Consider the following 144,179-nt stretch of genomic DNA (forward strand, 5'->3'; position numbering starts at 1 on the left):
AAAAGATTTGAGATTCCTTTTAAGAAACAAAACAGAAACTTCCTTCCTCAAACTGAGCCACTGATTAAGCAAGTCTGTTCTGCTCCAGCTCACAGCCCAGTCAGACACCAAGATGGCATATGGGATCTGCCTCCCACCCAAGGTCAGTCACCTGTGTGGCAGCCACAAAAAGCAGAAGAACTGCCCCAAGTTGAGTCCAGCTGGCAAGCCAGAGACAATGTCTGTACAGGCATGGACGTCTGAAGTATTTAAGTGCTGAGGCACCCGGACAGTTAGGCACCCTGATAACACCTATCCCTAAGGAGCACCAGCAGCCAGAATAACCCTCTCTGCATCTGCTCCACCATAGCAAAATGGAGCAAACTGGGGAGACAGATCTGTCCCTCAACACAGCCACAGCTCATTTTCCTTGTTTAAACTGTGATTGTCTTTATGTGAGCAAAACTGACAGGTAAGGTGATGAATAATGACAACGCTATTAATAGGCTCCTGCTTAAATCTCTCCATTAAACATAGACCCTTATAGAGGCAGAGGCTATGATGTCAGTTTAACAAAAGCTGACTAATGTATTAGTGAGAGACACTCATTAGCAAAATTAGATCTGCTGTTCAGCAAAGGCTGATGGTATCACCCTATTTGTGTTAGAAGCGTGCATGTTGGCACCCAGGATTTCTGGCAGACAACTGTTGAGGATAAATGCTAACCATTCCCTCCGTAGCACAGCAGCTCTGATTTAAAAGTGCTATAGCAAGTGAAACAACTCAGGGCTCCTCTAACAATTAGCAAATACTTTCTGCTGGTAGTGGGCCCCCTGCTATGTATGTGTTTAAGAAGAAAGCTTTAAGCATGAATGATAGACTCTGTGCCTGACTCCAAGTGCCACATCTGTTAACGTGCATTTGGCTAGTGTCTCCTTGACACTTTTCTGAAATACTAACAAAGGAAACGCAGATCCTTTGGGCAAAAGATGTAGAGGTGCAAATTGCAGTCACACCTCCTCGTCTCACTGCAGTATCACTTCTTGTCTTCACAAATAACACAGACTCACTTGCCTACTCATGACAAGTAGCCACAGTTCACACTTGCAATAAGGATCAGTCACAACACATTACCATTATGTTTCATACTGTAAGAGACAAGTCTCTGCATAAGGGGGAAAAAAAAGGAAGGACCTCAACTTTGATGTGGATTCTTCTAAAAAGGTCCCCTCCCTCACCCCTACCATGATGATCAATGGCCTGTGTGTGGGAAGAGAGGAGAGACTGCATTGCTACAAGTGGTGGTCAAGTATCTCTGACAGCTTATTCTAGGTTTTGCTATAATCCAACAAAAGAAATTACTGTTGACAGAAGGGGTAGATGCAGCTTCTGGTAAATTAAACCTCCTGAGAGGAGGAGAAAGAAAGCAAGCCACAGGAACAAGAGTGCTTGGACATAAGAGGTCAAGCTGACTTTGAAGTGCTCATGGAAGGTTCATGAAACACCCACAGTCTCCCTCCCTACTTTTAACCCACCCGCTAAGTCCCCTGCAATGAAAATTTTGGCTGGCATAAGACGCATTTTACAAACCAGGAAAGTCAATGATGCAGCACTACATGGATGCAAGGAATCTTGGAGGCCTGAACACTTAACTTTGTATTGCAGTTATAAAAGCTTGAAAATGTAAAATTGTTGTGAGCAGGTCACATTTGATCTTGGCTTTGTAATGAGCATATTTACCCCAATGTTAAAGAAAATATTTAGCTTTAAGGGGGACAACACTCTACTACTGATTATATTTAATTTACATCTAGATTATAATGATTACTTAGCAATTCAAATCTTCAATCGTGTTTTGTTGGATAGATTTTCAAACACACCATGTACAATCCTGACACTGACAGGTTTTTCTGTTTTTTATTTCTCATGCAGAGAGAAAAATATTTCATATCCACTGTCTCTAATCTAGAAATGTCTAATGCAGAATATATGAAGACATATTAGCACTAGTGCTGCGTGAATAAGGCTTATTCTTTGGAAAAAATATCAGATGTAGGGAACTTCAATTAACCACACAGTACTGGTAGACATGAAATTACTTTGGCCTCAGAAATCTCAAAAAGGAAATTTGAGATAAATGAAACTCCCTTTTTTCATTCTCCATAAAAATAGCCATGTCTCCTCATGGATTTTCATTAGAAGATTTAACATTAAAAATAAAAATCAGACACACTGAAGAGTTAAAGTTAAAAAGAGGAAGAACAGAACAGAGATGCAAAATAAATAAAAAATATCAATCCCCCAGTAAAAATCCATAGAGTGTTTTGCATAAGCTAAATAGGGGAACAGGCATCCTGGAAGTTCAAGGACAGTTCCTGGAAAGCTCTAGTGGAATATGAGATATACGTCTTTAAGTGGTAATTCATTTGACAGCAGCAAAGCCTACTACTGAAACAAATTTTTAGTTTGGACCAGTGTCTTGTCCCAAGTATGCTCATTGAACAAAAAGACGAAGAAATTTCTTTGACTTTGGTTCTCAAAAGCAGATTCTCTGCAATCTTTAACAACTTAGATGTTTACTTGCTAGTTACTAGTGAATGCAGCCACATGAGATGTCCTGAGTAACTAACTATACACGAACTGAGAAGTAGAAGCCATACCTGTGGCTCACCACAGGAGGACTTCTTGGCTTTTGTTTTCCTGTGCTCGATAGTTCCTACATACATTCTGGTTAAGTGATTGGGAATGCAAACTGATGAGATCAGAGGAAAAATGCAATCTCTAGAATCATGATCCCTTTAAATGCTACTGAGCATCAGTTTGTCTGATCGCTATGTACCTTGAAAGAAAAGGTCATAGCAGCCAAAATTAAAATGCAATAAATTTTGAAGTAACAGCTGTAGGATCTTTCTCTTGTGCACTCTGAAATGTTTGTACCGACCTCAAACAAGTGACATTGCTTTCCTCATCTTGGTGAGAAAAAGTCACTCCTTCCAAAAACTGCAATCTGTACAAATTGCTCTATTTTACAACACAATAAAGTTTGCTTGTATTTTACAGAATGTCTCAATATTTTCACATATGGCAATACCACTTTCAAGGATAATCCTTACTTTCATATACATTGTACTCTCTGTATTTTTATGTACAGCAAGCAGATATATTTAAACAATTATAGGCTGAGTGAGCAGATAGCTTCTGCTCTTTATGCATCATATTCCAAATGTTTCTTTAATGAAGACAAACCACTTCTTTATGAGATTGCAGACATTTTTAAAGTATACATTAATATTTCCAGGGCTTATTAAAACTATACCTTCTAAATTTTTAAACATTTAGCTATTACAACTGTCACAATTTCAAGGCAGAAAGGAGAGATGAATTACAACCCATTACTGTGCACGCAATGATTGAATATAGCCATGGTTTTCTAACCAACAGACTTTTAAAGAGCCAGAAGAAAATCACTTACTAGCTTCCCATTTCTATATAAATTAGTATACATTTTAATCCAGGACATCAGGAGTTAATAATTTTGTGAACTCCTCTGTTCCTTCTTCTCAGTATTTTTCAGTCTCAAACTCCAAGAGGTTAATATTCTCTCCAAGATCACTCCACATACATTGTCTGTCTTTCCTTTTGAAATTATGCTAAGTATTATGTCAACAGAAATGCAAATGGGAGGTTTTTCTGGAAAACCTATCTTACAAAATTTAAAATATTATGCTTTAAAGAACTTTCATTCTGGTAAGATTTAACACATTCTCTCCATCAAGACAAATATTTTAGAATTTTAAGTTCTTTGACCAGACGTCAGGATAGGAAAGCTGCTGTAACTGCCCTAATAAAAAAAAAAAATAAAAATAAAAAAAAAAAAAACAACAAAACAAAAAACCAAAAAACCAGCCATGTTTTAACCAAATGTTTAAATTTTGCTGGTCTGCTAGTAAGTTGACGAGGTTCCTTTCCCAGACAGGTAAAAATGAAAGTACTAAAAGAATCAAAGTTGCAACACCACCAGTTCTTTTCAAATACTTAAAGAACATGAAGACTTCTCAACTTGGTTGTTCTTTACTTTTTTGAAAGGGGCAGTTACATTAAATTCAAATAGCTAAAGAAGTTATTAAGGATTCACACAGTACATTATTTCTTCAAATATAACTCAATATGAAGAGAACTATAAATCTTTAGGGTAGAACTCACATGTTGTTTGTGTGAATAACCTGCAAGAGAAATTCAGTTTCCTGCATGGTGTCTTGTGTCAGTTAGCTGCTGCAAAGCATGGGGTCATGAGCAGTAAATGAGTTTGCCTGTTTTCTGAACCAGATGTATGCACACTGATACCAGAGGTCAGGAGACTAAAACTAACCCATGGCTATTATCTCTGTTTTCTAACCCTGCAGGAAGGAAAAAAACCACCCACTGATGCCCATATTTGCCTCATTCCAGGTGAGAAATAGCCACATCTATCACTGCAGAAAGCAGTTTCATATACAAATGTATTTCTCTACACATGAGGGAAAAACGAGATGGTGCGATACAACTATTCACCTGGCTTGGTGGGCATTTAGGGGTTTCTCTAGGAAATTCACACAGGTCTTTTATTTCCTCTTTTTTTTTTTTTTTTTTCATTTTTTATGCACACCAAATTGGATTATGCAGTAAGACCCCAGCTGCTCAACTGAAAATTAAAAGCATATGTTTATCTCATTTCTTTCGGTGGACCCACCGGTTGCCAGAAGCACTCCCTGATGTAAACTACTCTGGAGACTTGGTGGTTTCCAAACAGAACCTAAATGCTCACAAAGCCTTGATGATCTCCGCTGGAACTCAGAGTATCTAACAACTGCAAGTGACTGCTCTAGCCAATTACTCCCAGCAACAAAAAGAATATACAATCACTACAGGAAGAAGGCTCTCTGCCAGTGAAATATTAATGCATTTTCAGGCAGATGCTGTTTGACCCAAATCTTGGTTCAAGTTTTCTCAAAGGTAGAACTCCTTATGTGAAATGCTGTTCCTCTGCCTGTTTTTACAGATTAGTGAAAAGGATAGCATGGTCTAGGAAAAATTTCAGGAAGTCTTCAGCACTTAATTTTCAGTCAAAGTTCATTATAAAAAATGGCTTTATGTTTTTCCTGTTTCAGGGAGTATTGCTTATCTAAGACTACTGTTTAATCTTGTAGGACACCACATGTTCAGAAAATTCTTTTACAGCGTACCTTTAACATGTTTAAACTTTGCATTTTCTTGTTTCCTATGAAGCCTGTTTGTAACTATAACTTCTTAGGAATTGCTCTTAATTGATCTTGTGAGCACATTTTCCATGACATAATGGCGTGCCTCATCCCAGATGAATGCAGTTGCTTTAGTGATTTCTTCAGCACAGATCTGCTTTTTAGCAGTTACTGATTAGACATTTCAAAAGAGGCAACTAGCATCACGCAAATGGGTACAACAATCTGAAGGCACTAGCAAAGATGCTCCCTACAGTTTTAGCAGCACAAGCCATGAAGAATAGGACACAAACATGCACAAAATTATACATTATTGTATGTATCCAGTTAAGTGAATAGAGGGGTGTAGCCCAGCAGTGAAGCAAATATGAAATCACCATAGGCAGGCCCTTGTCACAGACTGGACAAAGTATCTGAATCAAGTTTAGGGTAGTATTTTTAGATTTTTCATGCCACTTCAATGAATCAGTTCTAATGTTAAGAGCTTTTTAAGTAGGGATTATTCCCACCAATGGAATTAAATTCTTCAAAAGCATTCTCCTCTTGACCAACATTTTCTGTAGTACTGCTTGAGTTCAAACTGAACTATGTACTCTTCACTTAAGAACTGTTTCTAAGCAGCTGTTCAAAGCAACAGCACTTACAGCTGAAGCAATGGTAAAATGCAATGGACCTATCCACAGTCAGGGTATGACAAGAATACTAAAAATAATGACTGTAATAAGATCCTCCAGTAATTAATACACATGAAGGTCAGGAGAAATCAGCTCTTCTTCCGGAGAGGACTGATTGCAAGACTCAACATTTCAGGGGCTTATTCCTGTTCTGCATATATGCAAAGGCTTCATGACTGCCCTGCTCCCCCGTCAAAATAAAAAAAAAAATAAAAAAAAAAAAATCAAAAGCATCAGGAATCCACTTTCACATGCATGGAGCCTTTGTCTGTGTTTGTGACCACATCCGTGGGATGCTACCGGGGTCAGTGCTGTGTTGTGGCATTATTCGAACTATTATGACTGATCAGTGTTGAACTTTGAAGCCTGCAGGTGGTCTTAGTCTTGATCAGGAAATGGAGATAGATGGCTTTCTAAGAACAAAGATTTCCAAAAAACATGAAAAGTCCATTTTTTTTCAGGTATCACTTCCACTAATGGTTAGGCCCCTTGTTGCTCTTACCAGCTTGCCTCTGCTTCATGCAGTAGGTCCATTTTCCATTGAATCTTGTAAAGAACAAATCTGTTTGGAGTAGCATATACCTGGATAAAGAGTTCATTTTCCTAACCTCTTTGTTTCTTTTCTTCTCCTTTCTGTTGGTTTTACAAAGTATTTGTTGCAGTGTTTCTAGACTATGGAATCTAGCATCAAATTCAACTGATTGTCTCAGCTCCTCACCCAACTTATCATATAGCATCACTTGCTATGCACAAAACTACTATTTTCACAGCTTAGAACTGGAAGGCTCATTTTGCCTTTGATCTTACAATTCCAGCAAAACTGCATATAGCTTCACCTGCCAGTGGTACAGCGGAAAACAGTGTGAAGTCTGATTTTCCTCTCCACAGTGACAAGGTGCAATAAAGTAATCATTAGCAGTGGAATTTACATAACAGAGCTCAAACTAAATGGTAGTTTGTTTTTGCACAGTTTATTTTCCTGCAGAAGGCAGGGTCAAAATATTTTTCCCTTGACTATGGTGGGAAAAAGGGAATGCTCTAACCTCTACTGAACAGAACAATTGATAACCATTCTTACTGAAGGGCAATGAATTATTAGTATTTCAAATGCCAAATACTAAACAAATGCAGCTCCACTTGATCCAAGGTGTTGGGGAAGGAGAAAACATTTTAATAGATACGGACCTTTAAAGACTATTTTAACCTTAAGCAATTTTTTATATACATTTTGTTATGTGAAAATCAGCTTCCTGATTTCACAATGGGCTCTATGCTTCGTTAACCTCTTTGAAAAATCTTGAACACTAAGTGAACATATCACCACACCGGCTAGTAGCTTCATTAATCAGATTTGACCTTAACCCTTCAGATACTGTGTTTCAGTGAAGATGTTAGAAACTGTAAGTGCCCTACTTTCAGGAAAAATAATTACTCATCAGCTTCCAAAAATTTCAATATGTTTACAAACTCAATTTGAAATGTAGAGGACTATGAATAGCTACAGAAAAAAGGGTTAACAAGATCACAGTGAAAAATTAAAATTATTTCTGTTCTAGAAGAAATAGAACAATTCTATCTCAGTCCCGTTTTTCTTTTGAACTCATAATTGTTGTGTAGTTTTCTACTTCTCATAATGAATTTCAAAAATTTCCTAGGACAAAGTCTCTTAAAAAAAAGACTATCCCAGTAAGTTGTATCAACATTTATCATCTATTTAAATGACTGTTTCCCCAAAACCTTCAACAGATTTCTGATGGAGTAACTGTCCATAAACATTTAAGGCTAGGCCCTGCCTTATCGCCAACAGATGTACTGGTTAGTGAACTTCCACAAGTGCAATAGCCCTGTGGCCAGGGAGAAGCCATACCAGGACACGCTGTGTCCTCCAGTGTCAGCTTGACCCTGTACATGCAGTTCTTGTGCTGAAGAGACAAAGCAAACACTGGGCCATCAATCAGAGATACCTGTGCTCCCATCTTGCCTGTGCTTCGGCTCTGAGGAAAGGTGGGGACAAGGGGTGACAGATTCCTTAAACAAACCTGCCAGACTTGGCACGGGAGATAGCCAGCACAACATCCTAACTCTCATACGCAAAGAATATGAACCCTGTTTCACTCTTTTCATGAGCTATTCTTGTGTCTCTTTAACACTGTACGACAGTTTATGATTTCCTGACATGTACTTTTAGGGAGCTGTTATATCTGTGAAGAATTTATCATGTTTGGATCCTACTCCTGTTAAAAATTCATTATGTTATTTACAAGAGCACACATGCCAGAAATACATTATGGGGGAAGAGGAGCATGAAAAATGCCATGTTTACATCGCAATGTAAGTGCTGTTCACATATGCAAAAGTACATAGTCGATTTTTCTACCTGATGAGGGATCTCTGCCTCTGCAAGCTAAACACGCAGAAGCATCAATGCTATGTTTGATATTTAAAAACAATTGGGTTGCTGGTCCTACACTCCTCTCAGATCTTCCTTAACTCTGGAACAGCAAAAAGATTGTGCTTGAACGCACAGAAAGAAAAATATTACACTGAAGTTGTGAACAGTGCAATCTTTTCCTACCTGTAAAGACATCTGCTGGCAGTGGAATCCAGCCAAGCTTCCAATTGCTTAAGAAAGTGTCTTTGCTCCCTCTCCAGTCAATGAGGCAGTCAGATCTTCCTTCTTTGGATATCCTCCCTACCAGCACCTTGAACAGATGTATTTTGTCAACTGCACCCATACATCTTGCAGAAATGGAAAAAGCATGTGCAGTCTTAAGTAAAGAAAAACATGTTAGTATTTACACATCAAAATAATTATGATTCCCTTCTAAACCTTCTCCCTATGAATTGCTCCCTCATGTTGGGGGAGACTGATTTTTATTTTGCATATCTACTGAAGCTGCAGTAGTTCCAGAGTACCTGATTTCTTTCATAACTTAATTTATAGTAGTGGGAATTTATGATCTTTTAACTGCATCAGTAATACATGCAGTAGGGTACTACTGTAATTTCAGGACCAAAAGGAATTAAAAATACAGACTTGTTTGAGCTGAATGCTGCATTTCAGCCCACATAGCAGGGAAGAGCACAGCCTTGGTGAAAAATGCTTAGCTTGCAAGCTCATGTAGTAGTCAAAAGGAGAGAAAAACATATCAGCATTGAAAGTGAAATGTCACTCATATCCTCCTGCTTCCCTCTTTTCTCCAGTCTTAAAACCTACTTTCAATACTGGTATACTGATATTAATAAATCTGAATGTGAAGCAAACTCTTCTTCCACAAAGCATTATGCACAAAACATCAAGCTGAAGCTGGAAATTACAATACATGGACAGCTAAGGCTGAGAGATAGAAAAAATACCCTCCCCCAGACCAACTTTGCTCCATTTATTAAGCAAATCAGATGCTTAAGAGGGCTGATAGAGTTCAGCTGGTGAGCAGCTGTCTGGATTTAGAAAGAACAGTGCAGAATCTGTAAGGTTTGCCAATATCTGAAGACATTGAAGGGGACCTAACAAGAAACAAAAACTCCATGACCTGCAAAGTGAGGTGCCATTCATTGTGAACATGAGACACCTGCTAATCTATAGGAAAGGAGTCTCAACAGACAGCAAGAATAAAACTAGGTAGATCACAAATGATACTTCTGTAGTGGCCTGGAGTTACTCGGGGTGGAGGGATGTCAGTACCAACATGAAAAAAAAAAATGTAGTTATCTTTCCAAATCTCTGGTGTGCAAGTAGATTCATTTAGGTAAAGAACAGTATGTCAGCAAGTCTGATGGAAGATTCACATTGGATGTCTCAGACTCCACCTCTTCTCCTCCACAGCTGTGCTGTTTAAGACTGAAGTAAATCTCTTCTAAATAGGCTCCTGTAACACAGAGCACAGAGCTGCTCACTTCATCCCCACTGTTACTGTCACTTTGGTGACTTCCACTGTGTAGTGCATGCGTTCCTGTTCAAACACACTAAAGAAGTTCAGAGAAACTCCGAACTCAGTCTCAACTCTTAATTTTCCACCTGTCTTACTGGCTAAGTGAAACCAGATGATGATAGGAACACGTCTCTCCCAGAGCCTGACACTGCTTTCTTCCAATGTGTGGACATTTGGAGAAGACTGCTTTGCCCAAAACCACAAAAAATCCCAAATGAGCTTCCAGTTCAAAAACCTGCTGGTACCTGTTATCATGACTGCTGCTGGATTCTGTCAAATAGCTTTGAATTTGCAAGTTTACCCAACTCCTCAAAGCCCCTTGTGTTGAAAGGATACTTGACATGGGCTAGACTCACCAGATTACAGGGTTGTTTTCTAAATAGGGTATTTGAAAAAATTTAAAAATCAGAATTTGAGGAGTATGTTGTGACATCTGTCACAATATTGCCATACTACCGAAGGACCTTTTGTGTTTAGGAATCATCTAAGGAGAAAATGCTGCCAAATAGCAGCAAACATGATCACATAGTGCCTTGACAAGGCTCCCTGAAATCATATAACTTTATTCCCTGGATTAGACCTTGTAAGGCTTGTTTGCAGTTCAAAGTTTATAGAATCGAAAGATTAAGAACTAGACAAAGCATTATCTCAGCCTTAGTACCCTAAAGTAAAACAAAAACATTCCCACCTGGAATATTTCACAAAATTGATCTTCATCAATGGAAGAAATCACCTTCTAGTTTTCAGAAAAAATAGCCAAAATCTTCAGGAACCTTACATAGTTGGAGAAGTATCAACTTTTTCTAAGAAGACTAAGTTTGCCTTTAAGTGCCTGGTATGGACCTATTCCTTCATTGTCCTATAGAAATACTCATCTAGAGCTGCTGCTAAGAAAATAATGTGTGGAACAGAAAACAAAGTAAGTTACTTCAATACATCTAATAATTACTTCAAACTCCATCATGAGGAAGGAAATTTGGTCATCATTTTCTTGCAACTTTATTTCCTTTTCTAGGTAACAGCTACAGAATTTTGTTGTGAACAGACACTTAAAGCAGGGGCTCTCAAAGTCTCTTCAGAGACTTACCATGACCACGTGAAGTCCTCAAGAAATATACAACACTTCACAGGTGACAATTCAGTCAACCAAAGAGGAAGTTCACTTCTAACCTTTTTAAGTATATTTTTTCTGCTTGCCATGATTTGCATAGATTTCAAAGAAGCTCACTATGAACTGACAGAACTGCTAAAATCTGGTATTACAATTTGAAAGGTACTTTTCAAGCTTCTGCTACCATTGCCTTATTTTTTTTCACATCCTTTTTTGCTTTGGTTTTGCTTTTCTGAAGAAGCTATGTTGGTAGCAGGAAATGAAATACCCATTTTCCCAGAGAAAGCAAGAACAAGTGAAGGGACCAAAGAGGGCAGTCTCTGAAACAAGAGAAGTCTTGATGAGCTTTCAACATAACCTGAATTTTCAACAACTTTGTTAACTTTCTTGGTCCAAACTTGACCTTTTTAGGGTTTGCTCCTCTCTTTTCCCAATTGTTCTGAGGGATGGTCATTTAAATTGTTAAGCCATCAGCTTCAGGGTTATGGCAAATACTGTTAAGCCATCTAGAATGCGGAAAACCCTGTTTTTGGTCAGGAAAGTAACAAGTAGCATCCGGGAATGAGTTGTCACTTGAAAGTTAGTTGATAATCATCTGTGAATCAGTTTATGTAAGTCCTGGATAGGCAACCTAATGGAACTAATTTGAAGATTATTTTTGCCCTTTCTGGTCTTCCCTAAAGTCTGTAAAACACACAGCCTACGTTCTTGTTCTTAAGCTTTTCCTCTGTTACTTGCACAAATCTATTTGCATGACTTGGATGCACAATGAATGGGTTGGTTAATAACAGATCACAGGGACAGAATGGGGCACTACAAACATCATGTGTGGCTGCTGAGTGTTTGCACAACAAACAGGAATCCGAGGAAGCCTAAACTCACTTTACTAAATATTTTGCCTATACAAAAAAGGCCCATCATCAACGGGCATAATTTACAGCAGCATTACATTTACTTTCAAAATTCAGACTTGTAACACACCTTTGTGGCAATAAAAACGGATACTGCAGCTGTTTGCAATGAATATGCAACATACCAATTTAAGACAGGAGCAATTCAACCAGAAAGTCTCTGGGTTATAACATCTCAGAAAACATGAACTGTTGAACAGGGGAGACAGGCAGCTTGAAGTGAAGGGTACAACTGAACTGTTTTGGATCCATCAAAGTAGTGTCAATTGTAATCAAGGGCAGGAAAAATAGTCTGCCACCACACTTTTGCTTGTTCTATTTTCTATGATGGTACAAAGCACAGAGTAGTAAGAAAGAAGTGTTTCACTTTGACCTATCTCCACTTCTCCTCTGACAGGAAAAGCTGCTACAGAATACCTTGTATTTCTAAAAGCTAAACCCAAACTTTTGAGACAGGTAGACATCAAGAAGTGGTAGACTAGCTTTTAGGACTATTTAATTTTTTATTAGACAATATTGTCTTTTGTAAGTGTTGGCAAACAGCCCTGTTGTGTCAGCAGCTGGGTGACCTGCACAAGCATTTACCAGCAGAACATTCAAGTAAAACTTGAAACTAAGAACATCGTTGCACTCAAAGCAACAGAAACTGTACTAAGCAAGGGTCCTACTGACTAAATGAAAATAATTTAAAAACAGTTGCTTCAAATTAAAATTCAGCTCTTATGTTTTTGTAAAGTATGCAGTGCTTATAATCAATACTCTGCCAGCACTTGTAGCAACTTTCCTTAAAGTATCACAGGGTCACTAAAAACATCATGTTGACTTAAACTCATTTATGTATAGGAGTCACAGGATATAGCACATAAAATAAGAAATCAGATGTTTTATTAACTTTCTGCAGTTATGCTTGTTTTAGAGTGGCCTTATAAGTATAAAAAAAAAAGAGTATGTTCTCCTTGTTCCCACATTTGTGTCTCCGACCAGAATTCTGGTGAAAAACAGAAGATAGGAGAGTAATTACATGGTAAGACAGTAATACATCAGACTTAATAGCATAAAAATAGGCAACCTCTTAACCCACTCTTGTCACTCATTGTTTTGACAGGACCTGAAAGTTTACATTGCTTCCCCAATTTTTGTCATAGTTACTAGAAGCATGGGCAACAAGTCAAGCTTTTTAAATTAAAATTGTTCTTTACCCAAACAGCAGAATTCCTTCATTATCACAGTGTCCCTGTTCCACCTCCTCCCAAGAGACCTAACCTCTCCCACAGCTTTGCTTTAAGGTGCTTGGCTCAGATGACCTCTGATGGGCTAGCACATCTGCTGGCCCAAAACATCAGTCATCACAGCAGTGGTTTTGTAGACAGGTGCCTCTACATCAAGGTGTAATTAGAAAAATTGAAGTGTAAAAATAGGTGCATTCTTAGTTTTGAGACACACACTGAAATGTTGAAGTCCAGATGCTGCAGCTGGGCAGACAAAAGCTCAATGTTGAAGAAGGTGCAAGAACAGCTGGATCAACGGTGTGGTCAGGGTTGAAATAGCACAATCTCAGGCTATTATTCTACCCATGATGGAACATCTATCAAATTGTGGTAATTTCTCAGTTGTAGTAAAAAATCCTGAGATACTCTCTGAAGTACTCTCATTCCAACACAATTAGTCACCTTCATGCAGTGTGTTTGAAGTGACAATATGAAGGGAAATAGATTTTAAACATCAGTCAGGCCTGCTCAGCAGTACAGGTAACAGTATTTCTGGCTTACTAGTACTCGATGACCCCTGGGTGTTTTGCAACAAATACAAACCACATACAACCCCAATGGACAGCCATCTGTTTAAAAAACTGCATTTTTTTTTTGTTCACACTGGGAAAATGGTCTCTTGCCAAAGGAAGGCTTTTCTAGACACAGGTGTGAAGTTCACCTGTTACAGCTGATTTCATTGCATACTTCCTTTGCATTAGAGACCACACAAGCCTCAAGCATGTTTCTACAGTAATAAAGACCTTCTACAGGTGCCCCAGATAACACTCATGTACCCCGTTACAGCCTACTCTCTGCCTGGGTCATGCTTCCATCTTATCTACCACTGTTAGTCCCATACAGGTCTTTGTGGACATTCCTGGAACTCTTATTATTTAGGTACAAAAGAAAGTCCTCCTCCACCATATCACATGAAGCAACTTCACGTTTTCTTCCATAGGTTTATCATGAAACTAATACAGTAAAAAAAGTACTACCTCTGTATAAGTTTCTGTCAGGTTCCTTTACTCATGAGCTCCAACTTCTCAGAGGAGTTCAGCTACATATCAAATTTGTATTTTTCAGCACTGACCTTTCCTTTGGGCAACTGCACTTATTACTGATAATTTTTAATGTTGTTCCTTGACTGCCTGCTTATCTGCAGCTAACGCTCAAAATATAAGCAGTTTTGATTTTAAACTGAAGGCAATTACATAAACACATTGTCCTCATTTCCATATAATAAAATAATTCAGCCATGGCTAGTTACATTGTACTCAAACTGGTGTCAGCTGAGAACTAAAATTATCCTTCTGTGAAAGAGTGCAAGTTGAACACACAGATGTCCCTGCTGGAATATGAATTCCAAATATAGCTCCTCTTGTGCTGCCAAGCACTGTGTCTTGTATCTTTCCATTACTCCCGCCACCAAAGAACATAACCACATAAGAGTCATCCATACACGATGTAAGTAAATATAAAGAGTCAGTTTGTTATCAGTGGTTATGACTGACATCTTGAGGTACTATTATCTATGTGTATTGTTCACAGACTTAAGACCCCATCATCCAAGTAAACTAGATTCCATCACACTGCAGTGATAGGAAATGCTCCACAACATGCTACAAGGTTTTGTATCAAAAAAAAAAAAAAAAAAACCAAAACCTCACAGTAAAGGTGTAAAAGACAAGGTGAAAGAAAACAGTTTTTTTAAAAAAAATCTATACTGCATAAGCCTCTTTTGGAATTGTATTCTCACAGGTGGAAATTCACTCATTCAGCTGAACAAAGCAAATGAATTTAGGAATATATGTACTTTAAAAGGTCAAGAGACAGTTGACTCATTTTTAAAGAATTTCTTCAAGAGCTGGGAAAAGAACAACAAATCAAGGTTAACTGAGTACCCACTCAATTAATGGAGCCCAGAAATTAATGCAGTAATTAAACAGCAAATGGACATTGCAATAAAAAGTCCTTCCCTCCCTTCTGTATTTATCCTAACACACCAGAGCATTAACTTAGCTACACTGAAGAGCAGTCTGTTAGATAGACAGCAAATTAATTTTTACTGACTGTGTTTAATGACCCTCATTTATTATACCTGCCTAAGTACTGAGTGGTTCATACAAAACCAAAATGAAAAGATTGAACAGTAATTCTAATGTAACAGAACTGGTAGACAGGTCCACTGTCCTACCTCCTTCTTGGTAACTAGGATCCTAAGCTAAGTTAAAAGGAGGTCGAGAGCTTTGCAGAAAGCTTTCACTCAGACTGGTTTTCCTTTAAAGTAGGGGACAGTACAGTAAAAGACCTGCTCGTGACACTGTTTTCCCTTCAACTTTGTTTATTGATGTACTGAACATGAAAAAGTACAAAGGATCCAAACACAAAAGAAAACATGTACAACCTCTTAAATACTGAACAGAATATATTTTCTATTCCAACAGATGTGAATTAATTCATACTATACAACTTCAAATAAATACCAGCCTTATATTTTACTAAGTGCTCTGATAAACACTGTAAAGTGAAGCCCAATTTACATGCCTTCTCATCAATGCCGTTAGTTGCTACAGTAGTATAGGAAAGAAGCATGTAGCTACTGTTTTCCTCACATTGGAAAGTTTGTGATTTCTATAGTATATACAATTTTTAATGCAGAGGATTAGCTTTAACAATCTAAATGCACCTATGAATGAGGAAGTGCTCAGGAAGCCAATTGATTTTTGAATAGCATTGAGTGGGTCAGCATGAAAACTCGCTTATTCACTTTAGCACGCGCTTCACAGTATATGTACTGTACTATACTGAAAAATTTGTAACTACAATTTAAAAGAATATGAACCAAAAGCAACTGCAAAGATAGTGTACAACTATGTTATGCATAGAACATTGCTTTTTCTAAGGGGAAGCATATGAGCATCTCAGTTTATACAAAAAGCAGGACGTAACTACATAGTTGTCAGTGCATCCTGGTGAAGGCATCAAACCCTCAGCTTTTTTTTAAAAATTTAATTATAAGCTAGATGCTAATCAGAAAATATTCTGTATTTTTTTTCTTAAATTTCTTCAATACATGGTAAAGACTTTTTCTATTTCCCCAAATAGTGATTTAAGCATCATACAAAGTTAAATTTCAATAGCATACAGGTATTTATGGTTTTTGTATGAAAAATGTAAGGAAATTTGTTCAAAACCTATGATTATACTTGTTTTTTACCACAAACATATTTATAAACAAAAATGTAGCATCACCAGAAACAGCTGAAGCTAGACTATCTACAGACAAAAATAGCAACAGATCTGATGCACTGTAAATTCAAGTCCTCAGGACAACAAAACTGAGTAAGCAGACCTCGAATAACAATGTTAATGCCATTTACAAAGAAAAAACTCATACAAAAACATCCAAAATTGAACATCACTTGGCATGTAACAGAAAATAAACTAAAATCAAAATTAGCTGAAAGGTTCATAACTCAAGGTCTTATTTACATTACACAAAGCTCAGGTGTTAGCCTTGAACATAGCTTTCAAAATACCTCCAAATATACCCAACTCGGGCCACTTCTGATTTGCTACTGTGCAAACCATGCTCAATGTCTTTTCTTAAAGACAAAACAATTCTTCAAACAATAGCAAGTACATCACTAAACACCATGAGCCCTATCTGAAGGGAATTCTTTAGGAAGAACAGATTTTTTTCCCCCATCTCTCAATATTTTAATTTTCCTTCTTGTTCTTAATATTATTTTTTAAAATTTTCATTTGTTTCAAAATCACAAATTAATGTGAGCCACCTATCACTTAATAACCAGGATGATCAAAGACTCCACTGATGATTACAAAAATGAAACCAACAGTGCATCCCATTGACTCTACTTCTTAATACAAAGGTCTCAAAAGTATTTCTACATCATAAATCTTTCTAAATTTTCCCCAACAGTTGCAAATTTCCTGGTAAGTTTTAAAAGCTCACTAGGTGTCATATGAAGAGATTTCTCAAAGTATTCAAGTCAAAATATTTGTTCCAGGACCAGTAAAAAGTTTCTCCAAATTTTTTTTTTTTTTTTTTTATAAAAATAGATGCTTTTTTAAACCCACATCAAAGAGGCTCTTATCTCTTTGGCAAGGTACTGCTTTACGAAAAGTTCTCCAGTATTCTTACAATAAGCTTTTATAATGTGTTCCCATTCCCCAACCCAAACGATAATTACAAAATAAATACTGCTTACAACTTCATAAATAAAATGTAAACTTCAAATACTTCCCTTGAACAACAAAACAGCAATGCATTAACATGTAAATTAAACACAAGGCAAATCAAGAAATAACAAAAAAAAACAACTTTAAGAGTGTAACACAAAGCCTCAATATTTACTCATAGGTTAATAGGCAGTCATGTAAAGAAAAAACTTCTTCCCTTAGCTGAAACATTTTAAAAGGTCTACCTTCTTCAAAGAAGGCAATAGAATATGTATTGTGACAGGTAAAAACCCTGTACCTCTTTGTCAATATTCAAACACAAAAGATATGTAAGAAGTTTTAATTCAAATACTAGCAATAAAAAAATCTCACATATTCTTAGGATGCTAAGTAATCATTTTATCCCCATTTCCACACTGGCATACAACAAAGGCATTTACTAATGCATAAAGCTTCTTGTAAATTGCCTTTGTTGTATAGTTTTCATGTATTAATGCACTGAGAATAACTTTTTAGGCTTTGTGCGTTTTGTTTGTTTTGAAGGAGACCTGCAATACTCTGTCCCCAAGGCGGTATCCATTCAGGCTGGCTATTGCCATAGCTGCCTCATCATAGTTTGTCATAGTCACAAATCCAAAACCTTTGCACTTGTTGGTGTTGAAGTCACGGATGACCTTCACATTGGTTACTGCTCCGAAGGGTCCAAACATTTGCCAGAGGATACTTTCATCTGCATCAGGGGCCAAGTTGTACACAAAAATGCACCATCCTGTTCCTGGATGTCCAGGGATATTAATTCCGGCCAAACTGGTCATTCCATCAATGGTCATTGGAGGAAACCTACTAAAGAATAGGTGAAAAAATACAATCTTAAAACAGCTGTTCACAGTAAAACCCAGGAAAGAAATTTAAAAAAAAAAAAAAAAAAAAAAAAGAAAATTATACAGAGCTTTTCAGTGTGAACATATTGGCCAGGCTAGTAAGATAACATCACACACACTTTTTTTCCCCAACTGCACAAATACTACATACAATACTATACACAAGTAGGAGGAACAGTAGTAGGTCTGTCTGAAATGAAGAAACTAGAAAAAAACAGAAGAAAAGCATGCTGTAGAACCAGTGAATATTAACAAGTCATTTGAAACAAGAATTGCCATGAAACTGTTACAAAAGGTTTGTCTTTCATGCACAACGCATCAGAATGAACCATTTAAGCCAATTTCTCAACATGCAAAAATCCAAAATAAATCCTACTGAAAGGTATGCAAAATACCTAATAATTTGGTTTTTATGAACCTAATAAGTGATTTATTACCTCTTTACTCCATAAGCCATGTTGAGCAGATTATCCAACCTGCAAAACATTTAGCAAAGTGTTGAGTCTTCAGACTTTTCCACACTTCAAGCTTAAGGAAACTTGGTGTATTATGACCATGTTCCTTAAGCTGTACAGAACCTTGTGCAAAGTTAAAGTACCATTGAAAGAGCTGTGACACCCGATACAGTTAGTGAATAAAAAACAGACGTGTAGTAGTCCCAATAAGAAATAGTTCAGGTTGGAAAATGCACCACTACCACTAAAGATCTAGCCTACAGTCAGTGACCACACATCAGTGAAATTTTCCAGATTACTAACGTGCTTTTGATGTGGGCATTACGGAAGCTTCTGATAATTTCTTGACCACAAGACATGCACAGACACAGGGCCTGGAGACAGTAACAACTGTTCGAACAGTAACTGCAAAAAAAGATTTCTCATTTTCCCACTCTTTTCCAGAACAAAATATTTTTAGAATACACACACAGCTTACAGTTTAACATTTCTCCATTTATTCCTTCCCTTACCTTCCCTCAGACTGCTAGACTGTAGTATGCCACCACCACTCTAAACTCTTTAGAATTACCTAGCCAATACCCAGAACACGCAGTGCCTACCAGTCCTATTAATCTTATTCCTGACATCCCTTAAAGTGCTTTTCTATGAAAATTTCTACCCTAAATAAGCGCCAGTTTCTTCCTGGCAAAGCCCAGACGATAAAGTCTTGTTAAAGGTTCTCTTCACAACTCCACAAAATACGAGCTTAGGTAAAAAAGGTACACTCAATCTAGCTTTTAGCTTACAACTACCTTATAGATCTGTACCTTACCATGATTTCTCTCCAGTAATGAGCTACAGGATTTAAGAACTATTACCGGTATACAGAATCCAAACTCAAGTGCTGCAATAGTGTAACTACACTAGTGCACAAAAAACTTGAAGAAAAAATATTTGGTCTTATCTACAGCTAAGTAAAGGTCTTAAGCAACAGAGCATTATCATTCTGCAGTAAGCAGGGTTTGCAGGATACACTGCCAAGAAAGCAAGCCACCAATCCCCTGAAAGAGCAGAAAGGAGGAAATTAAATGATGCCTGACTACTATCAGTAGAACTAGTGTGGATGACAGAAGTCTACTGTCATTAACATTTGGGGGTGGTGAGAGGGCAGGCTGTGCCCCTGCCACCCATGCAGGTCACTGGTGGAGCAGATGTCCACCTGCAGCCCAGGGAGGACCCCACATCAGAGCGGGTGGCTGCACCCAAAGAAGGCTGGGACTCTATGGCAAGCCCGCACTGGAGCAGTTTGTCACTGTGAGGACTGTGACACACAGCAGGGACCCACGCTGGAGCAGTCTGCAAAGAGCTGCAGCCCGCGGGAAGGACTCACATCAGAGAAGTTCGTGGAGGTCTGCCTCCCCTGAGAGGCACCCCACACTGGCACAGGGGAAGAGTGAGAGGAGTCCTCCCCCTGAGGAGGCAGGAGCAACAGAGGCAATGGGTGATGAACTGACTGCAACCCCCCATTCCCTGTACCCCTGTGCTGCTGGTGGGGCGGAGGTAGAGAAATTGGAAGCAAAGTTAAGCCTGAAAAGAAGGAAGGGATGTGGGAAATGTGTTTCTAAGATGCGGTTGTATTTTTCACCGTCCTACTGTGATTGGAAGATTAAGTGTTGTTGGTGGTGTTTAAACTAATGTTCTTTTTCTTTCCCTAAGAAGTCTGTCTTTTGCCCGTGACCCTAAGTGGTGATTCAACCCTCCCTGTCCTTAGTTCACAAGCCTTTTTATCTTCTCTTCTCCATTCCTGAGGGGGAAGGAATGAGTGAGCATCTGCATGATGCTCTGTTGCCCTCTGGGCTCACACCAGGACAGAAATGTTAACAGCTAATATTTCCTGCATGTGAAAGATCTGAAGCATCAGTGCAATTTGAACTACATAGTCAGCAACTGAGCTAGAATGCTACAACAACAGCAAAGACCTAAAAATCCAAAAAAGACAGTATTATAAAAATCTAAAATTTAACGAGGCTGTCTCTTTTAGGGAAAAAAAAAAAGAGAAGCCTGAAGGCCTTCTCTAATATATTATTAAAAAACCCACAAACCTGATTTTGTCTGCAGCCCTAGTTTATCTCTTGAACAGTCAGTTCAACCTTGTTCTTCCTTCCACATTGATAAAAGTGAGCAAGATTTTACTCTCCCTCATATTCACTACAAACTTGGTACCTACTTAGTGCTTTTTGTTATCACCACACTTTTAAGTGGAGCAAAGCACAGTATCTCTTTACAGTTGTTTCAGGTCATCACTTTAAACTTAGCTCAGAAAAAAATGTCCCGGTAAAATTTAAATGGGCATTCTGAAAAATATACAAACAATCAAATAAAATTTTTAAGGTTCAAAGCCTAATGTTGAAGGACAGGGGTAGTTTGTTGAAATTACTTAACTGCAAAGAACTTTTTAGGTCCTATCCAAAGAAAAAACTCGAAGTTGGAGAATTTTTACAAATGATAGATCTATCTGGAGTATCAGTTAAATACAGATGCTATCCCAGACAATATAACAGTAATACTGAACACAGCCAAGTGTCTGGGAAAAGCATGCTCAGAACTCAAGGAGTGAGAAGACCAGACTTGCTAATGTCCGTTGAATGCTGTAACACACAGGCTGTACAACTCCCTCATGATCTTATTTCATATAATGCATTTGGGTTCATCCCCTAAGTGCAACTTCTGCCCCTATGCTCTGCCCATGGAACACTGGCAGGCCTACTTTTTTCAAATGTTCAGCACAATGTTTAAATTAACCCTTTTATTCTTTAAGAAATTATAAGAAAATCCACTAAATGAGTAAGATTGGTTGTCTCTTCCATTAGGGCAGAAAGCATACTCTAGTGCTGACCTTCACAACTGTGAGACACTTAGAGCACATATGGCTGAAAAGAAGAAGTCAGAAATTCCACCAGAAGTATAGTCCATGAACTCTGAATATTCGGCCTAAGACGGTGGGTAGCCAATGCAGAGCTTTTGAGGTTTGATATATTCTCTTTGAAGCAAACTGTCATCTGACTTTATTTCTTGAAAACTAAAATAGAAACTATTTAAGTATATTACTGTTTAACACATTCCAGTCACATAGTCCAGGGGCAGAGGTTGGGAAGAAATTATCAAAATCACTGAAAAAAATCCGAGGTACTCATGAATGTAGATAATACAATATTTGTTTCACTTTTTTCTCACCATCTGTCCTTTTCAACACTAAATATCACAGGGAACTGTGTACGGCTGTAGTCTCAACACGATGGGAATACACATCCGCAAAAATGCATGCATAAAATATCTGAATAATCCTAATTACAAAAGTTTGTAATAGGAGAAGACAAAATTTGTCATGCAGGATTTAGATAACTGACGAGGAAAAGAACTGAAAGCCAGAGCAAGGAGGAAAGATAGGGTATGGGGAAGAGGAGGCTTGCTATGGCATGCCATACGGCCAAGAAGGAAATTGAATTGCCTAGGTCGATGTTAACTGAATCAACTTGCACACTGATCAACAAGCATCTAGAAAATTAAAAATAACCTTTAAAAACGGATTTTTTTTTTTAATATTGACCATGTAGAAGAAAGATGTAATCTTGGTTTAACTAAGTAGGTTTATTAGATATTGAAATGCTATCAATAGTATACAATGCATTCCTGCTTTTAACTGTACTGTAGGAGCATAGCTGAAGTTCAATATTTTCATGTGTTTCTTTCACACACAGAAATCACAGAAGCAGGGAAGGGAAACAAACAGGCCCATGGGAACATGTGGCTTCCAGCACAGTTGCACACAAGTATGTACCTGACTTACCTAAAACGTTGAGCCTGCTGAGCTAGAGGTGCTGGATACCTTCTGTTTGGAGAATGGTACAGCTGGGAAAAGATAGCCTGACTGCTTTTTTGGCTTGGATTGTTAGCAAACTTTACAGTGATGGGCTCTGTGGCACCTGTAGGTTTCTGGCCGTTCAAGCCCTTGATAGCTTCTTCTGCTTCAATTCGTTTGTCAAACCGGATAAACCCCACACCCCTTGATACCCCTGCAGAAGGTGAAGGAAGGACATAATAATTAATTCAGACACTCTGGAATATTAGATGTTAATATTTGATTTTCACAGACAATTGCCATGTTGATGGCCAATTGCTGTGAACACATGATAATTTTGAGCTTATTAGAATTGACCTTTTGCTCAAAGAAGCAAGATTTCTCTACTGTAAGTTTTTTTTATTTTTACTTTTTAACTTCACCGATATAAGATACACAGTGTAGAAAGCTTGGAAGGTTGAGGGAAAACACAGTGGAGACGATTTAAACATCGTGAGCCAAAGAGCAATTCTGAAACAAAGCGATTTGGACAAGTGGGGGGTGGGGTTGGTGAACCCAGAACCAGACATACTTACCTCTGTTCAGTTCTCTACAATGTCTAAATTGACTGAAATGCTGTAAATAGCTTAGTCACCCACTCCCTAGTAGCAAGAAATGACTTATGCTCTCCTGCAACACCATTTGAAGTGCCCTTTGAAGCAAATATGCTGAGAGGACAAAGAATGAAGTGCAGGTTCTAGGTTGCAATAATGGGAATTATATAGCCCCGTTTTAACATTTCACTGTTACTTCTAAGTAGAGATTCAGTTTCAGAATACCACCATACTTTTGTAGGTGTTATTTTTGAAGGAAACTTTTCTTGGGTCATAGATACTTCCTTGATATAGAAAAGTAAAAGACAACATGCAAGGGGATCAGCAAGTGTTTATGGAAAGTCTCAGGAACACCACATCTCAAAAATTTATACTATAGCTTAAATATAAACACACTGAGGTGTCAGTACTGAACCAATTACTATTAAAGCTACTACAGCCAACATTAGTTGCGTGCTCTGTTGTAATATTCCTAAACCCATTTGGAGGCCCCTTATATTTTGGTTCATGAATAGACAAGTTAGATGCTTGTCCTCACCTGCAAAAGACATGAACAAGAAATGTATTCTCTTCATATACAATTTAAACCATTGAAGTGACAACAAGCAGGCATAAGAAAGCTTTAAAGAGGCAAATGTCACAGCTTCAGCTTCCTGTTTTTCATTTGTCAGTTTGTGTCACAACCTTATTATTCATACCATTTTGAGTCTACTTCTTCCAAATTACTAAGAAGGAGAAGGGTGAAAGCTTACACCTGAACAACAGCTATGCCAGAGAACTACTGTGCACATAATAGGATGAGTACTCTGAATTACAGTACACATTTAAAAGCTTACTTATATTTACTTATTTGGCCCATTTGTCAAATCCTACAATTTCTACGCATGAGTATACAGAACCTACTGTAAACAGCTATTTATTACTCACAGATTGGAAATCTGACCTGCAAATCTGCTGCTTCTACAAGTCACTATCAGGCCTTTAGCTTTCCTTTCCCTGCCTCTATACAGTCTCACCAACTCACACTATTAAAACACTCAGTATGTATTGTGTCAATATTGATATTTCTGTTAACATAATGGAATTTCAAGGAGTACATATGAGGTACTCTACAGGTCAGCCAAGTGTCAACCACTGGCATGCACAATGCTTTCAAAGTAAGACCATTTGAAAACCTTGACCTCCTACAGCTGAAAGCTGTTTGTCATGCACGATGACATACAACTTTGAAAAGGTACAACTACAAAAAAAATCCAGGCTAGCTTTATTATTCAGGGAATAATTATGTGAGTAAATGAATTCTGAGATTTTGGAGAGCCCTGCTCCTTTGTATTTTGCTTTGCACACACTCAATACTTCTGTCATGTACTTGGCATTTCATCTGATTGCTTATTTTTGGAACAGGCCTGCTGGAAGCAGGTGAAGCAGCAAATTAGAAAGCTCTTCAACTTCAGCCATTTGAGCCAGAAAAACCACATACATTACTGTCCAAGTCTGAAGAGTAACCAGAGTGTCACTGACACCCACTCACTGGTTAAGACATGTACTGTGACAACACAACTAACCTGCTAGAGCTTAGTTCAAGGCACTGCTAAGTGCAGACCTTATCTTCTCTCAAGGAACTCAAAGTTTACGTTCTTCAGTGTCCCCAAAGTTAGAGACAACCTTGAAAACAGTCTTAACAGCAATTACCATTCTGGGTCTTTTGTAATCCTAGCCTCAAAGAACCAGTTGTGCATTTCTGCATAAAATTTAATTTTTAGAAAAAAAGTTTTTAATAGCATTTTGTAAGGCACACAGGGACTATTTTCACACAGCAGCTTGGAAAGGAAGATTATAGCATCTGTAAATTTATTACAAGCCATGAAACAGGCTTCAAACCTGCACCTTTAGTGTGGAAATGACTCAAGCTGGCTCAGTACACTCCACAATCTATTTTTGTCCATGCATATTTATGAACAATTCCAGCAGAAAATTGTATTTTCTGGCATACATATACCTTTCATACATTCTAGAGACAAGACTATATTGTACTGAAAGGTGAAATATTTCTTAAACTGCCAGTCCAAAAATAAGATGAACTGCAAAACTGCCTACTTACCAGTGACTTGGTCAACCAGAATACGAGAAGTAATAATGCGTCCATATTGGGAAAAGAGCTGTTCCAGTTCTTTCTGGGTCATTGTTTTTGGAAGTCCACTAACATACAAATTTGCATCTCTGATAGAAGCCGAACTTGGTCGCGCATAGGAAACCTTAGGAAAAAGAAAGTAAAAAAACCCCTAGAAATCAAACACTTTAAAACCAGTTTAAATAGGACAGTGTCCTTTGTTCTGAGACACTGAAATGTTTTTAAGGGCAGGCAGAAAAGTTACCCTGCAAAGCCAGTTAAGTTGTTTTTTTCAGTGCTGGCTTCTGTGAAAACACCAAGGGAATGAAACATGGATCATGCAGAAGTCAACTACATGAACTCATATATAATTTAAGGAATACTTTCAAATAACGAAAAAAAAGCTAGGTACACACTCCAGCAAGCCCTGGTGGAGGAAAAAGTGCTTTCAGTTAGCTTACTATAAGATTAAAAGACAAATATAAGAAGATCCAAGAGTGTTTTACTATCACTGAAAAGCATTAAAAAATACAAGGAATAAAGATTTCAGTTTGAGATCTAGGTCAAAAATACAGAAAGACAGTCCAAAGCACTTAGAGCTTTGCAAGCATTTTTCAAATGCTGTGCCCTTTGTACATGTGTTGAACTTGGTATCAAATGATACACAATCTTTCCTGAGGTCAAGATAAACTTTGCTACACCATTTTTAAAGGCCTGAGAACGAATGGCAGAAGTGGGAATGCTACTTGCATTTTGGCTATTCAGCAGCTCACCAATTTCTGCAACACACTGGTCTTACAACCAAATACCAAGTAACAGTGAGCTTCTCAGGTCCTTCTGGCCAGAAACTTTTACCTGTCACCACAAAGGGTCAGTCAGAAATATTTTATTAAGGTGATCAATCAGATTCTTCAACCCTCTAGATGCATGCTGCAAAACCACCAGGTTGAAGAGTACAAGTGGTTTTTCCTTATTACAGTAAAGATTAGAACAGAATATCCATGCCTGTGGAACAGGACAGGACACTTTATTTGGGGTTTTCACTGTACAAAATGTAAAGGTAAAGAGGAACCTCAAGAAGTGATCAGATTTATCTCCTTTCCTTCCCACCCTGCAATGTAGGACCAAGCCAGCTCTGGGCAGCTGGAACATAACCCTGTAAAGAGTTAGTAAAGATTAGACAAAAACCTCTTTTGCCTAATTCCTTGACATTTTTTTTCAAATCTTCTCACCAGCTCTTTTCCATGCAGACCAGCAGACTGACTCTTAAAGACTCCTGTGGAAGCAAAACCAAAAAGGCAACTGAGATAGAGCACGCCAGGGCCTACACAAGCAGCACCTCTGAACACTGCTGTCGCCATTCAACCTTTTACCCAGAGGCTTTGTGCAAGGAACCTTCCAGAATCTGGCTGAGCAGGGCTGACTTACAAAACTTGTAGCTGTCCAAGATAACACATTATCTACCACAGCCCAGCGAGTCACAGTGCCTTGCTCTTAACGTGAGAGCTAAAGACCTGTGTTCAAAGTGCTTGTCTTACCTCTCTCACAGGCAGCTGGGAATAACCTCAGTCTTTTCTCCTAATTCACCTTTTTTGTGCAGATGTGCAAATGTGGTTGTAATAGAAAAGCTGCCAGCATCCAGTTTTAGAGCAGCAATGTCAGAACTTTCCAGTTTCCATGCAATTTGTTTCAAATCCAGCCAGTAAGGCTGCAGTGAAGAACAGCTTATTTTCTACTGGAGCTGAGCCCGCTGAACTGAAGATTACTAAAGATTACTTAGTCCTCTTTCTTCTACATGCCCCCTCACTTTTTTATATTATTAGAACAATGCACTAGGAAACTATCCACTGAAGAGCTCATGAAAATTACCACCATCAAGGTGTCACGTAAAAAGCCACAGACCCTTTAGCAAAAATGGATTCAGTGTCTATGATGCTAAGTGTAAAAAAAAAACCAACCAACCGAAGACCCACCAAATACTAAAAAAATATTATTGACATGTGGTGGGGGCAGGAATCTGCTGAGACTCTAGACAAATCTCTCCACCTCAACTTCCCATGTCACAGGGACCTCTTCTGTAGTCCAGTCATACACACTGACAATGTGTATTTTCCAGTAAGTTAAGAGTTTTTTTTTTTTTTTTCTTCCTTGAAAAAAATCGCAAGAGATATCAAAGATATTTTTAAAGATAGTGTGAACAGAAAGTAGTAGTTCATTTTGTAGACTACGTGGGAATTGATAAATTAGATTTTCTGTTTTGACTCAGTTCTTGTCTTTTAAGAAAATCAACATAGGATTATTCCTAGAAAACAGTATCAGATACTAGCTAGAGTCAGATCCACACAGCAGAAGTGTTCAGAATTTAAGTGCCTGTAACCCTGCCATAGGAAGCCTCTCTATCAGAATTGTAGTAGTAAAAAGTGATTATGGTCATTCTGCAGTATTGCAAGTAATTTATCCATATACTATGCAGCATCACTTTAAATTACAGCAATAATGGGAGTCTTGTAAGGTACCAGAAGCAAGACATCAGATAATAAATGTCAGAACAGCAGTTATATTGCTGCATATGACAGAACACTTGATTCCCAAGAGCCTTTCACAAGGTAGATGTGAAATTTAACAGGTCCTTCAGGAAAGGCAAATACGTAATTCTGATTTCTTGGAACTTGCTAGAGTAGATTCAATACTAAGTCCAAATCTCATGAGCAACATTAGCTCTTTCAGATGAAGAAAGGAAAGGAAGAGACCCTACTGTTATCATTTTGCTGTTTTGGTTTAACTGTTCATGCCCTTTCTTTACATGACTATTTGCAAAGTCAAGAACAATCGGTACCAGTGGAACTACATAAATAAAGATATGGGGAAATCAGTGTCTTCCAAGTCAGACAAAGATAAGAGGAATCTGACTTCAGCTACCAGTTGTATGGTAGAATCTGACACAGCTGGTTCAAGTGACTGATTTTGCTAGTTCTGTGCTGAAGGTTTTAACACCAGACTTTTGTAAAACCAGCATTTTTTTCTTGAAGTGGTAAATCTGCTACCAGTTTATGGTTACGCAGCCAAAGCCCAATACTTGCAAGTTGTGTTTGAAACCAAATTCTTTTTTTATTCTGTACATTCAACCCTCACACTATATACACCCAATATTTGAAAGAAGAGTTTCTAGATTTTGAGACATTTCCCTACTCTTCTACAGGCAAAAGCATACACCTATCATATTCCCAGGTCCACAGAGAGTCTGATAGGTAAGCTGCACCAGAGACAGAAAAACAGAGTAAAGCTTGCCTGCATTCAGCCAAATAAGCATCAAGGACAGTGATGGCTACCATAGAGGTAGAAAAATACAACAGCTAAGGAAGGAAAGAAGTTGCCTAACTTGGCTATGAGCTTCAAGAAACAAAAGCTCCATGCCATACTTGGCAGGATGAACCTAGAGACCCAAGGCCAGAGATCAGTGACAGATTTCTTGCAGGACACAACTAGACACAATAAAATTATCAAACCCAAGCAGTTTTGAAGAGTCAAGTTAATGTTTGTTTTCAGAAGAAAACCTTCCAACCCCCCAAATTTAAGTCTATGTGGTAGGAGGGCACAGCAACAATGTCCATTTTGTAACCAAACACAATGAACTGTTATTAATGTAAAGTCTGATGTCAACAGAATCAGGAGAAAACAGGCACTATTTATAAACTAGATGAAGAAAGAGGTATAGCTGCATACATCACTGGCACATCTCAATTTGATCTGTTGGTTTTAAATTTTCTCTGGAATTGAGATACACTGAACACTGTTCTATCACAGTTCTATTCAAGCTGTCAGACACAAGTTTTTCTTTCCATATGCATTTGGTCAGGTCCTCTGGAGAGAAGTCAGAATTCTGGGAGTGACCATCAGTTAAGGAAGAAAAAACACTGACTTACCTTTGTATTTATTAAGAAAGCTATGCAACCCCTGGTCAAGTAACATTTCACTACTGAGAAACCTAAAAACCCCATGGTTTGATGAAGATTAAGGGGGTATTGTGAACTTTGTTAGCTTTGAACTCAGATAAATACCTGTTACTAAGCTGTTTTCTAAGCATGCATGCTTGCAAGCACTCAGAACACAGGTTGCAGAATGTAAGCCTCAAACTCCTTTCAAACAGGACAGAAGTGTGAATAGAAGATACCAAAGGCTTGCCAAAACCCCTAAGCTGTGCTTTATGGTGGTACTGTTTTCCCAGTCTACAGACTACCCAGACTTTGCTCTAGAAGTATTCCTATAGATGTTGAATGATTAAATAGCTCCATTTTCTAAGCAATCTAATGCAGTAATTGGACTTTCCATCCAGCCACCCACTACTAACTGTCAAAGTTGTTTTGATTTGACACATTAGATAGAATAAAACTGAGGAAGTACCATGTAAGCAGAAATAAGAGTTGTATTCTTTATCAAGAGAGGAAGGCACAAACATAAAAAGCAAAGAAAAATGTTAAGTCAATTAAGTGACCTGTGGGACAATGTTTAATAACTAAAACTTATTTCCCTCCTAGTCAGTGATGCTAAAATAGGCTAGAAGCAAGTAACTAATTAAAAGTCTGCCTGATATGCAGTTTAACTTCAGTAGTACTAAAAATGAAATTCAAATTCTCCCGTCTTACCCATACATTGTCTTGATGGACCTCCCTGGCGATTACCACAGCCAGGCAGCACAGGCATGGCTACCAGAGCTCTTACAAAGCAAGATGCTAGAACAGCTTTATAGGTCTGGAAACCACGCTGATGTCCCTCCTCACCATTTCCAGTGATGGAAGGATCACCTCCAAGCCAAAGATCCATGCTAGTAAGCAGGAAACCAAGAAAAGGTGTTTGAGGGCTTGCTTAGACGAACAAGGGATTGAACTCCCACATTAAAAAACTGCGTGTATGATGTGAAAGCAGGAATGAGTCCAGTAAAGGGCCCCAGAAGTGATTAAGGGACTGAAGCATCTCTGATGCAAGAAAATGCTGAGAGAGCAGGGATTTCTCAATCTGGAGAAAAGGCAGCTCATGAGGATCTTAGACATAAAAATCTGATTAAGAGAGCAGAGAAGATAGAGTCAAACTCCTTTTTGTAGTATTGTGAAAGGACGAGAGTCAATGGGAACAAACTGCAACACAGAAAAGTTCATTTGGAAATTTCATGTAGATTTAAGTCCTTAAGAAAACACCTTTTCATGGTAAAGGGCAGTCAAACATTGTAAGAAGTTATTCAGATAGTACAGTCTAACCCTGGAGATGTTCAAAACCCAGCTGGACACAGGCCTGAGCAACCTGCTTACGGTGAATCTGGTCTGAGCAAGGGTTGGACTAGAGGCCTCCAGAGGTACCTCCAACCTCAGCCATTCTGTGATTTTGCAACACATTTTATATAGATCTTAAGGAAATTCTTTGAAATGGACTTCTACCCCAAGTCTGGAAGTAATTTGATTCAGGTGAAGGTAACAAAGCCAGGACAGAGGATTCCCTCTCCACTTTTTGTATAAAACCAGTGATACTGTAATTTCCCCCCTACTCCTTCTAACAGAAATTCAAAATAGCAACAGTGTCTTCCAAAGGGAAATTCACACCTCTAGACATGTGCTGTCACATACTATGGATATAAACTCACTCTGAGACCCTCAGGAGAAGGCAAATCCACAAAAATGTTTGCTAACTTGCAGTAACTTTTGCTACAGAACTGGTGTCTGTCAAGATATAAAACAGTATCTGCAAAAATCCTCTCACTTCTCCTCTGTCAAATGAGTATGACTTCTTCCATGGTGACAGTTGATCCAGTGACATCTATTGCCCATGCCCTAGCTGGTAAATTCTGTTTGGAAAAGAGTTTGACATAGCAGTCAAGGCCTATACTGAATGCAATTTAAAGAAAGCAAGTAAATGGAAACAGTAAGCTCTAACCAGTAAACACTAACATTACAAATTCAATTTCAGTGTCATTCCCTTTAAATTCAAGTGTATTTACAAGGCATTTTTCACATCTAAGAACACACGCCAATCAATTACCCTGCATGGAACGTATCCCAGTGACTACTCCTGTATCCTGATGCATACCGGAATATGGGCAGATTAGTCACTGGAATAACATACATAAAATTGAAATTAGTACTTCATTGCTAATATCCAACACTACCTCTAGCCACCTTGCTAAGCACTAGAAGTTCTGTCCAGGCAAGAAATCTGAAAGAAACACAGAACTTCAGAAACCCAATGTAATTAAGTCTGTTTTTCTTTGGCGAAACATTACGTGTGATCAGTGATTATTGTTTTCTCTAGTGATGCTGACTTGCAGAGACACCACAAAATTTTACTGGTACAAGGGGACCAATTCCCATGTAAAAGAAGCTTTCAGAGTATGGGATATATAGTTTCTATTCATTACTGATGTCAAAGTCCAGCTATTTCACTCATGATACAGATTTAAAGCAGAGAACCTCTGGATTCATCTCCTTACCTGTATCCTGTCAGTTTGCTTATTCAGTAATTACTTGCTGATAGTTCTAGATTGAATGTCTTCAAACAATATACATATGCACTGAATTAATAGCTGTGCTAAAATGTTACTTCCACAGCCACTTCAACAGGTGAATATTTAATAAACATTAAGGTTATGCAATGTCAAAACCATTGAACACAATGCAAGTCAAGAAGCAGCCAGAAAGCCTACAATTTTAAATATTTGATGATGACACGGAGTACAACACTGAACACAGCTACTCTGAAGACACCAGTTTAAAAACAGTTTTACTGGAATTTTCCACTGCAGTTAGTAGGAAAAACACTTGTTTCTAGAAATACAAACATTATATCACCAAATCCAAGTATTTTCACTGCTTTCATATTTCATAACATCAAGGTGAACTGATTTACAATTTTCAAGTCAAAGTTGTGAAAGTTAGCAGGTTAAACAAAGAAGTTGCCAAAAAGAATAGAGACCCAGTCCCTACAAATGAATGGTTCAGTTCCTTACTATCTGCTACTACCTTTAGACACCTCAATACCATACACTTCCATCTTTTTTTATCTTATACCTTAGTAGTAGTACAGGAGGCAGTGTATTACCTGTGAGAATTTTTTCCTAAAGTGATATTAAATTCTAAACACTTCTACTTAAGGTATTCTTGCAAGTCTTTAAATCTGCAGTCTTTAGATGTTAAAATCAGGATTTCAATAAATGTAAACCTTACATTCAATAACTTCCAGTGTAAACTTTCAGCTTAGAACATTGTTTGTCTTATGGATAGTATCCAGTTCTTTTAAAAAGTTTCAGTGAAAAAAAAAAAAAACAAACAACAAATTACCACCCAGCCTGTGCAGATGAAAATGGGTTAAACCTTCCTGCAAGGGAATACATTAGGAATATACAAGCCCTCTTGGCAATCACAATGAAAACAAGGACATATTTCTCTGTTTTTGTTACAGCAATGTTCTCAGAGACCATTGTGCCAGGCAAGTGTTCTTAACTTGCACTTAAATTAGTATATGAGATCCCATGACTCAAGAACTCTTCTTTATTTGATTTCTAGTAACAAGATGCTGCAGCACACAGCAGAGACCAGGTCTCAGCTGTCACCAGCCAGTGATAGGTTCTTGTCTGAAACAGGAGAGTACATTGCTGTATATTCATCGGGTTTACTTTCTGTCTCTCCTCAAACGAAAGACAGTTCCATTCCAAAGAAAGCGTGAAGGCCACTTTTCCCTGTATACACAACACTGCATTGTTATCATGTACATGCTGTGCCAAGTTTAATTCATGGTGCAAGCTTGCAGCAGCATTTGTTTCTACGGGCAAAGCAAATTGGACTCAATTCTGTGGAACTACAAAACATACTACTCAACACAGCTTCACTTATGTGTGCAGATTAAGCTAAAAAATATAACTATATCCCATAGAGGTTTTGCTTTTACAGCTTGACCTGCAAGGTAATGCACAGAAAAAATGGACACACAAGTAACCGCCTTTCAGCACTACCATCAGAATAGGTTTTGCTATTTCAGTCTGCTTCTCATGAAGAGTGCCAGCTCTGACAGCTACATTCAGTGCCCGTCACAGGCCTGAGGTCAGCCATGGGATCCACATCTGTTCTGCACCTTCACAGCAGAGGACATGAACTGACCAACTTGACAGTTTGTTCCTCCCCAGAGCAAACACAACTAGAAAAAAGGCCTGGCCATGAAGCAGTACCTTGCAGGGGATCATGATGAGCTACACTCCAGAGACAAATAGCTTACCAATACACTGCCCTGATACCAGAGCTTTCTCTTCAAGAACTGCGCAGAACAGGATACATATACTGGAAATTCAGTAATCTTCTCAGGATACTGCAGCACAGAGTAACTGCATCAGTTGCTAGATGCACTTTTGACAAGATTCCCCATAATCCTGGCACACAAGGGGAGATACACTGACCAGGGCAGCCACTTCCATGTCTAAATTAACAGCCCAGCTAGAACAGCGTTGAAGCTCCAGTTCCTTTATAAGCTTCTTACACAAGCAGGCCTAAAATATGATATTCAGAGTGGTTGCTGATGAACATAGTAGTTGACATGAACATGACTAGCCAACACAAGAGTACCTGTATTTTATAAAGCTTTTCCTTTGAACTAGAATAATTTTATCTAGATAATATGAATTTGCTAAAGTACTGTAGGCTAAATATACCACACCATGCCTACTAAGATTCACAAATACAAACTCAGCATGTTTTCTGAGTTGGGGAAAAAAATTACACAGGGATGTGTTTTTAGAAACTAAGGAATGACCTCACTGCAGGTAACTTTCACTGAAATAAAGTGAAATCCTACAGATGCAGTCTCTTGCAGCTTTTGGTAACTGCTCACAGTAAAGTCTTCCACATTTAAACAGTTATTACCCTCATTCTTGAGCATGTTAGTGCACTGGACACTGGGTATTAGGTCTCCAGCATCTGAAGCTTCCACCAATTTTCAGAGTAGTTACTGGACATGGAGCAGCACTGCTAATACGAGTACTAGAGCTCAGAAAGATTTTTTACTTTCATTCATCTTTGACCATGTTTCCATATTTGACACTCTCATCAGGAAGCAACCACAACAGCCACTTGCACTACGCGCCTGCAGCACATTCCACACTCATCCCACTTTCCAGGAGGCAGTGGGTCAAACACCCTAGCTCCACAACAAAGCTGGAGAATTGAGCTAGCTGCTCAGGTTATTTGGATCAACATTAAATCTAAGGAAAAATGTGGTTTTAATTCTGGCCTTGAGTCCCAGCTCAGCATTTTAATCCAACCCCCCCCCCCACCCCCCCCGCCCTCTCCTTTCCAACTTCCTCAGAATGGGACATGATTAGTCATTTTTAAAGCACAGGCAGCAGCAGGTTCAGCACAACAAAGCAAGTTTTAAGAGGAACTCAATTATAAGCAGGTCTCATCTGGATGAGAAGACTTGTCAAGACCTAGGACAGCAGTGACACATTAAAGACAACCAGATGGAGATGCTGAGGAAGCCCATAATTAGTTCTTCTTGAGATTAAATGTTTTGTAAGAAACCATGTTATTCTTCAGACTGAGAAGCATTTTTTCCCAGTACTATTCTCAAATTTATCCTGAAATGAAGTACTGAAATACCAACTTGTGAAGCAAAGATCTTTTCCCATATGCTGAAGACTCATTATATAGAGCACCTGAGCTTTATTGGTATTTGTTATCTCACATTGTCAAAGGTAAGATAAACACTTGGTCTTTCATCAGTAAGTCATCAACTCATCTTCCCTGTCACCATCAGGGTATTATGCCATGAGTTTTCTAATAAAATACAGGCAGTTCTCATCACTAGGAACGAGCAAGATTGATCAATAATGATATCAAATTCAATACACATAGCAGTAACAGTCCTGATCAGAGCTACAGTTTCAAAAGAAACTGTCAATGGGCCCTTTCCCTCCTCCACCCTATGCTGAAACGACCCAGCCAGATGGATGCCCTTTGCTCTGGATTCAAGAAGCCTTGACTCTAGCTCAGTCTCACACTTGGATGACACTGCATCATCCAAGAGAACCTTCTTTGATTTGGAAAAGCAGCACGCATGGTATGACCTCTTTATGGAATTTCAGGCATCATTCACTATGCAGCAGTTCCCAGCAGCTAAAGCTGCTCCAGGAGGATTTATACCCTTGGTTCCCTTACGAGCCAGAGAAAACTAGCAACTGGATTTCACTGCATGTCTGACAATGCTGTCCACAAGCAACAGAAGGTTTCTCTATCTTCAATTAGATCAGCAGGCTTGTTCGGACATTTAGAAAACAATCCCTTGTTTCACAGTTCTCAGGAGGAACATGGCTTGTAAAAAGTTTCTTCCAATTTGTAGGAGAATTTTCTGCAGGCAACCTTTTCAAGGTGTATGAATTTACTTCATGTGTGACTCTGCAAGCAAGGACAGGTCAAGTTGTTCTCGCACTTAAGTTTGTTATTCTGATAACTTGTACATTTGTATGGTTACACCAGCTCTATGAAAACATTCCTTGGAAACATGAGTGACATTGATTAAGAATATACCTTAAGTGTTAAAACACAAAGCCTCTAAAGTCCTTACAATTTTTCATGGCTAGCCTTTGAAAAAAGCCAAAGCCATCACCAAAGGCAGTGAGAGGATCTTTACAAAGCATATTATAGTAACAGATAAGGACTTTGCAACATTATAGAAAAAAAGCAGTTTTCCTAAATTCATTTTTTGGCCTTGCTTAGGCTAAGAACCAAGTGCAAAATGGTGGCACAATGTATTTTTAATACAATCAGCTGATGTAAAAGCTACATTTGTGCTCTCTGAGAGGCATCCAGAGAGACAAAGAGCAATCAAGCCAGAGGATACTTCTGAGCAATCGTTACAATGTTATGAGAGGATGGCTCAATGAATTTTATATTAAGTGTCCAGAGACTGACCTTGCAAAGGGTGTAGTGGCCTTCCTTCTCTGTTCCCTGCTATAAGCACAGATGAAGACAAAAGGTTCTGCTTGCTGCAGAGGTCAGGATTAGAAAGGACAAACATGATGACTAGGTTGGATGGGCTCTAAACTGCATTGTTGATATTATAATGGGCCCTAAACTACACTGTTTCTATTAGAATTTGAATTATTTCTGTAATCTTCAGGTAATACCAAACACACGTATTCTAATTTGATAAAAGAGCTGATGAGGAGAATAACTGAAATACAGAATTCACCACATTTGTTGCTTAGCTCTCCTCCAACTTTAATTTGACATTGCACTTCATCTCTAGTTGGCAGCTTCAGTTCCTAATTCTTGATTTTGTTCCTTTTCCATGTTTTGTTTCTGGTAGCATTTTTTCCTTTTCTGTTACTCTGCTAGATTCAAAGTATATACATTTCCATTATGTCAGCATTCTCTTATGACTGCCTTCTTCCAGGACAAATTTAGACTTAGGACCAGCCTTTATACAGCTGAGAGGAAGAGGACCATAAGTCTTTCTTAGGATATAACTGATTAAGGATACACCACACTGCTCAGAGGAATACCTCATAAAACTGCTGCTTGATGTACCACAAAGGAACACCAAAAATGGGCTTTCACGGGACTTGGTCTGAAGCAGATACATGAAACCGAAATGCCATTTGGTGAACGGAAACAAATGGAATAGTACATATGTTAACAGAAAACAACTGGAAATCGTGATACAGACAAAAACAGAAACAGAGGCTTTCCCAGATGTGCTCAAAATAGTACGAAAGTTCACCTATACTACCTGAAGTTCGTCATAATACTTTAAGAGAAAGACAACAGTTAAGTTCACTGACCTCTTTCTACACTAAAACAGGAGATGGGAATTACGGACTACGATCACAAGATAGCAACTCTGCTGTTTTGCCTTTAAAAGCACTAATACAGAAGAACATTTTAAAATCTGCAGTCATAGCCATCATTGTCTCTTTAAAAATAATAAATACATAACTTAAATTCTAATTGTAAAGAAAAGAAACAAAAGGAGATCCAGTCACCAAACATTTTCAGTTTCCTACTTCTCACTTTGATTGACTCAAAGTCCTCCCTCCATACTTTGCATTCCTGATTCTGATCTGATGAATGCTCCCTCTCCACTCATGCATAACCAGTGAGTAAGAGCACCACAAATTTCAGACATTTCCAATAATCCCAATAAAAAGCCCTTACTTTAGAGGACAAAAGTACACAGGGTAATATCCAGCCCTCCACAGGAATAATATGAACAAGAACAAAATCTCAAAACAATATACCCCAATTCTCCTTCTGTTTTTGGAGTTGAGGTGAATCTGTTCACAAGTGTTCCTTTCTGAAGGAAATAAGCTTCAACTTCTCCATGCTATGTCTAGGGAGCTGATGATTATGACAGAGACACTGACAAGCACATCTCTTGGGTCTTTTTCACATTATTCATTCTACAGACACACCTTACAGAAATGCACAAAACACGTATCCATTGCTGCTTACAGTTATTGCTTCACTGGAGTATCTTACAACCTTTTAGGAAAAACTACTACTGCATGGTTTAAGGACACCCAGAGTGTCAATTAGTATGTCAGAAAACTTGAAAGCCACTAGCTGAATTAGAGGTCATTTTATCTCAAGACTTCTATAATTTCAAAAATAAGTGCAGCCATATTTTACAACAGTGAAAGCGTTCTTATGGAGAAAACAAGTATTTGCATTTAAAAAACCTCCATGCCTAGCATTTGCAGCATTTTGGACCTGTGTAGAAAGCCATATCATATTTTAACAGCTCTGCATAGCATGGGGAGGGCAGAGGACAGGAAGATGCATTGTTGATCTCAGTAGTAACAAGCAGTTCTTGGTTTTGTTGGCTATTTTTGCTTGTTTATAGCTTGGCTTTTGAGCAATGCTTGAGATCTTCCTTCAGCACCGTACAGTATTGTTGGTTCCTTTTGACATCCACATTTCTGTGTCAGAACCCCCCTATGTAGGCTCAAAATGGACCTTACTGCACCGCTGAGGTTTTTGGCTGCAAACTTGCTCAGCAGCCTTAGGGTGAGCTGCATTGGTTTAAGGATCCTCTGCCCCAGAGAAAACAGTGACAGACACTTGGCAAGAAACCCTAAGTCAGCTGCACACAGTGCTTGGGCAAACACAAAACAAGCTATGTTGTTGCTGAAGGTGAGATTAGCACATTTTATAGTTCAGTCTGACACACTGTGTTATTTTCCTCAGAGTGGTTAGGCATTAATGAATAACCATGTGGCCATAACGTCATTTACAGGAAGTGGTAGCAGTATGCATTCAGAAGTGAATCCTCCTCTCAATATTATTCAGCAACATGAAAAACAAGCAGCCAGCTTAAGCTGGTTAAGTAACATTCAAAGTCTGAGGGGATCTGAATTTCAACTGGGGGTGAAAATGCATGTGTGGGGTGGGGAGGGGGTTTAAAATGGAAATGCTGTCAAAGCTTTAACTGCAACATAGCTAAATGATTGTATAATTACCATTTGTAACTCCTGCAGATATTTAAGGAAAAAAAAAAAAAAACAAACCACATTTACCTTTGTTCCAAGACAAATTGTTCTGCTTCAGATCTGCTAGAGCACTTCAATTTTACCTTGACAATACAGTCCTGAGGTATTTAATTACCCTGTCAAGACCACTAAATGGTCTGGCACCATGCCCCCTCTCTCAATCTTTGCTGATTGATAGCATCAGTAAAACTCAGTAGCTTTAATTAAACCTCCAAATAAGATCCCCTTTTGCCACTCACTAGATCAATGTTCTTTAGTGGTGGAAGAAAAAAAAAAATAATTGAGAAGGTAAGGAGGGTTTCTCTCACCTTCACAGCTCACTTGTCTCTGGTATTTTAATAGACCTTTTTACACAACTCATACTTCATTGCTCCCCAGGGACATTACTTAATGAAAAGATTACAACAAGAAGTAAGACTACCAAAATTTTCTTCTACAAGTATCAATGGTGAAGACAGGAACAATCTAAATCTTTTACCTGCTGCACTGATTCAGAAATTGGACTAGCATGTTTCTTTTTTCATCATTTTGTTATTTGCCATTAAGAACACACAGCATTTTCACAAGTACTATCACAGATAGAAGATCCTAAGTGTGGAGATCTTGAAGACAGTTAGAGGATAATTCCTTTAAAATTAATCTTACTGTAAATCTAAGTAATGGTTCAAGACACCAAGTGAAACTATATTGCATAATAACAAGTTTTAAGGACCCTCTGCCTCAGAGGACACTAATGAAGTTGTGTCACATCCCTCACCAAGTCTTCCCTTGCTGTACTGCACTTCTTTGGGCACCTGTAAAGCCGATAGTTTTGTATTCATTCTACTAAAGTCATAACTAGCTCTTTTCATTATACAGCTTTCTACAGTAGGGCAGCTAACTAGGTGATGAAGGCAAAGTAGGACATTTATGCTTTTAGCCAAAGAATTTGCCAAACTTTGTCAACTTCCTGTTGGAACAGTGCTACATGTTAAGCCTGATGATTTTTTTTTTTTTTTTTTAATATATGCAAAACTATAAAGGAGTGGGAAGAACTCAGATTTAATAATTTAAACTAGAAATTTAATACTTTAGATAAAATATTTCTTAAATATCTATTCCCCTGACAGGTGATAATTACCCATGTAAACACTCTAATAGTCCAAAGAATTTAAAAGAGAAGGAAACTTTACTAAATCTGATTTTTAAGCAGCACTAGCCGGGTAAAATACAGTTTGACCATCAATGCTATCTTATAAAAAATGACAACTCCTAGACCTCTAGACTGGACAAACTACTTTCTCTCCCCTTTTCAGTGTATATTCGCATACATATATCAGAGGCATTGAGTAAGAAAGCCGTCTGCCAGCTCCCACAGGCTCTGGCACTTCAGGCACTCACTTTGGAGAGCTGGGGACAGGACAGTGGGAAGTCCTCAGCCTCAGTTCACCTTGAGAGGGAGGAACAAGCACTGCACTGTTACCATCTGCAGTGTCCCCTTGGCAGCTATGATCCACAAAAGACCATGTCCATCATTCAGGAAGTCTAATATCCATGGAGAAAAGCAAGAGATTTTCCTGTGTCCTCCTGCTACCCCTAAAAACCGAGGTAAAAAGCTGCCTCCTATTCAGCATCTCACAAAGCTCTATGCCAGTTAAAGGATAGGCTATTTGTTTGCCCACTCCTCTTTACACAGAGAATCTTACTGCAGTTTCCTGTAAGCATAGAAGTCTTTTACATCACACTGAAAGATACTCCTATTCAGAGCATCTCACACTAAATTCACCTGTGTATATATATATATATATATATACACACACACAGGAGCAAGGAGAGGGGAAGCCACTGAGGACTTCCCCCTTTCCCAAGTAGAAGCCAAGCCAACAAAACATGCACTGAATTTTTTTATTATGTGCAAGTTAGTGACTCTTAAATGTTGTTTGCTCCTCTTTGTTTTCTATGTTTGGGAAGAACTGATCACACCAAGGACAACCCAAACGAAAAGTCATGGACGAGCAAGTGGGTAAGCAGGAAAAAAGGTAAGTTAAAGTCACTCCAGTCACAGAAATCCTCATTTTCACTGACTCTTAAAGAGCCAAAGTGCTTCCCAGCAGCAGCTTCTCTCAAAAGCAAAGCCACAGAAAATGTTTTACCTCTAAGATACAACTTGTTTACACACTAAAGTTCCAGAATTAAATGAAGCTCAAACTTTACAGGCTACCTCCAGTACAAGTAAGTCTGTTTACTTGCAAATAAATCATGATTTATGCCACAGAGGGCACCATCTAATATATGTATAGGTGTATTGCCTAGCAGAGTGGGGCTCAGGTATCTTACACACCTCAGTGTGCCTTCAACATCAGTGCACACCCACCCCACAGTTTTAATATTCAGGTCAAATCAGAAGGTAACACAATGAGTACCAGGTTAGACAAGACTAAGACTAGTATGACTTGCTTTCGAGATATGGATATGAAATTTGGTTAGGATACTTTGCAAAAAGTTCAATAAAGTATACCATAAAGCAGTCCATAGGATGTTCTTTTTAAAAAGGTATCAGGTACTAAGTTTTAATATCACTACCCATACAGAAGAACTGAAACCAGTATTTTGCAAATCCACATCTTCAAATAGTAGGTGGCATTGGATCAGAGAAACCGATCCAATGACTAACAGGCTAGTACAGTGGATCAGAGGTATGCATCATAACCCCAATCTAGAACATCACGCATCAGTATCAGGACAATACCCTTTCAGTAGGAACGCTTTCAGTTTAGCCACAATGTGAGGGTCCATCACCTAACCAACACGGTTCCTTCCAGTTTTGTAGACTAACAGAAAACATACACATTCAACCATCATGCCAGTGAACTGGTTAAACACTTCTACAGAAGCCCCAAAAATGTACAGATTGAACAAGCATCTGTTTTTGCTTTTGAAGTCAAAATATCCACTAACACTACCCTATTCCATCATTTTTCATATGAAAGTATATATAAAAAAATCTCAGTTAAACGATAACCCATTTTTTAAAGCTAACAGTAAATCTAAAGGTCTCCAAGTCACTGCCACAGACATCTTTCAACAGGAGAAGCAACTGTCCAAAGTGCAAATGTCAGTCTTAAAACATACTAGGGATCCCCCCAGCCTCTGCCCCTTCTGCACTGGAAGAATATAAAAATCAGCCTCTGAACACCATGTCAGGAGAATCCAGTCATGAAAACATGGCCCGAAACTGGGCTTGTGTCCAAGAGGAAGAAGAGGAAAGCAGTGTTTGCCCTCAAATCAGGCACATTAACACTGAAAGATGCTGCTGAAGTTAAACAGGGATGAATGTGGGTATCTAGAGTCAGAATTTTACCTGTAACATGAACAAGCAACATTCATAGATACTTTTTTTTTTTCCTCACTAGAGTTGTTCGTTATTTTGCTAAAAAGGTCATAATGTCAGCTTGTGACAAGTCAAATGTTTCAGATTTTCTTTAGCTAAGGACAGCTAAGGCACAAATCCCTGAAAATTTACACATAAACTTTAGTCTCACTTCCAAAGGGTCACTGTCTGGTGTTGCTTATAATCTATAATTCTACTTTCGTGTCTTGGGAAGGGAGGAAAGGAGAAGCACCAGTGTCACCACCCATGTTTGTCTACTCCATTTTCACTTTTTCCCCCCATACTTTTTTCACAATCAAATTTTCAGTTGTAGAAATACAGTAACTGTTTTCATTAATCACTTAGCAAGGTGAAAGAGGATTAAATTCATAAACCAGCACCATAAAATAAGTCACTGTAAAACCCCTTAAGAGGTCATTAGGATTTGGAAAACCTGGCTTTATTCTCTGTAACAACATCCTTTTCTGACTGGCTATATAGTCACCAGAACTTGCAACTTATCATCCTGGACAGATGCACTTTAATTTGTCCAGTCCAAAACATCGAATGAGTGTTGTACCTGCAACACTACTGGAATGCAAACTCAAACCCTTCCTCATCACCACTCAAAACAGCTTCAAAAAACCGAGAGCATGAAATGACTTTCCTCTGTTTTCCCCCAAAGCAGAAAATGGGAGAGACTGTTGGTGGGCAAGATGCCTGACACAAGCACATAGGGAGCTTTCTGCAGCAAAGCATCTATCAGTGTCTTTCATACATTGCTATCGTGAGCCATGGTTCACCATTTGTGAAGCAGCAGTAGTCAAGTTTCAAACTGTGTAATCCACTTTATTAAAGCTTATGAATCCAGAAACAGGTCAGGTATTCTAACCATAATTACCGCCATCTTATTTCTGTCTCAGTCATCTTTAAGTGGCTCTGCACTGCTTAAGTTCAAAGCTTTTTATAGGGGAGCTTTATCTTATAGCTCAAACACGAGACTAGTCAGAGGGCAGTCAGTAATCATGCTGCTTAATAAGGAAGAATGGGCTGGTTGGAACATGGATTGCCTTCAGGCACCAAAACCTGCGAAACACTTTCAAAAGTCTGCATTCTTTGAAAAATTTTATTACATCTTCTCTTAATATTTCAGAGCCCAAACAATTGCTCAAATGAGCATCCTCACTCTTCTGAATGGATTAAGAGAGTAGATGAGAAAAACTAACTTGCAAGATTTCTGCTTCTAGAAATTCAAGAAACTGGATTTAGTAAACAAGTGCAAGAGTTACAACACAAACAAAAAAACAAGAATCTGAAACATTAGAGACCTAGACACTAGAGCCCTAAGAGTCCAGTAATTTCAGCACTTAATTTTAAGGATTTGTAAGATAAACAAGACACTAGCATCATAGAAAAGGGAGTATTAATAAGAAAGTTACACCATCTTCTTTGAGAAAGTAAGGAGAAAGCATGTAGTGTAATGTTCAGATTATTTCATTTCTGCACCTAAAGCATACAACACAATTTCTCAAAACAATTCAAGCTCACATCTAATATGCTCTCAGGTGCATTAAAAAAAACCAAAACAATAAAACCAATTTTCTATATTTAATCATAATCTAATTCTCTAAACAGACTACAAAGAACTAACCATCTGCTACATGGTGAAGTCCTAGTTTATTCTACTGACATTAGCAGAATGATTAAGTTACATTTGGAAAACAAATCATGCATCTGATCAATGAGAAGTCAAAACACTGCAGTTTAACTGATTTAAAACTACATACTTTTATGGTTTTAGTTTGAAGTCTCAATCCATTCAGAGTGTTGATGGCTTTTTCAGCATTCTTGGGGTCAACGTAGTTCACAAAACCATAACCCAAACTCTGTCCTGATTAAAAAGAGGAAGAAGAGTGATCATTAGTACTGCAGTGCTATGCAATGAATAACTAACAGTGTTTAAAACCTATATAGACACATTGAGCAAAAACTGCTTATACTAAAGAACAGTATGTGCCCCAGATAAAGTTTCAAAGGCTCACAACACCTAATTTTTCCAGTAAGGTTAGTGTTTTTTAACTAGCTTCCCCTGCTTCCATGGACTGCCTTGAGTTCAACACAGAAATGGCTATAGTCAGGTTAATGAAAGACTTAAACTGCTATGCAAAATAGGTTCAGGAGTTTGTTATGATCTGCTAGAGACTAGATGAAGTGCAGGAGCTTCAAGGTTAAGTCACCAAAAATCCACTACTCATTCATTTTTGAACTTTAACTGAACATAAAAAGTATAATGTCAAAATTCTAGACCAGTTCTTGAAAATAAGTGTTTCAAATATACTTCAATATCAGAATCTGTGCCGAATTTGAAGCCAAACATTTCTACAGATGTTACTCACACACTAGGCAGAGTCTCTCAGTAACAAGTTTAAAGGCTCATTTTGTTCTTATATTCGAAACAACTGGTACAAGTAACTGGTCATAAGCTAAATATCAAAGATGCTACATTTTCAGGTTTTTAGCATTGGTAATTCAGATAATAGATGGATATAAAGTACTTTTAGTTCTTAATCACTGAATCACAGCTCATTTCTAATAAGAGTGTATTTTGTCTAAGCACTTCTTGAACACTTGAGAGTTTAGCAGTAGTCATCTCTTAACAACTTCAAAACTTAGAGTATCCTTAACTACTGTGCCCTTTTAAAAATATTTTTAGTGCATAAGGATGCAAAGTGAAAGTTTAGTGAAAGGATACCACTTAGTAAGAATACTATCCTTCCTGATGGGAATTTTGTAATTGATTAAATAAGACAAGAGACAGTTTAGTAACAAGCCCACCATTGCTGACATTCATAACTTTATACAAATTGGTCTAATGCAGCACTGAAAGTTGGAGGACAACACTATCTTACCACCCTCCAAAGCTATTCTTCCCAATCTCCTCCTCAAAACAGCACAAATACAAGTAAATTGGTTAGATGAAGCTGTGAGCAGGTTAATATATGCAAAGTCATTAACAAAAACCACCAGACCCCAGCTGGCCATGCCTGAGCAACCTGCTCTAGACAACCCTGCTCTGAGCAGGAGGTTGGACAGGATCTTCAGAAGTGCCTCCAACCTCAGCAATTCTGTGTTTCTGTGAGAAACAGTATGGAAATATGTAGAAGCATTTCTGTATTCTTTTATAGTTCTACCTAGATATAGCTAAGTTCTTTATCCTAGAAGTGCCTTTTCCTTATTAGTTTGATTACAGTAGAGCAATTTCTATACCTGTCACCTCCATCACTCCCACTGTCTGCAGAAACTCTTCCCAGCAGTGTCTCCAAAAAAGAACAGCTTAAAGGAATAGACCTTTTTGTGCATGGCTTCTATTTTAGTCTTACCTCCCAGTACAGAAATGCTGATTTTTGGTGTTATTATTAATCTCCTAGGAAGAAACCCATTTAAACCACAACCTTAAAAGATGTTAAAATCTCAAAGATAAAGCTATTTAATATAAGACCTTCCAAATATACTACTCACTAATTCTGGAGGGAACAGAGAAAGATGTGCAGAAATTATTTCCAGTACCCCTCTGTTCATGTGAACTATTATTCACATTAAAAACCACCCAGGCCACTGCAGGCAAAGAGCATACCCAGCTGTTACAAAGGATATAATTCATAATTAGTTTTTCTGGAGACATTCTATTAGTTAAGCTTGATGAATATTAGTAGACTAGCCTAGGAAGCTGCATAAACAAAATCCAGTAATCTATTCAGGGCAAGCTTAAATTCATTTTTGCAGATTTATTCTTCAATTTTGCAATTGAAGCTTTCACTGTGAGGGTGGTGGAACACTGAAGCAGGCCACCAAAATTTGTTGTTGTGAATTCTTCATTCCTAGAGATACTCCAAGTTTGACCGGACATGGTCCTAGGCACCCTGCTCAGGGAGAGCTTGTCTGACAAAGGGGAATTGACTAGTTTATCTTTAGAAGTCCCTTCCACCATCAGTGATTCTGTGAATAATTTCTTTTATTTAGTTGAGTTTTGTTCAATCTGGGCTATCATCTAAAATTCAAAGATGTTCAGATCTGACATTCCAAAGGCCTTATATATTTGAAAAGGTTAAGAAAAGCTAAAAAACTTCTTAGAGATTGAAATTTTGCCCGAAGGTTAGTGGTTCAATTACACATTATTAATAATTCAGAGGCAAAAATCACCTTCTTCACAGAAGCACATAAGGAAGATGAATCTTGGCTCTCAACAAGCAATACAAGTAAGTTGAAACTGAACCTGATTTCTAGAATCAGATGCTTGATGGATCACTCTTAAATCTTCCTACTTGTGTTAAGGGAAGATGTTTAAGAGATTTGCCAGTTCATATACAGGTGGCTGAGTTTTAGGAAATACAAGCATTTAACAAAATGCAGTAGAAGCAGCTATTTCAAACAACCCATCTGATATCCCAATTATTGCAAAGTATGTCTGACAACAGGTGGTATTTCTCACATGGTGTGAAAGTGCCAACAAGGTTAGAACTCAGAAGCTCAGCTCTTCACAAGTGTTTCACTGTGTTATCATTTAGGCCCATCTGGCAACTGAGCACCACACAGCTGCTCACTCACTCCTTTCCCCAGGGGGGATGAGGAGGAGAAAATATAACAAAAGGCTCAGGGTCAAGATAAGGACAGGGAAGGATGACTAACCAGTTATGGTCACAGGCAAAGGACAGACTACTTGGGTGGGGAAAAAAAAACAACCAACCAACATCAATTTAAATACTACCACCACCATTAATTTACCAATTAAATTAGAGTAGGATAGTGAGAAATACAACCACATCTTAAAACACCTTCCCCTCATCCCTCCCTTCTTCCCAGGCTCAGCTTTGCTCCCAAGAAAATGTGCTAGTAAGAAAACATTCATCACTCTCAGGGGGAACATTCTGCTCATTTGTAGAAGTGAGCAATACTTCAGAAGTTACATGCTCAAACTATCAGTTGAGCTTCTCCTCAACAGTTCTTGTGGCTATTTCACAGCAGTGTTTCAAGCTGTTTCTGTACACTTTCTACTAGATTTTATGCTTGGGACACTACAAATAATTAGACAATATGGTATAGAACAAAAGGACAGTTATGTAAATGACTGGTAAAAGAAGAGATCACCTTAAGTAGGAAAAGACAAAATGATGAAATTACCTGGAAGGAATGAGGGAAGCAGCTTAACTTGAATTTTGCTTCAACAAAATCTGATGTAAAACCAAAACCCACACAGCAGTAGAAGTGTACCTCACAGCCCTCTAAAACTTCAAAGGGCTTAAAGCAAAGGTTATGATTGAAAGTTCATTAATTACATTTTACTTTTTATGTAACTGACACTCCTGTGAAGCTTTTTCCTGCTTATCAATGTACTAAACTTTTCGCTTTCCAGAAAAACCAACTAGAAGCTAGATGCTTAGAATAGCTAAAAAGAGGAACATCATTATTTAATAATTGTAATGACTAATTTGTATTCCCTGAAGCCAAGGATTAAACAGAACACTGACAGAAAACAGCTGTGGACTCTTCCATCTGTGCCTCTTCTATACTAAACTCCACTCACCAAGAGAAATCTCCTGCAGAACACACACTTGTTTCAAAGTCTAGTAACACACTTAAAGTAGATTATGTGCCTGAGTCCACAATAGGGTGATGGATCTATAGTTTTCCACAAGTTGAATAATTCTCAGATTTAAATGTGTATCAAAAAAGATCTTAGTCTCCTACTGTTTCAAGACAGGGTCAGCTCCATCTGGGTCTTGCTCAGCTTTGTTTTTCCAACCTGTGCTTTCAGACTACAGTCTGAAAAACCTGACACCTCTTCAGGTTACTTGTCCAGGTACTTTTACTACAATGTGTTTAGGTATTCTGAATATCCAGTTTATGCCTCAACTGGATTGAGGGCAGCACCTGTTACAGTTAAAGACAAGGGCAGGATAACATGACAAAGGTTTTACCCTCCCTAGATAATCTATACAGAATACCATCTTTTAGTAGTTTGTTCTTCTCAATTTTTACTGCACCTAAGCTTCCTGTTTCTCTGGGAACCCCAACATTTATTTTCAAACAGTAATTCAGCTACACTGGAATGTAAAAAAAAAGTAAAGATATTCTAAACTAAATTATCCACTCCCACCAAGCCTGTTTTCTTTTTCCAGTAAACCTGCATTAAGATTCTACTGTTATGTTCAGGAGTTACACAAACAGCTGAACCAGGTCATTTAGCCCAACCACAGCAGGCCAGCAATTAAGATGTTTTACAGCCTCTTCTCTCAACTTCCTTAGGGAGTGGCCTGCCTGACAACTTTTCTTGCAGGAAAGTATACTTGTCAACATTTTTTTCCTTCCTTTTTCTCTTCAGAAGCAGCTACAACAGCCACAGGCAGTGGCTTGCCTTCTAAAGCTCCAATATACCTGCCACATAACAGCTAAATTCCTCCATGCTGCACTTTCAAAAAGAAGGATGGAAAAGACAAGAACCTTCAGATCAGACAGCTTCCTTCAAGGCCAAGTTAGAGATCCTCTCCCTTTGACTACTATACCCATAAACCTGAAAAACAGGTGAAAGTAAATAAAAGAGTGGGACTGAAGTGTGTAATAAGACAACTTCAGTAAGACCGATATGCAGGAATGTCTCTGTGTAGCGTCTCCCTCCTGGAGTGGCCCAAGGATGATAGTTTATTTTATAACAGACACTGCAGTGCAGAATTGCTGTAAAATGCTCCCATTATGTTTTCAACCTATGAGCTACCACTCAGTTTCAGAAAAAAACGTTCCCTAAAGCCTGTAGGCACCTCAGAACCAAGAAGAAATACTATTTCAGACACAAGCACCAAAGGCAGCATCTTCAACAGCTCTTTGCTCAATGCTACTGGGCTGGATGCATAGTAAGAGAGAGTTCAGTCAGAATTATGCAGTCCTGTTAACATGAGTTTGCCTGAAAGTGCTCAAGTGTCATTCACAATCTGCTACACCTTGAAAGAAAGGCTTGAAAGGTAGACAAGTATGAGCTTTAACTTAACTGATGTTAAGTAAGCCCTTTCAAAAGCTGCTTTAGAAATACTGTGAGAGCTGTACCAAGCAGGAAAAGACCCAGCAAGGTTACAAATGCAGTGAACTCAAGAGCTGCGTTTTCACTAGTCTTGCAACATTTTATCACTCCTGAAAAAGAACACATTTTGTTTTCTGCATAGCATCACGATTAGAGAGTAGCTGATTAGTACAGTAGTTTTATTTCATGACTGATTAAAGGACCTTGGTAATTTACTACATCTTCTCTGAACTTTTTTTTGGGCAGAAACATGAAGTCTGGCCCTAGAAATTTCTGGCCAATGTGAAGCCTAATTATCTTTTGCTCTTGAAGTCTCCTGCTGTCCAGTTGTCTACTGAACCTGTGTTCTCATGATTATCCCCCCATAACAGGTGCTGCTGAAGATAATTTTCCTACATGCACGATTGAGAAGCGTGTCTTCCCAGACAGAATCCAGAGCCAATACTGCAGAACTCTCTGCTTGAACACACTGCTGGTATGTTTTTTCAGCACTACTCTATCAGTATACAATGCTGTTGTTACCAGATGACTAATAGGAGCTGAAAAAACAGCAGCTCCGGTACCAGGAGAGTTTCTATTGATGCATTTCTTCCCAGGGTCAAGGACTTGCATTATTTCAGCATGCCCTCCCTACTTGAATGAACCAAAACACTGGCCTTTTAACAATGCAGCAAGATGCCTTTGAATGCCTGGAACACCCACCACACGAGGGAGTCCTTGTCTGATGTTTCCTATCAGAGCTGTCAAATACTCAGTACCAGGGATGAGCAAACTACCTTTTTGAAGTAATTTTTAATTACCAGAGTACCCAGATAATCCTGCACTTTGTCATTCTTAAACATTCCTGTAAGGTCTGAAGACCAAGCAGAATATAGACAATCAACAACTTCAGGTAATCACTTTTTCCACAAAAAAATAACTACAGCCACAACCACCTGAGCTCTCAAAACCTTTTCAGTATGTACTAAATTTATATGGTAAGGCTATATGAGTTCAGTGGAACAAATCGGTTCATTTTAAGTAGCAAGCAGAGCTACGTTTCTAAGTTCTACCTTCCTTCCTACTTACCAATCTCTTTAACACGTAAAAGTAACATAAGAAAAGTAATCCCACTAAATGACTGCTATCAATGCTAATTCTAAGAACCACCCAATACTATCATTCAGTTTCAAATGACCACCCTGATATACATATTAAATAAAAAGCAAAACACCCCAGAACAGCACTTACATTTGGTTAATAAAACATCTGAGAAGTAATACCCACCACTAAGCTATAAAACTAGTTTCATGGTCTAGTACAAAAATTTACCACAAGCACACACTGATCGTATTCTGAAAAACTAAAAATCTCAGTAGTAACACATTCACAAATCTAACTGCCACAGAGGGCCATCAAAAAACTTTAAAATAAGCAGGCATTTAAAAAATAGGATTTTTCTACAGTAGTCATTGATTTCAGTATAGTGACATTTTAGACATTTCAGGCTATTTTAACTTCTGCAAAAAGAGATCTTATTGAAAATTAATGAATAAAAGGAATACAACCAGCAAGAACTACAATATCCTACAAAAGAAATGCTAAAAAAAACCCCAAACTATCCCCCCTCCCCCCTCAAATTGTATACTACTTGCATCAATATGTGACAGTGGAGAACATACTTCTGAGGTAAATTAATAAATTCTAGGAGCTGAAACTCAATGTCTGTAAGTCTACAGACAAAAAACCAGTAAGAATTCTAGCAAACCGAGGACCTTATTTTTTCATAATTTAACTTCAGCTATGTATTCTGCCTTCAGTGCTTTACTCCTTGAAGATCTATTGGACAGTCTTTGATTGAAAGAGAATAATCCATTTTCTAGTGAATATTAATAGATTTTCTGCCACCAGCCATGCAAGTGTTCATTTTACATCAAACACTATTTCCAATAAACTAAGCGTAACTTTGTTTAAAGCCATATATTTTAGTCTTTTTACAAAGTTAATTGCTGAAAATCTACTGAAGTACTGTAAGAACAAGTTAGCTTCATATCTTTGTAAATAGGACCAAGACAAACTCACAGCAACTTGATGTTAGGTTTTATTCTGCCTTTCATCACTAAAAGCTGCACACACCAGTGAAAGAATGATGTTGAAGGAAACACATTACATTACAAGCCTACTTAAAAAGGTTCTCATTTGATTTCATCTCATGGACCCATATGATTTTTCACAAGTCTCTTAAAATTTCAGAGTGGAGATTTGTTCTTTGACCAGCACACAAAAGCAGAAGTGACATTGCATAAAAGACACAGCATTATATTAAGATCAACCTAAAAACTGCAAGTAGGTACAACCTACTATGTCCTAAAAGCAAGTCACTGTGGCCATGGGAAAAATCAACAGCACTTCTGGCATGCAGTCCGACTTCAGGAGCATTTCAATTTTGATAAAATTTAAGATCCAGGAGTAAGAAACACGCAGACCTTTGGTTGTATGGCTTTGAAATTCAAGACATCAGAATGCTCCAGAATATGCCGGGGTGATCCTGTGAGACAAGCCCACAGAGCATTCATGTGCCAAGATAGGGGGATCATTCTGCTGCTCCCAGCTCTTTTTCAAAAAAGTTACTGCATCTTCATAAAACAGTAACAAAATTATAAACTGCCATCAAAGATAAATTCTTTCCCTAGCATTAACTATCAGCGCACAAAATATGTCCTTCCAAATATGTCAAAGGGGAATATCCTTTCAGTTTTAATAGTTGTGATTAAAAAACAAAAACAACTATTAATCTGCAATACTGAGTAGTAGAAAACAAGCATTTCTCATTGTAGTTGGTAAATACACAGGAAAAGGATATACTGAGAAAAGCTTACACTCATTACTTGTAAGTGAAGTATGTCTCCACAAAGTAATTCTTACAGGACCACCGGAGAATTCTTCTGGAAGGAAGCTTTTTTAATTTAGAAAAATAAATACAGTTTAATTTATGTATTTAGATAAAAATATATCAATGCATCTTGTTATAGATGCCAAGATTTCATAACCACTGTGCAGCAACATTAGGCTTCAAATGCATTTCAAAAAGGGCTGCAGCTTAACCTGCACAAAGTTATAGGTACCAAAAAGACCAGAAGACAGACAACTTTTCTATTCAATAGCTCCAGAAACTCAGAAGGCAGGAAAATTCAGACAAGGCTCCTCCTGTTTTGGTCAGTTCTACTGAATGTCTCAAATAAGAAAAGGTAAAAACAAAGTAACTGAAACAACTGCTCAGTAATGTAGAAACCTTTGAAGATAATATGGCTATGTCTGATAATTCTGAGAGTTGATAATAAAGTGCTTTCCTATAAGCAAGGTAAGTATAAATACATGAAGTTGAAGAAAGTTCCTGGCAGATATTTAGGGTTTTGCTCCTATAATGCAATATACTAGCTGCTTCAATAGATAATGGACCAGAAATAAACTCACTAGGACCATCTGCAGCTTGACGTCTTATTACTTGTGGTGGCTAAGAGTAAGTACCCACTTTCTGCAGGGATACCCAGGTCCTTACAATCCACGACACATCCTTGGCATGAAAGGGCTTCAGGGTGTGCAAGTCAGTAATACTACTACCCAAACTGAGGTAAACTTCACTGAAACATACCTTGACTATTATAAACACTCTGCACTAATCTCACAGCACAGTTACCCTGAAAGGTAGTGACACCTGTAAAAGAAAAACACACTAATTTTCACTAGAATTAACATTATTTAAACATCTAGCCTAGATTCACTAGGACCTAACAGCAGTATATAACTACAAGCACCTATGAAAGAGTAGGCAGTAATAAGACATGCCAGCCAGGCAGCCTGGGGACTCCCTGGGTGGAAGCAAAAAGCACTACCTCTGCTAAAAGCACACAAGGTATCCCATGTCACTAGAGGACCAGCACCAATTTGCAAGACCCAACACTTTCATGAGCAGAATTCTTGTAAGCTACTGCAATCACTGACAAGTGAATTTTGTCTACAGAAAAGTGCAAGGGAATGTATATTGCACTAATCCCTATGAAAAAGCACAATGCTTACTGAAAAGCAGTGATTTAATGAAGATGATGTTCTGACCCACTACATTCAGAGAAGTTGTAATCATATTTTGCCTTATAAAAAGTTCCAGTTCTAAAACATCAAGTCCTTGCTTATGCTGTATATTGAACTCAGATCATTAATTCAGGTTAATAGACGGATGAATAAACCATTTAACCATCTTAAAAACAGCTTGCTTCCACCACGTCAGCAGTAAGACCTGACTAACAAGGCAACTTAACTGAATCCCTGTAGGCAAGTTTAATCAACAGGTTTTTTCTATCTATTTAAAAAAGCCTATAAACTTCTGAAAGGTCTAACCAGTGTCATGCCTGCAAAAGAGTGAAAAACAAGTGGAAGTCCAAAGACAGCCAAGTGCTATCTTGAGTAACATAAGATGAAACAAGTTCTGTTGTCTTCACCTGCTTGTACAACTCACTCCAGGAGACATGCACAGTGCAATAATTTATGCAGTCTACTATGAAAAAGTACAGTAAATGCTGCTAAGTCCTTTTCAACATTAAGTAGTAACATTCAGAATCAAGTAAGAGTAACTACAGGTTGCAATATTAACAAGCTTAAGACAGGTCTCCATTAGTGTTGCTCTGGATCCATACATATGGCTTCTTTGAAGATATAACTTCTTCAGGATTATTCCTTCAGTCCCAAACAAAAGGACAGTACTCCAATCACCAGCTAAGTAGGCCAATGCTCTGCTGTTGCACTTTCTTCCAACAGGCACACTAAGTTCGAAATTACTTTATTACCTTTGTGCTGCAACACAGAGAGTCCCTAGGCCAGAGACTGCATTTTAACAGCTGCAAAGTTCAAACCACGGACTATCTTGAAAATTAAAAAGCTGATGTAAAGAACCACCCTCTCCCTTCACACTCACCCCCATAAAATCTTTACTTCAAAGTCTTAGGCAACTTGCTCCACAAAACAGATTAAACAGCCACCATATATAAATATAAATCTGCCCCCAATCCCTTTGAGTTTTAATTACAGATTTTACTTTTTAGTCAAGTTCTGCACCAGGCATCCTGATGGCAAAACACAGTTTGCCAGACAACACCTTTTATTGCCATCCCTGCCCAAGTCAGAAATTGTCAGGCTTCCAGAACTTGTTCCTTATCTCAGCCCACCACTACGCAGCAGCTAGCAAGAACCCATGCCTCTCATACTTAACACAACACAAAAGAGTAGCCAAAAAGAATTTTATCAAAACCCTATAATGTTGACCATAAAGAAACCCCACTGCAGTGCGACACAGCTGTAAGCCACAGGACAAACAGGAACACAGATTTTTGGAAAAAGGTATGCAATAGCATCAGGCTTTCAACCAGCATGTAAGCTTCACAATAAGGCAGCTGAATCAAGTTTGAAAAATGGGCATGAGTAACAGTGATCAGCAAGAATGTGCTGAAATAGACTTTGTCTTCACATTTAGAAGGCAGGAAGTGATGCAAAAAGAAAGCTTCAGGTGAGGAGCACCTGGATCCTTGTACTTAATGGAACAGTCTACTACCAAGGCTTCACAGACACACAAGTCTACAGATGTGAAATACTGTTCCAGGCTAGAACACATCCTGCCTCATTTTCTAGGTTGTACAAGCAGGCATGATAAACTGCAAACAAAGTCTAAATATATGCATTGTTACTAGTTCAAACACACTTAAAAAGACAAGAAAAAGCTACCAACAAACAAATTCTCCTTTAGAGAAAGTATATTGCAAATTTTATGAGCATATGATGATTATAATAGGAGAACAGTACAGGATCTTTGAAGCCAAGAAAACTAAAATTCTCCCGAATTTGACATCTGATTTGAGCTGCTCTCTGAAATGAGAGTCTGAATTCCACAAAGCTTCAGTTTAGCTAAAAACTTCACAAGCACTTCTGGGTAAATGACAAAGAAGCAGAGGCCTGAAAGCATGGAGATTACTCCACAACATGACAACTAAGCATTTATCTTCCATGTGTATAACTGAATTTGCACTAAAGACAGTGGGTGTTAAAAAAAAAGTAGTTTTCTTTGTTGTAAGGATATCACATTTATTGCCATTTTACCTGTATTAAAGCTTTAGAAAAGTAGGTCTAGAAAACACAGTTTGCACTACTCAGGTAAGCCTTAATTTTTAAGTGGTAGCTACTGCTGCTCCTTGCATTTTGTCAACAGCTGCTAAATCCATCTTGAAAGGTTGTGCTTTCAAGCACTCTGTTCAAGCACCCTTTAAAATCTTCACTAGTATCAAGGTTTAATTTCTCTACCTCACTAAAACAACAGAACGACCATCAGCTATTGTAATTCTTGCTGAGAACACTTCCAGTGTTTTTCCATTAGCTAAGCAAGTAAGCATTTTACCTACCAATGTTGCCTCAACAGTAAGTTGTGCCCATGAACTGCATCCTTGAAGACAACCATCAGGAACCTTCTGCAGTTCAGCTTTCTTCCCTACCACCTTGACAAGTAAACTCTTAGATAAAAATAAATTAGGGACACAAACTTTATGTTGACAGTACACTGCAAGGAAGTATAACTGTTTCAACCAGTGGTTAAAAATCTGTTTTAACAAATTCCACTCCATGTATGAAGCATTACTGAAACTACTAGAACAGCCCTTTAGAAACAGGGCTTCAGACTGCTCACATGAAATTAAAAAGTGAACTCCAGGTTGACTACATTCCTCCAATAGGTTTTCCAGTGGCACAGAAGCCCTCAAACTCAACTAATCTCAATCCTAAAGTGTGCAGACAGCTTCAGAGAACTGCTATAATCCAGTCTTATTCAGTCTGTGGTCACAATATGGTGGGAGATCATTCGGTTCAAATCCACAGAATGCTCTGACAAGTATCTAGGTCAAGATAGCAGTAGCCATCCTTGACTGCTCTGAATTTCAACACAGGGCATTGGTGACCCAGTATGCAGCAGGTTCCATGTCTTAAAATTTGCTAGTGGATCACATCAGTGGGGTATGGTCTGAGACTCTGACACTGCCTGCTAATATGGACAGGCAGGTTAGAATTTCTTGTTTTCTTCATCAACAAATGTTTCACTGCTGTGAAATGGATCACCTGCATGCTTTGTTTCATACACTAATGCAGATACTACCAGATTTCTTAGTGTTCCTATACTGGAGCTGTCTTGGCTGCTTAGCAAACAGCTCTCAGTTCCAGCATGTCATAACTGAAGTTTCGCCTCATGAAGTAGCCAGAGGATGTATCCAATAATGATATGAACCAGTATGAACGAAACAGTCAAAGGCAGACCAAAGCTCTGCCCTTTACCAATTCTCATTTAAAGTTTAGCCTGTGTGAAAGTGTATCTCAGCTACTATGCTCCCCTAAACTTCTCATCAGTTAAAGGTATTCACCAAGTATCTAGTACTCATGACAGTCCATTTAAGATAGAAAAAAATTTGCTCTTGTAACACAGAAATTAAGCCAATATAATTCTGAAACCCATGCCAAATCTCTTCCTTCATACAAACCTCGTCACAATCCCTGTTCTGAATTGTAGAAAGAAAAGGAGATTTTGCTTTCTGGTAACTCTCTGAAAAAAGAAAAAAAACTGAAAATGAGTAAGAACAGGACTGGAAATAAAGCGTTCTCTCCCCAGCATCTATGAACACAAGGTAATATTGCTCCAGGCTATTTAAATCAGAAGTATTGCTCCCAATGCAGTTATAAGGTCAGATACGCCATTTCTCAATTTCATTTATACTAAAAACTTTTGAAACAGGACTACTGCAATGTTTGTGCTGGCAAGTGAATGTATGCCTGAAAGCCGAGGAGCTACTCTGATAAAGTAGAAACACCAACTACCTCTAATAGTTCCCACCCTGGAGTCCTCACCTACTAAGAATGCAATTTAAGTTCAAGATCCTTCTTAGGCATCTGTTTAAGCTATACAGAAGACATAGCACCTTCAAACAAGAGGTCTGCAATTAAGGCTTGCTCCATTCTACTCCCAGGCAAGGAGTCTTGTGACATTAAGTAGCAGCAATGTGAGCTTCCAGCATATAAAACATCAAAACCATCATGTAAGGATGTGTGCAATTTTCACATCCACCACTGAGACCTTGAGGCTCACTTCTGCTTGCCTGAAGCAGCCCCTTAATTGGGAAAAGAATGTAATCCATAAGCAACTTTAATAAGGAATTCTAAATAAGTGAACTCAGATCTGCAAGGCAGAGATAAACACTTTGAATAGCCATCCCACTAACTGATCAAGTACCAGTTATATTTCTCCACTCCTGTAACAAAAGGTCAGGAAATAGCTAAGGACCTCGTGTTTTGAAGCACTGAAGTCATTGCCTACAGAGGAGACAGGTTTTTCTGCAACCACCAGCCTTCAGCTGAAGACAGCAAGGTATGGTGGCATCAGCACAGTCTAGTTTCTTTGGCATCCCCAAGCACATTCAGTTTTGTTCACAGTGAAGAGCAGATGTTGCTCTGAGTTTTGGTCAGCCCAGAAGGACTAAGAGCAGTGGTTCCAGTAGTCAAGGCTACCATGCTGAAGCAGGGTACTTTACAAATCTAACCATTCCACTACCTAATGTCTTAAGAGAAAGCCACCTGCTGTGGGAAGAAAGGCTGGTCATTCAGATCCAAAGGGGTGGCAAAACAACAGTCATTCAACAGCACAGACACTATTCAGTAAGAAGGAATCCAAAGGATCAGTGTTGGGCTTTAAGCAGCCTCTAAGCTGGTCTCATTTTGTGCCACTAAATGGTTCCTACCTCAGAGAGGGTAAGAAATCACTGATTGAAGTGAAGAACAGCCATGAAGCATTGTTGGAAAAATCAGTGAAGCGAAAAAGAATTGTTTAGGGTAGCATAAAAACTTAAGCAATCAAACACCCACAACACGTCCACCGCAGAGGTCCTTGAGCTAGGCAAGCATAATAAACACCTCCCGTGGAATGAGTAAAAGAAGAGGCTCTGTGCGTAAATTGGGAGATTCCTGACCAGAAGCCCTTGTCCTTGAAGATTAAGGCCCTCTGAAGAAGAATGAACTAGCTGAAGCTAGACAGGAGATCAGAAAGTGCAGACATAAACCAAAGAAAGGCCAAATCCAAAGTACAGACGAAGTTCAAGAAGGGCTCCTCTTCAAAGAGCACCAGAGACCACTAGAGACCACCAACGACCCCCAATGGAAGCCCCTCAGAGACTTAAACCGCATGTGTAATAATTATGTAAATGTGATAATGACTTTTAGGAAATTTGATGAATATATATGTAACAGACTGATATAAGCTTTGGATATTGTAACATAAGGGACATGTTAGGTGGAATGATTCCCTCGTGTCCCTGGCCAAATAAGGTAATGACTGCTCATTAATGCTAAACCCAGCATTAAGGATTTTTCATTCCTGATTTCAGTGACAGCATGGCCTAGTTAATTCACCAAGACAGAGGTATTCATTCTGGAAGTCACGTTGTTTTGGTGAAATTCGCTTTCAGATTAACAAACTGTGTATAGAATAGTCAGTAGAAAAGATCAAGACTTAGAAAAATCCCATGCTTGCAGTCTCAGAAGTACAGCATCACCTTTAGGCCTGAATTTGGACATTTCTCCTTCTCTTTAGTTTCTACTTTGTAAGGTACCTGAAATCAAGCATAAAGCTGACTGATGCTGTATAGAGCTGAACTGCATAAGTCCAAGAAGTAGGGCTTGAGAATCCACCTTGTGACTGGGGACACAGAAGTGTAGTCTGACAACAAAATAGCTTAGAAGACAGTAGTCAAGACCTATAATCACGAGTGACCAATGCCAAAAACATCCCTTTATATGTAGCAGGTTATTCTCACGCCATGAACAACTGAAAACTTCAGTCACAAATGCTGTCTCCCCCATGCAGAGAATGAAGACAGGAAAAAGCATCCTCAGAAAATTATGGCGATTACTGTCCTGGTTTTGGCTGGGATAGAGTTAATTTTTCTTCTTAGTAGCTAGAATAACGTTGTATTTGAATTCATTATGGGATTTGGTATGAGAAGAATAACACACTGATATTTTCAGTTGTTGCTGAGAGATCAAGCACTTTCCAACTCCCTATGTCCTGCTCGTGTATGGACGCACAAGAAGCTGGGAGGGAGCAGAGCCAGAGCACCAGACTCAAATAGGCCAATGAAATATTCCATATCATGTAACATCATGATCAGCACAAAGGAGAGTCAGCCATAAAGGAGGGGATTCTCTTGCTTCCAGGATTGCTAGCCAGGAATGGGCTGGGTATCAGTCGCTGGGTGGTGAGCAATCACATTGTGCATTATCCATTTGTACTTTCTATTATTGTTTTATTTTATTTCATTTCAATTAGTAAACTTTTATTTTTTTAATCTCAACCTACAAGTCTCCCTTAACCCTCCAATTCTCTCCCCTAGCTCCCAGGCAGGGGAAGGTAAACTAGAGGCTGTGTGGTGTTTGGCTTCTGGCGAGGTTCAAATCACAAGTACTCAATGTCATATCAGTTTTTTCACTAATTGTGTATTAGCAAAACATAGGTTTGAGAACTGGCAATTAAAGTACTTGGTATTATTCAAAAAAGGTACAGGCTCTGGCTAAAGCCAGTCTCAGTGTGCAGCAGACAGATGGTCAAATTTAGAAGAAGAGGTCCCTCATTTGGCTCACTCTGCTCACCTTAGCAGGCGCAGATGTAGATGAACTGAACACTTGGGAAATATTCTCCTTGGTATCTTTTTCCTGACAGATTCTTGTTTAAGCATTATCTCTGTATTGATGACACACATCAGTCTGCATCAGTGTGGAAAGAAGCGGCGTAGCTTTCCTGCCACACTGGAGGAGCAAGTATGTCATCAGGACAACAGAAGAAAGCATGCGATGCATGTCAAAGACAATTCCTGGAGTTGGTGCCAGAGCTGCCTGAAGATTTTTAGGCCTTGTCCACCACCATTCATGTACACAGTTGGGGAACACATCTCTTCAGCATATCCAAGCTATCAACACAGACATGTAGTAGGGGCTGAAGTCACACACAGACTACGTTAACTAAAGCTCATCTTCCTACTTCCCACTGTTGCTGCTCAGGGAACACTGAATCACAAAAGAAGTTTTAGTGTGAGAAAAACGATCATGTTCTGCCACTGCCTTTTGGTAATAGGAAAGTATTGGCTTCCATCCCTTAAGCCAAAGCACAGAACACATTCAGCCTCAAAGAGGTGGTTTTAAACACAGAAGCCAACCAGTACATTCAGGAGTTGCAACCAAGAATATATAAGTAAAAAACGTGTTCTTGAAAGCTGGATATTTGAGGACACTGGGAAAAAAAAAAAAAAAAAAAAAAAAAAGAAATAGAGTACCAAAGTCAACATTTCTGAACAAAACTAATGAAATGTCAACATAAGTGGTACATAAATGTTTTTTTCATTTGAGAGGTTAAAGTTTAGAATTGGAGATGAGACAAACTGAGCTCTGCCAACCATCCTTTCATTCTTGTTTTAAAGTGCAGGCATCCATCTGGTAGATCTTTCAAAGTTAAACAACTGATCTAAATACATGCGACCTGTGCACCAGCTGTTGCTAAAGTAAAGTACTAAGTGAACACATCACACTGCAGCTCATACTTGCACTGTCAAACAACACATATTGATTTAAGTGTGCATCCTTAAAAAACTGCTGAAGTGCTACAGTGCAAAAGCAGCTTCACCTACAAAGTAAGGTAGCCTGCCCTTTTCCCAAGGTACAAGTTTAATTACCCACATCCCTGAAAAAGGAAGTTTTGCATCAACTACAGCTAATGAACTCAGGACTCCAGAGTTCAATAATAAAAACTCAAGTAAACCTTGTATAAATATCTGCTTTTACACATCTGATTCTTCTTTCCAGAGACTCTAAAACTAAGATTTAAATGCCTTATTTGTAGCACTCATACAAACCTGGATGAAATGCAAATACAGACAATTTTTGAGTGTTGAATCTAGATAATGATGAATCTAAGTTTCTTCTGACTAGCACTATCAGCATTTGTTTCTTCTGCCTTTATTCCATGATTTAAGAGAATTGCAAAACACCACTTGACAGCTCACTGCTTGGAAAATTAAAATATGAAGAAAACCCCAAAACCAACATACCTGTTATTTTGTCCCTGACAAGCTTGCAGGATTCTATCTCCCCAATGCTGCCAAAGAGACTCTTCAGCTCCTCCTGTGTCATGTTCTGTGGAAGGTAGTTGACTATTAAATTGGTCTTGCTGTCTTCTGTGTTCCCAGAATTAACTGGTGATGAGCAGTTGTTTACTGTGGTTGAACTATGGGCTGTGTTATTACAAGTTGGTCCATTTGACAGTTGTGTTTCCATGGCAGCAATTACCTGCTGAAAAACACAGAAAATGAGAACCATCAAAATTCATATTTCACCACCTATTAGGAGAGTCCAGCAAAGAATCTAAAAGACCTGTCACTATGCAGAGCTATATTGCCAGGACCATTTATTGACTATATGCAAAACCCCCCACCAATACATACGGATTTTAACTGTTAGTCAAGGCAATACTTCAAAAACTTAGAGGCAAATAAAGTTGTCACTAAAATCTTCTAAGAGCTCTATTAATTAAGTCAACACTCAAAGCTTAGTTTCCATCCTCCCCATTCCCTTCATTAGGGCCATCACAGCCTTTCTAGCATAGCAATTAGCAAGCAGAATTGGCCTGTTGCAAGGGTAATCAGTTCTATTAACTTACAACTGGTAACTGAAATGATATTAAACATAGCTTTTGAAGTGATAGTATTTGGTTATTTTCAGAAACAGATGGGTATTAACTGTATCTTGAGCTTATTTCTCATAAGCAATAGCAGAAAGCAAGATTAATAATTTAAAGAAATACTTAGAAATATATGAAGATGCTGGGATGGAAAACAAACTCTTCCTTGATAACCTCTAGGTCAACCTTGACACCACAGGTTGCAAGCAGATTTCCAAACGCTTTTATTAAATTGACAATTCCTGGTTCTTATTTCTTCCCTTCTCTGAACCGTGAAAACCCTTAAATTTGATACTTTAAGTTATTTACTTTTAGACATCAAAATTAGGGGATGATCACCACTCCAGAAACTGCTGTGTTTCACCCCAAAGTAACTGACTGTACAATTGGCAGATACAGCAGCAATCATTTGGAGAAGTATCAGTACTTGCCCAGAAGCTACCACATGTACAAAGGGCTTTCTGCCATCTCAGTCAGTCACTGAATGGTAACAGCTAGTGAATACAGTGGATTTTTAATGGCAGGCTAATATCCAAGACTTGGGCAGCCTACCCTGTTTGAGACCAACTATATCAGACAACATCCAACAGAAAATTCTACACATTACTTCTCCAGTAATAAACATTAACACAGAAACAAGACTCATCAAGAAATTTCACTAAAAAAAAATCCATCAATCACTGAAATCCAACCTCACAATTTTCTAGGAGGAATTCTCAAACAAAAAAGTCTATTGTAAAATCAGTGAAATGTCAGGACCACTGCAGGTTATCTGTCCTAACTGTCCTGTTCGAAGCAGCATATGCAATCAGTGCATACCCAAACAGTTGATTAGGGCAACTGTACTCAGGAAGTGCAAATTTGAATTTCCTGAAAACATGAGGAGTAAGTTCAGTGTCTGAAACTACAATTCAGACATTCCTGTGAACACATTTCTGTGTTCTGCATACAGACATATTTTCCAAGAGATTACTTCAGCACAACACAAAAAAAGATGCATCTATTATGAACATTTATTATGTCAAAAACTTTTATATTAAATGTGATCTAGTTTTCCTTAGGAGCTACAACTAGAACATTTTCTTCCCTTGTGAGAAACTCCAAGGAGTAACCTGCTCCTGGCACTGTGATTAAACAAGTGTTCAGAAAAGATGAGAAAGTAGATGATCCCAATTAAGATAAATTACTTTTCAAAACAGTAGTACATCTGGCAGAGCTAGTAGCCACATATACTGTGCTCTGACTGAGGCTCTCTAGAATTTTATCCCTTCCCCCCCTCTTTTTTTTTCCTCAAATTTAAAGTGTTCATTGATCAGAATTAGCAGGATTTAGCAAGGACAACAAACAATCCTCACTGAATTGCATTTATTTTCATGTTCAGGTGGCAGGAATAAGATCCTAAGCCAACATTCAAGTGAACAGCTGCAGTAGCCTGTGTATGCTGAAATTATAGCATTTCTCAGCTATAGAACCATCTGCTCTGAATAAAGTGATACTAATATGTTTTACAAATAATCCATATTCCATTGATAGGTTGAATACAACTGTTCATAAAACACAAAGCACATCCTTCAGCAGTTACTAAATATTTTCCACCCTGAAAAATAGTTTGAGATAAATTTACAGTTTTCAAACAATTTCTTAGAATAAGACTTGTAAATATACTTTTAAAATAATAATCATAAATACACAGTATACAGGTTTTTAAAGTTACTGCAATTTAGTATTCAGACCATACCAAAACCATTTTAGTACAATACTACTCTTCAATTATCCACCAGATATTTTGAATTCGTACTAATATCTAATTGACATTAGAAGAAAGGCAAGCCACTGCAGTATAATTTCTACAGGAGATTACCATATTATAGAAAAAGTTGTCATGGTACACCAGTGTGCTCTAGGCTCTCACAGAATAGGGACACAACCTACAGCCTATGACAAAAGAAGAGAGTTAACATTCCAAATGGGAGATTAAAGAGTTTGGTATGGCCTCAGCACTATTAACATGTAAAAAAAAGCAGCCTACATAATTTTAAGAAAAGACCCACAGACCCCAGTCCAAGGCTCTGCTGCCCACGAACCACTTCTAAGCAGAGAAGCCACATCACACAGTCTGACTGCCATGTTAGTTTGGAGTTGCCGTCTGCAATGTGGACACAAAAAGTACCGTACGTTAGATTAGCAAGATAATGCAACAAATCAGTTTGTACAAATTTACAGTAATTGCATTTATATTCCCAGCACGTCCATGCAGTGTGGCTTAATTGAATTTGAGGCAATTCCAATCTAATCTTTCCAAATTCAGTTCTAAAGTTATTTTTCTAACATGAAATAAGATGTTTATTTTTAAGAAGATTTAAAAAATAATGCAGTCTAGTTATCCCTGAATCTATGCTGGAAACTACCTCTAGAACCACACCACGCCTAAAAGGAACTATACCACAAAGCAATACTTTTAAATCTTCAAGATTGAAGGAAGAAGAAAGAGACGATGCAGTGAGTTGATTTCCCATTAGCATTTCCATTAGCACACAAGATGACCATGCACCATTGAAACGGCTCCCCTTACACGCCTTTCCCACCCCACAAAAAATACACATAAACTACTCTGCTAGAATCCAGGCTGTTATTAAAATCCTAGGTTTTAAAAATTAAGTTAAAATCTTGCTCAGATGGTATTCAGTATGTTTCCTTGTAATAGCCATTTAAGAGTACCACTGGACATACAAGTGGCAGTAGAGTCAAGGATTTCTCAAGTGGAGTAACTAGACCAAAATATACAAGACAGTTCTTCAGAAGGGTATTTTTGTCCCCAAGCACACTGTTGTTTGGTTTTAACTAAAACATGATTGCAAACCCAGTTGGGTTTGAATTGAACAGTGCTAGGAGAATACCACAAAAGCTAATGGGCCATTTGCAGATGATTACGAGTAGTCCAGATGTTCAGTATAACTATAATACTGGCACAAATAGGAAGACTCCTGACTGTTGCCACAGCTTGAGACTGGTGTAAATACAAGAGATCCTTCTTGCCCCTGGTTAGCAGATGAGATGAATCTAAACTTGATAAAAAAAAAAAAAAAAAACAAGAATTCAGATTTTGTAAGGCTGCTGTGTTCAGGATTTATAAACACATATTTCAAAATACATGTTCCTATTTTAAAACAGCGTAAATCAGTCTTCATTTCAGTTTGCTAAAGTCCATATGGTTAACTGACTTCATGTCTGGTATTTATTTCTAACTTATGTTGATAAAGACCTTTAATCATCTCTTTTTATGCAAAACACTGAGGCTTTGGTATCAGCTGCAAGCTCGCAAACCCTTCTCTCTGGGTCTCAACCCAAAACCAGTGTTAACAACTGCACTCCTGCAGCTCTCCACTGCATACAGGAAAGTATGCTTGATGAACAGGAAAAACTGAAAGTCTCAACTGACTTCTTTTAAGCCCAGAGAAGCTTTATTAAGAAGACTACATTAAAGTAGCAGGTTACAAAATTCTTTCCTAAAGACACTGTAGTGATGTGCGTAAGATAATGTATCTGAACCTCTATGGCTCTCAAAGCAGCATGACCTGATAGATTATTTGCCTCCTTTGAACTGTGGGCTGCAGACGGGAAACTCCAATAGGACAGCTTATTTGGGTGCACAGGACTTCAGTGTACTCTACACAGAGACTTCAATATGCCCTTGAGCATCACAGCACCTCTTAAAAAAAAAAAAAAAGAGCAAAGAGCACCTCTCATTTGAAGTACTTCCAGTTTGCATAACATATCTATCTTCACTTAAGTGTACACTGATGTGAGTACCTTGTGGAACAAGTCAGTTCTCTAACCACCACACCATCATGTGTCAAAACCAGGTTTTGCTGAAACGATTCTTTTACCATTACTTTCAATGCTGTACAGAATGCTCTTTTACATCTAGTTTAGAAAACCAGAGTTCTTACCCTTTTATTTACACTTCTACCTGACCTGAAAAAAATGGGATAGTTAATTACACCAAAGAAAAGTTATTTTCTAAAATTCAGTTTCCAGCCTAACCACTGTATTTTAAGATTAAAATAGCACTTTAACATAGAATTTGAGCTGTGCATAGTCTTCAAAAAAGTTGTTAAATACTGAACTCCTGAAGAATCACTGGTACCATTAAAAAAACTAATACAGTTTTTGACTATTTGCCTCCAAGACAGTATTTTACACTTTAGATTATTAAAACAGCTCAGCAGTTACTGCATGAAGAACTCAGTAAGTTCAGGAAACAGGACTCTGACTATTAAACAAATGTAAATTTGTCTTAAAACAATTCAGATTAAGAGGAGAACAAATAAATGGAGTTGAGAAAGGAAATCTCCTCGCTCTTTATGGTCCTGAAAGGAAGCAGAACTCAAGACAAAGTTCTTCAGTTCAGCAAACCAAGTAGTTCCCTTTGTCAGCACATAGAGCCTGGGAGCCATCTACCTTTCAAAAACCTTACTTTTAATTCACCAAGCACAGTTAAGACTAAATCCAAACACTCTTAAACACTGTTTGTGGCATTAACTGAAACCTAGTTTCTATTAGCTTCAGTTCAAGTCAGTCAAATACAGTTTGCCTAGCAGAGAAGCAAGTAGGCTTTTTTTCTTAAAGACCAAAGACATCAGGAGTTAAAAAGCCATATGGTTTATGTGATTAGTTCTGGTTGCCATAGAAGAGTTCCAATTATATCAACACTAGATTTTTATATGAGAGCTTTAGAAAATGAAGCGAAGCTAACAAGTTGAAGACCAACAAAACAATAGTGACAGTGGTCTACTAATTTTCCCTGAAAAACAGCTATTTTGGGATGCAATATACTAAACTGCTCATGGTCAGCTGAAAATGGAAGCTGAGGCTGGATCCTGGAAGTGTTGAGACAGAAACAAGGCAAGGTGACACAACAGAAAAGGCTTCAACCGCTGTCTCCACCTCGGGTGCATATGCTAGGAAGAAACCTTTAGTGCATCACACTTCTGGCCAAAAACTTTCTACCGCCTGTTTTCATTCATACCTGTGCATCCCTGTCAGAAGGGAAAAATTATTTCACACTTTACTTCTATTTACAGACATCACACCAAAAAAAATCACTGTACAGATGCCCGCCCTGGTTAAGCCATATACTTCTAAATGATATTACTACTTATAGGTGACTATAGAAAAATCAGCACCCTGAATCTAAGTGGCCACACACACCAGGTGTTAAACACATCTGCCTCCTCCAACAGGTTACCACTGTACAGAGGCAACTGAAGCTGTACCAGAAGATGCCTCAAGGGTTACAGCTGATACATTGCTCTTGATAAAATCCTAAGAGATCCTGAACACGCTCCTGAAGATCCTCCTAAAGTTACACAGCAAGAGACTTTCAGAACAGGCTTTAGAATTCAGTATTTGCCCTTTTCCCTCGTGGGTACAGACAGTGCAATGGAAGCACACAACGGTTGTCACAAATTAATATTTGGATAAGCAGATGTTACAGATTGTCTTCATAATACCAAACAGCAGAACAAGCAGAACTCCCATGGCTGACTACATGTCTTTTGTATCTTCCAATTGTGAAAGTCTAAGCCTTAGTCTTAGAAAAAAAAAAGACAGTAACATTATTACAAGCTAACTTAAATAACTGGTATGTTTTACAGAGGTTTTATACCACCTACTTTGACTCACAACAGCAATGACAGTAATTTAGCAAAGATAAGCTGTTGTCTGTGGAGTGCTGCTAACACCTTAAAAGAAAAAAATCATCATTATTTGAGGGGTCAGTGAAACACAGTAGTTCTGCCATAACATAGATGCTGAATTTTGCTTTACAAATAGAACTCAAAAGATGTTAATACATCTGAAAAATATTTAAGTGCACAGTTATTTGTACTCTGCATATCTTCAACTCTTAGGGTTTCCTCTTTACTGATTTTTATCTTTACTGAAGTGTTAATGTGAAGGGCTTGTTTGAATTCAAGTAGTCAAGTATCTTATAAGCCTGCAAGAAAGCACAGCATTAATTTGTGCATACTCAAAAAAGCTGTATAATAAGAGATAATGGAAGTTGTTGAATCTAGCATATGCTAAAACTAGTACATAGGTTGCTAGAACATCCCAAACTTCTTTACATACAGGCCAGAAGGCATGGCTTCAGTCAACCTTGCTTGTGTCAGAACAAAACACTACTCACTCTTTCCAGTTTGCTCTGTAGGAAGGACAGTTGTCAAGAACTTGATGGTTAGTTACTCTTCATGTCCACTCATTAACAGCACATCCCATGCTTGGCAAGTCTGCACAAACAGGCTAAACAATGCTAATTTATTAGTCTGTTATCACTGTTATTTTAAAACAGTATAAATGAGAATTTCTTCATTAGCAGCCCTCCCCACTTGCATATCCATTCATTTGTGTCATTCCCTCCATAGCACTTTTGAAAAAAAATCTGTAGCATGAACTAGATTAGGGTACAGCTCTAAGAGAAAACTCAATCATCCCATGAGAACGAAAACCAGTAGAGTATCTCTCGATTTATGCAAAGTTATGGGGAAGAATTCTGTGATACAGTACAGATCAAAGATCAAAAAAACCTCGGAGTAAACTTAGAATTAGCTTCTGTTAATAAACTGGTCTCAAATTTTTCAAAATAACTTACAAAGTTACCAATGTAAACACAGGTAACTAAGACAAGAAAGCAGGAGTCCTATGCAACAAGAAAATTCAGCTACATAGACTCTCTAAGGTGTCAGAGTAGAAGATAAACCTCTTCACACTGGCTCTTGTATGAATCACTGAAGTAATATCACTTAACACTTCTATACCTAGGCCTTAAAAGCATGGTGAGAAAGCAAGTGGAGAGATGGAAGATGGATATGAAAAAAATCATATGGAATGTAAGCAAAAGGATTTTAATTCATCCTTGTGATTGGTGCTGCAGAAGTTAATTTGCAGAAGCTTGCAGCAAGGATGAAGGGGCAGCAAGGCAGACCTGGCCCATTCCAGGTAGGCAATGAGAAGATAAGTGAACAATTGCAGATAGCTGAACAAGAAACAGCTGTCAGTACAGGCATGAACTCTGCTATCAAGAAGCTAGTCCTGGTGACTGCATTAAAAGGACAGAAGAAAAGGCAAGTTATCTATAGAATGTAAAAATTTATAGGGAACAGTAAAAATGTATACACAGATTAAAAAATGTCTCCACATAGTATGCAAAGCTTTTGGAATCACTTAAGAACCTATGGGGTGCTCTAAACAATCCAGCACTAATGCTTCTAGTGTGTTAGGAAAGAAGTCAGCATAAAGATTTGCAAGCAGTTCTGGAAAAATAATACATGTACAACAAGGTGAGAACATTGCTTGCCAATGGAGTAACCTAGAGACCATGCACGAGCTTCTCCATTTGACTGCAAATCCTGACTACCTTCTCAGCTGGGGTAAAGGGAGGGAAAGATACAGGGTAATTTAAGTTATCTTAGAAACCATACTAGAAATATCAACTCTAATAGTCTTCTGTAAGGAAAACAAGCACCTGCATTCTGTTAAGTGATCAGTTTGTGAGACTCAAAGTAAAACCATTTTTATGTTCCTAATTATTCAAGTCAATTTAGACACATAACCACTTCTACCAACATAACCTATTCCCTAAGCAAGAGCATCAACATGCAGCCTTAATTAGTTTATACACAGGATGAAAGAACTCCGCACAAAATCATAATCATCCTTTTCACTGCACTCTTTAATTTAAAAAGAGTTTAAAGCCAGCTGAGGAGAAGCGATTACTTTTGTTACATTAGAAACCCTAACTAATGTCAAGTTGGGCCTCTGTCTGAACACAGCCAGTATGTTCAGCAAGAGTCCCACCAAAACTATCACTGGGTCAGAGACAGCAGTTCAGGTGTCAAACAAATAGAAAACATCAAACAAGTTGTGTACAATTCTAGACTTGATCAATACTTTAAATGAGACCATTGTTTAAAAGGAAAAGATATGCTCAGACTTTTCAACTGTACCCTACCCATTCACAAAATCTTGCCTACTACGGTTTTAGCTCTTACTCATTTAAACACTTATGCATAATATCCCAAGTCTCATGTGCTAGCTCCCAGCCTCTAGCAAAGTGCTCTTCAAGGCAATACAATTCTGTCAAAACGCCTATGTATCCTGAGAGAAGTAACACTATTTTACTGCAGACATTTCCCTTCAGCCTTATACATCTGCAGTCCTCTTAAGCCTACTGAGAATAACAGAAAAAAACACAGATTCAATGGGGTGAGACAACTCGAGGACTCTACAAATACAGCACCTTGAGAGCTTGAAGGGTTTTCAAAGTTAACATCCACTTTTAGACATACAGCGCTTGCTCAGCCTGGAAACGGCTAGGATGCCCACTTCAATTTTTCAGTATTTATCTCGCTACTCCAGTTGAGCCATGTAAAACTTTCTCCTTTCATACTGCATTTGCGTCCTTCTGCCCCACTGACAATTTCAAAAGCTGAAGTTCTACCAATAGCCAGGAAAAGTAAGCAAACCAGGTTAGTCTCACTCTGAAGAGATGCCCAAATTTGAAAACAGAAGTTAGAAAAACAGCGTCTTTCTAATGACAAAAGCATGTCAACTTCAATGCCACCCACTACTCCATTTACTCTCCCATTCTTTTCACAAAGGAGAACATAGATTAAAGGTTGCATCTCTTGCACCCCCAACTTTCCTCAGTGCAGAGGGCCCAGCAATTGATGACAGGACTCATCTTCCAGGCTGAAGACAACAAAGTTAGAAGAGTACTTCTGCTCTGCTGCTTTTTTATGGCAGCACTTGCCTTCTCACAGCTCCCTGGTAAACTGGAGAGATGGCTGGGCCCAAAACCCAGCAGTATTACAGACACTCCACCAGAGGCACACCCCAGCAGACCCACAGGGCCAGATTTTGAGAACTTGGTATCTACATCACAGCCCTAGCCTTCAAACCATGGGATGAATCCCCTCGACTTCCTCCCTTCAGGGGAAGTTTTTGTTCTCACACAGTAAACAGTGATATCAAATGTGGATTAGGCAAGGAAGAAACTGCATGACTGAGTATCTCAACCCCTTAAGCCCTCATGTACACAGCTAGGTAGCTAAGCAAGTGACATCCTCAATCCCATACAAAAAGAAAGGAAAAAAGCAAGCAGTTGAAAGTCAAAACCCAAAAGCCTCCATGCCTTCCCTTCCTCCATACCCTCCTTTACAAGTCCTTTCAAATTGGTGTCAGGCTGGGGTAGCAACAGAAAACCTACACACCCATATGCCTCCACTAGCCCAGATCACTGGTGGTCTGACAGCCAGCCATGTCACTAAATTGGAGATGGCACCCTTCTTTTAGTTCTAAACTGATGACAAGCAAAGCTTGTGTGCAACATGAAAAAGTATTCAAACTAAACTGAAACATATACTATTACATACACATAGAATAAAGTCATTTCTGCACAGGAAAAATCAATCCTTCCATTAGGCCTTATGGGGAACAAGAGGTCTTCAGTAAGACAAGAGCTCGGCTAACACGACAGGGCAAGAGGAATTTGCCATGAGCTCAGCACTACAGCAGATAGGTCAAACTACCTGGGACATGACATTGTTCAATATTGCTTCAGTGACATAGGACTACATTCTACACATGTTAAACACTATTCAAATACTAAACACTTGCCTTCCCTCGTTGGTGAAAGGCCTCACAGTAGAATGTAAGGCAAAAAAATAGGTATTTGTGGCACCAACTAACTTAAGATGCAATTTTTTTTTTTTTCACAGGTGGGCCTAAGGGGTTGGAAGAGAAAAAGGAACACTGTTCATAGTAAACACTTCCAGTCAGCATTTTATGCCCTCTTCAGTCAAGAGCAGATCACACTTCACTTACAGCCTTATGAGGCTTCCACTACTTCAATTCTTAAAAAAGATTTAAGATCATCCAGAAAGAGAAAAATATGGCCAAAGCCAGTTTATTCTGAACACCTATTAAAGACTGACTATTCAGTCTCTAAGTAGCATTCTTAATGGTTTGAACTGAGTAACCACATCTTTTAGAAAAAACAGCAAGCTTAAAGACAGCTATGAATCCCCCCTGCCTGCCCCACCAGGAGCAGGAAGTCACTGCGGTTCCATGAATGCAGCACAAAGGCTCCCAGTAGCAGATGAAAAAACTTAATTTCTTAATCCTGCTATACCACGAGAAATGAATAATGCAACACACATATAACATGAAGGATCCATCTGCTGTACTGAGATGACGTGCAGAAATCTTTGTGTAATCCCACTAAAAATGCAGAGATGGATACTTTAATTTTCTTATTTGTAAATAATCTTGCTCTTGTTTTCAGTCAGCACTTAAGTCTTAAGGTTTCGGACCTCTGTGGATGCGCATCCCTGCACAAATATAAATTCAAGAACAGAAAAACACAGCAGCCAAGACGCCAGAACCCTTTGTTAAATCTCTTAGGAACTGGATAAATCATCATTAATACAGATAATCATGTATTCCTATTATTCTGTCCAGAATTCTGGGGCCATTTGCCTTCCTTACACTCTAGCTCTGTCTAGCCTTTTGTTTACAGAAAGCTGTATCTAATGTGTCTTTTACTTCTAGTGTTCTCCAGTACTCCAATTTTCATTAAACTATGCATCACTTAAGATACCCTTGTTCTTTACATGGACTAACCTACATATTTTTTATCCTACACTAGGTGTTACACCCAAACCTTATTAAAACTTCAACTTGATGCATTTATGGAGTAGACATTTCTACTACCTATGTTCAACACACTAAACATTGTATAGACATACTACCGAGCTTCTAACAACAATTCTCTTTCAATATTAGTTTTGAAAAACTGACTTCACTGTCTTAGGAGATTTATCATTGCATCAAAAAACTGAAGTAATACCCCATTTCATAGTAAAACTAATTATATGCCTAATTCAATAGTGAGAGAAACAGTGGTCACAGAAGTACATCACTGCAACAGAGCTCCCAAACACTCAGAATCATATTTTTCCCTATTTATTTTATTCTCCTGTGCACAGCTTCAAACTTTAATATAAAAGGAAAATCAGAATTGTTTACAAAAAAAGCTGGTGAGAAGTCTCAAGATGCATAATAGCAAGTACAAAGTACAACAGCACACAGATCTGAATAAAAGTACACTTTCCTGCCCTGCATCAATGCACATCAAGCACTAGAAAGTCCTCTATGCCCCAAAAACCTCCCTGTAACACACACTACAGGATAAAAAAGTGCCTGGACAGGAATCAGACACAGCAGCAACCAAAAATCTACTTTGAGAACATCAACAGGTGCTAATGCTATCTGACTTAAGGTACCTTTGTTTCCTATATAGGCTAACCAGCATATTTTTATTACCACTCCACTAGAGCAATGCACTGATTCTGAGGCATGGGAGAAGGGCAGCTGCTTTAACTCAGCACCAAAGTTGAGATCAGGAAGTTAAGACCTTGCTTATCTCTAGCATCCTTTATAGCAGACCGGTCAAATAGCATTATATGCCATGGCACCCAAAGGCTGACCTCTCAAGTGCTGAAGAATACTTCAAAATAAACCATGTTGTGGATTTTATGCTGTGACATCCCTCTGACATGGAAAAGAATTTCAGTTTGGAAGTTTGTCTTTATTTCATAATGAATTACTTCCAAAACAGCAACAAGTTCGCTTTCACACGGTGAACATTATGCCTGGGGAGGGAAGGGGATGTCATGCAAAACAAGAGCATCAATAAATTAACAAAGGCTGTTCAGAAACAGTATGCATCTTCCCTTATGGCACTTTTATCTTGCAAAAAAGTGGTTTATACAGGATCTCATAAGCTACAGACAACTTATACATACACTTTACCAGCGTCAAATCAAGAACATGTTTTACTACAGAAAAAATAAAACTTAAAATAAAATCAAAAGTAAGCACTGGAGACATGCTGACAACAGGTCAAAAGGCATCAGTGCTATGGAAAAGTCTGGACAAACTGCTATTGTTAATATTTAAAGACCCTGTTGGTATCAGATATGGGTTCTCACTGTCCTATATGATCATATACACCCACTAATTATACACAGGAGTCCCAAACAGTTCGAAAGGAAGAAATTACACTGAAGTAGTTTGTTTTTTCTCTGTAGGCGTTGAACTTCCATAGATCCCACTTTTAAAAGTCTGCCATCAAGATCACATTGGAACAGATTCTTCAACAAAAACAGAAACAGCTCTGAATTTGAAAAAGTATGTTTCATTAGGTGTCAGCACAGTCTAGCTCTAAAAGAAAGCCTATCAAGAAGAAAACTACTTATTCCACACTATTAATTTGGACAGGCTCTTCATTTAAGGTCATTTAAAAACACTGTAACTAAGAACATAGGCGTAAGACAATCATCCATTTCTGAAAACCAACTCAGTCGGGATGTGCAAAACTTGAAAGGAGTCAGTTTATACAAAGTGCTGTATTGTCTTTCACACAGAAAGCAAGGACTTTTCCTTCTTTGCACTGTAGGTAACTACTTTAAGATATTATCTTTTCCTAGAAGCAGAAATAGTATCATCATTCCACCTTCTCTCCTGCTACCAAGAACATAACAAAATATATTGGAACTATCTTCTACCTATTTCCTAATACACAGACCAGCACCTCTAAATCCTGAAGTCCTGATATAAACGACCCACACCTCAAAGACCTCCCTGAAAGATCAAAACTGTATTTCATTGTCCCATTATATAGGTACAGCATTAAAGAACAAGAACATAAGGCTGCTAGGTTATTTTTAAATCAGCTCATAAGTCGACAAGGATGTTCATCTACTTACTTCTCTCTGCAGCCATATTACACCATTCTACATTAAATGGACAGTTCAGTCAATGCTTGACTTTTAACCTTCAGAAGTTTATTCATTGCCCTGTAAAGTTTCAGGAAAGCAGTATAAAAATAGGTTCAAGTATGCTTCCTAGCAACAGCAGTAACGAAGAAGGAATTTAATCCTTTCTTACTGCATAATGCTGCATACATACTGTACAAAATGCATGGTCACTATAAGTTACCTGCAAGTCAGTTCTGCAAGACAGTGCCTCAGCTGAAAGATCTGTAAGTGCTCAGCCTATACATAATGGGTAATGCAAAAACATTACAGCTCTTTTACTGTAGGCAGCGAGCACATCAGGACTAGCTGTCCAAGACTAGGAGTAGCTGCATCTGCAGTAAATTTATTAATGTACAGAAAAAATTTACTGAAAGAACATTGGTTTGAAACTCAAATTCAGAAGTTCATTTAACCATATCAAAACTGTGGAGCCTGATGTAGCAAAGACTTTTAAAAAGCCAGTGCATGGAAGGCCTGTTAAAGCCATAAAGTTAAAATCACAAACCTACAAGTCACATCAGAAGAGGCAGGAACAAAAGAGGGTGAGATCAGGATACCACACAAGTAAAATATGAAAAGCAGCATCCTAACACAGAAGACCTGCCATCAAGCATCATTTGATTGATGACAAAAAATGCCTGTAGTACAGAAATTATTTCCAATTTCAAAAAGTATACTATTGGTAACTTACCTCCCATACCATCACCAGAAAAGTACCAGACAGATCACATACACTAATCATAATTTGTGCCATATAAGTGCATGCAAATTTAGATTTTTGCCGTACAGGATTATTCTGTTTGTATACAACAGCTTACTGGAAAATGGACCCAACATAGTATCAAATGTTCTCTTACTTCTCCGCAGTTGGTGAACTCCCTACAGCAGCAAGAACAGCTACTGAAGCAGGATCTGGCAGGCACATCTCTAACCTCCACTGAAGCTACAAATTTTCAGTAGGTTGCTAGAAGGTTAAACAACTGTATCAGGCAGGCTTGAAATAGATCAAGTCAGGTGTTAAAATTAAAATTTGTTTTATTTTTCACTGGTGTAAGATCAAAATTTTTTACATTTTGTTTTTAACTGAGATCTAAAACAGAACCAGTAGAAAAAAAGATCAAACACAGAATGCTACCATATCCACCCCTACTAAATTCAGATAAAATAACTTCCTTTCCTTCTAAATCTGTGGACAATGACAGCAGCTCTCATTCAAAGCCATATGATGACTTCATCTAGTTGAAGAAATAGCTAAAAATGTTTAAGCACAGAAAGTGCTTAAACACAGAAAGGTTCTCAAGTAGCAGAGGCTGTCCTCACAGTAAAGACATCCCATATGGCAGCTATTTTTAGACAGTTAAGTATCAGAGGTTAGAGAAATCACATGGGTGTCTCCAAACTACCAGCTCATCAGCTGATTTTTATCCTTTGCACACAGAAAAGGCAAGTTGGGATAATTTTTAGAACTAACATACCTCACACTCAAAAACTGTGTCCCCTTCAAAGTACATTTAACTTCCAAAACTACACATTTTTCCTAGTAAGGACTTGAAAGGAAAGCAAGCCTGTAACTTTTGACAAAAATACCTCAAGCATTCAAAGTAGATCAGCTGAGTTATATTTAAGTTGGTTCTAATTCACTGCAGCTGCATCTAATGAATCACAAAGCTTATTACTACAATAAAAGTGACACAGCTCAGAGCTCAGTGTCTGAACACTCTCCAAGTTTCCAACATCCTTCAGTTGGCTGTATTCAGCACCAGCTACTGAATGATTTCGGTACTGTAGAGCTAAGCATGTAAATGCAACATCTGTCAGAAAGGGGAGAGGCAAGGGAGAGACATGGTGCAGAAGCCTCAGCACCTACTCAATGGTTTCAGCTTTAACAAAGACTGACCTATACCAGGTGCTTCAAAAAGGACTGTCTATATGGAAAAAATCCCTTCCATCTCTGGTAACAGGAGAGTGACACACATAATACAAGAAACTTCACCAATTTGCTCTTGACAGCTGCAATTCTTGTTTCACAGCACCATTTAACACATGGAAAGAATCACAAATCCACAGCCAAGACACATAATGAGGGCGGGACAAAAAGCCTTTTGTTCCAGGAAGTTTAACAATAACTGGTTTTTGTTTGTGCTACAGAGAGCTTTGAGCCTTCTACTTCATTAGTCAAAGAAAATACACAATTAAATCAGCATACTTAAATAAATCCTTCAGAAGGAAGTCAGGTAAACCTCAAGGAAGAGAGGTAGATCAACCACACACCAAGCTGTAACACACAGCAGCACTGCTTTTCAACAGTCTTCCAGCTGAAGAGGCACTTACAGGTATTTCAGAAGTAGGTTAGTGTGCTCAAGCACTACAGCCTAAAATTAGGATCATTTCCCCCAGAATTGCTCTTTTCTTTCTCTTCCCTTTTGATTTTTCACACAGCACCAAAAAAATTATGTTGTATTTGTCCACATTGTAAAAAAATAGTCCGTGAGCACTACCTGTTCAGTTAAGCGCTTCCTCATAGCCTATCTACACAGGTATCAAGTATTTCTCCACCCCCACCTCCTATAGGCTCCCAAAATCAACAGAAACAGTGTTGGATGGGAAACAGTCTCTGAATAGTATATCAGAAACTAATAGAAAATGGTAGAGGAAAAAACAAAAACAAAAACAAAAACAAAACCTATCTTTAGTTCCAATATTTTAAAAAACAGTAAGCAGTGCAGTCTCCCAACTGTCATACCAGTCTGTTACATTTTAATTTGCTTATGCAAAGTACAGATTGTTATATTTCTCTACAGAATCCACTACAGTAAGTGGATTAGCTACACAGACTAACATTATCAGCAAGACTCTTCCCTGAAGCACTAAGAAGAGGTATGACTCCGGGGGTGGATTTTTGCATGAGACAGGTGGCAGAAAAGAAGCAGCAGGAATCTTTCAACAGACCTCCAAAAGGAGTAAGTGGTAGAAGTGATTCAGCTGGCTGAGAGAGCCCACTTGACAAGTAAGTGGAGAAAAGTGGCATCAATCATTTTGCAAGCCTATCACAATTGGATTACCTGACCCAGAATAAACTGCACCAGCGTAAAGTGACCTAGCAGATTCTGTTAACCTCAGGGAGCAATCTGCTCCTGGGACTGCTTTTTCCTTCTGTTTTTCAAAGTCTTTGTGATTCAGTGATTCAACATCACATTATCATGACATCTTGGGACTCCAATATGGAAGGAAACTCTTACTATCACCTCCATGAAACACACTCCTTCACCTCATGGAGCTGTGTTCCCTCAAACACTGGTACTGCACAAGACAGCAAAATAGAAAGAGTATTAGTCAAGTTTTTCTAGCTAAAAACAGGTGCTCCTGAAAGCTTTAAAAAAAAAAAAAAGCTTAAGACAATAATGACAACACCTTAGCATTTTATTATTAATATTTGCAAGTAGCATCAAGAAGAGAAGGATATCCCAAGTCTACTTGGATATCCCAAGAATATCACAAATTACTACAAGGTAAGTGATGACAGTGAGAAATGAACAAAATCTTCATCAGGTGAGTTCTAGGATTCTGGGAGCCCTCCATGACACAGAATCTTTACTTCCAAACCTTGCACATTTTAATGTTTTGTTTACATCTTTAAAAAAGCTACCAGTTATCAATCCTTATGGTCTACTATAGTCATATGTGTCTCAATAGCTTTTAGGAAGTGTCATTTAGACATATACTAGCCACTCTAGTACTGTCAGTGGTACTGAGTGGTCAAACAGATCACTGCTCCAAGAAAGATCATGCCTCCATCCCATCCTGTCTGGAAACCCAGACAATCCACAACATACTTTTCTAGTTAGAAGGCTTTGAGGGGGGCTTTCTAAAGTTAGCACATCAACTTTATCTCATTGCCAAGTGAAAAAAGACTAATGTCCTAGTAAGGTATATTAGTGCTTAATCCCACTGTCTATCAAATATAGTCACCTTCAAAAAGCAGAATTCAACAACAAAAAAAACCTTGTTAAATGAATTTGAATTATTAGAGAGTATTTCAGCATCAATACACAGACCGCAGACAAGAGACCTTTCATCTGCAAGCCTGATTTTGCAGACCTGTCCATGTTTCAACTCCCATAGCTGCTCCAACAGTAACATCTTCTGTTGCCCAAAGGTTTTCCAAAGATGAAATTCAGCTCAACAGAACACCATTTACGCTGTCTTACACTAGATGACCAACTAAATCGCAAAATCAGAGTGTTTGAGGCTGGAACTGACCTCTGGAGATCATCTGGTCCAACACCCCTACTTGAACTGTCTACTTGGACCCAGTTGCCCAGGACCATGTTCAGGCAGTTTGAGTGTCTCTAAGGTAGGACACTCCACCACCTCTCTCAACAACCCGTGTCAGTGTGCAGTCACTTTCACAATAAAGAGTGTTTCCTGATGTTCAGATGTAGCCTCCTATTGTGTTTCAGTTTGTGCCCATTGTCTCTGGTCCTGTCACTAGGCACCACTGGTAAGAGCCTGGCTGTCCTCTGTGCACCCTCCCTCCAAGTATTTACATACATTAGGGAGATCCCCCCTGAGCCTTTTCTTCTCTAGGCTAAACAGTCACAGCTCTCATCCCTTCCTTATAGGAGAGATGCCCTTTATCATCTTCATCACCCTTCACTGGGCTCTCTCCAGGGTGTTCGTGTCTCTCCTCAACTCAGGAACACAGAATCCTACACCAAGAATTTGAACAAGAGTGAAAATTGCTGGAAGTATAGCAATGGATTTGAAATAATATCCATGTAAGATACCACTGTCTGCTAACAGTACTTCAGTAAAATCTAAACCACTGTAAGAATGTGATACAACAGACTCAACCAACCCTCTGCTATCACTCCCCAACAACTTCACCATCAGAGCATTCTGGTCAAATTTTGAAGTTAATGAGACTGTTCCTGTTTCTAAGTAAGTAATTTTATATGTTTCCACTGTGGGCAAAAGTAATTTGAAGCCTTCTCCTGTCATGACAACTAGAGTATTTCTCATTTCAATGGCTTGACAATGAACAAAAAAATCCAGAAGACCTGAACCAAGAAAACAGCAGTCCATGTGATATACTTGCAAAGGGTTTCCTTGAAACATGGGCAGAATACAGAGATATCTGATTTCAGTCATTAATGATGCAATCTCTAGATACTATTACCCAGGAGGTTATGTTTTATTTTGATAAAACATTCATCCAAAATCTCATTTCTCCCACTTCTGGGATGCTGTGAAATCACTTCTTTCACTGATGCCACACAAAAGATCCACCTGTACCTAGGGCACTATAAAAAGTCTCAGAGTTTGGCAATAAACCCTTGCATCTTTATGAGCAGTACACATACACAAAGAGATGGAAATCATGAAGACAGAACCCATAAGACTGTGGTTAACTACCTCAGGGACTATCAGGTGAAAAACCCAACATCCTTGCAGTTTTCTTTCTGCCTTTTCATATCAAAAATCCCTGAAGTTCCACCTGCAACTCTAAACACACTCAAAAGGTAACTTTTATTTACACTTGACTTTTCAGAAGTCCAAACTGTAGTGTTTACACAAACATGGGAAACCCAAAACTTGACAGTGATAAGCAACAGCCATATATAGGCACCAAAAGTCACTCATAATGACCAACATCATCAGCTTACATCTCAGATATAAAGCAAACAACTTGCTTCCTGGTATTGCTCCAATAAACCTGTGGCACAAGAAATGCGGCAACAGACAAGCTGTTTCTTCAAGCAGGTTTCCTTAATCTTTCATATAGCAGTATCAATCTCACCCAGTTCTAACAGATAAATTGGCAGGTAAGAGGCTTCTAAAAGTTTCCCTTTATATTCTCTGTGAAAAAAAAAAAAAAAAAAACAAAAACCACACCTCACTTTAAAAACAGTTGCTTTCATCAGGAGACAACCAGAGTTCAAAAATAAGCAAGTCCAGCCCCATCTTTATTCTAGCTTTGAAAACATTTGTCTTAAGACTACCTGCTTTTCTTCTGAAATTGTGTGCACTCGATATCAAGTTTTGACACACCAGATACTTACCCAGCAGAGTGTGCACCATACCACCTGGTGTCTGAAGAGAAACCTGACCTCCAGAAAAGGAAACTGTGCCAGGCTATGTCAATATGCTACATCAACATCACTCTTCCCATACTACCACATTACCCAATGCTTTTTATTAAATCCGTTTTTAGAGTAATTTTCATGCATCAAGTGTTCCACTGACATTCAAATTTATTTATACTGAATTTCTTTCAATCCATTAACTCAGTGAGTTAAACTCTTACCTTCCTCCTCAGCGCAATCTGTCATACAGGGGTAACAGTCTCACAACCAGGAAATCTCACATAATGAATGATGCAAGCTTATTGGAAGTGTTAATGGGCATGAGGCACAAAACTTTTCTTTAGCTCATAACACACTTCATCTTTGTACAGATTGCCAAAGTGCTTTTAATTCTATTTTCTATTCTTTGCACCAGCTCAGCTCAACTGGTACACAGGACACAAAGTTTTGGCAGAGAATTAAGTTATTTAAACACTTGACAGTTATACACAACCTGAAACAGATGGCCAGTTCTCCTGCAAGAGAGACTTAAGAGCCATGCAAGCCTAGATGTGCCCACCAGGCCTGTTTTTCTAATAAGCCACAGAACTTAATGAACCTGCCAACTGTAGTTATTGATCTGAAGCTGTAGATCTAGTAGACTTAGAAAGACTGCACTACACAGGTCCAGTCTGTCTTCTACCTTTTCATGACCATCTTCTACTACATAAATAGATGCCAGATATCTGTTGCTTACTCAAATTGAGCCAAAACCTGCTACTAAAGCACAGAAGTTCCTATTCGTGCTACAAAAGCAAGGATGGCAAACATCCATTGAGTCAGCCAACACAAGAGTTTCTGACCAAGGTAGTTCGGTCTTGCTCAAACCATACAATCAGTAGCTCCATATCAAATTTTGGTCCACTAGGGACAAAGATAACTGAAAGAATTTAACTCTTAGGATGTTTGTTACACACAAAAATAGTCCAGAATCTAGGGGGTTTTCTATGAAGTGGGGGTTTTCTATGAAGTCTTCCCAGAGTCACAGATACTTGTAACCATCATGCCTTTAGTATGCTGTAACATTCTCCCACAGATCTTAACAGCTAAACTTGTCAAAACAGTCATTTTAGAGAAATGACATTGAGAAGTACTACAAAAATCTTCTTGCTGAGCTCAAAGACTTATGACAGTTTATTTCCAGTTCCATCATTAGTATTTTTGTCCCTTATTTAGAAATCATTCAAATTAAGATGAGGAAATGCTTGAGTTTGTCATAAATAGAGTGATGCTAGAGAACTGGCTCCGAGATGTAAGATATTTAGCTATTTCTGTATCAAGAAAATTATTTTTACCTTTATCTGTGATTTTGTTCATACATCAGTTCACAGACGAAGACATCATGTAGCACCCTTGATGCAAAACAAGCAAAAGTAAGAGCAAACACCACAAAAAGGTAAATGCCAGCACGCACATGAAATTTTCAAGGAACATTACAAATGAGGATTTCTTCCATTAGCTCTCAACTACAACACAAACTTACAAAAAGAAAGAAACAGCCATCTTTCTAAATAAGAAGTGCCTCCTATAATTTCAAGTTCCACTAAAACCCAAGCAGTCCTGCATGTAGATTAGAACTGAGGATTACTTGTTAGAAGCAAAGCCCAAATACATAAGAAACAAGAGTTCCTCTAACAAGTATGTAAAGTATTATTCAGAAAGACCTCCCACCACCGAAACACTTTCAGTCAAAGGTTGCAGAAATTATGTGGAGACAGCTGTGACAAATATGTATCTTGAGATTTAGCAATAGCTTCTACCAGATTAAAAGACAAACTTAGCCATCAATTGTCTTCAGTCTTCACTGGTTTATCAAATGATGCTTCTGCTAAATAATGCTCTTTACGCGTTTTCTGCAGCACAATTGATTTTTTTTTTTCCTCGTGTAACATCCATGTAAGCTGTTGTATAGATAGTACAAGGTTCCTCCCCTAAAGGTTTGAGATGAAGAGCAAATTCTAGACATACTTTGATTGTTACTGGCATTCTGACAAGGTCAAAAAGACTTTCATCTAAACTTCCTACCAGACAGATTCTTTCAGGCAAGTCATCAAAACAAAAACTTAGCTGGTATTACACATCCAGAGCTTTCCCAAAACCAGATCTCCAGTAACTGTGGTGTCCTTCTCATGCAACTCAATATGGAAAGTACAGTACATATAAAACAAATTTAAAAAAAAACATTCAATCATGCACTCTATACCACAGCAAGTCTACAACTATAGCCTAACAGCTTGCAGAGGAAACAAAGAGTAAATACCCAGTGTAACACAGGATTCTGAACTACTGCCAAAGTTGCATCTTTAAATGCAAAGATATTAACTGCTCTTATCTAAAATGGAAAATGAGGTAAGTTTTCAGTAAGTCAGCAAAATTTAATTTACATATTTTTACTTCATAGTTCTTTGTTGATGATGGTAAGAAGTGTAAAAAGCAGAGCTAAAACCAGCCAGTGAAAACAAGCTCTTAAAAATCAAGCACTTGTATCTTAATATAGAGGGAGTAAAATGCATTCCAAGCTTTTTTTTAAAGAGCTAGCAACTTGGCTGATTACACAATGTGTACTTTAAAACTCAAAGTTAATTCAACTTACCGGTACTGCTAGAGACTTTGGTCAACTTAAGACATTTGAGAAAAAAAAAAAAAAAAGGCAGGAGGACCACAGAAAAAGTGGGCCTGCTGCTGGATGGGACAGGGAACCTGGTGACAGTGGACATGGAAGTGGCTGAGATAATCTATGCCTTCTTCACCTTGATCTTGTCCTGGCCTTACCAGTAAAATAGCAGATGGAAGCGAGTAGAGACTGAGCCAGACTCTTCTGACACTGTCCCAAGACATCCTTGTCTGTAAATTAGAGATATGGATCTGACATACGTACTACTCAGATAAGGAATTGACTGGATGATCGCACTCAAAGAGTTGCGGTCAGTGGCTCGATGTCCAAGTGGAGAACAGTGACAAGTGGTGTTCCTCAGAGGTTGGTGCTTGGACGAGAACTGTTTCACATCTTTGTTAGCAACATGGACAGTGGGATTGAGTGTACCCTCAGCCAAACGTGCGGATAACACCAAGCTGTGTGGTACAGTTGACACGCTGGAGGGAAGGGATGCCATGCAGAGAGACCTGGACAGGCTGGAGAGGTGGGCCCGTGCCAACCTCATGGAGTTCAACAAGGCCAAGTGCAGGGTCCTGCCCATGGGTCGAGGCAATCCCAAGCACAAACCCAGGCTGGGTGAGGGGTGGATTGAGAGCAGCCCTGCAGAGAAGGACTTGGGGGGGTATTAGTGGATGGAAAATTGACAATGAGCCAGCACTATGTGCTCACATCCCAGAAAGCCAGTGTCCTGGGCTGCATCAAGGGAAGTATGGTCAGTAGGTCGAGGGGAGAAGATTCTCCCCCTCTGCTCTGCTCTTGTGAGATCCCACCTGAAACACTGTGTCCAGCTCTGGGGCCCCAACATAAGAAGGTCATGGACCTGCTTGAGCAGGTCCAGAGGAGGTTACGAAGATGATCAGGGGCTGGAGCACCTCCCTTACGAGGACAGACTGAGAGAATTGGGGTTGTTCAGTCTGGATAAGAGAAGGCTCTGGGGAGACCTAACAGCCTTCCAGTACTTAAAGGGGCCTACAGGAAAGATGGGGAGGGACTCTTTCTCAGGGTGCGCAGGGATAGAATGAGGGGCAATGGTTTAAAACTGAAAGAGGGTCAACTCAGATTAGCTACAAGAAAGGAATTCTTTACTGTGAGGGTGGTGAGGCAGTGACACTGATTGCCCAGAGAATCTGTGGCTGCCCCCTCCCTGGAAGGGCTCAAGGCCAGATTAGGTAGGGCTTTGAGCAACCTGGTCTAGTGGAAGGTGTCCCTGCCCACAGCATGGGGAGTTGGAACTACACGATCTCTACGGCTCCTTCCAATCCAAATCAGTCTATGATTTTCATTCGTATCTAGTGTGGGACAGCATATTATGTTTAAACATATGAAAATTTATTCCCACAGTGAACATGGGAGAAGCACTGAGCAACTTGCTCATGGAGGATGCAGGCTCTCTCTGGGCAGAGCAGGAGACATAGAAAACCCAACTAGACATTGTCCTGGGTAGCCTGCTCTAAGTTGACCCTGCTTTAAACTGGGGGTTGAACTAGAATATCTCCCGAGTTGCCTGCTAACCTCTGCAATTCTAAATCATTTCAGTCATTAATATAACTTAAGTACCTTTGATACTTTTTAATGGGCTAAAAAAGCTAAAGTATGCAGTAGAGAGCTGTTAACCACCAGCACCAGCTCTAGTCATTAAAGCAGCACTGAACACAGGTGGAACACATTAAGTCCATGTCTTTGTTTTCCTACACCTGGAAAAAGAGTTACTGAAATTTCCACCATCCATAAGCAGTGGAAACTCATGGATCCACCATGTAGTCAGCCTATTATTCTACCTACAGTGGCAAATGGAGTTCATTTATACTATATTTCATCAAAATTCAAATGCACTTGCAGGTACAAGAATATATTATGGTAAATCTACACATCAACTTTTACCTTCCACGATTGTGTCAACAGCAACAACGCTTAACAGGCAAGATAAGGCAATGGGAAAGAAGGAAGAGACACTTACTGAATATCCGAGACCTAAATTTCCATCCTAAGGCCATGTTACTAGTAAAGTTCCAAAGTGGTACTGTGTTAAAATCCACATGAACACTGGGGAAAAGATGGCATATCACCTATACATCCTGTGGATGGACTGATACCTTCAAGGTGTCCCTTATAGAAAGTACCAACAGTAAAAGGATATATTTATGTTACTCAACTAACCAGCGTAAATGGAGAATTCACATCCATGAGACTCCAGAAAAATTATCTGCCAAAGCAGCATTCAACTTTTAAAATCTTAACTCAATACTGTTTATTACACTCATTAGATTACAACTCTTTAAGCAGTCCTCCACTTACCATGCAATTCCATTCTCTAGTTTGTCAGATAAAATACACTCTAGAACATGGCCCAAGACAACAGTGTTCTCAAGAGTACATTAAAGCATTCCACCTATGCTCAGGACAATAGCCCATTTCATCCAATAAACACAACTTTCTCCCCATGTTTATAACCCTGCCAATGTTAGCAGCATAGATGGGTACATAAAAGGAAGACCTATGTCATGACAGTATTTTTTCAAAAAAGAGTCCTGCCAACACTACCGTTGCCTCCTAAGAACAAGGAAGTTTGAAAAATAAAGCTTTATGCTTCAAAATTTTTTTATAAAGATATACCAATTTCATATATCAGGAGCTGTACGTCCCCAATTCTGTTCTGACATTTCTACTGCACAGTCTACCTCCTCAATACTGTTTGCAACAGTTTCCTTATCAGCTGGAGACAGACAAGATGTGTCATGACTTTACAGAGACTTCAGAACTGAATTTTTCAGTGTTAAGGAACAGTTGTATACAAGCTATAAAAAGAAAAGAAGAAACACACTTGGGAATGAATTGAAGCAGAAGGAAATTTCATTGAACAGCAACTGTTGCTTCACCCATTGTGCAAGTTCATCATCACTGTTCTGGCTCTCTGGGATTCTTCCCTCCACACACCAAATCTTGCCTAGGCAATTCTTTGCCAAGTAGAGTCTCCACTGACATCTCCTTAAAGCAGTAAGTTTTACAGCTGTATTATACTGAAATAATTCCCCCCCCTTCCAATCTGTTAAATCTTTCTTGCCTGGAGATTGAGTACAACTGCGCTCTTCTGTTACAAGTTTTGCAGTGCTGCAGCTACCAAGCACATCCAACTTGTGTTAACTGTTGACAGTGTTTTTTCTTCTCACCCATCAGACTCCATCCTGATCGATACTACAATGAGAAATTTCAACACACTGTTTCAAAATGCTGAAGGACAAAATAATGGGACAGCAGTTCAGTGACATCACTCAAGTTAGCCATCTTCTAATTACTTCTAGCTTAACATCTACAGTCAACCTGACTTTCACCAAATACCTACCCCAAAACACAACAGTCTGCCTATTTAGCAGAAATATAAACAATTAACTGAGGTTAAGCAAAACAAACACCATTAACTCCTCTGACTATTCAATACACTCATTTTTTTCAGGTAGAATAGGGTTTTGAAATAGCCTACACATTATGCACAAGGAGGCATGAAGAGCAGAGTAGAAACACTAAACTGATGAATAAACATGCTGTTGCATAACCAATGGCCCTGGCTTTCTTAGTCTTACTAGTGTCTTGGCTCATGCTGAGAGAGAAAACTGCCATCAGAAACAGCATGTACCAGAACCAGCCACAGCTATTCAAAAGTGGCCACTTCTGCTTCCAGGAACTCCATACAGAGCATCAGGGAGGCTAGAACTCCAGCACAGCTGCATATTTCACTCAACTCATCTTACATAAATTTAGCCTAAGATTTACATGACAGAAGACAGCTGATACCTTAATATGAACAACAGTAGCTCACTGCTACTGGACTGAAAAGTACTCAACTGCAACATCGATTCTTTGCTCATTGGCAGGAGGCCCCACAATGAACACAGCTTCCTGAAGTCCTCACAGGTTCCACTCACCTTCTCCAAACTGGACCATATCACATGCGAAGTAGACAACTTCGTCAAATATTACATTCTGCTTCTCACAAGAGTGGAAAATATGTAAATCCCAGGTCACCTACAATCCATATGTTATCACAATCCTTCCCCTACCCAAGTATTTGTTGTTTGGAGGAAGGAGGGAAGAAAACAAGCACAGGTCTGTTTCTGTACAATTTCCAAGGATATTTTACTGATACACAGAGGTAGTACTGCAGGTTTTAAGTGTGACTACATTTTGTTTGAGCAAGATTAGGTTCATAATGCAAAAAAAAAAAAAAAAAAAGGCAGGAAAATCTTGATTAGACAGCAAGAAGTTGTGCTCCAGCTATACCCACACAGCGCAGTAAGTCATAAACACTTTCTAATGAAAGAACAGCAAAGCAGTTCAGCGGATAACTGTTGTGAAGTGTCTTTAGACAAAGAGCCACAGAGATTGCCAGCTGATCACTGTTAAGAGTATTCCAAATGCCACTCACCTTAATAAACTGATGATATCACCTTAGTTCACCTCAGAACATGAGCCTGAGGAGAGGCTATTTTTCATTATTAAGTTGAAAGGTTGTTACAATTCATTGGTCTGAAAAGATGTACAAAATTCAGGGAGGCTTCTTTGGAAGAAGGCAACCAAGCATTCCTTTTGTATGATTTCTTAACACCACTTGCACAAGATGAGTTTTAAGGTCTCACCTAGATATTAAAGAGCAGCTATGGTAGTAGAACAACTTACGAATGGACATTTCGTCAGAGAACAAAGATTAAATAAGGACATCCAAGAGTTTCATCTGACTACTATAGCTCCAGAGGTTTTCTCCCTCCCTACAGTATCAGTCTATTACCAAGCTTCTCAAGTTTCCTTTGTACCTGTTCACACAACTGGATTTGGCAGCTTGGATAGAGCAAGTTTCCCCACATCATCACTCCCACATTTTAGTTGCATGGCTGGACCTTTGTTAGCTCCACCACAGTCTATTTGGTCTACGCCACTGAACTGATGCATAAAAGCTATTCTCAGGATTAAATCCTGAGCAATGGGCTTCTCCTGAGGAAAGCGGGAATCAGGAAGGCAGAAAGAACAATGCTTTATCACTAATTCTATTTTATTAGAATGCAGTTAATGTTCTAGTTCTACAAAGCCCAAAACAGAAAGTGCCACATTTCAACGGCTAGTTACTAGCACTCCCACATGAGCTGTTTTAGATCCACTTATCTCCACCCATTTAAGGAGAGCAATTTCTTGTTCATTTTAAGAGCTGTCTTCTGGGTTTGAAGAGGTAACATGACTGGAGAAGACAGGCACAATTTTGGTTTTGATCTGCACAGACAATCCCAACTGCTAATCAGAATGAATGGCCATGAGGTAGAAGGCATGAGAAGTGCAGTTTAGGATGCTTATTTTCAAGTGCCTTTAGAGGCCACTCACATGAGGTATGCATTGCCCTTGAAGGACCGCAGGCTGTGAAGAACACATCAGTATCAAAGCAAAGCCGCTGAAGCACAACCATTAGCCACTCACTAAAACAGTCATGTTTTCCAACTCTTCTTAAATCTCCAGGTAGTTACCTGGTTTCCATAACTGTTTGTTCCACAGAAGACACTGGGAAGGGCTGCTTAAACATATATTCCATTCCTTTCTACCTCAAAGTCCTAAGAAAATTGTCCACCTCATATTACAAGTATTTTTTGCAGCAAAGTGAAATAAGTGCAGAATAAGGACAGCTAGCTACTGTTAAAATATGTGAGCTAGAGGCAATACCTCAACTACTTACAATCCTTCCCTCCCCACCCTGCCACCATCACCTTTCATGCTCAGGAAGAGTTCTTCACTGTATCTCTGCATCCTAATCCTTCTGAGATCACCCACTATGATAGCACAGAAAAATGGACAGCAAGTAAGGTACTGTTGATACAAACAGGTTGTGACCATTTGGCCACATACTGTTAATTGCTGAAGAGACATGCCTTCTACACAACAGCTCATAACAAGAAGCACATGCCAGAAGCATTACTGTCAAAGTAAGTAGTTATAGGCAAAACTTTTATATTTTTCAATGGCTATACAGAATTCCCTCTATCACAAAAGCACGTAAAAGTTTAGTCCTTTGCCTCCCCTAATCAGGCTGCCATTTAACTATACAATGCCACAGTCACTTCCACAACTCAGGAAGCTGGAAAAGAGGCAAAAAAGTTAACTCTGGAAAAACAGGGATCTCTGAGTCTAACACACCATCAAATAAACAAGACTATCATGTTGCTGCATGAACAGGTTTACTCTGATCACTGCAGCTGTCTTCAGCCTTCTGACTCATCTTCCCCCACTCCAGCGGATGGGAGAAGATAATTGAAGAGCTAATGGTAAAGACACGTAGGTTGAAATAAAAGCAATTTAGTAATTGAAATAAAATTAAAGTTATTATAATGATAGTAATAGAATATACAAACAAGTGACACACAACATGACTGCTTACCACCTGTTGACCGATGCCCAGCCCCATTCCCAACTAGCAATCTCAGAGAAGACAAAATTCTAAAACTGCAATCCCAGAGAAGGAAGAGAGCTTCCCCGACAACCCTAATTTATATGTGGAGCATGACATTATACAATATGGAATATTTCACTGGTCAGTTTGAGTTCACTGGTCTGGCTATGCTCCCTCACAGATTCTTGTGCGCCTGTGCACTATCAAGTCATGGGAATGTAAAGTCCTTGATTTCTTAGCAGCAGCTAAAAACATATCAACATACTTCTTACAAATCCTATACTGAATCCAACACAGCACTATCCTAGCTACTAAAAGAAAAATTAACTCTATCCCCGCCAAAACCAGGACACACATTAGCCATGTATTTCCATTTTTCATTTCCTTTCAAACCACATTTCCTCTTAGACTGGTCTTTGGTGTGCACTAACAAAGATGGATACTTCCCACACCAGTGATTCATAGGGCACTGGACAACCCACCTCTGAAAAAGCCTAAACCTGGCCAAAGCTCAGGCATTCTCCTACAATTCTGCCTGTAACCCACTTTGCCCTCTGAACCACTATTCTCAAAAAAAAAAAAAAAAAAACAAAAAACAACAAATTCCACTCTTAAATTGATTATACAAGCAACCACTCTGCGTATCTTCTACTTGGCACAGACAGATTGGGTTAGTGTTGGCCAGCAGCTCTCTCATTATAGATCACCTATTATCCAGAGAAACCATCATTAACATCCCCACACTGAACATCCCAGCTGTCAAAGGATCCTCATTTGGACCAAAACTGCCCTTGGGGGATTTCCAGAAAAGCCTTCTGACAGCTAATGCTCTTCAGAGTTGTTCATGCAGAGGTGCATCCTTTTAGCTCTGAAGACTATTTAAAAATCTAAATATGGAGCCTGTTTGCCCCTAGGCTGATCCACACCAGGAAAACAAGTTCAGACAGTTCACTATTTATTCTTTGAATAGGTCACCTTACATGGAGTAAGAGACCACTAAACTCTTTAGTCTCAAAAGAACAGTAACATACAACCCCTCAGAATCAGTAAACATTTGGCTCTATTATTATTCATGAACAAGCCTAGGGAAAATCTTAACTGATGACATGCATTAAGTGTAAAGTAGACTCTTAAGGGCAGCTGCCCACATAGTGGGCAACAGTACAAGGTGTCTAATTCCTATCCCAAATACTTGCAGCCTGAAGGAGAGGACAGAGTGAGTGTCAAAGTAGTATTACAATTGTTAAATAGTGTAAAAGACAATGTCACCTTGAAAGATACTCATGAGAAGTCATTAGTTTCATACTGTGCTGGCATTTCTGGATACCAAAACATTCCAGCTTGGGTTTGTCAGCTTCTTCTCTACATAAAGCTTACATCATCACATGAAACAAAGCCACAGCACATCTTTCAGACCAGTGATCTCAAAGAGCACAGACGACAAAGCAGAATCTGATCTTGACATCTACTTACCCTAGCCTATCCCTCCAATACAATTCTTTTTTTTAGGCGAGATTCAGCAAATCAAGAGTACCCCCCCAAAAAAATATCTTTCAACCATGCCATGAAAACCAAGGTTTTGCTTACCAGAGTTGAGTTCGTTTCTTAAGACTCAAACAGAAGGACCCTTCTGTGCATCAGTTCTCTGTCCAATAAGTGCATTTCATAGGCAAAATAGATACGTCAATCATTCAGCACAGCAGAAAATTCAGGTCCCCAGTCTGACCCCCTGCCCAGATCAGGCTCAGCCACGTGGTCAGACAAGGTTGCTCAGGGCTTTATCCTGTGTGAGCTGGGAACCCTCCAAGGAGGGAGACAGCACCATCTCCCTGGACCCCACACCCACTGCCCAGCTGTTCTTGTAGCAGGAAAAGCTTTCCTCTATCTCTAGCCCCTCTGACCCTACTCAGCTCTCTGCCTGACAGGACCCAGGGCCTTCTCCTAGTCCTGCTGGCATCACTGTCAGGTCTCTGCTCAGCCAGGACAGGGCTGCAGCACTGCTCCTGGCTGAATTACACAGGGTCCCTGGTAGCCCCTTCCTCTCGCCAGTCCTGGTCCCTCCAACATCAGCCCTGCCCTTGAGAACATCAGCTACACCCTTCAGCTGCTGCCTGCAAACCTGACGAGGGTCAACTTTTTCCCTTTCTCCAGATCACTGAAGAAAACAGTTAATACAATAGGTGGCACGGAGTCCACAAGACCTCCACTTGTAACAAGCCTCCAGGAAGATCATGAAGTTTTAACCACTGAACTTCAAGCTCAAAAATTCTACCAGTTTTCCACCTATCTAGTTATCCACTCACCTAAGCCTTCATATCCCAAAGCTGTTACAGATTCTGTGGGAAACCACATAAAGAGTTATGCTCAACTCAGTGTAGATGACATCTATCACTCTTCTCCTCATCCACATATATCCTCATCCTATTAATTTCAAAGATAGTCTGTTCCACTACAATTTACCCTTAATAAATCAATGCTGGCTACTTCCAATCACCATTGTTTTAATTTGTACAGATATTACTTCAAACACAATTCACACAATGATTTACTCAAGGACTTCAGTGAGGCTCCCCATATAATCCTTACTGTACTTACTTTTAATAGCAGCAAAACTTGCTTTTCTACGGTAATCCTGAACCTTCCTAATCTGCCAAAAATTATTAGCCAGCAGCCTCACCATGACAGCAGACAATTCTCTCATCCTCAGACCCATGGAACCTGAACAGTTGATATTTCCCAAGAGAACCCAGACCCAGGTCCTGGACATCCTTCAGAAATTGCAGCTGAGCTCTAGCTTTTCCTCACACCATCCCTTTATTCACTGGCAATACTTCTCCTTTATGTCTTGTCCTCACTTCCACCTCCTGCACACCACTTTTTTGCACTGGAACTCAGTCAGTTTCCTGTATAATCAAGCCTGGAATGCCTAATAATTTTCCTAAGTGCTAGAAGAGGTCCATGCATCTGAGCTGCTCTTCCAAAGGACAGACTGTTCTTTATCTTTCCAAGAGGGCCTGAGTACCTCCATCACTGCACAGCAGTTACATGAGCAGTCCTACCACATCTTAGCTCCTCCAGCAGTCTCACAGCTCTGATCCACACAAAGACCTCTACCTCCCACTGCTTTTCACCTGGGTTGCACACACTTGGACAGGCTCTCGAAGTGGACTTTTTTGTCCTGTTTTATCCTTACTGAGGGTGCTCCCATTTCTGTAACACTTGTCCATATTTAAAGCCCAAATCTCCATCATCCTCACTTCAAGCTATTACTACTGCACACACCCACCATAACTAGGTTAAAGTCCTCTTCCCAAAGATGGAAAGATGATCTTGTCTTACTTTGTCAGCTCTCCCACATCTCTCAGTCCTCAGTCTTCAAAGAGGGACACACTGTCATAAGAGACAAAATGCTGTACACAACACTAGCCACAAAGCTATTAACTATCAAGTAGTGTTTGCTTCCATGAAAACTCTTACCCTCCAACTGCGGGACTGAGAAGACCTCCTCCAGAGCTCTCATTTCCTTTGTTTGCATGTCCAGAGCTCTGTGGCCCATGTGATTTACTCTTTCTTTGGCTGCCACTGTTGCCCACAGGGTAAGTGACAAACAGCAGGCAACTGTCCAGGAGCTGGATGAGCTTCACCACACCCTCCTGAGCATCCTGATCGTACATCTCTGACAGCTATGACCCTTCCACAACAGCACATCTGTAAGGCAGATGCCCCTGCACCTCAAAAATGAATCTCTGGCCACTACCATCATCCTCTACTTCTATACACTCATGGGTACTATGGCTCTGCACTGACACTGTAGATTCAGATAATCATTCATTCATTTACTATGGATACTGAAAAACAGGACACAGGACAGCAGTGGGGACTAACAATCAGTTTATCACCAGCTAAAAAGTCAAGACAATTAAGTAGACAAGTTTTAATACCCAGCCACTCGTTAACGGGAACTGACTCACAAACTGAAGTTGTAATTACAAGGCATCCAAGTATAATACCTAATACAAAAACCAATACCCTAATTCATTCACTGCTCAAAAGAAGGGACAAAGGCATAGCAGAGAGATAAGAGACACAATTTAAGGTCTGTCACTGCTGGGGAAGGATGACTGCGTATCTTTAATCATGGCAGTGAGCACAAGAGATTAACAACAGTTGCCTAGACCACAGGCAGGTAGGTGGTAGGACCAACTTCAACAGCTGATTTCTTTGTTCAGCAAACAAATTAAGAATAGAGCAAGTCATATGACATGGAACTATTCCCTACCTAAAAATTAAGAAAACCTCTAACTGCTGTCTTCTTGGGAAAGACAGGATCTGTGTCTGTCAAATATCTGCTCTGACAGGAATACCTGTTTCACAAACATTTAAAAAACTTTATCAAATGCCAGTATGAATGAATACAAAAATCTGTTGTCAGGTGAGGTACTCATACAGAAACATATCTAGGAGCTACCCTGCCTGAGGACCTACAATACTTAAAACAGCAACCACCTCTTCCTGCCAGCACAACTTGGAGTATAGAAGAAAATACAAAGCCTGTCACTAATAACACCCTGGATGCACATTCCTGGGCCACTTGAAAGCCTGGTTATTCCTTTTTAACCAGGTGACAAAATTTGGGAAAGCCACATCTCATAGGCACACAAACATTAGAGCAGACATGCCTAAATTCAGAAGCCTTTTAAACACAGAGCACAGCCATCTTCACCCTTACATGTCATTCTGCTTAGCCACCGGTACACTGCCCATTTCTGAGATTCACTGCCCTCTGATAGACTAAATCACTGACCTGTAACCTGCAGTGAGCTTGCCAGACACCTGCCCAGGCTCCAACAGGACAGGGGGAGAAAAGATGAAAAAGCTCATGGGTCAAGAACAAGACAAGGAAATCACTTGCCAATTAACATCACAGGCAAAATGGACTCAGCTTGAGGAAAATTAATTTAGTATATTGCCAATTAAAATGGATTTAGCTAGTGAGAAACAAAAACAAGATTAAAAACACCTTCCCCTCACTTCCACCACCACCTTCCCTGGCTCAGTTTCAATCCCTCATTCCCAATTCCTCTGCCTCCTCCCCATCACCCCTCAGTGAGGCAAGGAAGATGGAGATTTACAGACACACTTTTCCCCTGCTCCAGCAAGGGGACTCCACAGCCAGCAGCTCCTTCAGGAAATATCCACCTGTTACAGCACAGCATCCCCCACAGTCTTCCGTGCATGTATCTGCTCCAGCACAGTCTTTTCCATGTCCTGCAGGAAAAGGCCTGCTCCACCATGGTCTCCTCCCCAGGCTGCATGGCCATGCCTGCTCTGGGACAGCAGCACCACCTTCCCAAGGCAGCACTCTACCCTTCCGCTGAGCTAAAGCTGGGCAGCCACTTTTCGCTCAAGTCCAGACACAGATCAGTATTACCCTACTCAGAAGTTCCTAGGTGGAGAAAGAGGAGTGAGCCCTCCTCAAAGTCTTATTTAATGTTTCCCTGGTTGTAGCTTTCCTGGTGAGATCCAGGAAGTTCAGGAGAACCACAGCAATTTCTGAAAAATGCTGAGACTTCATACAAAGCTCCTATTTCTCAGCCAGCACAGAGCTACACAAGTATTAACAGAAGTGTCTTCCTGGGGTGAAGCACCTCATGTGGATGCCTACCACTATGTGAAGTCCTCCACTGACATGCAGCAGGATAAACTACTAGGGAAAGCTCATTTTCCCCATGCTATTTTGGCTCCAAGCTTCAAACTCCTGATAGAGAGACTGGAATAGGTCATTTTGCCCTCACCCCTTAGGGAAGTGAAATCCATCACCCCTGGTATGTGGTTTTCTCCTCCCTGCCTCCTCAAGCCCAGATGAGCCCAGTGAGCTTCCTCCCAGTGGCTTTGTCACTTCTTCAGCATCTTCCAAAGCACCATGGCAGGTCCTGGGGGGACTGCGTCTGCCTCCGCTCCTGCAAGACACCGACTTCACCAAACAGTCTCTATGGGAACCAACACCAGCTGGTTAAAAGCAAGGCAAGTCCAAGCTCACCTAAATCAGCTTCACCCCTCAAGCTTCAGATGGAGACATATGGGGGATTTGTTTTGTTGGAGTAGGGGAAGAGTAAGGGGAGAAGAAAAGCTACTTTCAGAAATCACCACAGAAGAAGCAGCAAAGAAGCAGACTGTTTCATAAGCTATCTATGCAGGGAACTGGCCACAGAGGTCCCTCTGCTATGGGAATAGCTTCTCACTATTTAGTCCAATCTAGTTTTGTGCTGCACACAAAGCATCAATTTTGAACAACAGCTAGCAGCAGCAAGAAAGGCTCAGGCTGTCAACTAGGGTTGCCTGGTACAGAGAGCCACCTGTGGGAAATTGCTCCTGTGGGAACGCTTTTCTTGACCCAGTAGCTAAAAGCCTAGTCTGACACTTTTTGGTTCAAGAGGACATGGAAAATGGTGCTTCAAATTAGTGCATAACTTCCCTGGTCAAACTTAAGACCTACAAAAAAACTACCATCTACGATTAAGAAAAAGTCTTCCATGTTTGTCCATCCATCTTCAAGTCAAAGCAGAACAGAACCTCTGTAGTGAGTAGACCATCAAGTAACACAAGCCTTCAAGCAAACTTTTTAAAATGTTTAACATGAGAGCATGATGATGCCACCAAGGTTTCAATTTGGAGGTTATCACTGACTTAAGATGGTAGTGTCATAAGCACGCAAGTAAGCTCAACGTCTTCCTCAAGTCAGGAAGAAAAAAAAAAAAAAAAAAAACAACAACAACAAAAAAAAACACACACAAAACACATACACCTGACACGTACCAGAAAGAAAGAAGGGCACATCTGGAAGCTAAGGACTCCTCAGCTACACCCACTGACTGGTGCGTTTTTCAAACAGCATTACAAGTTACATGAAGTTGGTCATTCCTTAACAGATGTCCCAAGACACTGATCAGCTTTACAGGTTCTCAAATTTGGGGTCACACACACTGCTCAAACTATTAATCTTGCATTTTAATATGAAAGGCATCTCCATCTCTTTACTATATCCACAACACTGCAAATACTTTTATGTTTCAAGAAACTGATGCTCCTATTCCCATTTAATCCTGCTGTACAACTTCTGTATTTTTCCTCTAAGGATTATATAACCCTTCAGTCCATACACATTACACATGACAAGCACCTCTGAGAACTGATTTGTAACTCCCCAAAACAGTGTCTGAGAAAACCAGCCTGAGAGAGACAGCAACTGAGAAAAAACAGTCTGAGAAAGGTAAGGGATGGGGGGGAAGTAGCAACCCTCTGAGCCAAGAAATGCCTCAAACTTGCAAGTAGCAAAACTATAGTCAGAGTGAACAATGTGGAGTCTGGAGTTGATAAGGCAGACTGATTTGCACAAGGTGCAGTGGGGGAGGGAGCCCTGTGAAGACAAGACAGTTCTGCTCTGGTGCATCTTGTGAAGTTTCAGGGGCCATCTGTCTGGTAAATGACCTTTGCTTCATTATCCACAAAATGTATATTGAAATTAATACCCCTGAATATGCCAACAAAGATTAACAAAATCATGCTAATTACATCATCCCATGAAGCACCTCACTCCGCCCCATCCATGTGATATGTAGGTAAGTTTCAGCCTAGGGGACGGACCCAAGGAAATGGTGTATAAATTGAGGGGGGGTGAGGAGTGTAAGTGAGCAAAACAGCAAGCAAGCAATAGATAAATAAAAAAAAAAAAAGAAAACATGAAGAAGTGAAGACCATGGATGCATCCCCAACAAACTCAGATGAGACCAACACAGGACCCTGGACTGGTGATCTCTTTCTATTCTCTCTCTTCTTTTTTCTCCTTTTTTCCCTATTATCATTAGGTAATGCAATGAATACTATAACGTTTGCCATAATTTGTTGCATAATTAGCCAATTATTGTATACTAATTAGCACACTGTGGGAAATAAATTGTGCATGGACTTTGCGACTTGTCTCACCACAGTCCACTTTGCCAGGGATTTACAAATCTAAGTCACTTAACTCCCTCATCTGAGCAGGATGTGACAACACCTACCATCCACATGGAAGTGTTCAAAGTGGCCCAGGTAGTATTAGATGTTGCCTACAAGATGCTATACCCAAGTGTACCATTTCATATCCATTTATGTAGATCAATGGAAAGTCCTGCATACTTGTACTGCATTTGATGGGAATTTACTAACAGTTATCCTAATCTGGAATAAACACGTGATTAAAATAATGTATTTACAGCTCTTCCTAACAGCTTAACAGCCAGATTTTTCAGATATATACATATAAAAGCAGCACAGACTTCTCAGGTAAGCAAGTCATTAAAAGATTTATATAAATTAGCTTTTAAAAGGGTGAGTTAACCCGATTTCACAAGCAGAAGGACAGTTACAATTAGATGGTCATCAATTTTCAGTACTAGAATATTTGAGCAATTACTAGCAACAGCCACTAAAATTAGGTCCTTGATCTTGGGCACTGTGACAGTACATACAAAGATTATGCAAGACTGATAGGCAGAAGTGTAAACCTGATGCGACACAATTATTTTAAGTCAAAAAATGCAGTTGTTCCTACAGAAACTAACAACTCATTTTCTGTTCTTATGCATGGTTTTGAACAGGAAACCTGGTGCATCTGGTCATTCTATGCAATTCACACAGAAGACAGGCAATTTGACTTACTGTTTCTTCAGGAACATCAACATCCCTCCTTTAGAACACCTAACTGTTTCAAAACAAGTAATCCTTACTCCACCTGGTTATATACATTCAATATTTATAAAGATCAGAAAAGGCCATTACCACAAAAGAAAAACAGGTTGTACTTTTGCCACCGCCAAAGTCTGTGGTACCTACTCCTTTTGCAATGGCTACTTCTGAAAGACTAATTATGAAATCCCAGAATTAATAATGGAATCTTAATCTCTCCTAACTTTACCCAAATTGGACAGAAAGTGCCCCTCACTGACACTTTATCATATATTCACAGAATTATTTGGTTTGGAAATGACCTCTAAGTAATATCTAGTTCCAGCACCCCTGCCATCAGCAGGGTCATCTTCCAGTAGGCTAGGCTGCTTGAACCTTTGTATGTGTAGTCTGTGTTACACCACTCGATGTGAAAGCAGTCACTATCTCATCCAACCCAAGTTGTGCAAGAAGCCTTCCACACATAAAAGTAACCCTACCATCCAATTGTAATTTCAGCAGAGATCCTTGACCTTGAGAGCTATATCCAAAAAAAAAAAAAACCTTTAGTCTCCATCAGGATGGCTAGTTCTGTATCCTTCAGCTGCACTGGTTCAGAGGAATTTTACTACAAGAACCACTCTCCTTATAAAAATAACCTTTATCAAAAGACAAACATGACTCCATTTAATTTTCTTTCAGTTTGTTCAACTGTTACAGAAAAAAAAATTCAGCTCCTCAGTTGGTTAATGAGGCTGTAATTCTCATCTTGCCTACCAACATCTCAACCATGGATGCAGTCCAAGGCAAGTGCTATAGCTACGCCAAGTTTCACAGTTTAGCTATCTGAATGCAAAAGCAGCTTCTAAAGTCTTCCTCACTTCATGCAGTTCACTTTGACAGCAATTTTACAGTTCCCTTCAGAATGTGTGCTCTGGCCAGATTAGCAATAGCAGTTTCAGGTCAGGAACTCAATTTTGGGTTATAGCTCAAGGTACAACCACATCAAAATTAAAAAGTTAAACTCATTAATAAAAGAATTTCTTTACTACTGCATGTATGCAGGACATACATAGTTTGTTACAAGAAGCATATGGTGTTTTAGAGTTATGACTTTAGTTGTCCCTCCTGGAAACAGAAAGCAGCTTCTAATGTATATTTGGGTAGAAAGGAACTGCAGCAGGAAGTCTGACAAGATTTCTAAGCATGTTACTAGAGATAAAAATAATACCCTTACAGATATAGCAGGTATTAGGATTTTAAGATGGAAAAGATTTAAAAGCCCTTCTTAAATCAACTGTGATATGCAAGCAATAGTGTTCACCCCTTTAACTAGAGTGCTGTTTCAAGACTGGAGATGAACAGTAAAGACAGGAAAAGTGAAAAATCCCACAGTCTTGCCCTGCCTTTAAACTAGGTTGATACACATGAAACGTAATGCTGATGGAGGAATAAAAACAGAGGTCGCACCATTAGTTTCCTGGCATTCAAAACAAGCAAAATGCGTAGCACCAAAACAAGGACTCCATTACAAAAATAACATGGAAATGCAGTGAAAGCACATACACTGCTAGCATTCTTGTGGTATACTGCCCACTTCAGTGCAATGGCTATGTATGTATATGCTCAAAACAAATTCAGAAGTCCCAATACTCCCTAACAATTATTTCCTCTGCCATGAAGGCCACAATATCTACTCCCTCCTGAACCCAGCTTTGTCATCAGAAACACCCTTTGCTAGGCCAGAGCTCCAACGGACATCCTCCTCTCCACTTTGCATGCACGTCTCACAGGGTCATCTGGAGCAGCACTGCAGAAACCTTAACTATTTCTCTAGGTAAACAAGTGCATTTGTGGCCCACTGGATCCATAAGCTATCAAAAGCTATTTGGCCATTCAGCATGACCTTCTCCAAAGGTGCTGCTTAAGTCCAGGCACAGCTGTTTCTGCAGCATGTACAGGAGAAAACCATAACTTCAAGAATGCATTCACAGATACCATGAAAGTATTGAAGTTGGTAACAGGTAAGAAGTGGTGAGTGCTATGCTTCAGTATTAAAACTAAAAATCACATACCACAAACATTTACAAAACGGGAAGTGCCAAGCTCACAATACTAAGTAAAAACACTAGGCAGACAAACCCTTGACCTTTTTCTGGCACTTAGGCATTTAATTTCTCACTTTTGATATCTACTGCAGCAAACCCAAAGCAGGAAACTCCATTTCTTGAAGGCATTTTATAGTTCCATTATTAACAACAGATAATACCATGCAATGCTTAGCTGATTTTATCTACATTAAGGTATATGAACAGTAAGCTTCCTCATGTCATCACACACAGACAGAACCCTGCAGTTCCCTGCACACAAAGGTTGACTGTCCAAATCTCAGCATACAGAGACACAGCTCTAGATTCAGGACTCTCAAATACACACATAAGTGTGAAAAGCTACAGCGACGCTTACTACCAGTAACCCTTCTGACCACAATTCTACTTTTGAAAATATAGATAAGAAGAGTACTACTGGAAAATATTATCCATGGGGTAAGCAGCAGGGACCCTGCTGGTAGAGAAGTTGAATTTAAATTACTTTTTCCTTTCCATAGCTGAATCTCTTCCTCTCAACCCTTGTAAGTTAAAGTGACTAAGGCATTTGCCTACAGATATTTATTTGAATTTCCCAGAAATTAACTCTGTTCATCCATCCTGTAAAACAAATCCTACTAATTTCACTTCTGTCACTAAGATTTAAAGTATAGAACAACATCAGTATTCCAGCAATCATGCAATGGCAGTTTAATTTCAGAGAAATACATAAAGCTTATTCAGTTAAATCCAAATAAGTACTTGATTAAACAAACTCATCCTGAGGAGTCTGAAAGCAAATGTAGCTAGCACAGAACTACAGAAAGGCTGCTCAACACATCTCAGTGAATGTTCCAGGACACCTTGAGCAGCCTTTCATACCTCTGTGCAGACTGTTTTACAAGGCATTTGAATGTTTAAGTTCTCCCTATTTTACCAGTACTCAGATATTAAGTATTCAAGAAATTGCACATAAACATTTTACATTACATTCTAGCAATCCAGTAACTGCTCAGCATATAACGTTTTCTAAATCTATGCCACATTCAGCTGAAGAGCAGAGAAAATGCCTGGAGTCCTTTAGACCATCCTACTACATCCTCAGCACCTTAGTATCTTCCAGCTTCTGAGTCATTTGGTCAACCATTGCAGACTTACTGCGATATACATGTTTTTTGCTAAACACAGCAAACCAAGATACTAATTTCTGCAACGTCTCACAGTCTCATTGAGTCTAAGCATCTGTTCGTGCAGTTTCTGACCAGCAGCAGCACCACCTGAGTCACCATCAATGTCAGAACCATATAGGGGAGCGGAGAATCAGTATCACAAAAATTTTATGAAGTGAAGCCTAGGACTGCCTAGAATGATTCTCATTCTGATCCTAGGCTGGTGCACTCATAGTAGCAGAACATTGCTAAGACACTTAAACACCTAACACTCATCCTGATTTTCTATTAGGAAACTATAGCTTTTTCCAAACCTGCATTATGTCCAGGCTTGCTATGACTATAGAAACAAATGGAAACGCCTGCTGCTTAAATACTGGAGTATCACGAGGAACAGTGGCTCAATAGAATAGAAAACAGTGTGACACTAGTTTAAGCTCCATCTGGAAAGCTTCAGCTTGTTCCCAATTTGCATTTTTTAAATGTATGCAAGTAAGACCTTACCATTACAGTTTGTCGTATAATTACTGCTCCTAAAACTCCAGATATTTTGCCAGCAAAGTCAGATTTAGACTGATTTATTTCAAAAATTTGATGTGGGCTTAGAATTTAAGTAAGTTTGAGAAAGCATCCTTTTCCTAAAATTTCTGCCAGAAGCTGTTTGTAACTATTTCACATAGTTTTAAAGCTGAAAACCTGCACACCCTATGAAAACACTGACTGCTAAAGCTAAGTGTTTCACTGAGGTCATCTTTCTAAGGTATACTTTCTGCAGAGCTGTATGCCAAAAAGTCTATGCAAAACAGCAAGTGCTTCCAAGTGTAGGGAAGACCAAGAGTTAGCTGTTCTGTAACCTCAGCTTCTGTCAAATTTAGCCTGATACTTTCTCAGTGGTGAAGTATTACATGCTAGGAATCCCCACAAATGAGCAACAATGCCTACTGGGCAAAAGGAGCTTGTTTGGTATTGGCAATTTCTCCAGGCTTCAGTGGGAATCAATCAAGAAGCCTGCCTCTGTTCTATTCTGCCACCAGAAACTCAGAATGACTTTTTAAATTTCAACAACAAGGACTAGGCAACAAAACATCTTGATCTGGCCCACCAGTTGTAGCAGCTAAAAGCTGTGAATTCTAACTCTGTTATACCGGCTTCTCCAGAACTAATCCTTCCAAGTAGGTCAAATTAGGTAGATTTACACAGGCAACAGATAAAAAAAAAAAAAAAAAACACAAACATGCCAAACATGTAGTGGCTTCCCTTCAGAATTGGAACTACAGATGTCAAAACCCAAAGCACCATCAGCTAATCCTGCTAGATAGTATTATGATTTTTCAGTTGATTTGGAGGATGTACAGAGAGCTTTCTTTTCCTGACAAAGGCAACATTCTTTCACTTTTAAAGTCTTAGCAACAGCTGGTAACATTCACTGCCCTCTGTAGATACAAGCATCTACTATAAAAGCATTACAGCAAAAGCAAAGATGGTTTTAAAGCAAGATTGGAACGTATATTCATCACAAATTGAGTTTATCCATTAGCTAACAATCAGTTTTATTGCTATGAAGAACATCAATGGCAACAAATATAATCAAAAGCCATTACATTGCAAGACAGGAGTTTTACCTATAAAAGCAGCATTTCAACATCACTGTGACTAGGAAGGAGCCTGCACTTGCATCCTTGTACTATTTTTCCTTGTAAAGTCCCCCTCAGCAATGGCATTGACTTACTTCAAGAAGCACACGAAAGAAAGCATTCCTTGGGCTTTCATAATTCTATATCACAGGTCATCTATTTCCTACTTAGTCCCAAATAAAGCAAGCTTAGCTTTGTCTCCCCCAAAATCCAGCTTAGCATTACAAGGGCTGTAACAGAATTCAGCCTGGGACTTCACTGTAGTTTGAATACTGACATGCAGAAACCTGGGAAACAAACTGAAAGCCTTTTTGCCTTTTTTTTTTTTTTTTTCTTTAAAGCAGATATTCCAGATCTAGCAGCTGTTTAGAACAACTTCAACTCACTGTACCAGGATCACCCAGCTCAATCTGAAGTGTGGTAATTCACAATTTCTGAAGAGGCAATACATAAATCAATGACAACAAAAACCACACTGATGAAAGGATCTTCCCTCTCACTTAAAACCAGCATTTAAAACAAATCCAGGGAGAGGAATGAAAATTGATGTTCACATTAGTATGGGAAAGTTGCAATAAATTTACATGCAGAAATATTATACTAGTACGATTAAGCCAATAATAGCAGATTTATGCAAATATGAACCCACTGAAGAGGTATCCATCACAAAGACTAAAGCAATTAAAAACCTCTACTGCATACAGAAAGCATCGGCCACTCCACCAGAATGAAAACACACAAAATTAAGCCAGCTGTTGCCAAGTGGAAATATCAGTTCAGGTGCAGCTATAAGACATTTGAAGGGGGCATTAAAGATGTGCTTCATCAGATTTTAATAAGTGTGATAAAATTCCTTAGCAGGGTCAAGGTCATTTGCGTGTGCTTGCAGTTGCAAATGCTCTCAATATATTACAGCAAAAACTTCAAATATCTACAATTTCTCCCCAATTAAGTAATACCCCATTTTTTAAAATATGTAAATTACTAATTCTGTATTTGCAAACAATTATTTATGCGTAATAGCTATAAAACAGATTCAAAAATCCATTCTTAAAGCTATCACTCCAAGTAAGATGTTTCCAAGAGGCCAGGGAAGAAAGAGAAAAAAACTGAATGTAATTTCAAGATTCAGAATCCATGGGATTAAAAGGAAAAATGCAAAATTGAAGCTCTAATACCTTGGTGTCTGTTTTATCAATAGAACAGGTTCCCTCTTACTGGAATATCTTCCAGACTTCCTCTGTTAAATTTAACACAGGCCGTCAGGGCAGAGATAAATAACAAAGTCAAATTGCACTGAGTTTTTAAGCACAAAAAAAAACACGAACCTCTTACCTTTCAAGAAAATACACTCATATGTGTTGTGAAATACTCAATTCATCAGGCATTGCTACTTTAAGATTCTGAAGTATGTAGCTACTAACCCATATTACCAGAGTTACCTTCAAAACTCCATAAAGACAGCAACACATTTTAGTCTTACAGACTTCAATTAAATCAACTACAATAAGATCACTTTATTTGATTTTTTCTGGGTATTAGTTTGTTTTGGGGAGTTGTTTTTGGTTTTGTTTTGTTTTGTTTTTTTTTTTTTTAATTAAGTTTTACTATTCTAACTAGTTACACATGTATAGAAACAGATGTAACCAGGGGCTTGAAAGGGAGAATGAGCTGCCTCGCTGCTCAGACTATCAGCATCAGCGCTATGCAGATGAAACAAAGCCACCTCATTCCCCACGCACACAAAAGCAAAAACGAGGAGACTATTTTTCCAAGGCAGGACAAACCGAAAAGGTGGTCAATACACATAACCTCGGCCCAGTCTCCTGCCAAAACCACAGGTGGCAGGATGACCCCCTCAAGCCTGACCCAGGCTGGTTGCACCAACCCGGCGCAGAGCCCTGCACCTGGAGCAATCCGCGAAACAGACGGCAAAGGAGCCGTGCACCAGCTGAGCTCCAGCCACCCTCCACCCCACCCTCCCGGGCTCCCTTCCCCAGCGCGGCCAGCCCCACCCCGGGCAGGGCCCACTGGCTCGACGGGAACCCCCCCCACACACACCTCCTCCTTCCCTCGGCACCCGCCGGGGCCGGGTGGTGGGTCTGGGGGTACCGCACCTTCCCCCCTCGGAGGGAGCGCTGCCACCGGCCACGGAGCCCCGCGCCCCAAATCCCCGCCGGACCCACCTGCGGCCACCGCCCCGTCCCCGCACGCTGTGAGGATCTTTCCGCGCCCCCTCCCCGCCCCGGCGCTTCACAGCCGCAGAGGTGCGCCGGGAGCCGCGGAAAGCCGCAACGACACCCCCTTCGCAGGCAGCGACGGCCCCCGAGCGGTTTTACCCGAGGCCAAGCGCGGCCCCGGGGCTCCTCCGCCCAGCGCGACGGGGCGGGCGGGGGGGGCGGCAGGTGCGCTATTGTGGGAACGAGCAATCCGGTTAGAGCAAAGTCAGGCGCAAACGGGGGGGGGGGGGGGGGGGGGGGGGGGGGGGGGGGGGGGAAGAGGTGCAGCTTGCACCTCTTGGAAAGAATGGGAGTCCCGGTTAAGTGACAGGGCCACATCTAAGGAGAAAGACGGGGGAAAAAGTTATTCAGAGCGAGGTCCGAAAAAAAAAAAAAAAAAAAAAAAGGGTGGCTCGGGTTTTTCGTTGTTTTGTTTTGGTTGTGACCAATGTTTTGTCTAGAGAACAGGTGCTGAACTCGCCCAATTAACACCACATGCGAAACGGGGCGGCGGCTACCAGACTTCCACACCCTCCTAAAGGGTAAACAAAAAGCGTTGAAGCCCAAATAGCAGGAGAAAGAGAAAAGTGTAAAAGAAGCCGTTCGCAGAAAAAATAATCGTAAAAAACAAACAAAAAAAAAAAAAAACCCAAAACAACCGTGAGCAGTAAGAAGCCTCTCTTAGTGTAACGCCGCCCGCCAACACCTTGGAGTTTCGACGGGGAGCGCAGCACGCCGACATCAGCGGAAAGCCTCCGATCACCTACACCACCAGGCGAGAGCGAAGGTCTCCGCACACGCCGGGTTTTCTCCCCTTTTCTAGAGGGCCCTGGCCAGGCACCGGCGTCCCCTAACTCAGCCTCCCCCCCCCCCGCCCAGGCCGCCCCTCCTCCCGCCCTACTCTCCAGAGAGGCTACAGCCCCGCTCCGGATCCGCTTCCCCTCCACGCGTGCCCTGGGGTGATGGGTGGGGCAGGCTCGACGTCCCACCGCCCCTTCACCGGGACCGTACCGACACATCCCCGCAAGCCCCCGCGCCCTTCGACCCGCTCTCTTCTCAGCCGCCCGGGACTGACGCTGCCTCTGCCCGCTGCCCCGGGGGTCGCGCCGGCGGCCGCGGCCGCCGCCCGGGAAATGGGGGCAAAGAGGGGGGGGGGGGGGGGGGTGTCCCGGTGCTCCGAGAAGCCGTCTCACCCGTCGGATACGGTGATGCCGATGTGGGTCCGCCGTCCTGAAGCCACCTCACCGCTTGCCTCCTCTCACTCCTCCACACGAGCGAGGGCGCAGGGCGGCGGCGGGCTGATAAAGCCCCCCGCCGCCCATCCCCGAGGCCACCGCCTGAGTGACGCCGCCGGCGGCCAATCAAGACGCTCCGCGCCCGCGGGGCCGCGCCCCCGGGCCCGGCGGGCACCCCGCGGCGGCCGCGGCACCGGGGCCGGGCGGAGCGCGGCAGCGGGCTGCGCTCCGCAGCGTGGGGCGGGGGCTCGCCCCCCCACCCTCCACCCCTTCCCGTTCCCGTGGGTGTTTAGGCGTCGCGTCCCACCGGTGGGGTCAGGGGCAGGGCCCCCGCAGGTGCTTGCTCGCCTCCCCGGCGTTCCCTGCCTTGCCGCCCTTCCCTGAAACACGCCGGAGGTCTTGCGCTGCCTCCTCTCCGAAAGCGGCCCGGCGGGGCGGACAGCCCCCCCATCCCCTCTCCGAGCCGTCTGTCCCACGGGGCGCAGTGGCAGCGAGCGCTTCTTGACCCCCCCCCTCTCCCAGGCTGCCGTGCTGGCTCGGAGCCCCCGCGGTGGGCACCAGCCGCTGCGGCAGCACTGTCCCGTTCACCGGTGGTGTCGGACGGGGCGGGGAGTCCCTCTCCGGCCCCTGGAAAGCGCGGGCGCCAAGCGCCGCAGCAGCCCTCCGAGGCTCCCCTCTCCACTGGGCCCGCCGCCCCCCGTCCCGCGGGGGGCGCCCGAGCGGGTGTCACTGGGGGGATGGTGGGACCCCGTCCCCGGGGGTGCCGCACGGTTTCATGTGTCCTCCGCCTCCCCGGCGCTGCAACGCACCAAAGACTAGTCAAAATAAACGCCTCAACGCCGGCATCACCACCGGTCCTCGGGTACGAGTTGACGGAACACGTCCAACTACCCGTTTGCCCCGCTCGTATAGCTCTACGGGTGAAATATTTTCACACGTGAGATAAGTGGGTACGCAGAAACGTGCCGGGCATAAATTAAACAACAATAGCAGTACTCGGGGCTGGTCTTTGCCGGGAGCACACACTGCAGCGCCAGCGCCTGCCATCGCCTCCTCCTCCTCTTGCCCGGACCCTCCCACCGCTGCGGGGACGGAGGGCGAGAGAGGACGGGACGCCCCGTCCGTCCTTTCGCCCGGATCCCCGCTCGCATCCCCGCTGACGTCCGCCGGGCGCAAACTTCCCCCGATCACGCCGGAGCCCACTCCCCGCGGCCTCGCCGCCCCGGCAGGACCACGGACAGAGACCGGGCCCGCCGCCGCGCAAACACCGCGCACGGCCCGGCCCGGCCCGGCACGGCACGGCCCAGCCCCGCCTCCGCCGCCCGTGCACCGCCGCGCAGCGCCCCGAACAAAGGGACGTATCACCTCCCGCAGCAGGTTAATCGCATCCACGAAAAGACGCAGTCCACCGCGGCAGTAAGCAACTTCGCCCAGGGCGAGCTCACTGGCTCCCCTCGCCCCGCCACCCGCTCTCCGCACCCGCTGACAATACGCGTTGCGCGCTCTTGCTCCGGCCGGCTACGTCTTTGTGCGCCCTGACACGCAGCCAACTCCCAGCCCCACGGCAAGCCACGAAACGCCGTGCGGGTAATGCAATTAGGCGCGGGGGGGGTTGGGGGGGGTGGGGGGAGTGTCTTATCCCGGCTTATCCGCAAATGCAGGTTTATCTCCTCAAAGCGATACGCCCGCCGTCACCCGCGCGGTGCCGGTCCGTCCCTTCGGATTCTCCCCCCGTGAGGGGATTTATCCGGAGCCGGACGGGAGCGGTGGTGGGGGGGAACTTTTCTGCTGGGTCAGGACAGGTAGGGAGGGACACGCACGCCGTCCTGAGTGGGCGCGATGTGGTCCACCAGCTTCATGGTCTGACCTCCCCACGCTGCGAACGCTTCCAGCAACTCGGCTCCGCAGGCACGCCGCGGTATGCGCGAAGTGCCTCATTCAGCGCCGACGGCACGAACGATGCTAATACGGAGCGAGCATCAGTAATTAACGTAATGCTACACGGCATACACTCTGAGGCATTCGCGTGGACCCTATCGCACACGTACAATCACGGAAAGAATCAAGCCACAACTTACCTTCCTCTCCTCGGCTTAAAAAAAAAAAAAAAAAAAAAAAAAAAAAAAAAGTAACGGTGCAGTTCTCCCAATAAAGAGGAGTAAGAGGCAGATGGATAGTTCTCTCAGTACAACACACAAGAGCTAAATTGGGGACAGTTCTAAAAGGAAGCAAAAAAAAAAACCTCAATACCCAAAACCAAAGACAAAACAAAAAATCCTCTCCCCCCCCCCTCCCCCAACAGTCCAAGACTGGCCAAAAAAAAAAAAAAAAAAAAAAGAAAAATAAAAAATAAGAACGGGAGAACTCAAAAGAGAGAGAGAGTGACAGGACTACCCTCCTTTCGAAACCCAATGGAACAAACGAGGGGAGGGAGAAATAAAGGAACAAAGAAAAGAGGGATGGAAGGGGGATTTTAAAGGCGCCCTCTCTCTCTCTCTCTCCCTCCCTGCCGGTCCCTTCCTAGCGGCTCGCCGCCGGAGCCAGCTGCTGCATCGCGGGGTGCCCGCGGGGGGAGGGCGCGGCGCGGCGCGGTGCGGAGCGGTGCGGAGCGGAGCCGCGCCGTGCCTTGCAGGGAGGCGGGCCGCCCCGCAGATTTATAGCAGCCCCGCCGCCCGGCTGCCTGCCCGCCGCCGCGCCGGGCTGCGTGCAGCTGCGTGTGCCGCGCCCGCCGGCGCGGCCGTGGGGGGGGGGGGGGGGGGGGGGGGGGGGCGGGGGGGAGGGTGTTGGGGGGCGTGTGTCCGCGGGTGGCTACGCACCCCCCCCCCCCGTCCCCTCCCGACACCCCGCCCGCCGCCCACCCCCACTGCCCCTCCCCCTCCCCCCCGCCGCCACGCGCCTACCCCGGCGCCACGCGCGGCAGCGTCTCCGCACCCCGGGCGCAACGAAACCTGCTGGCGGCGCCTCCGCGCTCCCCCATTGGGCCGCCGGCCGCCCGTTCGCCCCGCCCCCGGCGATGTAACCGCCGCCCATTGGCCGCCCGACCCGCCACTCCGGGCAGGCCCCATCGCCCCTCGCTTCGGGTTGCGTTGCGGCGCGCGGGGCCGCCTCCGCGAGCGGGGGTGTGCCATCCCCCATCCCCCGCACACCCCCCCTCCCCACGCCGCGGGGGGTCCCGCGAGCGGGCGGAGCCGCGGACACGCGTGTTGCCTGGGCGCGGCGGCCCCGCGCCCCCCTCCCCCGTCGCGGGGCATTGCTGCGGAAGCGCGGACAGCTCCGTGAGGCAGCGGCGGCTCGTGTCCGCTCGGCCAGCCACGTGGGAGCGGCGCGGTGCGGCCGGCGCCCGCGGGAGGAGCCGCCCGTGGGGTTTGGGATTGGTTTGTTTGGGTTTGGGGTTTGGTTTTTTTTTTTGTTTTGTTTTGTTTTGTTCTGTTTTGTTTTGTTTTGTTTTTTTTTTCGTCCGGCTCCACGCAGCTCTGGCCGTACGCGTGTCGGCACCGCGCGTGTAAAGTTTACGTTGCTGCCCAGGGAGTGCTCTTGAGATTTGCCCTTCTGAGTGTGGACGTCTCAATAAGTGATGTTTCTTGTAACAAACATTCTGGGTGGAAAGGAGGAAGGGAAAGAGGGGAGGGAGGAAAGGAGGGAGACGGGGGGAAGGGAAGAGGAAGTGAAGGGACTGAGGAAGGGAAAAGAAAGAGGAAAGGGGAAGGGAAAGGAAAGGGAAAAAGGGAGGGAAGTGGAGGAGGAAGGAGAGGGAAGAGGAAGGGGAAGGGGAAGGGGAAGAGGAAGGGGAGGGGAAGAGGAGAGGAAAGGAAAGGGGAGGAGGAAGGGAAACAATAGAGGAAGGCAACGCATGGAAGGGGAAGGAGGGGGAGAGAGGGGAAGTAAGGAGTTAAAAAACTTTTATTCAAGCGATCAATTCCTACGTTTCACACAGATAATAAATGTTCATAGAGAAAACGGTTGTGTTGTATGAAAAAAAAACTCGGCATGGTATTCAGAAACATGACTTTTATTCCTTATACTGCTTGACCTTCACTGCACTTGATCACAATTTCATTCCAGAATGAAGTGCTTCCTAGAGGTTGCTTTGCTCTTGTGTCTTTTCTGACATGGAACAGACAAGTGTATAGAATGTATTTCCAATAGCAAAGCACTTAATCCCTGCAGAAAGGAAATGCTTATTTAGAATATTCTGGTATTTGCATGTAGCAAGGTGCAAAAATAAAGAGACATGCAGTTTCAAATAGAGACATAATGTACTGTTTCTTGAGAGTGTCTGTAAGAGTTTATAAATGATTAATACAAGGAAAGAGAAAACATGCTTGTTTCTGTATCGTCTGTTTCTTATAATCTCTCTGTCCTACTGCTGTGGCAATAACTGAGGGATGTACAGGGCCTGATTTTACATTTTATATAATTATTTATATGCCAAATGCATCTGATATTTTTCTAGAACACAGGCTTTAGCTCATTATTTACAATCTATCACCAACACTTTGAACCGGCATCACTATAAAAAAAGGAGTAACTCCCTGGTGGAACAAGTGCCACATTAGCAGCTCTAAGGACTGAATAAAGAACAGGCTAGTGGTGGCTACCCCCTAAAAGCTGCTTATACAGAAGTCCTACATGAAGTGATGTCTATTCACACACAGTTTGTGGAATCACATGTGTAAATTGTGCTCTCAGTAGCAGCTGTTAGTATTCAAGAAGGTCCTCTGATTTTACACTGTTGTTCAGCATATGTCTGATGCTCACTCTTGTCTAATTATGGCAACTTTTACCCTTTGATACAGGAAAACTGCTTTTGAAAGTCTCCTAATCACACCACAGTTAGCAACAAACTTGCTCATGTTCTTTATGCTGTGGGTGCATACATCAGCAAGTTTTGTACACATCTTTTGATTGTTTTGTCTAGGCTGAAGCACTATTTAGAGCAGAGACAGAAAACATCTTTAAAAACCTGGGCACTGTGTTGCTGTCTCTGCAATTACTAGGTTTAATTGCTGATTATTTTTGTCACCTTGTCCAGTTTGTGGTGAATGTGTTTAAGCAAACAACAGTATTCCTTAGCAGAATGTCAGCAGCACATGAGAAAAGAAGAATGGAAGGAAATAAGTAAATTCTCTGAAAGTCCTAAGCAGTTCTATACATTGACAAAAACAAAACAAAACAAAAAAATCATATGAATACACAGCTGTTCTAAGAACTAAAGAAACTTGGCTTAAAGGGGAAGCCAGAGTGTATGACATTAGAAACCAGAGGTGTGTGTTTCTGAACTTTCAGGAAATTAAACAAGTCTGCTCTCAGCAGCTTCCCTGTCAGGTCTGATACGCGGGATTCCAATCTAATTTCCTGCTCCCCCCCCCCCCCCCCCCCCCCCCCACACACACACACCTTTTACCCTGCTTCCCCCTGAAAGGAACAATCATCCAGCTCTAATTAGTGACCAGCTTTTCGCGACAAAAGCCAAACTTTATGTATTTACTTTCGAGGCTTAATATCCCTACCAGTAATGCAACCATGTCTGTCACGTTTGTTGATGCATGGTGCTAAAGTGAAATTAGTCAGAAAATAGCTGTTAAAGTGAATTGTCTTGTCATCGGCCCTGGTGTGTTTTCAGAGGTCCTGGATGCCGGCAATGGCAGAAGAAGTAAAGCTAAATTCTCTTCTCTCCCAGGAAAAACATGTTTATTCTGCAAAGTTCCCCTTTGCTTAGGTAATACGTCTGGAAAGAAGTCTTTATGATTAGCGGTAGCTGGCTGTCTGGACATAGCCTTAAGCTAAAACGTGTTTAGCTTATTAAACAGTCGTTGGAGATGGGAAAGCTGTAGGAGGAGGGAAGGGGGCTGCTTCTTTAGGCATGCTGAACCCTCCAACCGGCCCCGGGAAGTCAGGGAAATAGGCAGTTGCAAGGCGCCGGCAGAAAAAGGTTTAACAACTGGCGTAAGGGCCGGGAGGAGGGGGAAGGAAATAAAGGATCGAGCAGAAACCAGGCGAGCGGTGCCGCGCCCCGCCGCACGCCGCCGCTCCCCGCCGGAGGGGCCGGCAGCCGCCGGCGTCGCCTCAGCACCACGGACAGCGGCGCGCCCCGACGGCGCGGCCCGGCCCGCGGTCACGGCGGCGGCGGGGGCGGGGGGGCGCGCCCCCGGGGCGGCCGCCAGCACCGCGCCAAAACGGAATTTCCTCACCCCACCCCCTTCTTCCTGCCTCCTCCCCCCCACCCCACCCCACCCCACACCCCCACCCCACACCACCCCCCCCCCCCCGGGCTCCCCACCTGGAGGAAAAAAACCCGGTAAAGGTACGTGATGTCGCTTTCCCAAAGGCCCCTTCGGACAGATGGTTCCCGCAGAGTGGTGTTCGTGGGTGAAACTGTACGCTCGCACGGGTATGTCAGTGCCTGTGTCTCTGTGTGTGTGTGCGCTACTGCATCCCGGGGGGCTCCATGGGTCCTTTTTACTGTGCAAGCTTACGTTAGTTCCCATTACTTTGATAAATAAATGGTAATAGGCATGAAGGCTTCAGATCAAGTCTTCAGACAGACACTTCCCGGCATCAAACCTACCTGCATGGACTCTCCACTCCAGCATAGGTGTCTGATTTTTTTACCTTGTTTTTCTCTGAGCCCCTCTGTGGTCATAAGATACAGATATTGTATAAAACTGCAATAGTATGAACACTGCAACTGAGGCTACTATATTCTATTATGCGACAATGTCTGAATATTAATAAAAACTATTTTTCAAAAAGAGGTTAGCATTTGGATGGTGAGAGGAAAGGGGAGTGTTTCGCTTTTTACAACTGAGACTAAAATGGTATCTTAAAACTCAGTTCCACACAAGGTAATCACAAGTGCTCAGATGTTCTATAGACAACTGTGGAACCTGAATTTAGATAAATATAATACCTGAAGAATCTGACTATTTATTCAAATTATTGTATCTTTGCTTGTTTCCCACTGTGACCAGGCAAAGGCAGACTGCTGCTGCACCACAGCATAAGTAGCTTCCTTTATTGAGGATTTGTATTTCCAGTGATGTGTAATACATGTTTAATTGTAAAATAATGAGACCGTGTCACCTGCCAGTCAATCACTGCCATCAACCTCTTTTGTGCTTGGATCAAACGCTTGCACAACAGAGAAAGTGACAGCATCAGGGCACAGTGACAAAGCCGTAGTTTGCACTGAGAGAAGGCTGAGGCCCAGAGAGACACTGCAGCTACAGAAACAGCTGTCTTATCAGTACATTGCAGAGATAGAGATGGCTCAAGAGGTCCTCAACAGATAATGACTTGAATAGGTTTGCAATGCGCCAAACTTCACGCTTGATAAGACCAGCCCAGTGTAGAGAACAGCAGAGATCCAGCTCTATTCTATTTTATCTGTGCTGTAAATTAAGAAATTGAAATTCAGGTGGCACAGCCAGCATGTTGCTGATAATCCAGTGAAGTAAACTGTCATTAGGATGTTTTCAGCAAAGAGAAATAGGTTTCTCTCACTTGATGCTGCTTTAATAAAAACACCTTATCATCCTCATCCCAAATTGCTGTCCAAGCCGTACATGAACTGAGGTGGGGGTTCCTCGTCTGTTTCACTGTTGTGTCATGTCTTTGAGTCCCAGAGAAAACTGTCCATTTGGCTGTCAAGTTCTTTACAAAGGACAAAACACTTCCACTTTGAAACTGCAGTAGCTTATTTTCAATTCCCTATTTCCTCTCCAGCAGAAGGAACTGCACTGTGATTTTTAAGACAACAGTCAAGCTCACATTAAAGCACACAAGATCAATTCTGTGACAGACAATAGAAGCATGCATTTCTGAGCACAGATAAACAATAATTAATTGCTGATATGAAAAGGATCTATAATGACCTTTGGAATTATTCACTTGACAAAACATAAGCTATAGTACACACCAAAACATTCTATAGGAGCAGAAAATCCTATTTCAAACTGTGTCATTTGATTGACTAATGGCATCAGATTTGTATACTGTAGCTCCATCTTTTCCAGCAGATACTTAGTTTAGACTGAGTTCAGCTTACCTTTGATCTTTTTTTTTTTTTTTTTTTTTTTTTTTTTGAAGGCTGCTTTGTGGAAAAAGCAATTAAAAAGAATGTAGATGGAGCACAAAACCTGAGGTCACAGAGCATTATTTTGTAAAGAAGAGTTGGCTACATTCACTTAACTCCTTGTGATTGATTCCTGAAGAGCTGGAGTAACTGTACGGGCTTCTAAGCCATTATGTTATCTAATTTTAGCCATTAAAGCTGACTTTCCATCTTCTTTGGACAATAATTTAAGACAAGGTTAACTTTATTTCTTAACAAAAGACAAGTAGCTAGGTACTTATGCCAAGAGGAACTTGAAACTTGAACAGAAAGACTTACCATTCAGACTTGTTAAACAGAGGGCAGAGAGGTGAGACCAGTTCTATCCTCCTGATAATTTAACTACATATGCTTGGCTTTAGCCTGTCACTTAAATGTATCTGACAGCAGGAGCTAGCAAGGAAGAAGAGTAGTTATAAGGACCCTGAAGATGGCTCATTTCTTTTATGTTTTAAGACAGTAAGCTTTCTCAGAGCCAAAAGGAAAGGCATAATTGAGTGGGGTGGGAAAGGAGGTGTCTTTGGTACATGTACTTTGTTGGAAACACCTTTTTGCTTGTCCTTGAAATTTGGGGGCCTTTCTAATGGTGTGTCAGAGAGTAAAACCACAAGATGACTGGGAGAGAGCAGAAGGCAGATGTGGATAAGGTCAAACTTGTTCAGCTACTTAGGTGGACCGTGCAGTTTTAACACATGCAGATTAGTGCCAAGTGGCTATTCCAAAAGCAGAAAAACACTTGGCTTTTAAGATGCATTTCAGTAGTCCACAACTAGGTAGGTAGTTTAATGAAGGTCACAAATCAGAGAACTCAACTATAACAACTCGCCCTTGCCCCTTCTGTTTGTGGAGAACATATAACCTGAGTCTGAAATGATTGATATTCTTGCCAGTGAAGCACTATGTAGATGTGAGGAGAAATAACCTTGTGTAAGAGAGACAATCAAAAGCAAAAATGTAATCAAATTTTTAATGTTGTTTGTTATCCAAAAATAACAAGTACTTTTAAGTTTCCCAGTGAATCATCCCAAATACTGTCAATTCAGTTAGATTAGACTTTCACCATAAGTTTCTCCAGGAAAGAGATGTATGGTTATAAACTCACTGTAATTAGTATATCCTCTCAGGGTATTAAAGCTATAGGAATATTGACATAAAAGATAGATTTTACTTTTTCAAAAGCCTGTATTTGTTTTCATTTGTTGAGGGAAAAGCACATATTACACAAAGATAGCTTTTTTAGCATGCCAGCATATTTCCTGCTGACAGCATAGTGGAGTAGAATAGTGGTTGTTGCTACTATTATTTTATTCAAAAAGTCCTTATAGATTCCAGAGTGCTTCTATACTGTGTAATTAGATCATTTTCAGATAATCAGATCACATGTGTAGTAGATGGATTTTTTTTTTTTTTTTGACCTTGTAGAGCAATTCTTTAAATACATTCCATGTAATTTTAAGTACCAACTTGAACTTTTTGTTTTATCTGGCAATTATGAGTCTGTAGAGGTACACATGGTGTTCTGGTCTAATGTATAAGGGTAGGGGTTTAGAAGGTGTATGAAAGTAGTATATTTTCCTCCTCCTCTAAATAACCTTTTTTTAACATGCACCTACTGTAATTGCTCAGTAGTGGGGCATGGATGACTATCTATACACTCTTGCAAAAGGATATTAAAAATGCTTTATTCTTAGCATTATGTTAAACGCAATTACCTCTGTTTTCTTACGTACCCCTTCATGATTCATCCATATAACTTCACCCAGTTCTTCACATTTTTCTTTTACTTTTATATGTTACCTATGTTACAATTTTTTTATAAGGAAGGGGGTCAATATTTGAAAGCAATAGAATTAAACTTTTCTGATTACTCTTTGCAATTACTAGCTATGAAGATCAAATCTCACTTTCAAAAAGCACTTCACTTATCTTACTTACACTGATAATCAAGATTTTGCTTTGAAGGATCAAGCTAAAAATTATCTAAATAGCTACCTTTCATTCTTTTTAATGTCAAAATTACTCACTTGTGGATGACTTAATGGTCTTTCACTGGTGCTGGCCTAGTTTTCTTGTCTATAAATGATGGAGGTTTTGTTTCTTCTGCTTATACAACTCATTTTTTTGCATCAGAACTATTATGCATAACTCTGTACTACTTTGATTCTGCTGGAGATGAGTCATCAGCAAAATCCAGACCGTAAATGATCATGTAGCTGCAAATATCTAAAAGGTTATTCAAACTAATAGTAATGTACTGCACTGTAATATGGTTTGGTGAAATAAAATACGTGATAAAATTACAACAAATGATTCTGATGATGTCATGGACATTTATCCATTTCTGAAAGTACTCCTGTATATCTGGTCATTAGGTAATATATATATACACACTGCAGAATGGGTTTAAAGGTACTATGTTATTTCCTTTTTTTAAACAAAGATTTGTGAAAAGGGAGAATACTCAGTCTTATTTCTGCTTTTTAAAGCAAAAGAAGCCCCTAAAATTACAGCACGAAGAAACATAGATCTGTCAGGAACAAATTGTTGGGCAAATCCTGTTTGCTTCTACAACCACAGCAAGTTGCATAAGGCAGAGAAGTAGTATATGTTGATTTGTAAAAGTTTGTTGCCAACCTGATTTGCATTCTCATGGGATAAAAAGGAAGCATAGTGTTAATTAAATTACTGTAAACAGGGTAGACAAAAATACATCTGGAGAATACTTGATAGTTCATTGACAGATGAATGGCTGTCTCAAATAAGGACCTATTGGAATATATCTTTCAAGGTCAAGATAGTATTTCTCTCCACATTGTAGAAGATGGAACATAGTGAATGGTTATGAAAACTGTGGACTGCAGCAAGCAGAATGGTTGTAAACATTGGGTGGTTAAGTGCTGAATACAAAATTATCTTTTCAGAACAGAGAGACTTACCAGCAAGATAAAGCTCAATAAGGATAAGTGGCAAGTGATTTTGTTTTTTAGAAAAGTAAGATGATAATCAAATGTGCTAATAAAACCCAGAGAATAACAGCAGTACTGAAGAAGAGGCTGTAGGATACTACTGCATCATACTAAAAGAGTCATGGGAATATGATGTTGCAAGAAAGAGAGATTTCCCTCTAAGATCTGTAAACAAGAGCATGATTTGAAAAGACATACATGAATACATTTCTTATTTGACATCAATGAGCTGAAAAAAAACGCTGTATCTAGTCTATCCATGTTTCAAGAAAACTGGAGAAAGCCCATACAAGTGCAATTAGAAGTAAATGTTTTAGAAAATGTGACCTATGAATGTATTTTAAGAGAGAAATTGTTTAGAAATAGTAACAGTGACAAAGGATATATCAAATTGCTTTTAGAAGTAATCATTATTGACAGACTATGATCAAATAGTCTTCACATGCATTGTAAATTAAAAAAAAAAAAAAAAAGAAAATGGCTTACTTCACAACACATGAAATCTAGATTAACAACTGGAAAACATTCTTTAAGAGTAGAGTACTGGACCACATTACTTAAGCAAGTTGCTGAGGTTCAAAGTTAGATATGCACTTTATTTTTCCTCAGAGAACAAGGACAGATTATTTGATCTCCTCGAGCTTCTTAGGGATTACACTTCTGACTGATATTATGCCCCACCACTGAAATGACTGAAGTTCTCAACAGTGCTTTTGCCTTTTTGTCTTTCATAATCAATTGAATGTCTGAGAAAAAAAACAAACCAAACCAAACCAAAACAAAGAAACCAAAACAAAACACAACAAAACAAGAAATAAATAGATCTGATAGGCTGAGGAAAAAATAACCTGTAAAGTCCTGAACAAGTTCTCTATACATTTTTACTCTTTTGTCAATAAGCATTGATACCAAGCAAATACAAGTCTGATGAACAAAGCTATTTGCATTCCATCATTTTTTCCAGATGAATTCAAAGTCTGATTGTTTTTTTCATCTTCTAGACCTCTACCTTCAAAGTGCCTTTCAGTGTTTGGTTGTTAATTTTAATTTGTTTTTTTTTGGTCCACTTGAGACACGGGAATCCAGAATTAAGCTGGCTGCAGACAATCTGCATTCTGAAGAATCATGCGTCTTTTCATAATTCCCATTTGGGCACTTAAAAATGGTGATATATTAACTTACTAATGAAAACTTTGGACTAAAACCCACTGAATCAGTAGCATAAATGCACATACCTACCAAATTCCATCTCTATGAGAAGACAAAAATTCTACATTTTAGATATGATTATCAGACATGATCAACAATGCTAGGGATTCACCTGTAACTTGTAGAAAGTGAAACTACAATGAGAGATCTGCTTTTTACCCTCAAATAACAAAATCTGGAAATATATTTGCATTCCAAACCTAAGATCTGCCTTCCTCCATCAAATCATCAACCACATAGAATTTATCCTTTTTTTTTTTTTCTATTGTTTTTTTCCTCTCTCTTTTTTTTTTTTTTTTAAATGTGTTTACAGGAACAGAAGGGAGAGAATCAGCATTAGAGGATGACTAGATATTGCCTTTTAGATTCTGAAATAGTATTGCTCCTTCCCAAAGGCATGAGTTGAGATGCACATTTCCAACATACATGGAAGAGGATGAAAGCAACAAAAACAATTAAACCACAATAATTAAAAATCCTGTAAAAAGGCTGACTTATTCTTTCTATCCACAGTCCTTTTTCTCTTTTTCCCCACATGGCAAATCTTGAAATTGAGAAGATTTATACTGGATGTATTTATTCAAGCTAGCACTCAATCAGTGCTCCTAGCTGCTACAGTAAGACAAAAGGTAAATATCAGGTTACTGTCCAAATAATTGTCTAATACTTGTTGGCTACAGTTCCTCCTTAATCCTTGTAAAACATCCCTATAACTATCACTGAGCATTCAGAACAAGAGTATAATAACTAAACTGTGGAAGTTATTCTCTCTTTATACCACTCAGATGTGTTCTATTTGCCTTCAAATGGGTTCTTATTCGTTCTCCCAGTCTTTCTTTTATATACTGAGATCTCCCTGTTTTCTTAGCATGTTCAAACAGGCTAATACTTTCTTGTATTTTTCTATTTTGATTGGGTGGTTCAGGTCTGAAAAGCTTACTATGCAATAATCATGCAAATGAGCATTTTGTGTCATTACACAAATACATTGTGTAATACGATGTTCAGGGAGCCACTTATTCTGTGGCATTTTCTGTTTGGAATAATTGCATTTTGCATGGAAGACTAAGACAGAGGGATGAACTATTTATAGCTTGTACCTGTGTAGAGTCACCATAGTTTTGATATGGTGTACATTTTAAGAGAATCAATATTTAAATACATACTTTGATGAAGATGGTTTATTAACATGCTGCCCACTTCCACAAAATGGGCTGAAAAGGCTATTAAAGCTACAAGCAAAATAGTTTAGCATTATAGCATGTTATACAGCATCACCACCTAGTTTGCCATAACTTGGTGCTAATTTGTGTCACCCATTGTCTGGAAGGTGTGGGTAGAAAACAGGCAACACCACCGACTGGATGGGCTGTGAATGTGAGGTCTTCTCTACAGAGAGAATATTGAGTCATTCAAGAATAGGAAAATAAATGAGCAAAGAAAGTATTTTAGGCTGTGGGTATTTGAGTTGGGAGAAACTGCCTTGTTAACACACAGAGGAGAAATCAGCAAGAAACAGAGACTCTGTGTACGTAAGGAGCTGCATGACAAATTAAAAAAAGAGCTGCTACCCTGCTTAAGCTTGGAGTGGGAGAGATTTAAACCAGGAAGGTGGAGAAGTGTAGACCGAATTCAGAATAGATATTTTTAATTCCTCAGAACTGAAATTTTCCCCTGGAACTTCATCCTCAATATGATAAAAGAGGGAGAGGAGACTTAGCCCTTCCGGCATCTCCAGAGCATGTGAGAATAACTGACCAAGTTCTGTTGCTTGGAGACATTTTCTACCATCTCCTGTTAGTCCACAGGTCTATCTATGGCTTTCCTGACTCTTGCTAGTATTGAGACAAGAAGAAAAGAGGTTATTTGAAATAACAAAGCTGGGGCTAGTCTTCATATAATTCCCTCCCATCCCTTCCCTCCCCCAGTTCTGCATGTAAAGTGCTCCTTTAGCTGTATTGTCTCAAGTAGTCAAAATCCTTTGGACAGAAACAAGAGATGACTACAGGATTTTATGCTTTTATATTTTTCCTTTAAAAAAAGATACAAATCCAGAAAATGTTTGCATAGTCTCCATGAGTGGACAGAATGTTTTCTTCTGTGCTTATAAGTTTTGCTGTTGCTGTGGAAAATTACTTTTGTCATTCCTACTTGGGTAAGACTTAGAAGTAGTGTTGTAAAGCCATAACACTGTGGAAACTTCAACATATACTTTGGTCTCCTTCTTATGGTAATCTTACTGAGATAAATGGAAATATTTATAGTGTGTGAAGCCAAACGTGCAGAATACTTCTCAGCTATTTAACTGCCAAGAATTTGTATTACTTAACACTATACATGTATCACTTTGCATAAGATAATTTTTATACTGTATGTAGGAATAGCAATATACACCAAAAGTACTACCTCCTTCATTTTGCAGTTTCATATGAGAAATAAAGTATTATTGTTGCTTTAGGAACCACTTTAGTAATCATAAGTCAAATGCCTTAATGTAAATTGTAGTAAAGATGTTCTTGAATAGTTTGAGTAGCAACAGACATTTTCATGAATTATTCTGACATTATGTACTGTGAAACATCTCTTCATACTCTTACTATGCCTCCCTTAGATTTCAGAGGAAAGAAGAATACTTTCTAGTCTTGCACTGTTTGCCTTCTATTATGCTGGTAATTTTCAGTTAAGACTTTTTTTTTTCTTTCTTGCTTTGGTTTTATTACAATTATCTATACTAGATTTTAATTTAATGTACTTTTTTTGTTTGTTTGACTTTAACAATTTGTAGAACTGCAAAAAAGACTTGAGAATAAAGATCTCATATTTTTAAAATAAACTCTCCTCAACAACATATCTATTCAACTTATATTCATAGCTGTAATTACTGAGGCATTGTCTTCATCAATTTCTTTACAACATCACAGCTGATTTATTAGTGTTTACTGATTCTGTAAGAGTATTTTCTAATTCTGCAAATTTCAGTTCTAAGTTAAACAAGGCAATCACACCAGAAGCAGACAATGTAGGGTTAAGATCAGGTTTCTACTGTGAATAAAGCAAAACCTTAAAACTGATAACAAGAAACCCAAATACAAACTACAGTTGTTTTCCATTTTAATGAGGTACTCCTAACGTGGAAAATTATATTTTGCAATTCATTATGAAATACTCTACTTTTGCACAGTTTTCTTTCAGTGCTTATTTTGCATATGTTTTCAATACCTTCCATGTTAATTTGACTTAAGACGCTTATTCTGAATGATAATGTAACAAGAAGTAAATGTAAGCAAGTAATTACAGAAGCTGCATAAATGCTTCTCCAGCTGTAGAATCTAAGAACACTTTGTTGCTAAAAGCATGTACTGTGGCTAGTTTGTAATGAGGACTATGAAGTACCATTTGCCATTGTGAAAATGCACCACTGTCTATAAAGAGTTCGATCTGAGAGTGTTGTGGCAGAATGCATATCGCTATGTTATAAACTCACTAGCACAGGAACACATCCTGAATAGTTTAGGCAATTGCAATATGCAATTGCAGATATACAATTAAGCTACCTTAGAAAAGGCAATAAATTTTGAAACCAGATATAGCAGTTTGTTTAATAAATCAATTACAAAAGAATTACAACAAAACTATCTTTCTATGGTTTGCTTTCCTAAAGCCACCTCCTGCTCTCTTCCCTGTTAGGTGCGTGACATTTTGCAAATACAAATTTGCATTCCCAGCAATGGGAAAACTGAGTCCTAAAAACATAGAGTTTGATTTATCATAAATTAATATTAGATGAGAGAGGATGGGAAGCAAAGCAAAGAAGTAAAACTTTGAGATAGGATTCACAGCTCAGGATTTCCTGACCCTGATTGCTCTGGGCTGAGCTCTGATTTCTAGGTAGTAGTGACATGATCAGTCATTTCTCGATAATGAAGGAAAAGTAGGTGATAGCTCTGATAAACTCTTACTTTAGCTGATTTTATCATCAGTCACCTATTCTTCACTTGCCTTATGGGTGGGACTGATCTCAGTGTCGCCATTTTTCTTTCGGCAAGCAATTTCATTTTCCTGAGTAGCTGCACAAGGAAGGGCGCTGCCACAACCTCCGGAACCCTCCTGCCCCATGGGGTGCGGGAGCAAGGGAAAATGAGCTGGTTTTGGACGAGAGTGAGGAACTTGTGCTGAAAGAAGGGAAGCAGAGAAGAATCTAGATGCAGTATCAGGCTTCTGGAGGAAGTAAAAAGTGCTTTCATCTGAAAGCAGTTTTCAAAAAGAAAAGCACCTCTGCTGTCACACAGCTACACTGATACTGTAAAACCTAATCCTGGTCTGCATGTGACAGGGGCGTGATATTTCCTCCCAGGGGGTAGACCTTGCTGCTGCAGCTTCTGCGTTGCATAGGGAACTCGACTTGGTACCATGGGGCACTCTAGCTGGAGGTGAAACTGACCCAAAACTGCTGGTGGTACTGAATACAGCTGCTCAGGAGCTGAGCAAGCTGCGTTCCTGGCAGCCTGCTACCTGTGCTCTGGGATTTACACTGCCTGCCTTTTGGTCTCAGGGAGGTGCTGAGAATACTGCTGATGCCTACAAGGCCTCGTTAGTTTACAAGAGTGAGTGCCTGACACCCGAGGCTGTACCAACAAAACTGCAATCAGTGGATGCTTCAGTTCTTTTCTATTTGAAACAGACTTTTTTTCTTTCTTTTTTTTTTTTTTTTTTTTTCCTTCCAGTCTGTAGGCCCTGCATGTTTTCTCTCAGCTTACATTGCTATTGCCAAAACTCAGTAACATTCTGGAGAAGCTAGAAAGGCACAAGTTGACAGAAGTTTTGCTTCTATAATTGATAGAAAGGAGATTCTGATGGTTGGCCAAGTTTAACCTCTTCTCTCATATAGGTATTTAAATTTAAGAAATAAAAATTCATATTCATCCCTTTGTGAATTCCTACTTTTTTCCCGGTCACCACCTTGGCATCAACGTGTCATGTGGGAGACTAAAGCTGTGAAAGAATCTTGCTTTCTTTGATGAAAGAACCAGGTTTTCAGACAGCTGCTGCAATCTGTCTTTGAAGAATAAACTGTTGATGGTACTGTTTTTTTACAGGTCCTCTTGAATGGTAAACTGTGATTTAGACAAAGACGCTGCACTGATTGCCAGAATAAAGCAAGCAGCAGACAAATGGCAAGACATATGGTCAGACTTCTTCCTGTAAATTGCAGGAGCCTCACTTCAGAGAACAGGTAGGAAAAAAACTTATTTACATTTGTAAGATAAGGAAAACACTAGAATATACTTGTAGAAATTTTAAAGTATGAGTTTTTTAACCAATTATGTGAACTAAAGAACTGGTTACATATTTCTAGGTCTTGAGAAATCTCTTTTTACTACTGTTTATGCCAGTGTTCATGGACTGCCAGGTGTTGCAGTATCTTGGTGCAATTCACAGGGACCTGTTCCTCTCCAACATTGACCTTAACTACAAAATTTCTCCATTATTGTTCTTAAAATGAAATTAACCTGAAATTTATTACAGAAACAAATTCTGGAGAAACATTCTGGTCTAACCCAGCTAATTCCAAACATCACTAGGTCTGACAGATATGAAGAGTGAACCTATGATCAAAACTTGTATCATTTGCTTATTTATGATCTTCTTTAGTCTCTATGTTTGTGCCTGCTCTAACCTCCTTTCCTCCTCTCCCATGCGCGTGCTTACTCTGATTTTTCATTTCTTGCGGAGAGGTCAGACCAGCAGATGTCTTGCAAAATAGCTGTCAACCTACTTTATGTTTTGTCCTCCAGAAGTGGCCCCAACCACAGTAAAGACCACAATATCTTCTTCTGTCTCTGCCCCCCAGCATTGTATTTCAAGCTGACATGAAGGGTCTGGTCTCCCAGTTGGCAACCTTATTATAGTACTGGCTACATTTTAGTGTTTGAAAGGAAAAAGCTTGCCCACTTTAACACCTCCTGTTATCTCAGTAAAGTGATGTTTAAATAACTGAACTGGCTTCAGTGAACTGTAGTTGCCATTTTCCTGCTTCTTAGTGAGATAAAATGGAGATAATTATGAAGTGGATGAGCAGGTTTAATGAAAGCCTGTTTCTTTTGGTATATTCCTGAAGCAGCAATCATCATCTGTTTGGCTTTTGAAGAGCAACAATTATAATCACTTAAAATCCCAAGGGGAACAAAAATAGAATTTAGATTAGCATATAAAATATACAGCTGGATTGGGCAAGCCTATAAAAATCTGGGAAAATCATTCTAATTTGAAAGCTATTCAAAATCACAAGCAAAATGAGTTCAAGAGTATTTTACATGTTTTTTCCTTTCTTTTCCTTTCTGAAATCGTAACATAACAACATTTATAGGATTTTCCTAAAACATGGAAATGAAAACCCAATGCCAAGAAAGAGACTAAGTAAAAATAGGCTAAAGGTGTATTTTCAAAATAACAGATACATTTAGGTATTGTAACACCATCTTTAGCAGGTACTATTTTCCCAAAGCTCTGACATAAGTGTATTTCAAAGCCATGTGCTATACTCTAGAGCTGAAAAATAAAAATATCGCTGAGACAGATAGTTACATGTTTCAGCTTTATCAAAATTGAGCAATGATAATACCTAAAGGAAACTAATAATAGAAAATAAAATAAGTTGCAATGATACTAGCTGTGCAGCATAAAAATATTGAAGCTTTCTGTGATCATTTTAGGCGGTCATTTTTATAGTTAACACAAAATCATCAATGAGTGGAGAAAATTGTTTTCCTTATTCTGCAATGTCCAAATTTTGAACTGTTACTAAATAATCTGAGCTTCTGGAAATAAATCTTCACTTCAGTAAACTGTAACTCAAAGATGGAATAACTTTTTTTTTAATACTACTGAATATGTAGTACTTTTAGTAATTTTGACTTCAAATACGAGGTCTTCTTATTATCACTTAAGGTTAAATAAGACATTATGCAGTTGCAGGAATGAGATTCCAAAGAAATGAACTTCCCTCAAAAATTTTTCATGGACAAGAACATGAGGAATTTGGATTGCTTACTATTTATAATACCAAAGAAGTGCAAGCATATATTCTCAGTATATTAAATATCTCCTAAAAAGACACTGTCTTGCAAACTCAGTTTTATAGAGTAGCTTATGATTTTCATGCCTAAGGTTCTCTACTATGAAATACATTGCTAGCCATTGGGTAGAAGATACAACATAAACAGAGATTGTGATACCAAAACCAAGCAGGTCTTGAAGGCACAACTTTTATTTCCACAGGAGACCTCTGAAATCATGATTTAAAAATCAAAATTAAAGACTGCAGGATTTAGCTTCTACTACATTGTACACAAAAATATTTAAAGATGGCCTGTGAAACTCCTGAATAAATCTATTTTCCTGCATTACTCAGCCCTGTGATGAGCATCTTCAAGCAAATGTCTGTCCTTCCCCTTCCTCCACTTCAATTTTCCATTTTCTTCCTTTATTTATCAATCTCAATTTCAAATGATTTTTATTTTTTCATTATCCCCAAATAGATACTTTTTTTTCTATGTGTTACTGTGATTGGGTAAGCATTCCTTCAAAAGCGTGAATTTCCTGAACGCTGTGTGAAGGCCAAAAATTACAGCACACTTACTCATCCTCTCTCTTGCTTTAAGGTAATACCAGAGAAGCCCCAGCAGGTCTTTTTGACAGCCTTCCCAAGCCATCTGTTTCATATTCTGCATGCTTTGAACAACATAGTGTACCATGGGATGTAAAATCTCATCACAGCACATTCACTTTAAAGTAGACTCCAATGGTCACTCTTTTTTAAATATTCATAACAGAAGGTGGGACACTAGTCAGGGAACTAGTTTTGCTCTTGTTTCTTTCACCCCCTTCCCCACCCCCCGTCAAAAAAAAAAAAAAAAGAAAGAAAGAAAAATTGGCCTTTTAATTTTTAAATTAATTTAATTTTAAAATCTTGGTTTATATATATTTTAATGTTATATTTAAATAAATATATTAAAACACTACAGCATCTGGATTTAGTATCCTAGCCTGTTTTAATGAATATTTCACAGCTAGAGAGACAAAATTAACAGGCATTAAGATCTTCATATAGATCAGAATTATTGAAATCTTGACTTACTGGTAACTATTGGCTAAAGCTAAGCATCCTGTACTCCCTGGGCCTCAGTGACCACTCCTGCCACTCTGTTTATAAATTACCACTTCTGCAGATTGTCTGAACAGTCAGTAGGGCTACAGGAACAAGAAAGTGTGAAATCATGCCTAGAGGGAATAACCAGCTTTACTTCAGACCATGCTGACCCTAGCAGCTAAGACATGATGTTGGAAAAGTATTCACAGAGCCTGGAAACACTTTATTCACATTAAATTGTGTTGTTGACAGAAAAAAAAAAAAAAAAATTTGAAATTAGAATATTTGGAGATTTGTCCCTATGCTGAGGCTGTATATGGTCAAACCTCTTGACATTGTTAATGACATTAAGTATTTAGACCACATACTTTAAAAAAAAAAAAAAGTTCTCAGAAATGTGCCAATTTTGCACTTCTGTGGCCACAGATGACTGTGTATATTTAATTTCTGGAAGAGAAAAATAAGTCTTAACTCTCAAACTGAACATAAGCATCGGGGGAGGGGAGTTCTCTCCTCATAGCCCTGAGAAAAGCACAGGGACCAACATCACAACACTACCAAAAGACTGAGCAATACTCTGTGCTTTTCACAGAAACAACTTGTCTAGCCATAAAACTACTTACTGTTCACTGAGTAGAGTAACTCCCTGGTCATGTTAACCTTGATTTTTGTAACTGTAATCTCTAACAAATACAGCTCTATTTCTACTAGGGTAGACTAGCCTGACATTTTTGTCACTGGGTCACCAAACAACATCCAGTGCAAGCAACATAACTTGTGAAGCCAACTTTCAAGAAAAACACAGCTTTGATGAATGACACTCTGATTCCTAAATGAGTCAGTTTCAACACAGATTCTTCTTCACAGATACCTATGTACATTTTCTTCTAATGCCAGATGTCTCTGAATGCCTGAAATCTTAAGTACTGATCTTAATATCACCAATACATAAAAAAAGCAAAAGTTTGTTTTAAGCACTGAGGTTTAAAGGACTGTCCTGGTTTTGGCTGTAATAGAGCTAATATTTTTTGATTTTAGTAGCTAAGATAGTGCTGTGTTTTGGATTCAATATGGGTTTTGGTATGAGAAGCATGTTGGTAATACACTGATGGTTTTAGTTGTTGATAAGAAATAAAGGACTTTTCAATTTCCATGTCCTGCTAGTGTGAAGGAATATAAGAAGCTGGGAGGGAGCTTCCCAATTAACCCTCATCTACATACTACGCAGGACACTTAAGTGACTTCAAGAATTGTTCCTGAAGTATATATTTTAATGAGTTTTGGACTTATCTGACACTTACGGAAATTTAATTCCAAGGACTAGGCAAAATTACAAACGTTTAGTTCTCTGTAATAAATATGAGGCATGCGTATCCATGCAAGTATATCTGTCAATACACTGTTATAAATATAGAATGGCAGCACATTTGGGACACCCAGACAGTATTGTTAGGAGCATCAAAGATATATGCATTTCTCCAAGAGCATTTCTAAAGTTTTGTTGACTTTACAGGCATGCAGAATTATTTGAAGGATTTGGGTTAAGAGCTTTTATTACAGGAATTACCAGACGTTCAGGTTTGGAAAGTTAACTGGCTTTAACAATACTTGACCAAAATACCTTCTAAACAAAACAGTGTGTTTTTTTCTTTATTTTTTATTTTTCTGCATGTAAAATCTTATAAGGTGGAAGACTTAAGCATGCAATTAACTAAGCTTAAAATTTATAAGGTGCTGCAGTGTCTTCCTGAGTTAGGCTGAGATCAATCCTTAAATGTTTCTCTCATTTCTGTCTAATAGATAACTGCCTTATTTGAAGATAGAAGCCTTGCATCAACTGTGATCTTATTTTTCCATGACTTCCAATATGTTCTGTAAAAATGGGCAAAAGAGTCTCATTTAGAACTTCGATTACCAAAATGTCAAACTCTTCTGGGGAGGGGAATCATTACTGAAATTTAGTAGTTGAACCAGTAAGTAGTTCAATATGAAATCATGCTTTGATTTTATATTGGACTGCAAAACATAAACCTGAAAAGTATCACAAATCAAGATCTAAGTAAGACCTACAAATATTTCGGCAGATAGGAAAGCATTTGAACTGTTCTTATTTGATATGAATAACTTTCTGTATAATCATTTTGCAGTAATAAACCTTCAGGATAAAACAAATGAACGATTATTTTAAGGTACTAAAACAAGAGGTTCTTTTTACTTTGTTTTGTGAGTGTTAGTATGAAACTATTGCTGTAATTAACTTTTTTCTTCTAACAGAATAAATATCCTATGCCTTCTGTGCATTTTCAGTACTTGATAGCTAGAAACTGACAGGGACTTTCACACCTTTTAGGTGGTTTTATAAGGAAATAATCTCAAAGCATCATTTAGAAACTCATGAAGAAGCCGAATACAGTGCCCAGGAAGCTCCAGACAATCACTTTTGCTTTAAATTTTCAAGAAAATTTTTTCTATTTGATGCAGTTCTGGTACCTTTGCTGTTGCCCTTCAATTTCAATTCTCATTTTTCACACTAAGGCTGGACTTTGAAGTAAGAAAGTGTGATATTCACATGGATCAGAAGAATTTCAACTCATTTCCTACTCGTCTGCTGTAAGGTGTGTACATGGGTTTCCCACCCCTCCTCCTGTAATTTCACACTGAAGTCTCTGTGTATATTTTGCTCACAGTCACTGTTCTAATTTTCAGTAACTCTCCCATCAGACCATCCATCCATATATTCTTCAGGAAAGTAACATACACAATGTGACTGCATGAGCAAGCAGACTTTTTTCCTAGGTATTTCTAATCACAGAGGAACACAAAGCCTTTCCTCTACTATCATCTACCCAGACTATCAAATTTGTTGCCACTGTCAGACTAGATAATACAATCAAACCTTTCATCCCTAAATCTTCCAGTTTTCTTAGTTGTCAAAGGTTTTTATCAGCAGTTTGGAATAAATTAGATGTATTGCATTCTTAGCCTTTTTTTTTTTTTTTTTTTTAATGTTTAATGCCTGGTGTCACTAGTGAATAACCTGTGATCCCTCCACAGCCCGATGCAGGTGAGGGTCAGTGAAAGCACCCCCTGCACCTCCCAGCTACAGCAGAACGGGTGGGCTCTGGGCAGGGAGCACCAACGGGCTGCAAACTGGGGGGAGGTCACTGCCACCGAGGCTGAGCGAGGTGATGAGAAAACAGACTAATGGGCAGAGGTAAATGCTCCCTGTCCATGAAGTTAATGGCATTTGTGGTGAGTATATGCAAGAAAAGGGAGTTCCCTTCTAGTTCCAGGAGTTTCCTGAAAACTTCAACATCTTTTGCTCTCCATGCGCACCACTTTTCTCCTGCATAGTGCTTAAAATATAATGAAAATAAAGGGTGAACCATTAGTGGAAGATACTTCAAAACCATAAGTACTTTTAGCCCTTATATTCTGTGTGGTTGCTATAAAAAGGAAATATTAATATTTGTGGTAGATCCAGTTTCCTTGGAGAAACAGCCTGAGAGAAAAAAAACAACCAAACAAACAAACAAAAAACCCAAACCAAACTAAAAAAAACTAGCTACAGAATTACATGTACAGTTTACCACCCGCAGTTTATTAAAATGGTTCAGTTAACTGTAGCCAGTGCAGGGTCAAACTCCTCTGAAGTTACTGTCCCTAACGAATATTAAACTGAATGTACTGATATGTTTCACAGATTACTGACTTTGTCAGAGGAAGGCTAATATTTTTGAAAATAAGACAGTTTCAGGCAAGCTAAGACTGCAATATCTGTATATGCATCCAGCTGTATTTGTGGCAAATATGAACCTAAACATCACTGCCTTTGGACAGAAAGTATTAGAAACAAAATAAAACAAAACAAAACAAAACACCAAAAGACAAAAACCTGTTTATTAAAGATTAAATGATCTTAGGCAAAAACCTCCTGTATGTAGTTACAACTGCAGGTCTACAGCTTCCTACTTTCTTACTACCCACTGCAGACTTAATTTTTTTTTTTTTCTTCCTTATTTATACACTTTAGACTACCTGTGACTTCTGGCCACTTTCAATAACAAAAAATAGCCTAGAAGCATTACTAGAACAGTGGCTAGATTTACCACTGCTAACAATTATCTATATTGCTCCAAGTAATGGTGAAGTTAAATAATAGTGATTTACAGCTACCTTCTATAGAAATTATTCTGATATCCACAGAAATAAATCAGTGCAAGTTAATTATTACTGTCTACCATGCAACATAAAATCTATCTATTGCTAAATGTTGCAATGAGGAAAGTTACCTCAGGTAATCATGAAGTAAAGAAACTTCTTTATTATTCCTTTAGCTGGCTGAAGCAGCTGTAAGTATCCATCCTTTAAAAAATAAATAAGACCAGATTGATATGATAATTAAAATAAAATAAAATAAAATAAAATAAAATAAAATAAAATAAAATAAAATAAAATAAAATAAAATAAAATAAAATAATATAATAAAATAAAATAATAAAATAAAATACATAAAATAAAATAAAATAAAACAAAATAAAATAAAATAAAATAAAATAAAATAAAATAAAATAAAATAAAATAAAATAAAATAAAATAAAATAAAATAAAATAAAATATCAAGCAGGAAATTGCACTGCCGGGCTTGTTTTGTGAACTAGTGCTCCTCAGGACTGAGATGGGGTTCTTTGCTGCACAAGTACACATTTCGGTGTGCGAAGGTGCTATTTTTAAACCCACCCCCCCGCAGCACCGGTCTGTGAAGGACAAACGACCGGTGTGAAGGTCGCTTGCAGACGCCATCAGACCCGTCCCGCCCCGCAAAACCGCGGGTGAGGGGTGCGGGTCGGCAGCGAGGAGGAGCGGGGTGGGGGGGGGATCCCCGACGTGCCCTCGGGAGGGCGGGATCCCTCCCGGTACTTGACGGCAACGAGGAGGCGCGGAGCCGCCCTTGCCCAAGCACCATCCGCACTCGCGGACATCTCCCGCTGCCTCCTCCCCACCTCCGTAGCCTCCATCCCACCGCCCACGGGGCCGTCCCGCTGCGGGTGGGGCCCAGCCCGGCCCCACGGGGCAGCGGCGGCGCCTCCCGCACCCTCGGCGGCATCCAGCCGCTCAGCCCCGCACGCACCGCGGCTAGACACGGGGTTTATCTGATGTGCGAGGATTTTCTCCTCCACCCGCCCCCACCGACAGTGATTACTGTTTTGTTTTGTTTTGTTTTGTTTTGTTTTGTTTTGTTTTGTTTTGTTTTGTTTTGTTTGTTTTGTTTTGTTTTTAACCCCCATTCCAGAAGAAATCACATTTAAAAAAAAAAAAAAATGCACTTACCATTCTGACCTCATAGTGCTTTGTCATGGGCTTAGTTAAAAAAACAGACACACACACACACACACACACACACACACGTATTTATGCGTTTTCAACATAGTAGTGCTAGGGTCAAACAGGGAAGGTGGGGGGAAAATTGCCGGCGCTGTAAAGCGCATCTAGGAGAAGCCGCACGAAAGGAGAGCGAGCTAAGCAGCCCGGACCAAACACTCGCCCCCCGCCCCTCCCAGGCCACGCAGGAAAAGCAAAGGGAGGTGGGTGGAGAGGAATAGGTAGAGGGGAGGGATCCACGCTCGCATCCTACCTTGGGAAACGCCCGCCTTGTTAAGGGAAAAAAAAAAAAAAAAAAAAAAAAAAAAAGGCAAAACCTGCCGGCACGCAGAGCGACCCGCCCTTGCCTGCAGAGCCGGCGGGACGCGGCGGAGGCGACCGAGCCCCGGGGGGGCCGCTGGCCGAGCCCGCACCGCCGTCGGGGCTCACCGCCCCCGCCGTGCAGGCAGCCGGCTGTCGGGGGCTCGCCTCTCCCGACACTGTCGCCTTTGCCTGAAGCGGCTCCGCTGCCTCAGCCCCTGCGGCTGTTGGTGGGGAAGTGTAACACCATCAGTTCAGTGAATCGTGTCCGAAACGTTTCTCCGGGAAGATACTGCTCGTGCATGTTGGGGAGGAGGGGTTTCGTGTTGTCAAATGCCGTGCGGGGCACTGGCAGTCAACATGCACATCCACACATAAACTGGCATGTTTGCAAAATACCCTGCTCTGGCACACCCCACCCCACACTGTTTCTCCTTTCCTTCCCCGGGATTGGCATCACCCCTCTGTTACAACCTGTCTGTTAGCCCACACATCATGGAGCTATGGAGCCCATGGCCATAGACATCTTGGGCTGGAAAATATTGCGCTGCCTCTCCATCTGCCTTCCCTGCACATCACAGACTGGCTGCCTCCTCCTCCTTCGTCCTACAACTTCCCTTCATGCCCCTGGGCTGTCCACTAAAGACCTGAGCTCCTTGCTAATCCTCAATCCCTGTCGTGGCACAAGGGTGCACTTCATTCATTTGCTTCATGATGTGAGTTTGGATGAGTCTGTTTGGAGGAATCACACCAAAAGGTGCTGAGCATGCAAGGGATAGTGACTGTGGATGCCTGAAGTCTATAGCTCTAAAACTTGGTTTGCTCTGATGGCCTGGGGAGTTATTAGGTTCACCTCATTGTCTGAAGTGAAAATTTTCCAGCTGATAATTTCATTTTCCCAGATGCCCAAATACTGCCTGCGACCTTCAACATAAAGCTTCTCATCATGGAGGTGCCTTGGCCACTTCAGAGATTCATTTTCATCTGTCCTGGTTCAGTGGACAGACAGCTCTGTGACCCTGCTCCTTGCTTTTGTGCAACCTCTTCTCAACCCGATCCTTAACAACAGGCAGCTGTGGTGCTGGTATTGATGTTGCTGATACTGCCCATCTGATACACAGTGCTGTACCGGCCAGAGAACTTGGGTACGAAATGGGAGTAATTCAGGAATTAATTTTTCATATTGGGATGCTCTGAGGCACATCTCCCAACTCCTATCAGCGTTAGAAAAATTTCCCAGCATAGAAACTACTTACCTTTTTGTTGATGCTGTGCCAGTGTAAGGACTTAAAGACTCTGGATAAAAAGATGAGAAAGGAGAGGGAGCATAATTATATATTTATTATCACATATATGGCAATAGTTATCTCTGGTCTCTAACATCAGGATTATTCTGGGAAAGTTTTCAACGTAAGATTAAACAGTTCAATGTTAATTTCTGAACTACTCTCCTGAAGCATTTTTCCCTATGTGCTGTTTAGGGACCTTGTATACTCTGAGTTTTGCGCTGACAAGGCATATCCTGGAGTATCTAATTCTTAATTTTTTAAAATTCTTGCAAGTCTTTTATTTACCCTAGCTCATCTTCCCTCTGTTGTTTCCCCACTTATGACAAGTACCACAAATATACTGTTATTAACACTACTGAGATGCTTGTATCTACTGAAGAATATTAAAGGCGAGTCTGTGTATATTAGCTGCATTTCTCTATGACTGAGCTGGAGAGCAGAATACACAAAAAATTCACAAATATTTTGTTTCCAAAAACAATATACAAAGAATATATAAAAAATAGCATTATTCTCATGCATAAAAATATATACAATAGGTTGACTGTATGACAACCATGTCTAACAACCTAGGTTTTGGACCCCAGTTTTGCCAGAGAAACTGGGAGATGACAGCCGAATTTAATGTGTGACCAGGAAGTCATTGCGCTGACTTCTGCAGGAACCCATAACTGTGGACAGAAAGGAGAAGATTCATGTTTGGAGAAAGGCCCATTCCACCCATGGTCCGCATGGAAATGTCACTCTGATCGTGCATGAAGACTTATTTTGAGACTCGGTACAAAATGACAAGGGATGATACCTTGTCAATAAATGTTAGGAGGAACAAAGTCCTCAACAAAGTCCCTAAGCATTTGGAGGTTGAAAAGTTGTGGTTTCAGTTTTTGTGCACGGATGTGGGAAAGGAGAGAATATTGATTTGTGATGGAAGAAATTATAAAAGTAAGAAAAAATGGAGATTATGTTGAGTATTACTTCCTTTTTCTTTTTGCTTATTTAGAAAGTATAGATTGGATGTTTGCTCCAAAAGACTGACTAGAGAAGAGTCCTGTCGTATTTGCAAGGTCAACCGGTTTTTGGAAGCCATGTCCTTCTCTGCTTATTTCATAATGTCTCTAATCCTTCTTTAGCTTTTACAAGCACTCCGCTTCATTGATGATATGTCTTGTTAACTCTTGAAACCACAGGAGAGATTATTATGCCCTGCGGTGGGCATTAACTTTAATTATATTCTTTAGTTTGCTCTTAGGTTCTTCTATGTATTTCTAACCTGTTTTCTATGTTCACCGAGTTTTAAATTACTGAAAACATTTGGAAAATTAGTGAATTTCTTCAATATTTTCTGGAATTCATGGAGATCGGGATGATTGTATCTTTGAAAAAAGGAGTCCTTTGCACTGATGAGATTTCTGTCCCTCCAAAAATACAATGAATAAGATAAAGATGTAATTAATGTAGAACACTAGAGTAGATGGTAAAGATTTCCCTTTGGTTAGCCTACAGATGTATTGAGAAATGTGTTTGAGAATAAAAATTGATCAGATAATGTGCCACCATGTTGGTTACCATGGACCAATTAACTTTCTGACTGAGCTTTTTTGTTTTTCTTACTAGAGGTTGTTCTTGTTTGTCTGCTGTTCTGGTGGATTTTATACCAGATTGCAGGTAGCCGAACCTGAGTCAAGTATGGATGTAAGGTTTCAGCTCTCGAGTCATTACAATGTCTGTTAATGAGACATTTCTAAGCCAAAATTCTTCTAATAAAACTGCATTTCCTGTTTAGGTATCTGTCTTCACCATTTCAGCAGATTTTATGCTTTCACAATCTGTGTTTTTATGTTGATGTTATTTATGTAACATATGACAAACAAAGAACAATTAGTTTCTCATTAGCTGCTAGGCAAATGTCATGCCCTCAGATTTTAATCAGCCAATGCAAATATCATCAGAATATAATCTACTTGCTCCATTCTTCTCATTATATCCTCTAGGATCATGGCTAATATTTTTCATTTCAATTCATGTGTATGAACTTATTTTTAGATCTGACTTGCTGAGTATCTACTGGTTCCATAAATAGTTAAGTGTTTTATTTTATTAACAGTATTATAAAAAAACCCCACTTGTTGTTCATTGTGGATTTCAGTGAAAACATGTCTTCCTTGTGGACTCTGGGCAGTGAATATTTATAAAGTATAAATGTCTGGACTTGGCTTTCTGCCAAGATGCGATGGCTTAGGCTTTCTGCTCTATGCATCTCATGTCACCCAAGGTGGCTTTGGTCTACCATCCCCCACGTAGCTGAACTGCTTCCTTAAGTGGCCTGTTGCTCCTGCTTGGTTGATCAAGGTTCTGTGCCTGAAGAAGGCCGGGGTCTTGTGGGAAAAGGCAGCCCCATTGCTGTAATTCAGTGCTGGGAGGATTGCAGCATGCGGGGGAGTCCCACGCCGGAGCAGCTCGGGAAGGGCTGCAGCCGTGGGAGGGAATCCAGTCGGAGGAAGTTAGTGACCCATGACGGAGCAGTGTGGGGAACGCTGCGGCCCATGGGAGGGACTCATGTCGGAGAAAGTTTGTGGAGGACTGTCTGCTGTGAGAGGGGGACCACAATAGAACAAGGGAACAAGTTCCAGAAGCTCCTCGCACTGAAGATAGAAGAAGTGGCAGCACTGACTGCACCCCCCATTCCCTGCCCCTGCGCCACTGGGGGAGGAGGTAGAGATATCGGGAGCAGAGCTGAGCCCGGGAAGAAGGGAGGGGTGGGGGGAAGGTGTTCTCAAGATGTGGCAATGTTTCTCACTGTCCTACTCTGTTATGTGTTGTCAGTGTCTGTAATAAATGTATGTTCTTTTTTTTTCTTCCCCTAACGAGTCTGCCTCTTGCTCGTGATCATAAAGGGGAATTTTTCCCCATCCCAGTCCTATCTCTAACCCCAAGCCTGGCTCTCTGTCCCTTCTTATTGCCGGAGGGGAAGGGAGAGAGAGCTGCTGCATTGTGGTTGGCTGCCAACCAGGCCCAAACTACAACACCGCTACTGTTGTGAACCTCCACTCCTTCAAACTCCTTCAAAATTCAAGGGAGTTTGAGGGAAAAAATATGCCAGTGACTCTTTTACAAGAAGTTGTATCTGTTTTTACTTGGGAACTCCTAGGCAGGGAGTGTGTTAACTTTCAATCTGGTCCTTCGAGCTACTGTTCTGTCTCAGTCCTCCACAGCTATACTTGCAGGTTTTGCCTTCAATTAAGAACTAAAAAGAACTCCACTGAATGTGAAAACATGGGAACCAAATGAAAATGTAAATTTTTACTCAGAAAGTGAATAGACAGATTTGAGAGTTGCGATGAGAGATCATCTAGCTGATGGCTAATAAAATGTCTGAACATCCAAATTGTGTACGGTTTGAAGGGTTGCATTATTTATCCATTGTAACAATTAACAAGAAGCATGCTAATCACACCACTACATCTGAGAAATAACTTTGCCTTAATTTCTCCCTTCCATCCACTCTCCATCCATTAGGAAAAAGACCTTATGGGAATCCTTTTCGTCTTAATGAGAAATATCTGTATGTGGTTCACTCCTTTTTATCTAGTTGCATGGCAAAGAGCTTTTTCTCTCTTTCAGGAATTGCTTAAGCGACTCTGGAGGCTGGTCACTGAACAGAAGTGGAAGCTGGCTCATTATGAGGACTACAGTTAGATATGTGCATTAATGGGTGTACAGTCATCAAGAGACTGTTGTTGCTGGAGGAAATTTTTCCTGTTTTTCACTCTAACTTGATATAATCTTAGGGGGAATGTGTACTTCTATTATTTTATTCTGAACAAGATAAACTAACAAACATTTCTATGAAAGACGGATTTTTGGAAGACAAGTCCTTGCCTTTAGGCAAAGAAATGTTTAAAGACAGAAAAGCAGACTAACACATTTGTTTTATTTTGGTAGCACAGTTCAAGTGATTTGATTCTAATGTAAAACTATTTTTTACATTCAAAGTGCCTTTCACTAAAACATATTAGAATGAATCTAATTCAGTATCTTCTTGGTCTTGTGAGATAACTGTGTTTTTATCATACATTGTGTAAATTGGTAAACCCAGTCAAAATCAGTCAATATTTCCATCATCACTGGAATTCCTGTAATGAAAACCTGAAAATTCGAAAAAAAGTTACAGGTGATTTTACTATATACTTGGAAATGTTGATGCAACAGGTCTTTGCAGCTGTACTTCATTTTAAACACAAATTCCCTTTTCTCCCCACACCAGCTCCTGACGCTGATTCAAATAGGTGTTGGACATACTTAAATGCTTCAGGAATATGCATAGAAAATAGCAAAAACTGATGAAACAAAACATATGCAATACCCAGTATTAGAACAGTTGTTAATTTAGCTAGTGAATTTCATGACAGAAGTTCCTACTAAAGGTAAGTACCAGGCCATATGTGCAAAACTGTATATATACAAACCTTTATATTTTGTGCGTGTTTTATTACTATGTGTAACAGTAATAAACTTCTACTGTGTGTAGAAGTCTTTGATGTAGCATCGTAAAAGATTACCACTAGAATTAAAGGCTCCTAATATTCTTCAGAAATTATTACTTTTCAATTAAATGCATTTCAAATGTCTAAGGTTTATTAGAAATTTGGTTTAATTTGATGATTTATTCTGACCGTGGGAACTTTGCTGAAGTCAGGCTTCTGAACATACTCTACGCTGATCAACCAGGCTTTTGAGGAGGGGAAAACGAAGAAGGATGTAAACAGATTGTGTGGGGATACATTGTTAATTTGCTGTGCAGGATGTTTTGATGTTAGAATAGGCACCCAGACAGAATTGAAAGAATGCATGTAATACACTTCTGGTCATATGCCACATGAGAATCTGGCTGGATATCCCTTCAGCTTTAGTTTCACTGTATTTTGATATAAGATGGTTGGTGGCAGGAAGCGTTCGTGTGAACCTGCAGCCTCACAATCTGTTGGTGAAATCCTGTCTGACTGTCACGAGGCCAAGATTTCCCTTTATATTTCAGACCACAATAAACTTGTTTTGTGAGTGCAAATGAATTCCTGCATGAAACGCAGCACACAACAGGTGGTTCTGGGTTTTATGTGAGAGTCTGGCTGCAGCAGGATTTTACAGCCAAGGAATAATGTTGTGAGTAATATGGTGAATGGTTACGAAGTGTGAAGGATCAATAGCAAGAGCTATTAATTTCCATTCTCACCTCAGACCCCAAGTGTGTGATTATATTTAATTCAAAAATCATATTTACAGGTAAAACACAAAGGAGGGAAAATCAATTTTTTTCTATAGACTGCAAGAATCACTTCCTAAGCTTGAATGCTTCACAAAACTCAGAAAGCACTCTTCACAGCGGGTTGGAAAAGTAGCTTAATTTGGAAGGCAATGAGCTTGCCATGCATACATAGGAGGTCCCATTCACTAACTTGTTGTGGTTTTGTGTTAACATCAATAAATACTGTACTGTTCCCTCTAGACCAAATTTTTTCCTTTCTACCTCAGATCAATGGCCTAATGATGCTTCATCACGCTGGCTGCATAGTTTGGAATTCTTAAAATAAGGATTTTTTTCTCTATCCAGATTTCTTTTTTTTTTCTTCTTTCTTACAACTAACAGATTTTTAAAAATAATTAATGGATACTCTGAATGAGTTAGGTTGAGGAGGTGTAATAGAATTAGTAATGCACAAATTTGAAACACAATTAAATTTCCATTAAATAACCATAGACCTTTTGTGAGACTTTGTTATGATCACCTAACTTTGTAATGGGCATTAAAATATAGTTTTCACTATCATCCTCTTTGGATCTTTTTTTCAGCTACTACAGGACACACTATAGTCACATTCTCCAAGCTGTTCCTGTCCTTGTAAGGTCCACAGGTATCTGACTGAAATCATCATTTCCTCAGAGATGACCAGCATATTAGTGAGTCAGACAGATGCCCAAGGAAATGTAAGAATGCAGAAATAGAGTATAACTTATTTATATTGTGATCATTGCATCATATATGGTTTGATGCATAAAATCACTACTACCCTGTGAATTCCTCCCCCCCCCGTCCCATACACATATTGGATGGAGAATGCTTCATTGTCTTTATATAAATCTAGGTGAGATTCATGAAAAACAGAACTGCTATTGGTGTTACTGTGCAATGGCTTCTGAGGACAGGCATGACACTGCTGCCATTTGAATTGCTACCAGTTCTAACCACATGTCCCACTTCAGACATATGAAAGGTCTTCAAATTGAAAGAGATATGCAAAAACCTTAACTAGGGAAAATAATTCTGTGCATATTTTTTAAGAACTATGAAACAAAAAACATGTCCAAGTTTCCCTAAACTAAGAAACAACAGATAACCTTCATATACACATAGTAAAATAAAACAAAAGACAACCACCTTTCTTTAGCTAGCAATTATTTGGGTTTACATGTTTATTTAGTAAACCATAAGGTTGCCTTGCATGTGCACGGCACAATTAAGTTATCACCTATACAAACACAGGATGAATGGTGTGCTGAAAACACACCGGTTATTCAAAACATCTCACCAAGCATGACACTGACAACAGAACTAGTATTGAAATGGGAAAAAAAAAAAAATCATTATAACAGAATTTAAATACTTCGTATTGTTCCAGGAATAATAAGAAGTAAAAGGAAAGAATAATGAGATGTAAAAGGAGAGAGGAAGTAAAACAGACAACTAGCAAACAATAGCTAATTTCACTGGTGCAAGTAATTTTACAGAAAAATTATACATTCTTTACTTTCCAGGCAGACATTATTGTGTTGGTCTTGTGTGGCCAGGTTTTGGTAGCAGGGGAGCTACATGGGTGGCTTCTGTGAGAAGATGCCAGAACCTGCCCCCATGTCCAACAGAGCCAATGCAGCTGGCTCCAAGACAGACCCACTGCTGGACAAGGCCAAGTCCATCAGTGATGGTGGTAGCACCTCTGGGATAATGTATTTAAGAAGCAGGGAGGGGGAAACTGTGGAGCAGCATATGGAGAAAAGAGTGAGAATATGTGAGAGAAACAACTCTGTAGACACCAAGTTCAGTGTAGAAGGAGGGGGAGGAGGTGCTCCAGGTGCCAGAGCAGAGATTCCCTGGCAGCCCGTGGTGCAGCCCACGGTGAGGCAGGATGTGCCCTGCAGCCCAGGGAGGTCCATGGTGGCACAGATCTCCACCTGCAGCCTGTGGAGGACCCCACGCTGGAGCAGATGTATGCCCAAAGGAGGCTGTGACACTGTGGGAAGTCCGTGCTGGAGCAGGCTCATGGCAGGACCTGTGGCCCCATGGAGAGAGGAGCCCACACTGGAGCAGGTTTGCTGGGGGGACTTGTGACCCCGTGGGGGACACATGATTGAGCAGTTCATGAAGGACTTTATCCTGTAGAAGGGACCCCACACTGGAGCAGGGGAAGAGTGTGAGGATGAGGAGTCCTCCCCCTGAGGAGGAAGGAGAAGCAGAGACAAGGGGTGATAGACCGACTGCAACCTCCATCCCCTCTCCCCCTGTGCTGCTAGGGGGAAGGAGGTAGAGGAATCAGGAGTAAAGCTGAGCCTGAGAAGAAGGGGAGGGTGGGGAGAAAGTGCTTTTAATATTTAGTTTTATTTCTCATTATCCTACTCTGATTTGATTGTTAACAAATTAAAATAATATTTCCCCAAGTCAAGTCTGTTTTGCCTGTGACAATAACTGGTGAGTGATCTCTCCCTGTCCTTATCTCAATGCATGAGCCTTCTGTTGTATTTTCTCTCTTGTGACCAGCTGAGGAGGGGAGTGATAGAGTGGCTTTGGTGGGCACCTGGCATCCAGCCAAGGTCAACCACTACAATTATATAGGTAATTTGCAACTGTGACTTTCTAATAAATTTTATTTGGTCAGTCTCTTCACTGGAGAAATTTTACATAATTTATGAATGTTTATGGATCTCAATAAGAATAATGTTACATGATTTATACAAGATTTTCCAATTTTGTGAATGTTCTGTCAGTTTTACATAGACGTAATATCTGTTCTCTCTGATGGATAAAGTTATTTTATAATTTGCCATTACAACTCCCAGCCATTTGAGAGAACATAAGAGGATCCACTTTCTAACTTCAGTTGAAATCAGCGAAGTCATTATTGTCAGTTTTGAGAATCCAGTAGTGATGGCGTGAGCCTGAGCATGTGTAAGAACTATAAATATGTGTGTACAAAACAGAAGACTAAGAACTTTGTTTCTTTAAGGACATGCTCCAAGCAAGTGTTTTGCGAGAGTTGGATAATATAACAGAGACTGTTTACACATCTCTAGGCAGGAACTTAATTGTTAAAAAAGGTGGACTCAGAATGCAATAAAATCTGTTTTTCAGGACTGAGAAGGTGCTATTTCTTTGCTCCTTTTATTTTCTTTTTTTCTATTTTTTACATATTTTTTAAATGCCCATTAGGTTTGCTTCAAATAATAGTTATGGTTAGAATTTGGTTTTGACATAAATGCTATGCAAATAATGCTGGAATAATCTTATTAACTTCTCCACTGACCATGATTCTGATGCATCCTAAGCAAGAGGCATCACTGCCATTTCACCTTGTTGGTATGTGCAGGAGAGTCACTTCCACTTCTGCTGAATCATCTGAATCCTTCCTCCTGCCCTGTTCTACCAAGCAGAAATTAAAAGCATCATGCTAAGGTTTAGCTACTGACGCTGTCCCTGGTTTGCATCTGTTACTTGAGAAACTCAGTCCAAATGTTGTTCAATTTTTGAGAGTTTGTGTATTTGAATATTTATTCAGTCAGATTCAGCTAGAATATACAGGATGATAAAAGTGCATTTTGGCAGTAGAGCTGAGAATATGATTTAAAGAAATGGTCTCAGATAAGAGAAAAAGTGAAAACAGTAAAAAAAGCCCCAAAAAATGTTTCAGAAGGAAGCACACTAAATATTGTCCTCCAGTGGTAGAACATCTTAATGGTTTTAGCATACATTAACTATCAGGGGTACCACTAGTCAACATTTTCATGATCTTTTAATTCACCTGAATGTATAATCTGCTTTCCCAAATAGGTTCATATGATTAATTGTGTATATAATGATATAATGTCACATTGGTAAAATGATATTTGACTTATTGTTTTGCTACATGTTTGGAATGTAGATAATAAAAAAAAAAATTCTAAAGTTTTTACAAGTTTGAAAGGAACAGTCATTAACAACATCAGAGTTTATTGCAGAATTTAACATCAAAAAGACTGGAAGGATGCAGGTTGAATTTTAGAATTGTTCTATACTCATAAACCTCTTAATTCACCAGTTCTGCTAAAATCTTATGATGAAACAGAACAGGGCCAAATACGTGAGTTCTGCATTAGTATGTAGCAAATGACAAAATTGCTTTTGTTGTTCAGTGTGGAAATATTCAAGCACAGGACAAGTTGTGTAATGGGTCGCTTCCTCAGAGTTTTTTCCTCTGTTCCTCAGCAGAGCTCCAGTTCTTGTACATGTTTAAAGTGTACTACAGACAATACCTGTTCACACAGAGTTCAGTTTGAGGGGGTGGTTTTGAGTGTGTTCTTCAAGGTTTATATTTCTTTTATTACTGTGAAGAGGTTCTTGATAATTGCACTTAAGATGGCTTCCTGCACAGATTCCTGTTTATTTCTGATTTCTTTGGTATATGCATGCACTTTATATATGATAATCAAGTGAATTTATGTCA

At 39.9% G+C, this 144,179-nt stretch overlaps 1 protein-coding gene and 1 long non-coding RNA gene across 11 annotated transcripts; one reads left to right on the forward strand and one right to left on the reverse strand.

Annotated features, from left to right (window-relative positions):
* Positions 1-15,424: 15,424 nt before the first annotated feature.
* ELAVL2 (ELAV like RNA binding protein 2) lies at positions 15,425-109,959 on the reverse strand. Of its 9 annotated transcripts, none has more exons than XM_042788044.1 (8): positions 109,926-109,959; positions 63,948-64,038; positions 61,264-61,504; positions 43,833-43,936; positions 25,169-25,322; positions 22,463-22,688; positions 18,616-18,654; positions 15,425-18,140 (listed from the first exon to the last, which is right to left on the reverse strand). In XM_042788044.1, the coding sequence occupies exons 2-8, from the start codon at positions 64,017-64,019 to the stop codon at positions 17,810-17,812; spliced, it is 1,167 nt and encodes a 388-aa protein (XP_042643978.1). In that variant the 5' UTR covers positions 64,020-64,038; positions 109,926-109,959; the 3' UTR covers positions 15,425-17,809. The 9 variants fall into 9 exon arrangements, with proteins under 9 accessions (XP_042643978.1, XP_042643979.1, XP_042643977.1 ...); XM_042788045.1 differs by lacking the exon at positions 109,926-109,959 and adding an exon at positions 108,846-108,995; XM_042788043.1 differs by lacking the exon at positions 109,926-109,959 and adding an exon at positions 108,391-108,626 and having other exon boundaries at positions 61,264-61,501.
* A 3,338-nt stretch (positions 109,960-113,297) lies between these two features.
* On the forward strand, positions 113,298-136,824 carry LOC116961231. 2 transcript variants are annotated; one of them, XR_004406887.2, is made up of 4 exons: positions 113,298-113,329; positions 124,410-124,546; positions 129,998-130,077; positions 134,047-136,824. It is a non-coding gene; the product is annotated as an uncharacterized LOC116961231 (long non-coding RNA). The 2 variants fall into 2 exon arrangements; XR_004406890.2 differs by lacking the exon at positions 113,298-113,329 and adding an exon at positions 119,841-119,942.
* The last annotated feature ends 7,355 nt before the right edge of the window (positions 136,825-144,179 follow it).

Source organism: Tyto alba, unplaced genomic scaffold, assembly GCF_018691265.1.
Source record: "Tyto alba isolate M040663 unplaced genomic scaffold, T.alba_DEE_v4.0 Super-Scaffold_13, whole genome shotgun sequence".
Taxonomy (NCBI): Eukaryota; Metazoa; Chordata; class Aves; order Strigiformes; family Tytonidae; genus Tyto; species Tyto alba.

Bases quoted from the DNA above. Each gene is read 5' to 3' on its own strand.
- ELAVL2 (XM_042788042.1), bottom strand. From the start codon at position 108,413: ATGCGATTAACCTGCTGCGGGAG. The intron at 22,689-25,168 runs GTAAGTAGGCAG...CACCTTCTGCAG, and splicing joins TCTGGTTGACCAAGTCACTG to GGGTATCAAGGGGTGTGGGG. The intron at 18,655-22,462 runs GTAAGTCAGGTA...AATGTTTTGCAG, and splicing joins CAGCAGGCTCAACGTTTTAG to GTTGGATAATCTGCTCAACA.